General features: G+C 53.5%; 4 protein-coding genes across 7 annotated transcripts; 2 read left to right on the forward strand and 2 right to left on the reverse strand.

Moving 5' to 3' along the window:
* The first annotated feature begins 4,177 nt into the window (after positions 1 to 4,177).
* On the forward strand, positions 4,178 to 64,172 carry CBFA2T2 (CBFA2/RUNX1 partner transcriptional co-repressor 2). Of its 4 annotated transcripts, XM_050313473.1 has the most exons (12): positions 27,797 to 27,840; positions 28,443 to 28,494; positions 48,143 to 48,286; positions 51,401 to 51,642; positions 53,286 to 53,375; positions 54,080 to 54,261; positions 54,898 to 55,151; positions 55,798 to 55,883; positions 57,227 to 57,419; positions 58,840 to 58,908; positions 59,254 to 59,444; positions 61,337 to 64,172. In XM_050313473.1, the coding sequence occupies exons 3-12, from the start codon at positions 48,169 to 48,171 to the stop codon at positions 61,622 to 61,624; spliced, it is 1,713 nt and encodes a 570-aa protein (XP_050169430.1). In that variant the 5' UTR covers positions 27,797 to 27,840; positions 28,443 to 28,494; positions 48,143 to 48,168; the 3' UTR covers positions 61,625 to 64,172. The 4 variants fall into 4 exon arrangements, with proteins under 4 accessions (XP_050169427.1, XP_050169428.1, XP_050169429.1 ...); XM_050313470.1 differs by lacking the exons at positions 27,797 to 27,840; positions 28,443 to 28,494 and adding an exon at positions 4,178 to 4,265; XM_050313471.1 differs by lacking the exons at positions 27,797 to 27,840; positions 28,443 to 28,494 and adding an exon at positions 4,178 to 4,265 and having other exon boundaries at positions 59,257 to 59,444.
* A 269-nt stretch (positions 64,173 to 64,441) lies between these two features.
* NECAB3 (N-terminal EF-hand calcium binding protein 3) lies at positions 64,442 to 92,362 on the reverse strand. The gene is made up of 13 exons (XM_050313476.1): positions 91,786 to 92,362; positions 87,213 to 87,237; positions 86,139 to 86,247; positions 80,130 to 80,155; positions 79,731 to 79,828; positions 71,359 to 71,495; positions 71,063 to 71,184; positions 70,566 to 70,645; positions 70,141 to 70,194; positions 69,434 to 69,546; positions 67,811 to 67,888; positions 67,455 to 67,546; positions 64,442 to 66,632 (listed from the first exon to the last, which is right to left on the reverse strand). The coding sequence occupies exons 1-13, from the start codon at positions 91,876 to 91,878 to the stop codon at positions 66,604 to 66,606; spliced, it is 1,056 nt and encodes a 351-aa protein (XP_050169433.1). The 5' UTR covers positions 91,879 to 92,362; the 3' UTR covers positions 64,442 to 66,603.
* Positions 72,669 to 73,787, forward strand: ACTL10 (actin like 10). The gene has a single exon (XM_050313475.1). It carries the CDS (start codon positions 72,669 to 72,671, stop codon positions 73,785 to 73,787), a length of 1,119 nt encoding a protein of 372 aa, XP_050169432.1.
* A 5,139-nt stretch (positions 92,363 to 97,501) lies between the features above and the next one.
* Positions 97,502 to 101,225, reverse strand: E2F1 (E2F transcription factor 1). Its single transcript, XM_050313686.1, has 7 exons — positions 100,932 to 101,225; positions 100,217 to 100,307; positions 99,514 to 99,733; positions 98,945 to 99,097; positions 98,710 to 98,824; positions 98,410 to 98,614; positions 97,502 to 98,196 (listed from the first exon to the last, which is right to left on the reverse strand). Exons 1-7 carry the CDS (start codon positions 101,127 to 101,129, stop codon positions 97,952 to 97,954), a joined length of 1,227 nt encoding a protein of 408 aa, XP_050169643.1. The 5' UTR covers positions 101,130 to 101,225; the 3' UTR covers positions 97,502 to 97,951.
* Positions 101,226 to 104,040: the final 2,815 nt, after the last annotated feature.

The following is a 104,040-nucleotide window of genomic DNA, read 5'->3' on the forward strand; positions in this document are numbered from 1 at the left end:
CACACAAAGCCACTTTTTGAAAGAGCAGGAGCAGAGTTGCAAAGCCCTGCTCCCAGAGATGGAGCTTCCCACCCACAGCCACCTCGGTCATGTTGGTTTTATTCAGAGAGGCACTCAAGGCCATGAGGTTTCATAGAATCATAGAAGGTTTGGGCAGGGACACCTTCCACTAGCCCAGGTTGCTCCAAGCCCCGTCCAACCTGGCCTTGGACACTTCCAGGGATGGGGCAGCCACAGCTTCTCTGGGCAACCTGTGCCAGGGCCTGCCCACCCTCACAGGGAAGAATTCCTTCCCAATATCCAATCTAAACCTATTCTATCAGTTTGAAACCATCCCCCCTTGTCCTGTCACTCCAGGCCCTTGTAAACTGTCTCTTTGCATCTTCCTTGTCACCTTCCTCAGGTACGGAAAGGCCACAATTAGGTCACCCCAAAGCCTTCTCCAGGCTGAACAATCCCAATCCTCCCAGCCTTTCTTCATAGGGGAGATGCTCTATCCCTCTAATCATCTTCGTGGTCTCCTCTGGACTCACTCCAACAGGTCTCTGTCCTTGCTGTGCATCCTGTTTCCTTTGGTAGGACCTTTGCAGGAGCTGAAGGAGCACAGTGAGTGGAAGGGGACCAAACCCAGAGTGGTGCTTCCCATCAGAGCTTGGGTACAGCAAACACAACTGAAAAAAACATCCTCAGAGCACAGCTCACTCAGCGTGGCACGAGCTGAGGTGTGGGATGCCAGCAAGTAATCAGAGCAGGTGCCAAGTACCTGCTTGGACAGCAAGCACTGTTCCCCTGTGCACCAAACAGAGAAGTACTCTGTGGAAAAACAGTCCGTGACTCGACTGCCTGATATCCAATTAAATGTGCTAAAGATGGTGGGAGTATTTCTTGACTTGTGGAGAGGGCATGTATTAATATTTTTGTGGTTTCCTGGCCATAGATATATATCATGTATAGTGGCTGTGTATTTATAGTCCTAAAAATGCTGTTTGCAAAACTGTGGATGCTCAGTCGGGTGTGATATATGTATATAAATACTTAGACATAGATATATATATATATACCTCTCTACCATGTGTGTCCCCACATACTGCACTGGGCTGAGAAGTCTTTTTCTTGTCCCAAATACATTATGTTTAAATGAGAAAAAGGGTTCCAAATAAAGTCCACATGCCTGTAGAGCTGCTTCACTAACACATGAGCCTATTTCAAGGACATACAGAAGCATCAGCTGAGTGAACAGGTGTTGCTCAGTTGGACACAGCACAGAAACCCATACTCATAAAGGCTGGGTGGGTTTTTTTTTTTCCTCTTGGAGCAAATAAACCCTGCTCTGTGTACTAATGTACCAGCAGAGCAGAAATTGCATCAGACGCCGTCGTTTGATGGCTGTTGATGTTTCCCAAACTCGACTCCAGCTCCAGAGAGCATGAGACGAGCTCAGCTCACTGCATGGCTTAAAATCTGGGGGGCTGGGGATGGGGAAGGGGTGCTGCCCACAGGACAGGCTATGGCAGTGGGTGTCTCACAGACAGATCCTGTGTCTCAGGATCTGGGGCTCATCCACCCAGCATGACCGTGCCCACGCCCCACCTCTCACCCACGGCCCTGGCACCCCTTGCCTCGAATGTGAGGAAGAGCACAGAGAGCACTGATCCTTGCTCACACCTCTCCCTCTCTGGAGCAGACACTTGCTGGAGGAGCAGCAGAATGGCCACGTTTTAAAACATGAGCTTGCTTCTGTGGGGAAGTCACATACACCTATGGAAACGTCCCCAAAACAGCTGTCTTGAACAGCTACATCTTTCACTGGCATTGAGGCCTGCAAGATCAAGCCCTGTGAGCACCTTCTCCTGGTATTCTCTGGGTATTATATAGACAATCCTCTCCTCTTTGGGGTTTCCCTCTGCAGCTGTTCCACCTTTAGAAACCAAGCAGCAATGCAGACCCTGCAACTCTGCTCCAAACATGCTTTGCCTTGTGCAACATGAAAGCTGTTGAACAGAAAGGAAGAGGGAAAATACATTTGCTCCTCCTTCAAAGCTTTCCCCAGCACATCCCAGGTGCTCTGCTATGTTTTACCCGCTCTCTTCTCCCTGTTCTCATTCTGAGCCGTGACACTTCACACCAGGGCACGTCCCTCGAGGTTGTGGTGCTCTGGAGGGATGCAACACAAAGCAGGGCAGCAACAGCCCCACACCATCATCACAGCAGTTCCCATCTCCTCCTCTGCACTCAGGCACACAGAGTATGGGTGAGCCTCAGGGAGACCCCAGGCTGTGACTGAGGAGCATGTCCAGGTGGCTCAGGAAGCTGCTGCCATCACGCTGGATTTTGATGAAACCCAGCCTGCCACTCCTCAGGGGGTTTCACAGGCTTTGAGGACCAGCTAAATTAAAACAAAGGCCTTATCAGCACCCCACATAATGGCCCTTTCTGCTCCACCAGTGTGAATTTGGTCACAGCGGGGCTGTAGATGACACTGGGATGAAGTGGTGGTAAGCACAGGCCAGAGCCAAGCTGCAGGAGGTGAGAGTGGCTTGGGGGATGTGTCTCTGGCAGACAGGGCCCAGGGAAGCACTGGTGCCTCTCAAGGGGAGGAGGCAAAGACACAAAGTTAAAATGGGGACAATGGGACTAGATAGATGGGCCTGTAGGTTTAGTGCAAATTTGGATCTGCTCCATCCTGGGACATCTGGGCCCAGGAGATGCCTGTTCTTGGCCAGCAAACTCAAATGGAGCCTGTGGCTCCCTGGGAATCTACAGTGAATCACTGCCAAGCTGCAGTGCTGGGCTTTCCACAGGCTGCTCCCCAGCTACCACCAGCCCAGAACTGGGGCAGGTCAAACCCAGTTTACTGGGAGCGTGGTCCTACTGGGAAACAGCAGCCCTGACCCATGTGCCCTTTTTTCCCCAAGTAGGGCTCACAGCTCTCACTGCCTTGATCATAGAGGCACCGACTTGAGGGGATGGATAGTGCCTTAGGGCAGCCAGTTTGGATTTCCTGCCCTGTTCCAAGAGCTCTCCCTCACTGGAAGTGAGCTCTGCCAAGGCTGAGCCAAGAGATGGCACAGCATCAAGAGCCACACTGGTACCAGCATGACTTGCTAACTGGTGGGAAACTGGGTCCTGGCTCTGCTTCCAGGATCACATATGTATTTTATTGCTGGGAAGAGGAACCCCGCCTATAACCCAGCTTGCAGACATTTCTTTCTCCCACAGCTACTTCCAAGTGTTTTGGGACATCCCTGACTGAGCTGGTCTATCTGCAGTTTCCCATGGCAAATCCCTCCAGGATGGGAGCAAGGTTGTGCTTGGCTTTCAGATGCCAGTCAGACTTCAACATGAGGAAAAGGTTCTTCCCCCAGAGGCTGGTTGGGCACTGAACAGGCTCCCCAGGGCAGTGGGCACAGCCCCAAGGCTGCCAGAGCTCCAGGAGGGTTTGGACAATGCTCTCAGGGTCAGGGTGGCATTGTTGGGGTGTCACGTTCAGGACCAAGAGTTGGACTGGATGATCCTTGTGGTCCCTTCCAGCTCAGGATATTCCATAATTCTATGAGGCTGCAGCCTTGAAAAACCCCAGGTAGGACTCTCAGCCTCTCAGTGAAGCTCTCATGATCCCAAACTCTGGCATTTCTGGGCTTTAAGGCATCTACCAGGAATAAATGCACTGAAAGCTTCAATTTGTAGGAGTGTCTCAGCTCTGACATGGATATTTGGCTGTGGCAGGACTCACTGGGACGTTTTGTGGATGTGGTTTAGTGGTGGACTTGAATTTAGGAAGTGCCAGGAGGGAGCAAAACCACTTTGCTTACAATACCTGTGGCCCTGGGGCTGGGCTGCAGATAAACATTTTCCTCCTCAGATATTGTAACACCTTTGGGGAGGGTGTACAGGTATTGTAACACCTTTGGAGGGGGTGTACAGGTACTGTACAACCTTTGGGGGTGTGCGTACAGGTATTTTAACACCTTTCGGGCACAGGTATTGTTACACCTTTGGCAGGGGGCTGGGGAGACCTCAGCGGAAGGGAGGAACGGGGCCAGGCGGTACTGCGGTGGCTACACACCGCAATTAGGCTAAAATCCATCCCCGCACGGACACACAAACCACCTCCCTCCTTCCCCATCCCCTTCCTGCCCGGCTCCCGGGGCGGGCCGGCCAAGCCGCGCCCCCGCTCTCGTCACGGGGAAGGGCCGGGCCGGGCCGGGCCGGGCGAGGAGGCGGCGAGAGCCGGGCCATGGTGGGGATCCCGGGGAGCTGCCAGTGTAAGATCCAGCAGCGGGGCTGGGGGGGGCCGGCGGGGAGGGGCCGGGTCGGGAGAGGCGCCGCTGGGCCGATCCGGGCGGTGGGAGAGGGGCTGAGCCCCCGAGCGGGGCTGCGGGAGGGGCTGGACCGAAATCTGCCAGGAGATGCTCGGTCCGGGGGTGCTGCTCTGCGTGCCTCTCGGGGTTTATCGGGGGCAGCCTCGGGGACCCCCACCTGCAAACCCAGCCCAGCACATGGGTTGGTGTTCAATCCGCAGGCGGGATGGGGTTTGGTGACCGGGAACAGGGGTTTGGTGATGGGGAACAGGGGTTTGGTGATGGGAGAACAGGGGTTTGATGGCCGGGAACAGGGGTTTGGTGACCGGGAACAGGGGTTTGGTGATGGGAACAGGGGTTTGGTGATGGGGAACACAGGTTTGGTGATGGGGAACAGGGGTTTGTTGGCCGGGAATGGGGGTTTGGAGATCAGGAACAGGGATTTGGTGACCAGGAACGGGGGTTTGGTGATTGGGGAATAGAGGTTTGGTGACTGGGGAAAAGGGGTTTGGTGATGGGGAACGGGGGTTTGGTGATGGGGAACAGGGGTTTGGTGACTGGGGAACAGGGGTTTGGTGACCAGGAACAGGGGTTTGGTTCCCGGGAACAGGGATTTGGTGATGGGGAACAGGGGCTTGGTGTCCAGGAATAGGGGTTTGGTGACCAGGAATAGGGGTTTGGTATCTGGAAAGAGGGATTTGGTGACCGAGAACAGGGGTTTGGTGACTGGGGAGCAAGGGTTTGGTGGCTGGGAACAGGGTTTGGTGATCCGGGAACAGGGGTTTGGTGACCAGGAACAGGGGTTTGGTGACTGGAAACGGGGATTTGGTGATGGGGAACAGGGGTTTGTTGACTGGAAACAGGGGTTTGGTGACTGTAACAGGGGTTTGGTGACTGGGAACACGGTCAGGCTGGGGGGTTCGGCCGTGCCAGACCTCAGGTGTTGTGACCAAAGTGGTTTTGCTTTCTTCCTGGCACTTCCCACATTCCAAGCCCAGCACTAAAGCATGTCCATGTCCCGGTGGGTCCTGCCACAGTCAAATATCCACGGCAGGGTTGAGACACGAGTGTTTTTGCTTCTACAAACCAAAGGCACTCGTCTGGGCAGTGACCTCTGTGTGTGTGTGTGAATCCTGTGTACATGAATCCTCTCCCTTGCAGCATCCTCTCCTGCCAGGAGCAGGAAGGGTGCATATCTCCAGCTCCATTTTCCCTAATTTCCCAAAGCAGGAGGTTCGTTTCCAGATCTGTGCTCTCTGAAAGCCACGAGGTTGGTGCTGCTGCCAAGGAGCACAGTGCATGGTCAGTCTGTGCCTCTCACCATATCAGCCTCCTGAGCGTTTTCCTCATCTGTGCTTGTTTATCCACAACTTGGAATGGAGGGTGAGCCATCCCAGGATGAGGAGCGAGGTGCCGGAGAGCCGTGGTGTCTGTGGGTAGCCGATGTCCAGGCTGACAGCCTGGATGGGCCATTTATGCACAGGCTGGATCACAGCCTCGAGATGACTCTGTGGATAAGTCATAGGTCAGGGAAGGAAGAACAGCGGTTAAAAGCACATCCTAAAGCTCGGGAAATGAGGGAATTTCAAAACGAAGTGTGATTGCTCACGGGGAAGCAACGTAAGATAGATCCTGATGCTAATGTGCAAACCACCCTGGAAGCTGCATTCTCAGTATGGAGAAGGACTTACCAAGTTACAGAAGATGGAGAGGGTGGTTTTGTACTTTACTGTGCTGCTTAGTGCAAGGTGTGTGGAGATGCTTGGGGTGAGGTTGTTACCCCTTAAGGCAGTTACAGTATTAGTCTGTCAAAGACTTGACACAGCCCAGGTGGCTGTGGCAGGAGGAGGGCACAGCGGTGGGCAAGCTGTGCCACATCCATGTGGATTTGGAGAGCCCTGGAACCTGGCTCCTAACCTGGCTGGCAGGGAGGGCTCTTCATTTTGTCAGCCTTGAAGGGAAGGCCCCACAGAAGGAGCTCGTGTGAGATCATCTGCTTTAACCTTGCTGTCCAAAGTCAGCCCTCTGTGCCTGATCTCTCTTTGAAGTCACATCGGAGAAACAGTCGCTTCTGAGGGTGATTCCTCTCTCCAGTCATGGACACATCTCTTTGGATGAGACAAATTTACACGGTGGAGGTGCCTGGGCTTTGTCATTGACTGCAAGGGGAGCCCAGGAGCTGGCTTAGGCTTTGGCAGCAAGGAGATAGATGAAACAAATCCCACGCAGCGTGTCTGCTCACAGTGTATAGAGAGACTGGTCAGATTTCCTGTTTCGCTTAGACTGAGCACTGGGAGGACAAGACAGACCTGTGAAATCCTGCTAAAAATAATTGAAGCTAAAGGGAGACAGGGATTTTGTCCCTCCATCATAGCTTCAGGGTGGGTATGTCAAACCGGTTCCTCTCTCAGCTGTGACACTTTCTGCAACACTGGGCAAGTGGTTTGAATATTCTATGGGATTGTGGCAGGAACGTATGCATGTATATGTGGCTGCTCAGTTTTGCAACCTGATTTTGAGAACAAATACTTCCCTGTGAGGGTGGGGAGGCCCTGGCACAGGTTGCCCAGAGAAGCTGTGGCTGTCCCCTCCCTGGAAGTGTCCAAGGCTGGGTTGGATGGGGCTTGGAGCAACCTGGGCTAGTGGAAGGTGTCTCTGCCAGCTGTTGGGACAGGCTGAATGCTGGCACAAGACATCACTTAGTTCTTGGGCCTGGTGTCTGCCCAAGAACACTGCTGGGTTTTATCTTTGCTCTCAAGCTGTAGATTCCTAACTTTTATAAGCACAAATTATCTGTACTGCCTTGGTTATCAGCCCAGTGATTTCTGCTGTATTATAAATACAGATCCTGGCAATGTCAGGAGGTTTTTGATTTCTTTGGGGGTGTGTTACAGAGAAATGGATCAGCACTCAGTGTGAAACTAACAGTCAGGAAAGAAAGAAGAAATGTGGGGCTGCTTTGAATCTTTGGGATGTTCCATATTAGTTTAAGGCACATACTGACTCTCATGAATATGCTTTTCTTACATGGATGTTTCCAATGAGCAAAAATTAAAATGGATCATTTGGGGACTTAGTGTTGATTTCCATATGCTGTAAAATAAAAGGCTTAAGGTGTCACTCTTCCCTTGTGCCAGTGTTCGGGAGAGTGAAATGAATTCACTTTTTAAAGCAGTCAGAAAAGAAAAAAAGAGTTTTTTGATTTGCAGCTTCTCTTAGGATAGAAAAGAGCTTGTACTTCACATAGAGCTCATGGAGTTGACTCTGTTAAAGGCAGGACTGGAGTGGAATAGTGAGTTGAGTCTTTTCCATTGGCCTGAGCTGCCAAGGCATCACAGCTACCTGGAGAGGCTGCTGTGAGCCACTGGGGAGTGGGGGGGAGGACTGCTTGGGTTTCTTTTTGCTGGCAAAAATCAGAGGTAAACCCTTCCCCTTCAGAAGAAGGAGGTGGCTGTAAAATTCACAAAGGTGAGAAGTGAATCTGTCTCTCCCAGTCTAATGCAGAAAGTCCCAGAGGAAGCATTTCCACCCAGACAGGCAGTTTGCCTGGAACTCTTCCAGACTGAAAACCACCTTCTGAGGGCACTTGTGCAGCCAGTGCCTGGGAGATAAAACATCTCCTGTGTCCCTGACACTTTCCCATCTCTCCTTGCCACATCCCACATGTTTGATTCAGCTGCAGAGGTGTCCTGGACATCATTTTGTCTGTATTTGTGCACTCCACATTAATCAACCCTGACCTTGGAGCTCAGCTAAAACAACCTTTGCTGCATTTCATGTTTTTCTAGAGAGAGCAGCACTAACTTCTACAGGTAGTAACTTTTCTGGCAATTGGACTTTGAGGTCAAAATCTGTACATATGTTTTCCTCAAAGACATGCTTTGCAGATCAGACTGTTCGGGCAGGGTTTTTCTCCAATGTAGATTTATGTTAGTATCTAAGGTAGTTGTTGCTAATAGCCCTCAGCCTTGGGTTGCAGGGGTATTTTCAGAAGATAAATGGCATGTTCTTTGGCTTGACTTTAGGTCCATAGGTGACACTTTGGAGCTTGTTGAAAAATATTTCAAAAATATTAGAGAATTATCTCATTACAGGTATGGTTATTTATTTCTGTAGAAATAAATTTATTTATTTATTTTTATTATTTATTTATTTATATTTATTTTATATTTATTTCTTTAGAAATAAAATAATAACACAAATACTTAGTGAATGCCTGCAAACTTACTATTGCTTTTCCCCGAGCGGACTTGATAGACACACCAGTTTGTTCACATCAACACCAGCTTCTTCCCGGTTATCTGTATTTTTTTAATCCTCAGGATCTCTTGGGAGTTGATCTCTCACTTCCTACTAGCGCACCTGGTTGCTGTAGCAGGAAGTTCCTCCGAATGTATCACCTGGGACACTCCCACCTGGCTTTTGTGTGCGTTTTATCCCGCCTTTTCTAGCAGGAGGTATGAAATCCTAAAGGAGAGAAAACAGGAAGGCTGTGTGCGAGAGTGGGGTGGTGTGGCTAAGGATTTCTGGGGGATGGTTGGGTTGAGCGCTGGCACCGGTGGGACCGGGCTGGTGGCAGAGAACAGCCTGGCAGCGCCGAGGAGCCAGTCCGGGGACCCTGCCTGACACCCACCTGGCCGGCAGAGCCTCTTCAGCCACCTGAGCAGGAGTGGTGAGCACACAAACGAGCCTGATAGCTCACTTACATCCCAGCTATCTCTTGTTTGTTAGCCGGCAAATATTTGCTTTGTACCTCTTTAAGCTGCGCGCCCTCTGCGGATCTGGCTGGAGGTGTTTGCTCAGGGGTGGGAGAGGGGCTGGTGTGGGGTACAGCTGTGTGGTCACGCGTGCTCCTGGGCAGGCAGAACTCGTGGCTGTGTGCTTGGAGCACAGGCAGCTCCCTTTTCTCAGGGGAGTGTTGCGGGCTGTAATATTTTTGTGGCTGAGAGCAAGCGTTTTCCTGGATCTTGGCTAAGCAGAAACTTAATTTAACACCTCTTTAAAGGCCGGGGATATCTCAGCCTGCGGCATTTCCAGGTGCAGGCGAGATTAATTTGCTTATCTTAGGTGAGGGCAGGTAATTGCTTGTGCAGGGGTGGTACCAGAGTCAGGATGTTAAAACACAAAGGAGTCAAATGGCTCCTCTGTTCCTCCCCTGTTGTGCAAGCTCGTTTGCATTAAAACACCGCGTTTAGCAGAAATTCTGCAGGATCCTCCTCCTCCCTGATTAGCTTTGGTGGGGGCTAAGAAGCCACTGATGGATTGTGACTGAAAGGCGCTGAACTTTGAGGGGAGATGGAAAAAAAAAACCCCTTCGGAACTTATGAGGCCCTGGCAGCGCGTCCGTGGGTCGGTGATGGGGTTCATCTTCTGACATCACGAGGCTCTCTTGACATTTCTAGTTTAGAAACAATAACTCGCCTTATCCGTCGTCATGTTTTTCTAATTACAGACAAAGCTTGGTAAATATTTTTTAAGTGACTGAATTTCCCAAGTATGGAAAACACATGTGGGGAGTCAGCCTGGCTGCGTCCGACGCGCCTTTTCCCATCGCGTCCCTCGGAGCACGCGAGTGCAAGTCCAGATTTAGAGCTCCGGGTGACAGGTTTATCTGGGATGATTGGCAAGGATTTATAAACCAGGAGGGGATTTACTTCGCTCTCCCTCCCTCCTCTTCCCCCGTTCTCCTCTCCCCCTCCTCCTCCCCGACCCCCGTCTCAGAAATAGGAAATTGGGATCACATTAAACCCTAATTGGTTTGGCTCCAGCACTAGTTCGGTGGCTGCCAAATAGTTAATTTATTGCGTGAGAGTTTGGCCATGTGTTGAGAGGCAAATTTGCTTGAAGCAAGGCATCTCTGTAAACTGTACATCCATTCCCGTGCCAGGTCCTGTTTACAGCATCTCCAGAGCGGGGTGCAGGAGGTGCTTTCCATGCCCATCCTGGCAGGACAGCGAGGGGCACCCCTCTGTGGGGCTGCCGCTCCGCCTTCCCCGCTCCCCTGCCAGCACGCTTTCAGGAATTGTTGCCTGAAAGAGCTTAAAGTGGTTTTAGCCGGACTTGGCGATCGACGTTTGGGAACAGCCAGCCAGATAAGACGTGGGAGGCTCTCAGGAGAGCAGACGCATCTGTTTGGGAGATTGCAGCAGGCCTGGGCTGTCACCTCGCAGCAGGGCCGGGTGGAAAGTCCCCAGGAGTGGCAAGATGGTTCTTCCTGGGTGATGTGAGGAGGGGTCAATGGGAAGCAGGTGTATCTGGCTGGCTTCCCAGGGCCCCACACAAGCCCTCCTCGTTCCTGCCCTTCTCCACGGGGCCGCTCGGGCCGGTGGCTGTTGGACATCCCAGGTTTGTCATCCCTCGCTGTTGGACTGGATGCATCCAGTTGTGTTTGGCACCTGTGAAGTTTTCTGGAAGTTGGGCTCCACTAGAAGAGCTTTCATGGGCCTGAAGGACAAACATCACTGCGTTCACCAGCACTTGACAGGGAGCTGTTTGGATTTAAGAGGATGCTGCAGCCAGAGTTAAAGACTGTTAGCCTGTCTCCAGTTTAGAGTGTGATTTGCAAGGGGCTGCGTAAGGAATAAATCTTCATGACTGTGGCATTTTCTTTCATTTCTCGCTGAGTTAAATAACTAACTTTGTGTAAGGGAGCTGCTTCCAGCTCCGAGGCAACAGAATTATCACCGTCGGGCTCAGCGGAGCCCTTTCTGTGTCAGCTGCTATTTCCATTGTGAACTTGATACCTGAAGGCTCAATATTGTGACCCTTTAATTTTCAGCTGCTGAAACGTACCCGGTGAGCTGGCTAAAGGGGAAGAGCTCAGAGGGGAATTTGCAATAGTTATGCAGTGGGAGCAGTGTGTTTCTTTGGGTATTTCTTAAGTGCTGAGTGTTGAGGGGAAATTGATAGGTAGTAGCAAGGCACATTTAGCAATACTTTTCCTTCTGTAGCTCTTGCTTCCTGGGATGTAATAAAATCCATTAAGTTCTATTTATGATACACGGCTCAGTATAGTAATAGTTTTATTTGGATAATTATGGCTGTTCTCCCAATAATGAGAATACTGAGCATTTCCAGGCGTACTGCAGTGTTTAGAGGGGTACAGGGCTGGCACAGCCAAACGTTTGCCAGTCTTACTGAGGAGCCAGAGAGGCACCAACTGAAAAGAAAACCCAAACTGGATTAAGCCAAGTCTCTCTGTAGAAAGGCAGCTCCTGCCCACGGATGCCACGTTGGGCCATGCTGCCCCGGATTTGCCAGCCAGAGCATGGAGGTGCAGCAGGGTTAGACAGACCAAAGGGAGACAAATTGGACAGGTAATTTGGAAGCAAACGTGGTGGTTTGTTTTGGAGAGCACCTTTTAATCCCCAGGTCTGAAGGCAGGTTCAACATTCATCAGGGAGCAGCCGGTTCCCCACTTGTGTATCTCCTACCTCGTTTGAAATGCAGCCACTTCTGGGATGAGCTACTGTAATTACTTTAAAGTACATCATACTTCCACTGCTTTTGGCAGGAAGGAAGGAGGAATACTGTGCTCCATCGCCAGACAAAATAGAAATCAACAATTGGGATTTTTCTCAAAGAGCGGATCTGCCTTCCCTGCCATTAAACCCGAGTTGGATGGAAGCCGTGTACCCATTTTGCTTTCACGGTGTGTGCGTGGCGTTCTGCAGCACACAGCCCGTGTTCACACGGAGATTTAAGGCAGCAAATTCGAGCCAGAAATTCTTTCTAGCACTTTGCTTTCCTTCTGCTGTTTGCTTCCCTCTTCGCACTACAGATGCTGATGGATCACCTTCCGCGGTGAGTAACGATACGCGCTGTACTTTACGTTGGGCCGTGAAACTGTGTCAGCTTCCATCTTCGGGAGCGTTCTTTCAGGGAGGCATTCCCACTCCTAAACCATCACAGCTCAGGAAGTGCTGAAAGCCTTTGAGCTTAGCTTGAGATCACTTGTGTCAGCTGAACACCTTCCTCCTGTTTGCACCTGGGTACATCTCTGAGTGTGTGTCCGTGCTAGTGCCAGGGTTGTGTGTGTGTACAAGCAGATGCATCCAGGTTTCTACCTTCCTTTTCCCCCCTAATCCCTTCTCTTCCCTATTCATAGATTAAATTTGTCCTCGTTGTGGAGGCCTCCACTGCCCTGAACCAATTAGACTTTTGCTCTCCACAAACCCCCTGAAAGGAGGCTGTGAAAGGACAAGAGGAAGCAGCCTCAAGTTGTGCCAAAGGAGGTTCAGATTAGATATTACAAAAGATGTTTCACTGAAAGAGTGGTCAGGCACTGGAAGAAGTTGCCCAGGGAGGTGGTGGAGTCACTGTCTCTGCAAGTGTTCAACAGGCACCTGGACGGGGCAGTTGGGGATGTGGTTTAGGGGTGATTACGGTGATGCTGAGTTGACAGGTCGACTAGGGGGTCTTGAAGGCCTCTTTCTACCTTGATAATTCTGTCATTCTGTGATGGCTGGTTTTTTTTTTTTTTTTGCCAGATCTGCTTAGAAATGGAGAGAAAAAGGCAGCCATCTTGAGGATGGTTCCAGAAAAATATTGGGCAAATTTGTGGCAACCCTGAAGCAAACTAGTTTAGCAGATCTGGGAGGGCATCCCCAGGACCTTCACAGAGCTGGAATGGTTCAGGGCTGTGGGATAGAGAAGCACAGAGGCAGGAACAGATCCTCGGTCTATTTTCTGCTCTCATCTGTGCATCCATCTCGTGGAAGCCAAGCCACCTCTCACCTATGCAGTTGTACACAGAAAAGGGAAGCAAGAATTTAGAGAAACAGGCAGTGCCTGTTCCAAGCTTCTAAAGCTGACTGTGGGGTATCAGGGGCTGCATCCCACAAAATGGAATTTTGGGTGGATCACTTGCATCCATTTACTGCTGTTTGTTTACCCCTCTGCTGCAAACACCTGACTCCAGTTTACTGCCCTTGGTCCACCTGAGTTTCCACATTCCAGAATACACTGCTTTTTCCCCCCCCAGAGGAAGATTTTTTCTGTGAAATCTTGGTCTTGTCTCTTTGTCTGCACCAAGAAGTTAATTTTATGGAATCTTCTTAGGAAGAATCTTGGCCTTGCACTGGTTTTGCACCACAGTACTCCAGAAATGTTCCCAGGCACTTGTCTGACCATTTTCTTCTTGAATATGTTTGTCTCATTGAACAAACCTTTTTTCCCCCCCTGTGTAGTGAGGGAAAATAAAACCTCTTTGTGCATGTGAATGGGTAAATAACTATCAGAGCCCACAAACTGTTGAGCAGGTGACTTTTAGATCTTAGGTTTTAAACTGCTAAGAGTTTAATTTAAATGTAAAGTCTTCAGTCCCTGCAGCTACTGTGTTCATCAGGTTTTATTTCCCATTTAATAATTACAGCAGTTTCCCTCGAGCCCTGTGCCTCTAATTAAGAAAGCTAAGTTGGATATAAAGTTAATGAAATGAAATTTGTTATTTTTTTATGGTAAAATACGCTCACAAAACCAAAACAAACAAACAACCAAAACAAAACAAAACCAACAAAAACAAAACAAACAACTAAAAAACACACACACACAAAAACATTTTTAGACTTCATCACTACTCCTGAACATTGTTCACCACATCTCCTTGATCCTTCATCAGTGTGCTGAGGACTGTCCTGGTGGTGTAAGGACAGCTGAGCATCAAAGACTAGGATCTTGTGGATGCAGGAATTGTTGCCTTTGGTTTCACAGGTACCAAACAGGACGGTTTGGCTGGCACAGGATCCCTGCTTTTTTCTTGTGTATGTGTCAGTAAGAATTGCCTCAGTTTCCAAAGCCTGTTCTGGTGGAAGCCAAGGTGAGGAGGAGCCAGTGGACAGATCTCCCTGTGCACGTGCAGCACACCAGGAATCTCAATCTGTCACGGATGAGCCCGTCCAAACGGCTGTGCCGCTCCCAGCAGCAACTCCCTGAGTGGAGATGCACCTCTTCACACCTGTTTTATAACACAGAAGCAAAATATTCGGGGCATCCAAATAGTTTATAGCCCAACAAACAAATTCTGGCAGTGGGAGTGTGAGTTTCCATCTCATTAAGCTGTTGGCAAAGCCCTGGTAATTCCAGTCACTGATACAGTGCAGGAATTATCCCTCGACACGACTGGCTGTGTCAGGTCAGAGCATCGCTGTTCTTTCTCAGCAGTTGTGTGTTTGTACTTGAGGGTAAAAGAAAGTGTTGAAATGTCAATTCATTGGGTTCTTCTCTGGTGCTGGAGCAAGGTCTTATGAGGTCAGAAAAAGCATCTGAGGATTTCTGTACGATGGACATAGAGTGGATTTCTACACCTAAGTTGTAATGAGGAATTGTTTTCAAATCTAATTTTTTTTTTTTTTTAATACAAAACCTGACACAGATTCTCAGTTTGGCAGAGGCTGGAAGGTTCATCTTGAAGCTCACCAGCTGCACTCCAACCCACATTGGCTTTGACTCAGTTCCTGCCATCTCCCAGCTCTTCATTGGGCTGTATGAAATCAGCTGGAGCTTTTGATCCAGCTGGGGGCAGGTCAGCCCTATCATGGCCATTCCCATTTTGGGAAGTGTGCTGTGAGCTGGGGAGATGGAGCTGGATGAGCTGGAGACTGTGATGTCCTCTGGCTCCTCCAGCAGGCAGAGGATGAGGCACTTTGCTGGAAGGGTGGCATGCAGATGTCTGGAGGAATGGGAAGCTTGTCTCCAGTGCTGTTACAGATTTTGTGGTGTCTTGCAAACAAGAGAGAGCAGTTTGCTCTCCCTGCCACGTGTTAACCTTCCACAGCTTGAGACAGGCACATGCAAAATTCATTTCAGAGGTTGCTCATCCAGTCCCAGAGACTAAGGAATGTTGTAGTAGGGCTTTTATAAAATTTATATGCTCTAGCAAAATTCCCATAGTTTCTTCATTAAAGCAGGATTATCCTTTGGGATTAGCTGTTCTGCATGGGTGAAGAAAACAGCCACACTCCACTTTGATAATGAACTTTTCCTGCCTGCAGAGATGTGCTGAGCACCCAGGAGACACAGGGATGCAGGTGTTTGGAAAAGGGACCCAAGAGGAGCTTTTACAAATGTCTGCTTGATTTGACTTGACTCCTGAACACACGGAAGAATTGTGGCAGGCTGCACTCCAGCACTTCCTACCATTCAAACATCCCATCTCCAGGACTTGTCCTGGCATTTAACAGCCTCTGTCGTTGCTGTGAACCTTAGGGAGTGAACTTGCAGCTTTTCCACGTGCCGAAACCAACAGGCAGGAAAACCTTTCAATTTGCATATGGATCTTCCATAGCCAATAGAAGTTGACCCTGCAGTTCCTTTCTGGAACTAATTCCTGTCAGCTTGGCTTTGCAAGATCTAATTTAACCCTCAAATTATCTCTTTTTTTCCAGAAGGGTTTGGGTTGGAAAGGATCTTAAAACTCATCCCATTCCTTCTACTAGACCACGTTGCTCAGAGCCCAGTCCAGCCTGGCCTTGAGCACAGCTCATGGATTTTCTTCCTACAAGGCTGAATTCAGTTCAAGTCATCTAAAAATCACTGCTATGTAACAAGTAGCTTCTTCAGCTGATGCTGTAGTTTGGACTATTGGGAGCCTATTGGGAAGTGGGTTTGGGGTTTTTTTGGATCCTATTGGGAAGTGGGTTTGGAGTTTTTTTGGATCCTATTGGGAAGTGGGTTTGGGGTTCTTTTTAAGTGCACTATCTGCCTCTACAGCCTGTAGACACATAGTTAGGTACTTCTGTGTTCCTAATATAAATATTGCCATTGTTGACCAAGGACCTGCTGGAAAATGGTGCAGAGAAATGCTGAAGCAGCACTGCTAACCTTTTAGATGTATTGCACTGCTGCTTCGTGCTGGGGAGTCTCCTGGAAGAATGAAGTGTTGGACTAGAAGCCTGCCCAGACTGTGGTTTTAACCTGAAGAGAGGTGTTATTTGACATGTTGCTGCAAGAATCTCTCAAAAAACAGATTTAGTGCTTCACTTGCTCTGCTGATAATGACATTCCCTACAGGATAAGTGTTTGTCATCTGTTTTTCTAGAGAAGTAAAATCCCAAGTGCTCACGCTGTAGCTTGGAGCATCGGGTTGGACGTCAGCAGTGAACAGCAGGATGCTCTTCCTTCCCCTGTCCCCACTGGAGCATCCTGCCAGCCTGGAACCCTTCAGGATGCCTGGGCACCGCTGCAGCTGTGCTGCTGGTTGGGTTGGTGCCACCCAGAGCTGTTGTGTGAGGGGTGCAGCTGGCTGTAGGTGTACAACCTGATGGTGGTCTGCCCTGAGTAGGACCCGTGGTGGGTCTGTCACTCATCTTCCACACCTTCAGGGGCTCGTTTTTGTGGAAAAGCTGCCCAGCTGAGCTTGTCAGGTTCCCAAGCTGAGCATTTAAGGGCTCAAAGCAGGCAGATCATTAACCACAAACCCAGCATTTACAACCTAAATACCGATAGGGCCTTAAGTAGGGCAGGAGCTGCTGTAACTCTGATCTCCCCCTGCAGCACAGGGCAGGGCTGTGCCCGGCCAGGTGTTTGCCTTTAACTGCAGCTGCTCCATCTGCAGGAGCAGGTGGAGCCGTTCAGCAAAACACAGCTGGGAAAAGTTAAAGAGCAGCCCTGGAGGTGCTCGTTCACCTGGGCAGAGGACACTCCCAAAGCAGGATCACAGGCAATAAACTTGGCTTCACCTCAGCCACGGCTCTGGGTAGAATTAATGAAATGAAGAGGAAGTAGATGTATGCTCAAGCTGTTTTAGTTTTTTGGTTCTTTTTTTTTTTCTCAGTAGCAACAGCCAAATCAAATCAGCTCTCTCCAGAACGCTGCTGTTTAACCGCCCCTGCCATCAACTCCTACCCTACTTTGGAGAAGCTTTGCTGGTGGATCTCTCTTTTTCATCTCCTTCTTCTGTTTTTTTAATTATTGTTTTCTTAAATTAAGATGTTTCTTTCTTGTTCTTCCCCCTGAGAATTTTTTTAATAACTTAAGGTGTAGAAAATCAACATTTTGATGACTTTTGAAGTTTCAAGTTTAGTAAATCTGAGGTTTGGTTTCTCTCTCTCTGTGTATGTTAATTAACTTCAACATACAGGTGTTTGGCTTCTTCTGGCTCTTGAAGTTGTCTGAACACGTACAACCAGTGTGTGGGGTAGGAGATACCTGACTTCTTTGATGTGATACTCTCAGTAAATGTTATTGCAAAATCTTCTATTTGAGCTTCCAGAGAGGTTGTAAGGCTGGGTGGGTTGAGTGCTCTGTCAGCCTGGTCTTGTTCAGCTGTTTCAGGGGAAGGTGGCTGTGGTTTTTTTGAGACCTGATTTTCTGTTATGTACCTGTTATGTTTGGTTAAATAAGTTTGTTTCAGAAGGGTCTTGCAATTGAATCGTTCTTCTCTTGGAAAATGTCCATTTGTCAAGACTTTCCTTGGGACCAGTATGTTCTCAGGAGATCAGAAACGACCCTTAGGTGCTCCATATTTGTCTTTACTAAATTATACAGCATGGCCTAAATAAATATTTACTGATTTGAGTCTGGTCTTTGACATCCTGGTAGAGCACTGGCTGCTTGACCTTTGGCTGTCCTGATGTCTTCTTGTTTTGTGTAATTCTGGAAAGAATATTGGGATTTTGTGTTTGGTTTTGGTGGGTTTTTTAATAGCCATATGGAAGGAAAAGATTTTTAAGTCCAAGTTTCACAGGATAGGGCTGTTATGGCAGGCTCCTGCTTGCTGAAGGCAGTAAATGGTGTCCTCAGCTTGATCTGGTGCTGAGTCCCAGGGGAAGGATGGATCCTGGTGGATCCTGCAGGTCCTGGTGCTTCCAGCAGCACCAGACACCATTATGATCCCTTGTGTGCCCTTGTTGAGAGGGAAGAGCCCACCCCAGTGGGATCGTGGGCTGAGCTTGGCTGTGACTCTTGGAGGAACAGTGTAATGGGAATGACAAGAGAGTTGGACCAGAGGAGAAAAATTCATGTTAGCCGGAATATGGCTTTTCATCCTCTTAAAATTCCTTTGCTTCTTTGAAGTGTGAATCCCAGATGCTGCAGAAGTGTTTTTCCAGACACGGCTGTGCTGCCTTGCTATGTATTTTCCACCAAATTGCTGAATTACCGTTTTCTTTCTGGTCTTCAATTTTTATTTTTTTTTTTCATAGCTTTATCTTTTTTTCTGGATGTTTTACATGGCTCAAACTCGTTCCTGCCTCACATACCCATCTGAGAATTCCCCTGGGAGTCAGTGCAGTGTCCCCACCGAGCTATCGAGTAGGACAGGAATGCTGCCTTTTTTTCCAGGAAACTTGTAAACGTGAATTTCCCGTTAACACGAGCTGTAAATCTGCAAATAGGCTCTGCTTCCGTCAGGAGAGGAAGGTAATAAAATTTCAGGTCCTCATTCACTGTGTCTGCTCCTCCTTGAGCTGCATCCAAGCACTCCAGAGGCACGTGAGGAAACCTGCTGGTTGCTCTGCACCTCTGGAAATGAGTCCTTCCCTTTATTTTTTTTCCCCTTTAGGCACCTAAATATGGATGCAATCCTAATAAAAACCAGTTGGAGAATCTCAAAACCCCTGATGATTCCAAAATGTTGCTCCACTGCTTGTTTTCTCTTTTCCTTTCCCCCTCCTGCCTCTCCCACCGCAGAGCTGATCTTCAGTTTTGGGGAGTTGACTCTCTCCTGCATCCAAACCAGGCATTTTGGGATAATGAGCTGGCAGCTATTGGGAGACCAGGCTGTGTGGTTTTTGGGAGGCTGAGGTGTGCTTTATTTCTGGGTAGGTGGCAAGGACAGGTGGCAGACACCTGGGCAGGTGGCTGAGCTTGCTCGGCACGTGCTGTGGCCGTACAGTTGTCGGGATGAGTGTGCTGATCTTCGGGATTGGGAATGCTGGGGAATCTCCGTGCTGTTGGGGGAAGGGATGGAGGCAGGTGAGAGGCTGGGAGATGGTGGGAGGAGAGAGCGGAGAAAGGAAGCAAAAATAAGGTGAAAAAAAAGAGATTAGAAAAGAGATTAAAGGGAAGAAGTGGTTACCCAGACCATGGGAAACGAGGAGCAGCAACGGTCAGGATAAAAGGAAGGTCTGGATGGAGGCTGAGCTCTCTTAATAAGCATCCCATTAATGAATCGTTTCTCCCGCGGCAGCGCCGGGACGTGGATGATATCCAGCCCTCTCCTCCTGACCTCTGCGCTCCCCTCGCCCGGCTGGCTTCTCCCTGGCTCCCTGCCCCGAGCCAAACCACAGCCTTTCCGAGAGCCCCGGGCGGGATGGGAGGCACATGGCAGCGGTGTAAGGGGAGCCTCTCGCAGCCGCCTGTGCCTGGGTGGGCGTGCTGGTTCTTTCGTAAACTAATAGCTCCCAGCAGTGCTACTAAATCAGACTTGGTGGAGCCGGCAGCGGAGCGCTGGAATGCCGGGCCAGGCGCAAAGGGCTGTGCTGGGTTGTTTCTTTTTTTTTTTTTTTTTTTTTTTTTTTTTTTAAGCTTCTTTTTTCCTTTTTTTTTTCCCCCTTTCCCAAACCCAGCGTTAGGTCTAAAGGGTCAGCGGAAAGAGCAGGAGAGGGAGCCGGCAAGGGTGGGCTGCGCAAAGAGAAATGGCTAAAAAAATTAATTAATTAAAAAACAAACAAACAACACACCCAAAAAAAACCGCTAAAAAAGCACGTTTTAAATTGTGGAGTTTTTTGTGGCTCTTTGAGGCTGGAAGGAAGGGAACCCTGCTCGGTGCTAGACTGCAAAGCCAACCAACTGGGATGCTGCTGGGAAGCGCTCCTTAAAAATCCTGGGCTGGTGGTTTTACTGGGTTTAATGAACAAAACAGCTGAGGATTTTATTTTTTGAAGCGACTTATGGGCAGGCTGTGGTTTGGGTAAGAAACTGGGATATTTTTAATCGAGGTTAGTGACAAATAATTAATGAGAAAAGCCCCCTCCTTTGGTGGCTGCGTGGTGGGGAGGTACCATCTTCCAGGACCAGGCAAGGAGCAGAGCCCCAGCAGCCCTCATAGATGAGCAGTCTCAGGGACTGGAGGGGAGGGAAACTTGGGGTGAAATTGGGAAAAAGGCTTCTGTTAAAGGAGCCCAAGATAAAGAAGGAAAAGCCATTCTTGGGAAAAGCCAGAGGCTGTAGCAGGGAAACCACTGATGGAGGGAAGTGCTGGAAGCAGACTGGGTGCATGATGACCCTGCCGTCGGGAAAGGGCTTGGGATCCATCACATGCATTTTCTTGCTCAGATTTTGATTGTCCTTTCTGGGACAAGGCCCAGAACACAAGTTCAGCTGAAGAGTCCTGCTTTGATGAGCTTTAAGCTGTGCTTTCTTAATTGTTAAATATCTTCCATATGGGAGGCGGTGGGGAGTACTTGGAGCCCGAAGTAGGGTGTCTGATCTAGGACACAGCTCTGGAGGCCCATTTTCTCACCTGCAAAGAGGGAGGATTTCTGCTTCCACAGCTTGTCTGCACCATAAACACATGCTAAAGGGGATGGCCCTGCATGGGCTTGGGCAAAAGTGTCAGATCTAGGCAGGTAATTGGGTTTTCCAAAATTGTAGAGAGGTGCCTGGGAGCTGCAGGGGAGCTCCATCAGCACAGCTTCCCGTGCCAGGAATGATCCTGACTGGGGTGCTGGGATGAGCATCACTGAAATGACAATTGGAGGGGAGTGGATGTGTGTATTTTAACAAATCTCTGTAATCAAATGGCACTGCTATTGATCTGGAAAATACTGTCAGGCTGCAGAGCTGTTGGACTAGAATTAATCCTCTGCAGGCTGGATTTTACTCCCTCCAAATAGGATTACTCATTTTTTCCATATTTCTGTGTTTGGTTTAAATACCCGTGACAGCTACAGAAGCTTGAATTTCTAATCAGAGCAAGGGTGTTAGATTTAAGAACTGGTTTGTTGTTTGGGGGGGGATGTTTTTAGACAGGATGTCAGTTAACTGCCTGCTTTTTCTTTACATTATGGTCACAGGAATAAGGCAGAGCCTGCTTAGGTGACATGTGTCCCCCCACCCTTGATGGGTGTCCAGAAGTAAAATTTCAGTAACTTCCTTAAGTTGTGCTTAGTTCCTTGTTGCACCATTGTTGCCCTGGGTTTTGGTTTTGGTTTTTTGTTGTTTGGGTTTTTTTGTTTGTTTTTTCAGTGTCTGTTTGTAGTTGTTCTGGATGTTAAATTCTGCCAGCTTAGTTAAGACCAACTTTTAATATGTTTTTTCCCTTCTCTGGGCAGTATTGAAATGGCACAAAAGCCAAACACTGCTTATGTTCACTCCTGAAGGAGGCAATATAATTATATTTCCTTGAGGGATGGAGCCTCTCTGCTCTGGAGACAGGCTAAGAGAGCTGGGGGCGTTCAGCCTGGTGAAGAAAAGGCTCCAGGGAGACTTTGGAGCCCCTTCCAGTGCCTAAAGGGGCTCCAAGAGAGCTGGAGAGGAGCTTTGGTCTAAGGCCTGGAGTGACAGGACAAGGGGGAATGGCTTTAAACTGCCAGGGGGCAGGGTTAGATGGGATATTGGGAAGAAATTCTTCCCTGTGAGGATGTTGAGGCTTGGATGGCATTTGGAGCAACCTGGGATAGTGGAAGGAGTCCCTGCCTGTGGCAGGGGGTGGAATGAGATGAGTTTCAAGGTCTCTTCCAACCCAAACCGTTCTATGATTCTGTGGCAAATTAAGCTTGTTAACGTAATCTGCCATGTACTAATTCAAATAATGGATCTATTGAAAAGAGGATGTTTGTTAAATGTGATAAATTCTCCAAGGATGGAGAGGTCTAATCTCTGTTTTGGGGGGGGTTTCATGTTTTTGAACTCAGGTCAGCCAGTCTCCCCTGCAACCCCACCAGCATCCCTTCAAAGCGAGCAGTCCCTTCTTGGCTCCTCTGACTTGTAAGGCATAAAGAAGGCAATAAAATGTTTGACTTTCCTGCCAGACCTGAGCCTGGAGGAGTAGGAGGATCCCAATTGGTTTCCATCAGATTCCAGTTAGCATGAATTTATGGTTCCTACTTAGCCTGATAAATGGCTTTGGCTGCCTCGGCGCATTTGGATTTATTTTCCTGTGCGATGGAAAGTGGTCAGCTTGAAAAGGCCGAGGCTTTCCAGGGTTGCCGTGATTTCAAGTGAAGCTTCTTTCCGAGGCAAGAACACAGCAGGCAGAAAATAAAGCCGAGGCACATCACGAAATATGTGTGGAATAGCAGAGAAATCAGAAGCAGTTTGGGTCTCTTTGTGCTTGCTGTGGCCATGGGCTGTGATAGGCATAAAAATTCCACTGGAAACTGGAAAAATTCTTCAGATTTCCTCGCTTTCCTCAGAAACCACACTGAGCAGCAGGTATCAATAGCTCCCAGTGTTCAAACTTTGTTTGCATCGTTCTTTCCATGGAACATTCCCAGGAGAAGAAAGCAGAAGCAGATTAGCATGGAGAACCAGGGAAAGCAGTTTCCCCCTTGCTGCCTGCAGTCCTGCTTCCTTCCCCTGTGCTGGTGATGTCTGGGCTACCAAACTGGTTTAATGCGTATTTGGGGAGCAGGAGAAGCCTTTTGGTTACAGTGAGGTGCTGCTTGGGGTCAGTAGATAAGTGGAGTCTCCATTCCTGGAAGTTTTCAAGGCCATGGGCAGGGGGATGTAACTGGACGAGCTTGAAGGTCCCCTCCAACCCAAACCATTCTGTGACTCTGTGTCTCACTGTCTTCTCTTAGTGAGTTTCCTCTGCTTCCCCCTGCTCTGTTTGTAAAGGTGGTGGCTGAGCAGGACATGGTTTCTGGGATGCTTTCTCCTGGCTCTCTTTGAAGAAACAGGAGCTGCCGTGTTGGTGTTGCTGGAGAGATCAGTTGGCAGTGGTGTGCCTGCCTGTGGATCCATGGATCTGTCTCACTGGAGGGATGGCTCATGTTTTGGATGAGCTGAGGCACATGGGTCATGTGTAAAACACAATCCACGAGCCTTTCAAAGGAGGTTTTGCGATGGCTTCTGCTCAGAGCACCCTGGTGACCCCACCTTTAGTTTTTATGTTTTATGTCTCGAGGGACCAAACCCACACGTGCATCTTCCTCGCTCTGAGCCATTGAGGTCAGGCATATTCCTGCCTCTCTAGCCAGAAGTGGGGATGTATTCCCCTGAGGAGGTGGGATTTTTGGTTGACATTGGGCTGTGGGCACCATGGCAAAGAGTGTGAACCATTTTCATAAAGTCTGTACTGTAACTGTACCTAAAGTACTTGGAATGGTGTGAGTTTTTGACATTTCAAACTACTTTAGGTTGTAAAAATAGGGAAAATGTTTATGTGACCATGGGTTGACAAAGGATGGTTAAGGAGCCAGTTGTCATAGTTGGGGACAGCTTTTGTTTGTGTCAAGTGAAGCGTTACAAGCTGTTCAGGTCCTTAAGTTAAAATACGATTGAAAAAGAAGTTGAGAGATCACCTGGTGCTAGTTACCTTTCTCACATAAAGCCCCCAGGCCTCAGGCTGTCCCATGTACCTTCTGAGGTGGCGTTCTGTGGTGACTTTGACCCAGGGACCTACCAGCTCCCAGGCTGCATCTCTTGAGCGTCTTCTGTTTGCCATGCAGCATTCACCCCTCTGTCTCACTCAGACCAAAGTCAGCTTTGAATTCCCTGGCTGGTTTCAGGCTGGTTTGGGGACGCTGGGACAGGGATGGACAGGGCACAGCAGTGTCTGATGCTGAATGCTTAATGCCTTGAGCACAGGGCTGCATCCATCTGCCTGGGACCATCTCTGCTGGGGACAATGCTGCAACATGAGCTTGCTTCTTATAAGACATCAGAGGATCCACATAAGAGCCCGTGCTGTCGGCACGACCCCGGCCAGGGAGGGCTCCTGTTGGGGACCTCACAGTGCGAGGCGCCGGGGAGCCGGTCATGAGATGCAAGTTCCATAGGAAAATAACTTTATTAGTTCTGGTGCTGGTGGAGCTGCTTTGGGTTGTGTCTCCCTTCATTGTCTGTGTAATTTAGAGATGATTTTTCCATCTCAGCTTATGAAATATTGAGAGCTTCAGTAATTTTGCGCAACCTCCATCAGAAGTGTCAGAAGCCCCAGCGAGCTGAACTTTCTGAAGTTAAGTGTTTTATTGACATGCTTGCCAGCAGCCCCACCAGCAGGGACTGAGGTGCAGGAAGAAGTGGGTGCCTGTTCCCAACCCACTTTGCTGCCTGAGCTTCACCTCGTGGGATGCTCCAGGTATCCATGTGCTGATCCTTGAATGTGATTCACTTTCTTTTTTTTTTTTTTTTTTTTTTTACCTGAAGCATGTGAAATTGCTGCTCTTGGGTTTAAGTTTGTAGGTGGGAGAGTTGCTGTAAACCTGTGCCCCCTCTGCCTGCAGCCAGGCAAGGAATCAGCAGCTTCATGTGTTCCTACAGCAGACCCGAGTCCCTTCCAAAATGCTCCTCAAGTTATCATCCAGCATCCTGTAGTGGGAGGCCTGTCCTTTGCAGGAGATCGTGGCCCCTGTGTTCACGAACACATGCTGTGCCTGCTCGCAGAATGCTTTTTAATACTTCCTTTAAAGCACTTTTCTCCCTTTACAGCCTTTTCCCCTCCCAAAGGGAAGCAGAGGTACCTTAAACTAATTAGGAATAAGCAGCAGAGAAGTAGGGGGTGAAGGGTTAGGTGGGATGTGGGGGGGGCAGTACCTCTAGAAGGTTTATGGACTTGGCTTGGGAGTTAGTAGTAGCCTGCCAGAGCACTGGGAATTTCATAAAAAGAAGAATTTTCTGTCTGTGAATGAGTAAATATCCCGTCATGCCTACAACCAACTATGGAGAGTTTGGCATGTGTGATTTCTGGACTTCTGAAAACTCAGCATCCCTCAGCTTGGGCTCTTAGTTGGCTGCCCTGGGAAAGGACAGAGGGAAAGGACAGAGGTCCCTGGTTCTCAGACAAGTAGCTGGAGGGAGAGGTGGTGTGGCCTGCAAAGATTTGGGAAGGATATCAAGACCTGAACCTGCTCAGCTGTATGGACTGGAGCGGTGGATCCCTGCCGAGATCTTAAAATGTGTCTGTGCACGGTCTGCAAGCAAAACGCAAGTGTAGCTTCTCCTCCTGGGGTGGTTTTGTGGGAGCTGGGAGGAGGATGGTTTCTGGGCAGGAGCTGGAGGGGTGGATGGCCCTTCTCGGGACAGGACAGCCGGCAGCCAGGGACGCCCATCTGCGTGGCCAGGAATGCTGTTGTGTAAATGCGTGTTTGCCCAGCGCCCGGTGAATGGTGCTGGGCTGATGGGATTAGTCAGGGGCCTCCAGTTAATATCTGTTGTTCACACCACACCTCGGGGAGCGGCTATTCAGGATTACCGGGAGGTTTGTGGATGGCAGAGCCGCCACTTCTGTGCGTTAATGGGAGGGGGAAATGTTCAAATGTGGCTGTGTCCGGTGGGTTCCTGCCCAGAGCCTCCCTCGCTGCTCTCAGGTCCCGGTGGAGTTCACTCCCCGTATAAAACATTTTGGAATTACATTTTCCTTTAACACTTCCTCTTCGATCCCGGTAATATGTTACACATTTAATTGCCCTTCCTTTGAATTTTCCAGTCTGCGTTTGGTACCCTTGCAACATCAGTATCTTGTTATCTTGTTGTTGCTTCTAATTGCTAACACATGCCAGCTTTCCAGCGCTGCAAACTCTGGCGCTGGGCTTGTTTGGGGATGGGAAGGGGAGGGGGGGAAGTTTACAGCGAGGATTTACGTGCGCGGGGAAACCTTCAGAAAATTAATCCTCCGGTTTACCCAGCGGCTTACCCAGATTTCAAAAGCGGGGGCTGGACGGGAGATGCACCCCCGGCGCTGCAGAAGGCAGAGCTGATTTTTGGGGAGAGGGTGGCAGCGCCCGTGTTGGCCGGCGAAGCCTCTTTCCCTCCCGCCGCTGTCTCGCTGTTACTGCCGGCCATAAACAAATTACGTGTATTTAACAAGTTAATGTCAGGCGGGCTGCGAGGCGCTGGTAGGTGTGTGCCTGGTGACATCAGCTGGCGAGCAGCCTGGCAGCAGCGCGGCACAGGCAGGGAGCAGGCAGGGAGCCGAGGGTGTGTGCCTCTAAGCTGGGTATTCTGGCAAGGTGGAGAGAGCTGGTCTGTTTGGCAGGACCTTCCCATCTGGGATCCATCTGTGTTTCCCTGGAATCGGACAGGCGGCTCCAGGCAGTGAGAAATCGCAGATGTGCGGGACCTGACACATGTCCAGCTAATGAAAGGAGAAGGCAGGCTGGGCTCCGGCTGCGCTCGAAGATCACGAGCGGAGGAGGAGGAGGAAGAGCGCTTTTCTTTCTATTTCAAAGAAACTAGGTGAATTCAACAGCAGCTGGATCCTTGCAACCTCGCCGGTCGGGGTAAGCGATAGCCGGGTTTATTTTTAAACAGCTCTGGGTTAGGCTCAGCTTATCCGGGGGGCAGCGGGGGATGCTGGGGGGGTGGAAGGGGGATGCTCCGCCGTTGTGCCGCCAGGAAGGTTTGAGGAGCGACGTGTGTTTTTGCCGGCGGGCTGGGGAGACCCTCAGCCTTGGGAGCAGGTAGAGGGAGAGGATGGGAGCGGCGGCGGCCGCAGCGCTTTGCCTGCCTCGCTCCTCTGCAGTGGCTGTGCTGGGGAAAAACTTCAATAGCCGAGTGGCTGCAAGCAAGGATTCTGCAGCTGAAAAAACACTAAACTCTCTCTGAGGAGAGCTGCGGTACAGCTTGTTCCGTGTTGCTATGGAATGGTTATTATTTTTTTTTTTCTACCCCCCCCAGTCTTCCCTCTGTGAGCAGAGGGCTGGGATTCAGCGTTTTCTGGGGAAATGGCAAAGCAGAAAGGGTTTTGTGTGTTTTAGCAGAACGTGTTTTTTGGGTTTTTTTTTTTTTTTTTTTTTTTTGCTGTGCCCAGCCTTACTCTGGTTTCTGCATGCTGGTATTGAAGCTGGGAAAGGGGAGGGGGGTAAATCTGCAGAGGTGGATTTCTTCCATTGGCTCCCAAATTTCCTTAATTTTCCCCGTGTTTTCAGGGCTTCTCTGCATTGTGGCGGAGGCTGCTCCCTTTTTGTCTTTGCGCTCCTTGAGCAGCAACTGATGCTCCCAGCATCTAAATCTCCCGGATCAATTTTGTGATACCAGAACAGACCTCCCCCTGTATATTTTCACTGTTGGGCTGCAGACTGCTGTATTTTCTGTTTTTCCATTGTAATCCTGCCTGGATCCTGTATATTTAGTTTAAACCTGCCCTTTTGGGAAGGTTCAGCAGTTGAAATTGCTCCTCCAACCCTCCGTGTAGGTTGTTGTAAAGATACTTCTGTTCCATGTTTGCTGAGCTGCTGCCCCAGGGCGTGCTCCGCAAAATATTACCAGCTTTTTCTCCCTCCTGCAGCACTCAGCTCCCGTACAACAATACTCACAGTCCCTTTTATGTGCTGGAGGAATCCTGCCCAGCCACGGGAGATGCAGCAAAATCAGCACTCAAAGTTTGGGGTGGTGAAATGTGCCTGAGCATCGCTTGCTGTCAGGCTGGAAGAAGAGAGAATATTTGCTAGGCTGTCTGGTGCAGGATGATTCCCTTAGGTGTTGCTTTGCCCAGGTTAGTTTTAAGCGTGCCAGGTGACAGGGTTTCCCAGGGGAGAGCCTGGCCACGCTCCCTGGCTGGGTGCATGGGCTGCAGCTCTGTGCTTGGCTGCTCTGTGGGCCACCTGAGTGTTTTCCTCCTCCCGCAGCATGCAAGCATTTGGATATAGGCTTTAAAAATTACATATATATATATATTAATCTGCTTCTGCAGACACAACAGTCACCTCCTGTGTCCCCCTTGCTGTCCCCAGAGAGGAGGCAGAAGGACCATGTGCTGCCCAGCGCTCTGCAACTTCAGCGTCTCAAAGCGCACCCGCACAAAGGAGGTAGAAACTCAAAAAGTGTCCAGCAAAGCCCTACAGAGTGTGATGATACCTAAATGCAAAGGGCTGTGCTCCTCTGCTGCAGCTCTCCTGGAGACTGCCCGAATTTGTGAAGGCAGTGCAGTGTGTTGGAGCATCTGCTCCTGTGGTCTCCTTGCAGGGCTCTGATTAAACAAACGGAAGTTTCGCCGGCATCAGGGCAGCACGGTTGGCCATTAAACAACTAATTTGCTGAAGTCTTGCTCAAACCCTGCAGGAAACTTTGGGTTTGTTTTTTTTTTTTTTTTCTCAGGTTCCTTCATTTTCGGAAAGGATTTGGGGTGCCTGAAGAGCCAAGTGCTTAGGTGGGAGAGGTGATTGTATTTTGGGAAAGAGAGTGGCTTGAAACTTGGTGGCCAGTCGTAATAATTTTATAGAAATGGTGTAGGACATCCAAGTGAGGGCACCTTGTTGTTTCACAGTTGTCTGCTGGATTGCATGATTTTCACTATTAATGTGGAAAAGATGTTTAGTCTGATTTTTGGAACTACCTAGGCTTCACCTGGGAGGACTGTGTGTCCTCCTCAGCCAGGGAGCCCTACCCCAGCACATCCAGCAGTTAGAGAAACACACAAATAATGCAAAACTAAGAAACTCCAGTGTAAGAAACAAGGGCAAAGGGGTAAAGCAAAGGTGGTTTGAGCAAATACTGCTAACAGGAAAGTGCAGTTAAGCCAAGGGAAGGATTTGAAAGGTTTGAGGAAGGAGCAGAATTGCTAAAGGCAGGGAGAATAAATCATTAATCTGAGAACTCTATTACGCAGGGAATGCCCCAAGGAAAAGAGCAGAAACTCCATTTAATGGTGAAAAGGCCAAACCTGTGCTGCCAAGTCGGGCTCTGCTCTGCCCAGGGACTGGAGCCACAGCCCCTGCTTACTTCCAAGATGCTGCTATTTTTGCAACTTGCATCTGCTGGTGTTGCAGAGGCTTGTTCAAACCCGCCGGAGCTGAAACGAAGGGAGCTTTTCTCACGTGAACCCTGGGTCAGGCCCTTGGGTTTGGCTTTCCTTTTGTTTCATTCCTCTTGGTCTTACAGCAGCAGTGTCCCGGTGAGAGCAGGGTTTCTCTTAACGTTGCCTCATCCGTCCTGCCAACTGCAAGTCCCAAATTGTTTTACTGCTGCTTTACAGAGCTTTTGTCACGTGTTGCCCCCGTGGTAGATTTTTGGCCTGTTGAGGTTATCACTGGTTTGACAGGTTTGTGCAGTTTGACTGAGACTTCAAGGCAAGCAGCTCTTTGGTCCTCAAATTGACCCATAAACGCAGCAACCTCCAGCAGCATTTAGCGGGAGGCAGCGCTCTCCCATGGTGATGGGATGGGATGGGGTGGGATGGGTGAGCCAGGTGGCCTCTTGTTTTTTCCAGCTCTGTTTTTTTCAAGGTTTGGACAAAAAAACACAAGATTTGTTTGATGGGTATATGTGATGTTTGTAGTGTAGCTGGGGAGCTGAACACAGTAATTTGAAGACTTGGGCATATGCAGCAGATTTAAGGCAATGCTGGTTAGTTCTTACATCTGAGCAGGAGATGGTCGTAATCTGTTGCCTCTTGGGTTTTTTCCCCATTATAAAAGCTGTCTTATCCATACTTGTTCTGGGCTGGATTATAAGCTTGCCTTTATTTAGAGAGTATTTCCATATCTGATTGCTTCTTAGGAGCTAGGTATGAAATGTGTTTCGACAGACACTCCAGAGCAGTCCCTGGGGGCAGCGTCACTGCAGGTCTCTGGGAGCCTGTTCAACTTTTATTTTTATGATGGAGACTGTCTTAATTCATGCAGCATTCAGGGAAGGGCTGGAAAAACCTTTGTTTAGAGCAGGAGCAGCAGCCAGGAAGAGCTGGTGAGCGATGATCCCACAGTTAAAGTGCGGCATGGAGAGGCTTGGGTTCAGTGCCTGGGTCTGCAAGCAATTTTCTGAGGCAGGACCTTGACCTTAGCACCGCTTTGTGTGTCAGCAGCTTATGTCCGACAGGACAATAGCGATTTCAGAGGTTTCAAAGCATTTTAAAGTGTAACTATCATGCCTTTTATTGGGCTGGGCACTGGCATTTTTATAAGCCAAGCTTAAGGTTTTAGAATAGCGTGTATTGAATTTCCTCGGCGTGCTCCCGGCCCGCAGGACTCCCATCTCTCGTGGCCCCAGCAGGACTTGTGCTGTGGGAGGGGGACAGTCACAGGTGGCCAGAAGACCACGGAGAAGAACCAAGACTTTTGCAGATGTGCTGCTTGCTTGGTTTACTCCCCGGGTCCTGCAGAAACAACAAAACCGGGAGTCGGTTTTCCTTGCAGCAACAGGATGCCACAACCTGCCGGCGGGATGCTGCGTAACCATCTCTGCCACCCAAACGGGAAAGCCCCAAAAGCACTGATAACCCTCACTGAGCAAGGGGAGGAGGAGGAGGAGGAGGAGGAAGGCCACGCTGCAGCCCCGGAACAGCCCAAACCTGTTGCAGCCCGGCGGGCTGTGAGCGTGTGCGGGGCCGGCGAGGCTCGGGATGCTGTCGGGGTGGGGAGCGGGGCATTGTGCGGGAACAGATGTGCGGGGCGCTGCCGCCGCGTGCCGGCTCGGAGCCGCTGCTCCCAGCGCCAGGTGCAGCCATTGTTCCCGCTGGTCCCTATTCATCCGCCCTCGGCTGCCGCTCCGCGCCCGCTCCCGCATTGTTCCTCCAGGAAATTAGCATTAAAAACCCATCCGAAAGCCCCCACGTCCCTCAACTGCAGGTGACTGTTATTGGCCCCAGCTGCCACCCTTGTGCTTGATTACTTCCATATGGGGTTGTGGCAAGAAGTAGGATCCACTTATTGATTTTTTTTTTTTAATATTTCCCCACCTTTTTTTTTTATTCCCTCACCACCACCCCACGCACACACTTCAGCTCTCGCAAGGAACAAAACCCTGAAATCTGTTAAGCCCCCGATAGGCTCCAGTTGCTGTTACAACTGGGATGAACATTTTACAAGCAAAGCTAATTACACCCTCCCTCTGCTTTCTTCCTTTCTTCAGCCCCCACCCCATAAATGTAAAATAACCAGAGAGCAATTGGTAGTAAATTAAATCTTTGCAGTGTCCTGAAAGGAGGTTTCCTTGCTAGCAGGAAGAAGTCTGCTGGGCTTTAGATGTTATTTGGGCTTGTGTTTTTTTTACTAGAAAATGGGAAGCTGGTATGTCGCTGTGGCACACCTATTAAAGGGACACACAGATCCCAGCCTTCATCGGGATAGAAAAGGAAGAAATCATTGAACAAGTGGGCTGTTAATCTGCGAGTGTTGTCAGCTGTTGAGAGGAGCCAGAGAGAAACTGTGTGCCAGCTGAGGTTACAAAATTCTAGGAACGATGTGATTTTTCTCCTGGTGTGATTTATCTGCAGGGCAGCAGGTTCCATGAAACCCCGAAATATTTTCTGGGGTACTCTGGCAGAGTGCCATGGAGCAGCCTGGGTTTGCCCTGAGGTGAGAAGTGATTCAGTTGGTAAGAGGAGGGAGGGAGAGAGGGAGGCATCTCTTGGTGCCCTACCTAGGACTTGGAAATGAACCTGCCCTGCAGAGGATCGGAGCATCTCCGGTGAGGAACACAGGTGGGTCGTGTCCCATGACATGGGGACCAGCCCACGCAGTCCTGACCTACTTTGTGCCAGGCAGGGATGGAGGAGAGTGGCATCGGGCAGAGCTTCCCTCTGTGTTCCTGCCCAAACAGCTTGGGTGACAAAGCCCTGTGCAAGGCCACAGTGTGTGACTCTGTGGAGAAGGGTTGGGTTTCCCTCGTGGGACACTGGGCCTCCCAAAATGAGTTTGAGTGTGGCGATGAGAGTTGTTCTGGTGGCTCCTGACAGAGGAGCTTGTGGGGGGTGATGATCCTTGGAGCTACACGACCGAAGTGTTGGCTGCTGCCGCCTGGGCCTCAGCAGGCTGCTGAAGGTGAAGCCCATCAAAGCCCTGTAAGCCTCAGCTGTTGCAGCCTGTGAGGCTGTTCCACAGGGAATCAGTGGGGTTTGTGTCTTTGCATTCTTGGGGGTGTCCCAGCAGCCACTTGCATGGGATCTGGCTTGTTCCTGCTAGTGGTGCACTGGGCAGCCCCAGGCAGCACATGCTGAGACCTGGGCAGGGCACTCTGGTGTGACAGAGGTGCTGCAATGTCCTCTTGGGCTACAGACACACATAAAGCAAACCTCTGGGTAGAAATGATCCTAAATGTGCTCATCTATCCTCAGATGAGACATGGAAGAGACAGTCATAATGGAAATTACTTTTTATTCAACAAATGCAGCCCCTTTGGGCAGAGTCCCTCTGGCTAGTCTGGAAGTAGGCACTGAAGTGAGTCTTTGCTCAGGTCTTTGGGGTTGGCTGACCTCTATGTTGTGAATGCAAACTCACATACAGATGGGGAATGGACTTTTCCTGAGACTGTCTCTCAGCATGGGTCCTTTGGCATTTGCCAGGTTGGCCTCCACCATGAGCTCCATCCTCTCTTTTACAGGTGGAACAAACCTGGTTTGTGAGGATTTGGAATAAAAATTCTCGTTGCTGTCTGGAGAAGATGTGTTTAGCTGAAGTACTTGTCTTATTTACTGCACATACTTCCTTATACAGACCTCTCCTGGCTTGGCTGCCCAGCGTGGACCACCCAGATCTTCCTGGGAGGTTTCTGTGCTGGTGCAGCCGTGAAGGTTGTGCACATCTGGAAGGGGACTTCTCAAAAAGATCTGGTTCTTAGGGGTGCTGTGCGGTGTGGGGAGAGCCACAGGTAAATCGGGTCAGAAGGTGGATGGAGGTAGCAAGGCAACCTAATGGAATATCTCGAGCGATTTTTTTTTTCCCTCAGACTTGGTTTAAACCCTTCAAAGTCAAATCTCAAACTTAGGGGGTTTCTTCTCCCTAATTAAATTAACAGGCCATATGGTGTTTACTGTGAGCGCCTGCAATATGGAAGGAGCTACCTCCTGGATCACTTTCTTTTTTCAAAAGCTGCTGCTTTACCTGATGTCACTGTTCTGAAATGTTCTTTTCAGCAGCGAGCGCGAGGGGTTATTTCTGCCACCTCGCTGCTGTTGGTGTCACCTTCTGATCCCGGGGCTGAGCTGTGTCATAGCCTGTTTCTGCAGCCTTCTTTGTCTTTTCCTGGCTTTTGGAGTGTCGTTTTGCTTCTTAGTGGGGAGTGTGCACAGGTCAGGGCTTTTTTTTCGTGCTTTTTCACATGCAGTGATTCTTGTTCTTGTATTTGAGGAGCATAGAAAACAACTCAGGGTGAGTGTTTTTTGGGGGTAGTGGGGTTTTTTTTAAGAACTACTACTAATTTTTTTCTTTGAGGGTAACATCTCAGGGACGTGTGAAACTGAAAGTTTTGTATAGTTTTGTTCTTGATTACTGGGCTATTTTTAAAGAAAAGAAGTTGCTTTGTATGTGCCTGCTTTTATCTTCACATGAAATCTGAAGGAGGAAATTAAGACCTCGAGGAAGAAAACCATTGGTTTATTATCAGACCCCTGCATTTAACTGAACAGGAAATAGGGTGCGAGTCTCTAAACCTGTAAGAGAAATCAAGGAATGGAAAGTTTCAGATTTTGCTGTCTGTTTTGAGCTGCTCTCACTCACTTAGCTGGGTTTTTTGGTAAGCAGCATTCTTGTGTGTGAGTGGACGTGCTGTGAACTCATCCTGTACCTCTCCGAGGACGTAACTTCACCTTTCTCTGCGATTTTTAACTTGTTGATGCATCTTTCCTGTAGGGGCTCGGTGACCCTTCATCTTCAGCCAGGCTCAGCTTGTTCTGGGGTGTCTGAGCTCCCAGGAACAGATCCATTTGTGTCCTCTGAAAACACCACATTAGCATATTCCTGTAACGTATGCTCAAAGGGTGTTTCTTTGCAGAGAAGCCTCTCTAAAGATAGCATCGTGAAGTTCTGTGTTGTCAACCAGGGACACTTGATCTAAAAAACAACATTTGATACACAGACAAGGTTTGCAAGTGCCATCTGGATTCTAGGAGATGAGCTAGGTTGTCTCTGTTTTGCATACACTCACCAGGAAAAGAAAGTAGGTGCAGGCAGATTAATTCTTTAGGATCACCTGAGCAGAACTGTTCAGTCCACACGACTGTCCTCAGTGACATGGGACACCGGTGTAATCCCATACCACTGGGTACCGTGTGCCTGTGGACCTGCTTAAGGTGCTGGAAATAATTCTGTAATTTGGTGGTATATTATTGAAACCCAGGTGGAATCAATTTAAATTCTCTGGGGCCTGAAGTAGTTTAATCTCTTATCAAGGCAGAACCTGCAAATGGTGCAAAGCCCCGCAGAAATGGGCATCTTCTTTAGGGAGGTGGGATGCAGGGAACGCAGATGTCTTTGTCTGGCTTCAGTTCTGTGTGGTGGAGAGTCTGTCCCCAAACCCACGCCAGCACTGAGAGAAGCCTGAACACCACGAACATCCAGTGTGGTCCTGGGCTGAACAGCAAACTCACTGTCCACATCTTCCCAGGGACATGTAGCTTATAGGATGTATTTTCCTTCAGGGTCTATTTCTTGATTTTTCTAGTTATCCTCTCGTATGCAAATCTAATTTGCCTAATGGGCTGGTGAGTGTAATTGGAAGGCAGCCTGCACTTACATGATAGTGAAAAGTCTCACCTGTGCCCAAGCACAGATGGGGCTCTGCCTCACTGCTGCATCATTACAGGAAATTTATAGGCACTGTGTCACAGGCTGTGCTGTGACCAGAGGAGGAGGACAGCAGTTTCAGACAAACGTGGGGCTTTGCTGGGGCTTTTTGTTCCCTGGGCTTGCAATTTCGGTGGCCTGGGTTTTTGGTTAATGTAATTTTTGTCTTTCCCCTGTGCTCCAGGTGATGGGGAGCAGGTTAATGCAGGTTACTGGTAACTAGCTGAGGACAGCCTTAAGAATGATTGAGTTGGAAAAGTCTTGTCTGTGCTGTGTTGCAGTGGGATGGTTTGAAAGCAAGCACAGCAGCAGCTGAGCCAGCCTTCACTCTGCAGTCCCTGTGCATCACCGAATCTCCAGAGGTTATCCATGGAAAATCTCCACTTCTGCTGCCCACGAGAGGGAGGGGAAGGAGGCACAGCACAGGCAGTTGCTGCTGTGTGTCCATTTCTGCTGGAGCTGTTCACTGAACAGACCAAGAAGCTGTGGCTGCCCCATCCCTGAAAGTGTCCAAGGCCAGGTTGGACAGGGCTCGGAGCAACCTGGTCTAGTGGAAGGTGTCCCTGCTCATGGCAGGGGGGTGGAATGAGATGAGCTTTAAGGTCCCTTCCAGCCCAAACTGATAATTCTAAGTAGTGAGCTTTAAAAGCTGTCCTGTCTGTGCTGGCTCGTGGTGCTACAGGTGAGTAGAGGCCCATCTGCATCATCGGGCTCCTACACCCCTCCAGAACCCACCCCTAAACGTCTTCCTCCTGTGCTTCCAGCCCTGTGGGATGCTGGAAAACTTTCCACATGCGGGTCAGGCTTGGGGAGAAGAGGAAGAGCAATTTGTGCAGTGGCGTGAGGAGCGTTTTTACGAGGCAGAATTGTCATCTTGGCAGAGCTCCTGTGTGTGCCATCGATCGGCAGGGACGATGAGCTGGGCAGCAGTTAATGCACTTAGCGCCCAAGTGAATGAAGTGTGCTCTCCACAGAGCTGCTGGGAGTTGTGGAGTGATTAGTGAGCCTTGGCTACCTCAGGAGCGCTGACAGGGCAGTGAGATGGGTGTTGGTGTGTGCAGCACTGCCAGCACAGTGCCAGGGCTGCTGTGGGAAAGCCACCGTGGCTGTGGGGTGAGGGACACTTGTCACAGAATCCCAGAACGGGTCAGGTTGGAAGAGACCACAGTGGGGCATCTGGTCCTTCCTCCCTGCTCTAACAGGGTCATCCCAGAGCACATAACACAGGATTGTGTCCAGGTGGTTCTGGAATATCCCCAGTGAGGAGACTCCACCCCTCTCTGGTCTCTGTTCAGTGCTGGGTCACTGCCCAGCCAAGAAGTTCTTCCTCATGTCCAGGTGGAGTTTCCTGGGCATCAATTCCTGCCCATTCCTCTCGTGCCATTGCTGGGCATCCCCGAGCAGAGCCTGGTCCATCCTCTGCCCCCTCCCTGCAGACCCTGACAGATGTGGATGGGGTCCCCTCTGGCACTTGCAGGAAATTGTAAATAATGGAGACGGAAAAGACTTCCCAAATCTTCTGCACGTTTCTCCTTGATTTCTGGACAAGTTGGCTGGTTTTGGGTAAAATCTGGTGGAACTTTAGCCTTGGAGCTGGCTGGCAGTGAGTGAGCTCCTGCTCTGCAGCCTCTATCCAGAGAAGGGAGACTTCTCTGCTTTATATTTGGAAAAGACACCGAATGGTATGACTTCAGGGACCCAAGGGGGATGTTTTTCTGTATCCCTCCTTGATTGCTTCATTTTGGGATTGTGGTAGAACTTGGTTAGCGATTTGTTTTGCATTGGATTTAGTTTTTGTTTTCTTTTTGCAAAAATGAACATTGTTTTCATCTAAACTGACCCTTCTGCCTGGGAGCTTCTGGAATGCTTCCTTCTCCAGATGGTCAGGACTTGTACCTGTTCTGTGCTTAACAGTTTTAGTGGGGTTTTTTTCTAGCTTAATTTAGTATTTTCTAATAGTTTTGGGTGCTTCTCTATGGTCACACTGGTTGTTATGGACTAAATGTGGTTTTCTGTCTTGAGATTTTCTCACTTTTTTAAGGGATGACCTTGCTTTTTTTAGTGGACATTATTTACAATTTCTGGTAGTGGTGCTCGGGCTGCTGGCACTGGTGCTTTGGGTCTTGTATGCAGAGACTTTTTTTATCCCAGTTCCTCTATTACTCCCTTTGAGTACTCTCTGCTCACTGAACACCCTCACCCATAGACCCCAGATCTGCTGGTCCTCATTAGCTCCAGATCCCCATCGTGCTCAGCAGCATTCATGGTGCTCTTGAGAAATCCGGGTTTTCTCAGTACTGGGTATTTTTCAAGGTCAGTGGTGGTTTTTAAGGTTGATTTATAGTGGTGGGAACCAAATCATCAAGCCAGCAGAGCTTTGGAGGATGGAGGGCTCTGAGAGGGATGTATCTTAAATAGTTTTTTTAACGCTTCTGACTTAAACCTCCTCTATACATCTTTAATAAGCATGTTTTAAGTTTTTAATATTCAGTTACTGGGTAACTTAAAGGAGAATTTGTGGTGGGTTTGGTATCATCCTTTTATTTTAAAAGATTTAATGCTTTTCAGGCTGTTCCCCTTTTCCCTGTGTTGTATGAACTTCTGAGGTGCTCTGGGCTGGCTCTACCCTGCATAGGATTCCTGGGGTGTGTCTGTACTTGCCCCTGGGTCAGGTGGAGCAGTGCAGGGAATGAGGACCCGGTCCAAGTCATGGACAATATCCATGTTTATTGTTCCCAGCGAGGCAGGTGAGGCAGGATCACTGGGAAGGTCCAATCTGATCTCAAAAATGCCCAGGAAAAAGGACAAGCTTGCACAGACAAGGGCTGTCTCTCCTGAAGGAGACTTGTGTTTTCCTCTTGCTGCTGTGGCTGACGGATTTGGGGGTTCTCTGATGACACAAAACTTGAGTAAACCTTGCTGTCCTCCTAACAACCTGTGGGAGCTTCTGTCCAGATGAAACAGCCCATACATATCCCTGTAGGAACTGGTGCTGTGTGTGGCCAAATGGATTCCCAGCAGCAAACAGGGAGCAGAGGGACAGGACCCGAAGTCCCAGGTTTGTGGGGTTTGAGCTCTCCTGGCACTGCAGCATTGGCATCACATCATCCTCAGCTGCCTGGGGTTAAAAATGTACTGGGAAGTGCAATGGACTCTGCTTGATGTGATGCTTTTCTCTCAAAGGAAACTCCCGAAGGGATTGCCCCTGGAGAGGGACTCATCCTGCAGTGAGCAGAGTGGGATGCTGGTGGGAAGCCTTGAAGGAAAGGGGCTCACCGTGCTGACCCAGAATCGGCATCTTTCGCAGCATCTCCTGGATTTCTCATGGAATTGGCTTGAGAGTTTCCTCCTCTTCCACAACTTTACTTTTCCTTCTGAAACTAAGAGCTGGGATGTAAAACACCAGGCAGTGCAAAAGAAACAAACCATCACTCGGTTTCCCCCGGCTTCCAGGGTTGAACCAGGCTCGCAGCGTGGGTGCTGCAGGACCCAGCAAAAATCCCCCAGGGAAGCTGTGGGAATTCTGGACCTGCAGTGCTCACCTGGATTTCTTGGAGCAGCTCTGCAGGGAGGAGGGCAGTGCTGCAGAGTGGGAGCTGTGGCCTCGCTGTGTGTGCAGCACCAGCGGTGCTGCAGCGCTGCTCCTGCTGGAACATGCCCTTTGCAGATTGCCCTCCTCTCAACTCTTTTGTTAAAGGATAAAGTAAGGCAGTGAGGAGGCTCAGGGTCCCAGAGTCTCGGATGAACTTTGTGGAGGGGTGATGAGATGAATTTGTGGCTTAAATCTCTTCTGTCAGGGTCTTGCTGGTGGATTTCAAGCAGCGAGCGCTGCTCGTACACCTCTAACCGCAGCATCCTTGTGAGAGACTTGTGCAGGAGAAGCTGCAGAGCAGCCAGAACCCTCTGGGAATGCTTCCCTTGGGTGAGACAACCCTGTAGCCTCCCTGAGGCTCCTCCAGAACCTCTCCTGTGACCAGAGAAGCCCAGCAAGGGCTGCAGTGCTGGTGGCCCTGTGCTGGCTCCTCAGTGGGGAGCTGTGGTGGTGGCCTGGGTTTCCTGGGTCATTCCTAGGAGCCTGACCAGCAGGAAATGCATTTCCAAAGCCCCCTTAAATGAGTGGATGCAATTCCTATTACCATTCTGAGCTGTGGAGAGCCCCTTAGAGCTAATTAGTAATTAGAGGATGCCAATTAACCATGGCTCCCCGGGCTCTACCACTGCTTTGCTGGTACTGCTGGGTTGAAGAGAGAGGGAACAAAATGGAGCCCAGTGGGAATGTGTTTCATCTGGAGAGCAGGAGAAGGGTGGAGCTGCTTGTTAAATGGCCAGCAATCCAAGTTTTAAAAGGATTTATGAGGGCTAGATAAAATCATGTCCTAAAGGCTGTCTGGAAGCCTCTGTTAAGGTGGAAAATGCTTTCTACAGTTGAAGCTTGTTTCACTGTGTTTTCCCTCTTTTGGACCTCCCAAAATTTTACAGGTACAAAAGTTTCAGCTTTATTTACTCTACGGTGTTTAGCCTAAGCAGGGTGGAAAGCAGATTTCCACTCCCAAAATTAGAGTGCTCAGTTGTTCTATGTTATTTGTGTGTTTTACGCCTGCCCACCTTTGGGAATGTGGTCCCTAAACTGTGGCAGAGTTTAAGGAATGCCAGTAAGGGAAATGGGCTTTGCCAGGGGAGGCTTGGTCATTCAGCCATGAGGTTCCCACTTGTTGGATCACTTCTTACTCTCTGGTGTAAACTCTCTGTACCCTAGAGAGGGGTAGATGGCCCCATCCATGGCCTTCGTGCTCTGGGCAAGGAGCAATTTCCAACCTTTTAGGGGTAACCCCTTAAAGCCAACTTTTTAAATGACTTTTCCTATCTAAAAAGTAGCCAAGATGGTAAAAAGTTCTGTCTTTATTTTATTTTTAATTCGTATAAGCACAATTAACTCAATTCTTGCTTTCACTGTACTGTAAGAGAAACTCAAGCCCTTTCTTTGCCCCGACTTACCAATTCTCCATGTGTAGAAGGCCCACGAAATAATCGTTAAATAAAAAAATAATCTCTGATACCAGGCTGCTGCTTCCAAGTGTTTCTCAGTGGTATCCCTTTTGTACGTGTTGTGTCTGGGCTCCACCGGACTCAGGAGCCATTAATCTTCCTGGTGTTTTCTTCCCTGCGGCAAATGAGACACAGATGTTCCCATCTGGAAAGTTTGCTCTCGCCACCGTTGCTTCGCTCGGAGTTGGAGGCTTTGGAGAGCAGTGCAGCAGGCTGAGACTTTTCAGAACTAATTTTTCCATGATTGTGATAATTGCCTGTTTGATATCTGTAACTGCTTTCATTTTTCATTCAGAGTGCTTTAACCCGAGAAGTAAATAGTGCGGAGGAGTAAATATTTCTTAATATTGTTACAGGAGTGGGCGATTTAAAAAAAAAAAAAAAAAGAAAAACAAAACACCCAGCCTTGATTCCATAACGTTAAATGGAACAATGAATTAATGAAAAATTACCAAAAATACTTTAGCAGTAGCTAAGCAAATGAATTAGTGAGCATCTCTGAGTTTGCTGAATAGCTGCTTTGTCCTGGGTTAAAATCTTGGCCAAAGGGGTCTGAGCAGCCAGAGGGGTGGTTTGAGGAGGGAGGATCACTGCCCTCAATCCCCAAAATGCTTCACATCTTAAAATTGCAAGGCTGGCCACGCTGTAGGCTTTGGTTTCCAGGAATATATTCTGCTGGGCTGTATTCCAGGAGTATATCCCTCCCTTCAGGGTGGCTGTCCCTGATGGGGGCAGAGCAAGCAGCTGGTGAGGGTGAGGAAGGTTCTGTGCCCTGAGGCATCACAGGCTCCCTGGCAGAGCTCACTGCAACCCTTTGAGACAGTGATGAGGTAAAGCTGTTGCCACTGACATGAAGGGATGAACTGGGGTCCCCAAAACGTATTTGGATGGATGCTAGTGGTGCAGGAAGGGAATGGCTGTGGCATTTTGGTCAGAGAAACAACAGCTCCCAGGTGGCTGCTGCACTGTCTGTGAATGGTTTTTTGCTCAGCCTTCATGGTCTGAGTAACTGTTCCCTGGCTCCTTCCTGGAAAAGAGAGCAGGAGAGTGGGGGATGCCACACCAAAGTGGTTTGTGGTCTTGTTAGAGCAAGATGACCAGAATAGGGGGACTTGATGTACAGCTTGATGTACACAAACTCTCACATCCAACAGCTTTGGGTGCTGTTGGATGTGAGAGTTTGTGGGATGAATCCTACATCCACAGATTTGCACTGCTGGTCCCAGTACAAATCCATGGCCCAAGAGGAAAGCAGAGCAGGAATGCCATGCAGGGGGGTTTATGCTGATGTGTCCAACATGACCAAGGCACAGGCAGAACTGGGGCTCCAGCCATGCTGTCTGGGTGGGAACTGCTCCCAAGTCCAACCTGTGCTACTGATGAGTTTGTAGAGCCAGGCACGTTAATAGGATTTCATAAAAACCACTGAAGGGCAAGATGGATAAAGATCTGCAGTCTGCCTTCAGGAATAAATTATTAATCTTATTTCCCTTATTAACTGCTTTCTGGACTGGTTGCGAACGATAACATACTTTGCTCTTTCAAGTTCTTCTATCTGAGTTTCACATTGAATTGAGATTTAAAGTGAAACAGCTGTGTGTGGGAGAGGACTAGATGGCAATGGAGATACACGAGTTTATTTTTGATTTATAAAATGCCTCTCCCAGGCTCAGCAGCTCCCTCCTGTGTGATGCAAGGCTCTCCTGCGAGGTGCCGAGCCCTCTCCACTCCCACAGCATCTTACAGCTCAGGAGCCGAGATGTGCTACAAACCCAAGCTGAGCAGGCTAAAAATAGGCTGATCACATTTAGGGGAGGAAGTATCAGCACAGTAACATAAGTTACCCTCTGCAACAGATGCTGTAGTATCATCTTGGCCAGCTCGGTGTGGAGGGAGAAGGATGGAGAAGGTCCTTGTTGGACCAGCCCTTGCTGGTGCCCTGTTTATGCAACTTTATCCTGTTTCTGGTTATAAATTATCATTTATTGACTGGAGCAAAGGGAGACCTGTATAAACCCCCCTACATGCAAATAAATGTCAATATTTGTGTAGAAATGTCATCTTGACTGCAAACCTCCCAGTGTCTCGCTCTCTTCCAAATTGGGACGGACCCAATCATCGTTTTTTTTTCCCTAAGGCGGCTGTATTGGCTGCCTTGTTGCTGATGCTTATCCTCAGTCTTCCCCTTCCATCGCTTTTTGATGTGGTGATGCTGCAAAAAGATAAAATATTGGCTCTTTCCTTGACGCTGTGGTTTCATTTTGAGCTTGGGGGGGAAGCTGTCTGGAAGCAGGTGAGGGAGGGATTGCAGTGGAGAAGCAGTAAATGGCATCTTCTGGAAACCTGAGTAATGACACTCTTGCTTTGCATGTAGATCACCTCTCATCTGCGTGCCTCGGAGAACTGCAAAGGTGCTCTACAGATGGCTTAGAGCCGTCAAGGGGAGGGAGAGGCAACCTTGGAGCGCAGGAAAGATGTTAATAAAATTTAAATGTAATTCTTCCCATTTCTCAGTTCCTAAATGTGAAAAATATTAGCTTGGTGGAGACTGAAAACAGATGGTGAGCAGTTGGAGCAGATAAGCATGTTATTCAAAATAAACATTCGCCAAAGCTGGGGAGGTGGCGAACCATATTTCATTTCACCCTATTTACATTATCAGGTCAGGTTACAGTGATGCTGCCTCTCGTTTGCATTCAGACTATCAACAGGGAGCCCTGTGAGGAGCCAACTGCAGCCCAGGACGTGTCGGGGCCGCAGCGGGTGGGTTGGGGCCCTTTCCCTGGCTTTTCTCCAGCTGGGTATGGAATCCCAGTTTGGGGACCTTTAAAGGTCGTCCAGTCCAGCCCCCTGCCATGTGCAAAGAGCTGTCCTAGGCTGTAGGCAAGGTCCTGCCGGCCACTGAGGTCTGTCCTTCCTCGGTTTCCCTCTTTCCAGTGGCCTCCCTATCCATTTAGCCAAGCTTGGCGTTGCTTTGTCGTAAACCAGGGAGTCTGATCCGTGTGAACAGCAGGGGAAGGAAGCCTCTGGTTCCAAGGGCTGTTTCTAGAAAAGGTTCATTTTGTAGGTGATGTATAATTCATGCCTCTAGTCCAAATGGTCATCTGAGGTGGTAGGGCCAGTGGAAAGAGAGGTGTGGCTGGAGCGTGGCTTACCTCCCTTACTTAGGTGAATGTTTTGGGATGGGCTGAATTGTCTTTGCAGGTTTCTGTCTGTCCCTTGGCTCCAGAACAAACTCAGACCTGACTCATGGGTGACCAGAGAACTTCTCTTTCTCCTGCTGGGTTTAACCTTGGTTGCTGTTACTGGGGAAGTTCTCCAGTCCCTTGCTCTCAAGAGGCAGGTATGAATTTTGGGCTTCTAATTCTTTGAGGTAAGGAGTGGCATTTTAGGTTATAGGCATATTCTGCCTGTTCTAGATGAAAGGCAAAAACATCTGCTCTGATTAAACCTCTTCTTTCTGCCTGAAACCATTACATGCTTTTGCTCCTGAGACCTTGAACTACTGGGCAAACCCTTGCACACAGGCTTTCCCTCAAAAATATCAGCTAAACCCAAAACTTTGTCAATTTACAGGTTTTCAACTGTGACTGCTTAGTGGTCAAAGCTTTGTTGACAAGGTCTGATTTTGAGCCTGCTCTCTGTCCTGAAGTTGCCAAAAGGAAATGCAAACCTTACCTGGGCATAGTTGCAGGGCTGTCTCACGTGGTTTTCTCTCATTTCTTCCAAGATGTTTCATGTTTTGACTTCTGCAGTAAACCAGGAGTGCTCTAGTCCGGCATATGGATTGGTGAGATGCATTTCTGACCCTGTGCAGCTTATTTATAAATGGGAGCTGCAAAATTGCTCCCAAGGCAGGCAGGTTCCTCCTTCCTCCTTAACTCTGGTGCCAGGGAATCAAGGGGAATCCTACCCCTGCCTCAGGAATGGCTTCAAGATATCAGTGTTCCTGCTGTAGGAGTCATCCAGACACCCAGCCCCAGGCTTTAAATCCCTGTCCCATGAGGGAGGAGGGAAGGCTGGACTGTCTCAAGCTGATAGCAGGGTGTTAAAGCCTGGACACACCCCATGTGCTCACTCACAGAGGTGACTGGATTAAATTGTGCCCATGCAGACACTGCAGTGTAAATTCATATAAAGAAATTCATATTTCTGCAGTGGAGCAATTGCTCTTCCTGTCTTCCCTTGATCTTGGCAAATTCATGGCTCTGCCATGGGAGCTGGGTCAAGGCTTTCTCTTGAGCAGGGTGGAGCACTGCCTGGTGTTATCTTGCCGACTGTTGGAACTGTGTTTTGAACTTTGGGAAGAGGATGGGGAGGAGGCCGTTTGTGTCTGTCTGCCCCCGGGGTTATTCCTATCGCTCTTCTCTGGTTCCTTATCTTGCTTTTTGAGGGAAGGTAACATCTAGTTCTCCTCATGCAGTGTTTTTGTTTCTTTTTCATGGCTTAGTCTATTCTTTAATTGCCAAAGGAATTAAAGGATTAATTTGAATTCCAGTGTACTTGAGATACTCCCTAACTTATCACTGCTTATTTTCTTGTGCCTTTTCCCTTTTCTCAAACCCAGAGGCATGAAGAGATTAATAAAGCAGCTTCTTTATAGAGTTTATAGTGCAAGCAAATGCTGGCTATTTGTCATAGGTTACCTGTCACAGCAACGCTCTCTTTGTGCTAAACACCGTAGGTGGAACAGCTCTTAAAGAAAATAAATAGGGTGAAATCTGTCTCAAGTGCGTGTTGAAACTGCCCCCTCTGAGATGTGCTGGGGTGTTGGAGAGCTGGAGCCTCAATCCCTTGGAGTGCAGGAGTGGGACTTCCTTGAGGGTCAGTCAAGACCCTGGGTTTTCTCCTGGCACCTTGTCCTGTTGTCTCACTTTGCTCTTTCTCCTCTCCAGAAAGGAAAACCGTCAGCTGCACTTAATCTTGACATATGTTCCTTTTTAATTTGCTACGCCAGGAGGAGAACTGGAGCAGGGAAGGAAGTAGGGTGGCGTGGGGGCACATAAAACAGGGGCCTGGCAGCGTGTCACGGAGGGGTGGAGGGTTCCAGGTGTAGTCAGAGCTCGGGGGCTTCCTCGCCTCTTGCACACCTGGGCTCCCTAAGTGGGGCACACGAGTATGTAGGGCATGAGCACAGAGTGGTCTGTGCCTGCAGCTGTCCGTACCCAGCTGGCAGCTCGAGCATCTGAAAGCTGGAACTCGGCACTGTGAAATCTGCTCTGCAGCTCCACCACCCTTTGGAGGAGATGGAATTCTTGCGTCAAGCCAGGACTGAAACAGCACCGTCACGATCGGGGTTTGTTTTACTCGGGTTGAATCGTCTTTCCACGTGAAACTCCAGCGTGTTCCAGGCTGGGAAGGCAGCTCTCCCACCCGCCTGGGTGGCCATGTCACTGCTGCCCCTTTCCCTGGTTAACCTGGGCAGGTCCTGGTGCAAAGCTGAGCACGTGTCACTGCAAAGCTTCGGCGTTTGGCAGCTTGACAGCAAAAGTGTTGTGCCATAAACACGTTGGATCTGCTCCTGCAGGCACTGCTTGGAAAGTAGCGCCAGCCTTTGCGAGTGTTTCTAATCCAGGTGGGGTTTGGAAGGAGTTTTTTTTTTTTGAAGGAATGCAACCCAGTGTTTCCAGTTTGGGCAGGTGTCCTGCTGTGACGCTTGGTGTATTCAGTCACTGACAAGAATTATTCTTCTTAGAGCATCATCCAAAATCTGTGACAGCATTTGACTCTTTGGGAGTCAGGTGACTGGCACGGTGGAGTGACTTGGAGACATTTGGAGGAGCATCTCAACATCCTCCCTGCACATCTGGAGGCAGCACTGAAATGTTGCTGTTGGTGAGCCAGTAAATATTTCTGAGCGGTGAAATCGGAAGAATGAGGCCGGGAAGGCAGCGTTTCCCCAGGGATCAGCTCCCTGGCTCATTTTTAGCCCCAGGTCAACTCAAGGCTGACTCAAACCCTTGGTCACAGTCTGGTTTGCTCACATGATTCTCATTAAATGGATGTGTTTAGGCTAAAAATGGGGAGCTTTAGAAAGATGGTTTTTATCTGCATTTATAGATGCCCCAGGTCATTAGCAGGAAGCTTTTAAATTTAACAGTCCTGTTTGCTTCTTGTCTGTCGGAGTGGGCTTGGAAAAGAAGGTGTTGGCTTCTTGTGGGCTTTGGTTTTGGTGTCTCACACAGTAGCTGGTTTTATTTTGGGGCTATAAATTCCATGTGAAATTTATTCCCCCCCCGTAAATTAACCAAATTAGTTCTGCTTTTGTAATGTGCCCTTGGAGCATTTCAGGAGGAAGGAGGAGAAAACTTAAGGATTAGTTTCATGCTGTTTCTCTCTAAGGCATGGCAATATCAATTTGACCATGTACACCTGGAAAAGGGGTTTTCATGGGAAGAAAATCAGAGGAGGCAGGAGGGTGGCAATGGGTCCCTGGGTGGTCATCAGGCAGCTGACACCAAGTGCTGGATAGGCACAATTAGTGCTGTTTTGATTGAAAAAATTGGGTCATTTAGCAACATGGTTATTCATGGGAACATCCTATTTGTGCATGGGAATGACAGGAAGAATCTGCACTTCAGGGTTCAATTGTGTGAAAGTTGGAACAAGTGTATATGAATAGTAGTTTGCAATATGGTATTAATATGGTGATTATATGTTAATAGTAGCTTCCTGTGGCTTCAGTATCTCCCCACATCATGAAAGAGAAGCTTAAAGTTTTTTCCTTTCTTTTTGAAAGCAGGCTTAGACAAATGAAGACACAAACGTTCTGGGATGTGGCTTTTATAGCAACTCCAGCCCCACCGCCCCAGTTATTCCACCTGCACTGACAGGGCAGGAAAACACGGATTTTCAGTGTGTATCATTTCTGCTTCCCCTTCCTGCAAAGAACAACAACAACAAAAAAAAAGTGTTAGGAATAACGAAGTTCATTTGTTACCTCGCTGGCATTACCCATGATTTGCCATAAGGAGAATAAATGAGGCAGCTCGGTGGCAGAGCAGGTGCTGGGGGCTGACAGAGCAGATCCCAGGCAGCAGCACGAGGGCTCAGGTGCCAGTTTGTGTTTTCTCTGCTCTCGAAAGCGGCATTTTTGTTGTTGGGAGTTGAAGTAGCAGGTTTTGTGGTTGTGTTTCAGCGCAGAAGTTTGCCATGTATTCAGTGCTTTAACAGGAATACAGCATTTAATCGCTCTGCCAGGACTGGAAAGCTGGATTTCTTACAGCTGACAGATACTGGTAATAACTGCAGATTACTAGTTAGATTGTGGCTGTCCGAAGCCCAGCATGCATCACCAGAGAGGTGGAAGTGGAGTGTCTGCACCTCCCTCACTGCCTGAGCTGTGGTGCAGGTGGATGTGCTGGGAACACGCTGTGGTGTTCCTGTGCAGCACGTGCTGGAGCACGGGCACAACTCGTTAGTGAGCTGATTGAGCTTGAGTAGCAGGGAGTGGGGACCACGATTTGCTGGGATCATGGACCCTGGAGACACTGGCAGTGCAATACAGAGCACCCCTGGAATGGTGTTGGCTCTCACAGGAGCTGCACTTTGGGGATTCTTAGGCTTTTTCTGCTGAGTTGTCTGGATTTAAAGAACAAAAAAATAAAATAACCCGAAACACCCCCCTCCAAAATAAAAACCAATGTCCCACTAGAGCTGGGAGTGTGGTCACACTGTTCCTCTGAGCTGGGATGTCCCTCCGAGGCTGGAAAAGAAGCCACAATTTGAGGTGATTGTGTTAGACCCTGCAGGCTGCACGCAAGGGAGAGGATGTGAATAGCTGGTGTCAGTTCATCTCTACAACCCCCAGGCCCATTCTGGTCCCTTGCTGGCACAGCACAAATCCAGGTTGCCTGTTACGTGGCTCTGAGAGGTTGTGATCCCTCTGGAGAGGCTCCATGCTGATGAGCAGCATGTGGGCACATCTGGGGAGTCTCGGGGGGATCTTAAATTGGGGCAAAGCAAAGCAAATTGGCTGAAGAAGAGTCTTCAGGCACGAGGGGGGAGAAGAGGTGGCCAGGAGACTGGGGTGGTGGGCATGGACACCACGAGCATGCTCCCAGGGTGCCTGTCCCAGCTCAGGGCCGTATCCTGCCTCTTCCCTGCAGCAGCTCGGGGCTGCATGGAGCAGTGTGGGAACCTTGTGTGACTTCCCCGCGCCTCTTATCTTCACCCTTGCAACTGCTCGTGTGCTGGGCGGGGAACTGCGCCTCCCTGACTGTCACTAAGCCTTGCCACCTTCTCTTGGTACAGTTGCTGGTGAGAAGAGGGTGCCAGTGATGCCCGGATCGCCTGTGGAAGTGAAGATACAGTCCAGGTCCTCTCCTCCCAACATGCCACCGCTGCCCCCCGTGAACCCCGGCGGACCCCGGCCGGTGTCCTTCACTCCGACTGCATGTAAGACCCCAGTAGCACTGCTTTTCCCAGGGATTAGCTGTAGCCAGGAGGGAAGGCTGTGCTCATGGCACTCACTGGGGATGTCTCAGCCATTAGAATTAGCTGTCGGGTGCTGCTGTTAGGAAGGTGGGACTGGGGTTTTCCTGCTGTTCTGCAATGCAAGCAGGATGTCTGTATTCCCCCTCTGCCCCCCCTGCCTGCTCCTACCTTGCTCCTGGTGCTGCCTTGAGTCCTTCTCTTTGCAGGTGCAGCTTTGATTTCCACCATAAACTCCTTAAGAAATTGAAGTCTTTTATCAGGTCGGCTTCAAACAAGCCAAGTGCTGGGCTTTTCGCTCTATCTTTTGGAGGAGTTAATTCCCACTCTGCTGTATCTCACTTTGCAGGCAGCATTCCTGCAGCTGAGATTAGAAAGTTTTTCTTTTTTTAATTTCCCAGCCTTGAAAATTCCTTGCTGTTCATCCAGATTCTCTTTTCTCCATCTTCTCTGTATAATCTTTCCTATTAAGCCACGGTCGACCCTGATCCTGCCCAGCCATAACACAGCCTTGCACCCACTTTTTCTAGCAGGGTGTTGCTTAGAGGTGATCCACGGATGGGATGGACTTCCAGCCTTTTTGTGCAGCCTCTGTTTTCCTCCCTTAGCCATCATTTAAGCCATTTGATGTCTTTTTAAAAGCATCATTCCGTAGCAGAGCTGCTCTACTTTGTTGGTCATGGGGTTATCTGACCTCTGCACATGGCGTTTTTTTATTTTCCAGGCCCTTCTCACCCCTTTTTCCCTGCACACAGTTTTCCCTAGCTGGCTCTGCATTGCTGTGCTGTCTGTGACAGTGTCTGGGCTATCTCACAGTTGCACACTGGCAGTGGGATTCGGGGATTTACAACCCAGCCTCTTGGAGGACACATGCTGATGTGCTGTGTGATGCTGGCAGCAGCACTAATCACTGGGTTATCCCGCCAGACACATTGTCCCCATCTCTGTGTGCTGAGGGATTTTTAATGGCTCTCCTTTTGCTCAGGCAGAAAAAGACCATTAGCAAAGTGACAGAAATTAATTTTTCCAATGAGGATGCTTGGCACACTGTTGAGGGCCAAGAAACCTGAATCTACTGATTGCAGATGACTTAATTGCCTCTTTCCAAGACAGATGAGAGTTGCGACCTGTGGAGAAGTTCGTTCTTGCTTTTTTATTTCTCAGTTGCACCAGGGGGGCTTGGTCAGAGTCAGTGAGTGTGTGTCTTGCCCTGTCAAAGCCCACAGCTTGGGCAGGTGAGGAGGAGCCCGTTGGAACAAAGCCTCGCCTACCTGTGGATCACTAACAAAGGGCTGGAGCAGCAAAACCTCATGACTTTTGAGGACCTAAGGCAGAATTTAAGCGTAGCCTGAGAGGATGACTTTGTTCCCAGGAGTTTATCATCCTCCTCTCCCCACACCAGTAATCCCCCTGGTCTGGGGGCGCCGCCTCACTCGATTCAGTGCTGTCTTCTCACCTGGAAAGGAAGGTCCCAGCCCAGCTGTGTGGGCTGTGGTGGAGCAGCTCCTGGTGATGTGCAGGATCAGATAACTGCCAGCTGCCCTGCGGTGACGCTGTCAGCAGAGGGTCAGGAGGGGTGAGCCCAAAAACGCGGGGAGTGGTTACAGGGCTGTGAGGAACAGCAGCCCCAGCCCAGCTCTCTCTGTTTCCATGGATCACCCTGCGCTGCCGACATCCCCTGCTCCCATCCTCAGCAGCCTCCTGACCCCCCAGGGATTGCCCAGCCCCTGCTTCTCCCAGGATATAAATAGAGCCTGTTGCTCTCCTCAGGCGTTCATCTGAAAGAGTAAGAGGAAGTGAAACAGAGAAGAGGGAAAGCGCCTCAGTTGTGGCTGCCGGAGAGCGCGGGGCTGCACAGCCCGGGGCTGCTCGAGGGAAGCTTCTCTTTATAACACTTTTATTGTGAAATAAGTGTCTTTATGGGTAATTGTCAGAGGCCTTGCCTTTCACCTAGCTCTGGTTTTCCTGGTACTCCGTGCTGACTAACCCCGTGGGTACGTCCTGACATCCCTGTACCTTTGCCACTTCGGGGAAGCCTGTGTGGGCAGGAGTTTTCCAGCTTGCTTTTCTCCATAATGAAAGGCATGAGCTCACTTTGCCTTTGCACCTCCATCCTCTCAATCCTGGCCTTCACCTTCACTTCGTCATTCCTCAGTCTATGGAAGACCAGATTTTGTTATCCCCCAAAGAGCCTGTCACCCCTTGGTTAGCAGGAACCACCTTTGATGGTCTCAGTAGCCTTATCTTTCCGTGCATCTTTAACTGACTCTGGTTAAGTTTCCCTCCTGTGCTCACCACTAAGGTCCAGGTGTGGGGAGCCTTTCCAGCCTCCGACCCTGGTGTGCCCCAGAGTGGTTTAACTGTTCCAGTGCCTCCTGTCTTCTCTGAAAAACCCCTCACTGGGTTCAGCAGGATTTGCTATGATCCTCGTGAAACTGCAGCAGAAGTTTGGGCTTTTTTATTTTATTTTATTTTATTTTATTTGCAAGTTGCTGCTCCTCCCACAGGCCAGAGGCAATGCTGCTGGGTGGCATCAGGGCTCCTCTGAAACACCACTTGAAATGGTTTCTACAGCTTATGACCTCCTTGTCAGCACTTATGTCCGTAAGGGATTTGGGACTGGGCTTTTAAGGATAACCCAGTGGATCAGCCACAACTCTATTTACAATGATATGCTTTTCACCTCTGAAATCCTGGGTTTATACCAAGTTGAGGCCCTGGTGCGCAGCTGCTCATCAGACAGGGCTCGGGATTGCACAACCACGGCCCGGGGATGTCAACAATTTATTCTAATCCCTTGCCGAGTTCCCAGACTTCCAGCCCTTCGGTCTGTTTCGACATGCTCACCACTTACAGGAGGCAGAGCTGCAGATGGGACCAGGCTGGAAAAAAACAACGGTGTTTGCGAAATTCCCCGTAGGTCCCTGGGGACGGATGGCGGGCGCTGCTGGGGCAGTGTCTGTCAGCACTACTCGGGGTGAGGTGGAGGCACCTGAGCTGCCACCCTGGGTGGAAAGCGCCAGACCGCAGGGATGTGCCCGCCCGGTGCTCAGCGTCGCCTCCATCTCCCGTTTGCAGTGCCCAACGGAATCAACCATTCCCCCCCGACGCTGAACGGAGCGCCATCCCCGCCCCAGAGGTTCAGCAACGGCCCTTCCTCCTCCTCCTCCTCCTCGCTGACGAACCAGCAGCTCCCAGCCACGTGTGGGGCCCGGCAGCTCAGCAAGCTGAAGCGCTTCCTCACCACCCTGCAGCAGTTTGGGAACGACATCTCACCGGAGATCGGGGAGAAGGTCCGGACCCTCGTCCTGGCGTTGGTGGTGAGTCCTGCACCAACCTGGGCTGCCTGGATTTCCCCAGAGCGCTTTGGCCCCGGGATCTCGGCAGCCAGCACGTGCCCCCATCACACAGTGTTGTCCTGTGTCTTTGCAGGCAGAGCTGGGGGCTGAGCAACACTGTCATGTTTATGCTTTCTGGGAAACTTGCTGACTTCTTTTTTTTTTTTTTCTTATCTTTAGTGGGTTTCAAAAAGCTGTTTGTCCAGTGGCTTTGATGTGAGCCCTGCGTGCAGATAATCTTGAGGAAACCTGGAAGGATTTGGACAAAGCTTTTCTGTAAATCAGAGAATCACAAAATGGTTTGGCTTGGAAGGGACTTTAAAAGATCATCTCGTTCCAACCCCCTGCCAGGAGAACACCCTTCCAACCCAAGTGAATGGGTGTAGCTGTGGTGTTGTACCCAGAATTTGCAGTTACACAGACTAACTGGAAGAAATGCTGTCCAGTGCATTAGACATTATGCTCTACATGTTTTACAGGGGTAGGGAGCGATAGGAGAAGGGAGGAATAGCTTTAAACTGAAAGAGAGTAGGTTAACTTGGATATTAGGAAAAAAATCTTCCTTGTGAGGATGGGGAAGCCCTGGCACAGGTTGCCCAGAGAAGCTGTGGCAGCCCCATCCCTGGAAGTGTCCAAGGCCAGTTTGGACGGGACTTGGAGCAACCTGGGCTAGTGGAAGGTGTCCCTGCCCATGGCAGGGGGTTGGAACGAGATAAGCTTTGAGGTCCTTCCAAACCAAACCATTCTAGAATTCTGTGACCTTGGACTGAGGTCCTGGAGCCCAGCACCACACAGCCTGGCCAGCTGCGGTCCCATGGGGCACCCAGTGGGGCTCCCAAGCTGAACTCTGCTTTTTGGCACGTTTCTTTTGAGGCTCAGCATGCAGTGAAGGTCACTAGACTGCAGCAGCCTGGAGCATTTCTGCTTCAAAGGTTGACATGGGCTGCAAATGTGGGTCTGTCCACGTCCTCAGGAGCATTCTCAGTGCTTGAACACTGGATGCAAAGTGCTGCTGCTGCATTTATTATAGCATAGATACTTCCATGGGTAGTACCTTAGCTTATCCTATTGGAAAGGAAATGATAAGCTGTCCAGATCCACCCTGGATTGTGATAATTGCTACAGGGACGAACTTTGTAAATGCAGATTATCAAGTGCTGCTTGTCCCAGGGAGCCCTCAGCCTGAACAGCCCCAGGGGGTGCAGGGCTGGGCCAGGGGAGGACTGTGGTGAGCAGCAGACTGATGGAGACTGCAGGGATGGTCCTTAGGTTAGAGGAGGAGAGCTGGAAGGAAGGAAGGAGAGGAAGGTGTGCAGCTCTGAGCTGCTGGGATCACTGGCTCCCTGCAGGCTGCCCCAGGCAGCAGGAGATGCCAACTGGGTTGTGCTGCCTTCCAGAGCTGGGAGGATGCTGGGCCAGGCAGTTCCCACCCCTCTCTGGGTGCAGGGTTCCTACTCCGCTGGCCTGAGCCTTTCTGGCTGCGCTCGGCAGGATCCAGTGCAGACATTGCCAGCCCTGTAGTGGCAGATGCAATCACCCTCCTGGTTCTGTTCCTTTGGAGCCGTTCCCCATATGTCTAAAAATAAGAACAAATTGTCATTTCATCTCTTAATTTCTGTTCTCAGAACTCGACGGTGACAATTGAGGAATTTCACTGCAAGCTGCAAGAGGCGACGAACTTCCCCCTGCGGCCCTTTGTGATCCCCTTCCTGAAGGTGACAGGGAGCTGCTGGGGCTTGCTGGGGCTCCGTGTGCCAGCCTGTGCTGCTTGGCAGCGTGACACTGCTGGGAAAGCTCTCCTTGCAAGCACCACAGCAGTTTTGTTAAGGTCCAAGACAGACTGCACAGACCGTAGTGGTGGCCATGTGGGACTGGCTTGCGGCAGGCTGGAACGTGTGCCAGTGTCTGGTTGTGTGCTGGGGATAAAGGAGGCAAAGCAAGCTCCATGTGGGAGCTCAGATCTAGAATATTTGAAGTGCTGGCACATGGAGCATGTCTGGGGTGTATAGATTACAGAATCACAGCATGGTTTGGGTTGGAAGGGACCTTAAAGCTCATCTGGTTCCAACCCCCTGCCATGGGCAGGGATACCTTCCACCTGACCAGGTTGTTCCAAGCCCCATCCAGGCTGGTCTTGAACACCTCCAGGGATGGGGAATCCACAACCTCCGTGGGTAACTAGATGATGGAAGCAAGGAGTGATTCCCATGGCACTTGGTTTTTGGGTGCTCCGATATCAGGCCATCCTCAGCTCCTGGGAAAACACAGGTGAGTCTGTCAGAGCAGACACCAGGAGCTGGAGGATCCTGAGGGGGGCCCACAGGCGTTACCGCTCTGAGGTATTAATGACGAGCAGATCTTCAGGAATTGCTGGAAACTCCTGCCCCCTCTGTAATGCAGGCCTGTGCTTGTTTTCCAGGCCAACCTCCCGCTGCTGCAGCGGGAGCTGCTGCACTGTGCCCGCGCTGCCAAGCAGACACCTTCCCAGTACCTGGCACAGCACGAGCACATCCTGCTCAACACCAACACCACGTCCCCTGCCGACTCCTCCGAGCTGCTCATCGAGGTGAACGGCAATGGGAAGAGGCACAGTCCAGACAGGTAAGAACAGCTGTTGTCATTCTCTTAAGTTGTCGAAGTCGTGGTTTTCATTTTAGCTTTGCTGCTGGCAAAGCTTCAAGCAACATCCAGGGTCTTATCACTTATCACTCCCAACAACTATTCTGGCTGTTAAAAGACACCAATGACTGCTCCTTCTGCACTGTGAATTCAGGTTGTGTTCCTCTTTCAGGCAGGTTCTGTCCCAGGGGGACTTCTGGGTAGCATTAAAAAGCCAGAGCTGGAGAGCTGAGTGGTTTTCCACCACCCCAGCAGTAAATGGAGGCACTGGCAGGGCTGGGAAGGATGTGGTTCATTTTCACCACTTTTTATTCCAAGATAAAAGTTGTTATGTAATTATGTGGAGCATGCCTCAAATTTATAAAAACTGTGAAATTTTAATTTGGTCATGCTCAGAAAGATGAATCACAACACTCGGGCATCCTGAACCTTTCCTTTGACAGGGTCACTCTGTGCAGCGCTTCACAAATTGAGTTGTGTTTGTTTGAGCTCCCTGCATTACCCCCCGGGTAAAATCATCATGGCCCAGACTCTGCTGATTCAAAACCTGCATCTTTCCCTTTCTGAGTGCGTTTGTGGGATGCTAATGAAGGCCTGTCCGTGCTGGTGTGGTTGCAGGAGGGAAGACAGCAGCTTTGAGAGGGAACCGCTGCCGACAGAGCCCCCGGCCAAGAGGGTGTGCACCATCAGCCCCGCGCCCCGGCACAGCCCTGCCCTCACCATTCCCCTGATGAACCCCAGCGGGCAGTTCCACCCCACCCCACCGCCCCTCCAGCACTACACCTTGGAAGATATTGCCACCTCCCACCTCTACAGGGACCCCAGCAAGATGCTGGAGCACAGAGAGATCCGGGACAGGCATGGAGGGCTTGGTGAGAAAGACTGGAGGGCTCTGGGTTGAGTTCTGATGTCGGTCCCTGCTCGGCCACCCAGAGCTGTGTAATGCTGGGCACGTCCTCAGCAGAGTTTTTGTGGGGAATTCAGAGGGAACAACTCACCATGGAAAGTTAAAAACAGGAAGATTGAGAGAGTTTGTATTTTCCTGTGTATGTGTAAAGACTGGAACCACTGAGGATGAGGAGGAAGGACCTGGTGTGTGTGAGTTGAGTGTAGCCAACCCAGTAAGGCAGGGAAATAAAAGTAATGTTTCCAAGATCAGGAGAGCAGAGCCTGAACCCCCATCCCGTTTCTCCCTTAGGTGCATGGGAGGTGCATGTTGTTTTTCCAGCAGGACAGCCTGAATCACAAACTCTGAGCTCCCGTGGGTTTATAGCAAGGGAGCCAGCTCCACAAGCAGGTCAGAGCCAGAGCCACAAGTGGATTGTAGCACTTCCCAGACAGTGACACAGACAGGGATGAAAAAAGCACCAGCATGGAATTGCCCCTGTAGAGCCACCACCTTGAAATGTGTTTTAAAATCCCAACTCTGTGGAGCTGGAAATAGAGCTCTTTATTATCACTTGAAGCACTGCAAACCCTTGGTCCATCTAATCCCTCTCTGGCTGTGGCTTGTTGCAGGTTTGAATGGAGGGTACCAGGATGAGCTGGTGGATCACCGCTTAACGGAGAGGGAGTGGGCTGACGAGTGGAAGCATCTCGACCACGTAAGGAATGGCAGGAGGTGTGGGAAGCTCTGTGGGCTGCAGCAACCCATTGTTCCACCTGCTCCAGTTTGTGATTTCCTTGTTGTTGATACCATATCCGGGCTCTCCTGGTGGCTGGGAGAGGAACAAGCTGCCACAAGAAGGTGGATGGTGGGGAGGGTGGATAGGAGCTGTAGCACTTACTTCCCTGGCGTGTTTTTCTCTGCCCATGGTCAGTGGAAGCCAAAATCAGTGTGGATGAAGTGTCTGGATATGGGGAGCTTCTCCTGCAGATCACAGCCATGGCTGTCTGAGCAAACAAACCCAGCCTTGTCCCTGGGTCCCACAAGGTCCCTTGACTTTTTGGTCTTTCCTGCCACAGCCCTGGCCAGCACGGGACCAACAGGCATGTAAATGTGCTATATGCAGTCAGGATATGGACATTAAAAATGAGTAAACCCATCATTATTGTTTTAAAGACTTTCTTTCCTGAGGTGCCAGGTTTTTCTGGGGCACAACAAGGCACTGACAGCAAGACCTGGTGCTTCTGGCAGACTTTAAGCTGAGCTTTTTGCTTCTGAGCAAGGCTGCCTCTTCCAAGCACTTCCCTAGAGCATTTCCCTCAAAGAGATGGGATTGAAATTCAGCTTTGATCATAAATGCAGAGACATATCGTGGTCTAAAGCTAATGTTTTTTCTGAAGGGGATGGGGTTAGGGTGGAGCAGTGGTCCTGTAGCTGAGTATTTGGAAGTAAACTGTGGCTGTGGAGAGCTGGCACCAGGATCACAGCCAACCCTTGCATGGACACCCTATTCCCATAGGAAAGTGGTAGCTTTTTCTCTTCCACCTTTAGGAGCATGACCTGGAGGAGTTTAGCCACTTCCTTAGGGTGCAGGTGTGACCTCCTCCCCACCTGGTGCTGCATCCCTGGGTATGGCACCCTGTCCAAGTAGTGCATCATCCCAGATACCAAAATTGCCTCCCTCCTGTCTCATCTCCCTCGGGTGGCCCCTCCCCGGCACCTCTGAACATTTGGGATCACAGAATCACAGAATATGCTGAGTTGGCAGGGACCTCCAAGGATCACTGAATCCATCTCCTGGCCCTGCACAGGCCCATCCCCAAGAGTCACACCCTGTGCCTGATGAGAGGATCATCCAAACGCCTCTTGAGCTCTGGCAGCCTTGGTGCTGTGCCCACCGCCCTGGGGAGCCTGTTCGGTGCCCAACCACCCTCTGGTTGAACAGCCTTGTTCCAACACCCACCCCTGACACAACTTCAGGCCGTTCCCCCGTGTCCACCTTCACGGAGAAGGGAGGCGACCCCGCCGGCGGGGCTTTGAGAGCGCCGTTTCCTCCCGCAGGCGCTGAACTGCATCATGGAGATGGTGGAGAAGACGCGGCGCTCCATGGCCGTGCTGCGGCGCTGCCAGGAGGCCGACCGGGAGGAGCTCAACTACTGGAAGCGGCGCTGCAGCGAGACGGCCGAGCCGCGCAAGGCGGGCGCGGAGCTGCTCTCCCGGCACAGCCCCGGCAGCTCCGACTCCGCCGGCAGCGGTGAGTCCAGCCAGCCCTTCCCGAGCAAGTGTGCCCATTACCACAGAGACATGTTAGGCATAAATGATATAATAACAATAATAATAATAATATATTTGAATTGTGATATAAATTAAGCAGCGCGTAACTGTTGTCAGAGATCTGATGGAGACAGGTCGTTGGATGCGTGGAAGCTCCTGGGTGAGCTCCTGGAAGCGGCGCTTGTTAACATCTAAAGGCACCTTTTCTCGTGCCGGGGAAGAGCCTCTTCCTTGTCACTGAGCCATATTGACTGACCAAACACAGGCAAGTTCATCCAAAGCTGAGAAACATGGGGGTGAAAAGGCAGGAGAGGTGTTTGGTTCCACTTCTCTTCCCCTTCCAGGCCTTCTTGCCTCAAGGATTCTAAATGTCAAGGTCTACTTATTCTAAAAATACCAAAGACTTTTGTAAGTATAATAACTACCTTAATTCTATTTTTGTACCATGAGTCAACTTAACTTTATTCGAGCTGACTAGTTTTCCCCTCCAGTGTGCAGGGGTTTGACCCTACACAAAAAAACAAGTCTAAAGTGATGAGTTGGTTTATTCGGATGTAATTCTAGTTTCCATCGTAACAAATGTGCTGTAAATCAAGTCCTGGGGGGGGGGGGGGGGAAAAGCCATGATAATAATAATAATAATAATAATAAAAATGGACTTTTTTTTAACAAGAATAAATGTCAATTTGATATGTATTCCACTTGTTTGTGTACAAAATAAAGAGTGAATTCCTGCAAGGAATTCTAGCGCCCATGGCTCCAGCTGTCAGCATGGAGTGGCTGCCATGGAGTGTGACAGCCTGAGGGGTACAGCCAGCTCTTAGCCCTTCTATATTTAGGTATATCATGACTAATACACTTACAGCCCCGTGTTGTTAAAGGTAATATATTTTAAAATTTTAATATAAATTGGGAATGCTCTTGACGCATTTCCCCCCATGGGACCTAGGGATAATGTTCAAGCTCCATTGCTCTTGTGAGAAGGTGCAGTTAAACACCAAGCAGCATCTCCAGGTATCTTTCAGGACAGTTTGTCCATCAGTTCAAGCCTTTGAATTGCCCAAGGAGTGGGAAGTGCAGTGCTTAGTGTAAACTGCTGGTGCTCACGGTCTCTGGACAGTGCAGATGTTGAATGACATACATTTATAAGTGTTGCCTCTTGCTATAGGGGACCAGGAGATGGAAACAGGTTATATAATGTCATAAATTATGCAAGGTGCTAATTAAACGTTGTAATTTGTTGTTTGAGTGTGTGAGGAATGGCTTTAACCCCTGGAATTCTGTGCTTTGAGATTTAGCTGGTCAGTCCTACCCTGCCCTGAGGTACCGCTGGGCACGTAAGCAGCAGGTGGGTGAGGTGAGGCTTTGCCAACCTTTCCCTGTGTCCCTTATTCCAACAGATTCACTGCGGGAGTTCAGCAGCCGGTCAGGAACGGGCTACGTCACTGAGGAGATTTGGAAAAAAGCTGGTGAGTGTTTGCCGGTGACCTCGGCCAGGGACTCTGCCAGATCGCTCGGGGTAAACACAGATGCTGCACAAAAAACAGCAGAAGGCCAGCTGCAGGAACGCCCTGGGACGTGCACATCTGGCTGCCAACATCCCCACCCACCCTGGCTTTTCCAAAGGGTTCTGCTCCTCTGTGATGCCACCGGGGATCCCGTGGGACCGAGCCTGGCCTGGCCGCTCCCGGGAGCGGTTGGGATTCTGGCGCTGGCCGTGGCTCTCTGGGAACGCTCCGCTGCACCTCCCTCTGTCCCTGCGAGGCTCACCCCGCTCCTCGGGCCGGGTGGGTGACGCTGCCCTTTCCTTCCAGAAGAAGCTGTGAACGAGGTGAAGCGCCAGGCCATGTCGGAGGTGCAGAAGGCGGTGGCGGAGGCGGAGCAGAAGGCGTTCGAGATGATCGCGTCGGAGAGGGCGCGCATGGAGCAGACCATCGCCGACGCCAAGCGCCAGGCCACCGAGGACGCCTTCCTGGTGATCAACGAGCAGGAGGAGTCCACGGAGGTAAGGTGGCCCAGGGGACATCCTGGGAAGGGGCTTTCCAAGGCGCACAGAGCTTCCAGGCCCTGCCTGACAGTGGCTCGGGGCCTGCAGGTCCCCCATCCCTTGTCGTGGAACCACAGATCACACAGTGGTTTGGGTTGGAAGGGACCTTAAAGATCATCTTGTTTCAAACCTCCTGCCGTGGGCAGGGACGGCTCCCACTAGACCAGGTTGCACCATGCCCTGCCCAGCCTGGGTTTGCACACCTTTTCCTCTTAGAAGTTTCTCCTGGATCAGTAACTGAAGGAATGCTCTGATATCATAAAAAATCCCTTTTGCTTTTGATTTTGCTGGCAGGGAATCAGCCTAAACAATGTCTGCAGCACCTGTGTGTGCGCAACAGCCACGTGAAGGCACCACTGGGGACGCTGAGCTGAACCCAGTGTAGTGACCAGGGATTTTGTGGGATTGAGAGAGGTGTGGAAGCAAAGACAAAGTGATGCTGGTGGATGCAGCTCTCTGTTTAGCTGTTGAATGCACCAGTCAATAAACACATGATGAGAGTGGGTGGAACTGCTCAGGAAGCCACAGGAGGAATGAGACAAGCAGTGATTTCTCTGTAGGGGAATACCAGAGGAGTGTCCTCCTCCTCCTCCAGCCGTGCTGGGAAGCAGTGTGGGACCTTGGGAGCTGTTGAGCACCCCCTGTGCAAGCCCCAGAGCACATCTCTAAAAGCTGTCCTGTGTTCTGGCACATCATGTAACCTTTGCAACACAGTTTAAAACCAGTTCAAGTGTAAACAGCTGTGAAGCACTGACCCAGTTTTCCAAGAGTTACCACAGCCTTTGGTGTAGGGGATTTTTGGTCACAAGTCCTGCTTCTCCTGGAACGGAGGAGCCTTGGGGATGTGCTGGCTCTGGAGCAGCTCACTCAGAACTTACTTTCTTTGGTGCTTTGCTGCCAGACTGTAAATCATCATCAGGAGCTGGTGGCTCCAGTGCAGACCCTGGGAGTGGGGAATCTCGCTGCCCTTCCCCACAGCAGGGGGCTGCCTGGCACAGCCCAGCATCTCCCACCACCCCACTTCCCTGCTTCCCCAGCCCTTTGCCGGGGGTCGCAGCAGCAGTGCCCCCACAAAGGTGCCCCACTGGGCAGGATCAGCCGGCTCTGGCGGAGGCTGCGTTCCCACAGCTGAGCTTGCCCTCCCCAGTATGTGTTTGCTGTGTCTGGATCCAGCTGCAGGGAAGCTGATGCACCAGCTCCCTCCTCGGAGCAGCTGCAGCCGCCGCTCGGGCGCTGGCCCCTTGCCCCGCGCTCCGAGGGGAGCGGTGGCACGCCGGGAGCCCACCAGCTGACACCTCTCCCGGCGGCCAGAGGGGCTTTGCTCCGCTTCCAGATTGAAGCTCGGGCTCTGGCAGTGCTTCCACCTGGCTTGGGAGGCTTTCAGATGAGCTTTCTCCTTTCCAAATTGGCGTGTTCCAACCTCTTGTGCAGCTAGGCAGGGTGCGGAGCAAATGGTGCCTGTGCAGCACGCCGTAATCCCTGCGGAGAGCACTTGCCTGGGAGCGATACCAAAATAGAGCTGCTTCAAACAGGAAATAAAAAGACCCAACAGCAGCATCTGCAGCATGTTTTTCAGTCCTTGCCTGCTGTTTCCTCTCTGCATTTGGGTGGATCTAGGGGAGAGGATGTGACCGGAGCAGTCTGGCAGCAGCTTTGGGCAGAGAAGAGGAGCCGGGGTTAGAACCATTGGCAAAGAGCTGTGAAATAGCAGGAATTAATGGATTGCTCATTTTAATATTACCAAATCTGGGCCAGAGGGGATGGACAGTCCCCTCCAGAGCTGAGTCAGCACCATCCTGCAGCTCTTGGAAACTAAAGCCCTTTCAAGCGCGGTGTCTTTGGTCTTGCAGAGCTGCTGGAACTGCGGTCGCAAAGCCAGCGAGACGTGCAGCGGCTGCAACATCGCCCGCTACTGCGGCTCCTTCTGCCAGCACAAGGACTGGGAGAGGCACCACCGGATCTGTGGCCAAGGCCTGCATGGCCAGAGCAAGCCCCTGGCTCTGCCCACGGGCCGGGTGGCAGCAGCTGCCAAGAGCCTCGACGGCATCCCCAGCCCGGCCCTTGAGAAGACTTCGGCGACCACCTCCCGTTCCTCCACCCCGGCGTCGGTGACAGCAATAGATACAAACGGGCTCTAGGAGGGAGGTGTTGGTTCACTCCATTTGATTAGTTTCCTGGGTTTTTTTAAGCTGAAAAAAAACCCCCTACAGCAACTGTTATCACTTGACACATTTGACACACATCGTGCCGCCTCCTCCTCGGAGCGCCGACACTCCGGCTTTGCCATCTCATCCTGCCTTTTCCTTTGTGGCTCGTGAACTGGGACAAGCCTTGCCCACAGCAGCTTCCCAGCCCCTCTTTGAGGGGGGCAGCAGAGCATCGTCAGGACCTGGGGGACACTGGGCACCCACTCGGGGGATCTGGACTGTGGGGAGAGCGCTGGCACACACTGGAGATGCGGAGCGTGTGGTGCCCGAGCAGGGAGCCCCATCCCTGTGGCATGCTCAGGCTTCCCAAGGTGTCTGAGCCACCACCTCCTCCAGCCACCTTTCTTCCATAACATCCCTCTGTCTTTTTCCTTACTCCCAGACAGTGGTGCCTCAGGTGGCCGTGCCGGCCGGTTGTTGCTGTGAACAGACCGGAGCCGATTCCCCAGCAGGAGCATCCCATCCTCTAGTGCCACGGCAAAAGCTGAGCCCAGCTGCTTCTGCCTGCAGCTTGGCAGCTGATGGTTGCAGAGAGGGAGGAGAGGATTTGTCTGCTCTAAACCAAATGCCAGTGCTGGGGAAGTACTGTGGGATGGCCTGGATTTCGTCCCGTTCTGTGGTGGGACAGACGGTTGTGTGTTTCCTGGGTGGGACCTGTGCTGAGGGAACACGTGCAGAGCAGATTTGGGTTGGGTGCAGCTGCCCTTTCCACCTGGGGACTGTTGTTTTGGTGTGCAGAAAGCGTTGGGTTTCTTCACTGCCTGGAAGGTGTTGGTTTGTGAGTTCCTGCCGTTGTTTTCGAGCCCAGGGATCCTCACGGGGTGCGAGGGGGTGATTTACAGCCTGTGCTCTCTGCACACGTTGGCCAAACTGCTAAAAGACAGGCAGGACTTGGTGTCCTGTGTCACTTCTTCCCCCCAGTCCCGGGAGGCTCCTGTGGTGCTGCATCAGGAGGTGCCCAGGATCTGCCTCGTCCAGCCTTTGGAGACCATCCAAAAATGCAGGCTGAGACTGGGGCCCCGTGGGGATGCCGTGGTCAGCCTGGGGAGATCTGTCACTTGGAGATTCCCTGCTGTGGAGTGGAAGCAGGGATTGGAGGGATTCAGGGCAATGATCAACACAGACCTGCAGCAGGGCTGTCCCAGGGCACAGTGGGGCTGCTCTTGGATGCCTAACAGAGGTCAGCAGTGTCACAGCCCATGGGAGGGACAGGCATGTGCCCTCTGGGAGCTGCTCCAAATTCCCACAGTCGCACAAACAGGCTCTGGAAATCCATCTATTCAGCAAAGCCGTGTTTCTGTGACTGTGTGTGTGCAATTGCTGGGCTGGAGCCCAATGAGGCAAGTAATTCCCAAATTATTTTTGATCACTCTCTCAATTGGAGGTGAATAATGGAGCTGTAATGAATCGTCACGGGGTTCAGGGCAGGGAGGAACGGGAGACCCTGCTGCACCAACTCTGGCTCCTTGGGAAAGCTCTTTGGGAAGCTGCTGTCGTGGGATAGGATGGGTGATTCGTGTGTCTGCAGGGGTTTATTATGCAAAAAAACCCCCGTGGCTGGTGTTGAAGAGGGATTGGGAGTGGCAGAGGGGAGCTTATCCCCCGGGAGCCGGTGCTGGGAGAGCCCTTTGTGTGGAGCCCAGCACAGCCACTGGGATTGAGGCAGCCCCCAGTGGGGGAAGGCACTGGAGCCACCCTGACCTGCAGCAGCCCAGAGGAGTCACCCAACTTTGGGCAGATGGAGGTGGCCAGGGAGCCCCAGGTGGCCCTCACGAGGATCCCAGAACACGGCTCTGTCCGTGTTTGCTGTGCCCAAATCCATGGCATGGAGAAAATGCCTCAGTGGGGAGGAGCAGCACTTTGGGCTTGTGAGAGCACCAGGGTGAGGGGCTGCCCTGGCACCCCCTATTCAGCCAGGGCTGAAGGGTTTTCCTGCCCTAAGGGGCACGCTTGCAGCAGGCTCAGGTTAGTAACGTGCTTGTGACATCCCATCCTCACCTGCAGACCTGGCACTGTGGGTCAGTGGTGGCCAGCTGTGCCAAGGTGGGATGGGAAGGGAGAGCAGGGCAGAGCTGGAAGGAATTGCTTGTAAATAGATTGTCTTCCATAATTCTCATGCAACGTTGATGGCCGTGTATTAAAATTAACCCCAGTGTAAATGAATGAAATGCTAACAGTCATGATTAGAATGATTGCTTCTTTTTTTGTTTGGTTTCGTTTTGTTTGGGTTTTTTTCCCAAAAAAAAAAACATGGAATGATAAATGTGAACTTGGGACATGGGAAGACATTGGGTTGAGGTTTTTTGTTTTGTTGGTTTTGGGTTTTTTTTGGTTTTTTGGTCATTTAATTCTGTAATAGAAGTTTGTTACTTCATTCCTGTGCATAACTTATTTAATGTTCTGTATAAAGGAACCCAAACTGTTACAGATGTATTTAGTTTGTTCTACTCAAAAGTAGTCAATAAAAAGACTATATTCATCCTCCAGCTCCCCCTTGTCTGTGGGAAGGGGCAGAGGTGTTTTCTGCAGTGCTTAGGCTGTTGTTGGGGTTTTTTGGGAGGTGCTGCCAGACCGTGGCCTTGAGCTGGGGACCTGCAGGGACAAAGGCTGCCTCCCCTTCAGTGGTGATGCTGCTGCAGGTGCTGTAGGGAGGCTGAGCAAAGCCTGGGGGCAGAGCTGGAGTTTAGTCCCGTACTCAGTGATGTTGGATTTCTTTGAGTTCATGGGTAAATATGTTCTTTTCTGCGCTTCTTTTAACTTACTTTTTTTTATTTGAGCAGAGATCAGCCTGCAGGGTGCTGTCACAGCTGGCTGGCAGTGCCCTGGGGCTGGCCCTGTGCCCCCAGCCACCTGCAGAGGATGCCCCCTACACACATTGTGGCCTCATCTGAGGATTTTGCTCTCCAGGCTCATGCAAACACTAATCCAGTGGTGAAGAATCCCAAAACTGAGGGGCAAACACCACATGGGGCTGGGGAGGCAGCTCAGGAATCCCAAATCCAATGCCTGCTGGAGCTCTGCCCTTTGTGGATGCCCTGGGTGCCCATGTCTGACCCACCCTGGCTGTGCCCTGTCCCTTTACTGATGGCCCACGGCCCCACTGTGGCCACAGCACATTCTCAGTCCCCTGTGTGTCGTTCCCACAGAGGGAATGTGGCCCCTGGCTCTGCAGCTGCCCTGCAGGGGGATGCAGCTGCCTCCCCTGCCCTGGGATCGTGGTTTTGGCCAGGGCAGGCAGCAGTTACCACTAACCAGGTATGTAACTGGGCACTTGGAGGATGGGTCCCCAAGGAACTGGGAGGAGCATTTGTGGCTTGGTTCCTGAGTCAGCTGTGGGACGTAGGACACGGTTTGTTGGTGCCCATCTGAGCTGCTGTTCTTCCCCTCTAATGAGGATCTCCCCTGATCCCATTTCTGCAGGTCACTCCCGGCATCAGCTGTGTCATTCCCCACCCCCCAAACCCAGGGAGCCCCTAGAAAGCTTCTGCTGGGGCAAAACAAGCACCCCAAACCCAGCAAGCCCCTCTGAGTTGTCACTCCATGGTACCAGGGCAGGGGGTGACTCCATGTCAGACCTTCCCAGCGCAGTGTGGATGAAGTGCCCCCAGGATGGAGCTGCACTCACTGCCCCTTCAGCCACAGATTTTACTAATTGCATCCCGGGATTTGGGAAGAAACAGTCAAAATTAGTATTTCTGGTGGAGCAGCAGCAGGGAAAAGAGGTTGAGGGGTGGTAGCAACCCTGAGCGTTGAGGGTGCAGGCGCCTGTGGTGACCCACGGGGGTGTTGGGGACAGACAGGGGCGCAAGGACAGTGGTGTCCTCCATGCCAGGAGTCCCTGGGGTCCCTGCCTACCCCATGTGCCCTTCTCGCCTCACTCCACACTGGTAGTGATGGTGCATTTCACCCCAGCTCAGGGAAGGATTTGCTGCTCCAGCACCAACGACAGAACCATGAGCATGACCCATGGACCAGGTGGGCTTGGGCCACTCCAGCCCTGGGCCTTTCCCCCTCATTTTGTGCCCTCCCCCCACAGTGCCCATCACCATTAACTCAGTTCCAGCCTCCCTGGCAGCACTGCCTGGTGCTAACGCTGGTTTATGTGAGCTCATGAAGCAACAGAGTCAGAGCCACACTGGCTTCCCTGGGGAATGGATGTGCTGGGACTGGAGCCACACTGGCCTCCCCAGGGACTGGGATGTGCTGGGGCTGGATCCATGCAGGCCTCCTTGAGGAGCAGGGCGTGCTGGGGATGGGCACAGCCTTGGGCACAGCTGGGGGACACAGGGCTGGTCTCAAGACCCCTGCAGAGGCTGCACAGGCTGGCACTGTGCCAGGGCCTGATCAGGCACACCTTGCCAGAAATAGTTCATTAAATATTTTTTCCCCCTATAAAACACTTAATCACGATCCATACGAGGCCAGCTGGCTCCTTGGGCAGAGCTGCTGCTGGCCCAGGTGGCTCTGGCGGGCTGGGCACAGGGATGTCACAGCTGGCCCCAGCCATGTCCCCCTGCCCATCCCAACACCCCGTGGAGCCTTGGGCAGCCCTCAGAACAGGGAGGAAGAGGAGCTGGAGTGCAAGAGGGGCCGAGGGGACACAGTCAGACCAGTGCTGCCCCGAGGGCCAGGCTGTCACCCCCAAACATGGCACTCCCTGCACTCCAGGAGTGCTCCACTCTCACCAGGCAGCTCAGAGACTGTCTTGGGGGGGAAATAAATAAGTAAATAAATTAACATGAAAAGAGCAAAGGGGTGAAACACTGGCAGGGCCGAGGGCAGGCAGCCCCTGCTGGGCAGCTGGAGGGGATGAGGGACAGGGAGAGGAGGAATGTGAGGGAAGGCGAGGGCTGTGCCGAGGGCTCCACATCCTCCCGCATGCTGACAGTGTCCTGAGGTGTCTGCCTGGGTCAGTTGTTGTTCATGATCCACCAGGAAGCTGGGGAGAGAGGGAGAGGAGTCAGGGACGTGAGGACAGTGTTAAACAGGAGAAGGATTTAGGGTGGAAGGGATGGGGATCCTGGCCCTGCAGGTCCCTGGCACCTGGCCCTAAAGCACCCACCCCCCTTCCCAGTGCAGGGAGCGCAGCCATGGGCTGGCCTGGAGATGGGTGATCCCCCTTGAGCTCTGGCAGCTTCAGCAGGAGAGCACTGGGAATGTGGTCAGTGGGACTGGCAGGTGAGGAGCAGCGCTGGCAGCGGAGGGTTCAGTCCAAATTAATCCATGTTTTAGGTTATTTTACACAAGACCTGAAAGCGATCCCTGAAAGTGAACTGGGGCTCAACATGGTCCCCAGTTCCCACATCTGGTCACATTTCTATTGGCACCACGGGAATGTGCACATTCCCTGTGTTGGCCTCTCCCCTGCCTCAGCACTGGGCTGTAACCCTGGATGCAGCCCCTGGGACTGACCCAGGAGCAGCAGAGCTTTGCAGCACAGGTTCAGGGCTCAGGTGAAAGCCAAAACAAGGCACCAGGTGTATTTGAGACAGGGCCTAGCTTATCTGCTACCTGGGAAGTGCCCCTGCTGCTTGGCTGTCCTGGCCGAAGGGGACAGACCCTACAGCGCCACCAGCTCACACAACCAATCCTGCCGGGGACAGTGGGTCTCACCCTGCCTTGGAAAACCCGATTCAGATCACCCCAAACCAATCTTCTGCTCTGGAGGGAGTCCCTGTGCCTGTCCCTGCGCTGCTCCTGCCCTCTGCAGCACAGCTGGAGCACACCTGGAGCACAGCGTGGCTCTGTGGGACCCCCTCACCTGGGAAGAGCATGGTGGTCAGCAGCTCCGGGGACTCCAGCAAGCTGATGATGGACTGCTGGAAAGTCTTGCTGCAGCTGGACTGCAAGTGGCTGTAAAACAGGCAGCAGGGTCAGAGGGGTGCAGGGGGTGCAGCCTCTGGGGCCAGGATCCCTGTCCACGCACAGGGACAGGGCTGCTGCTGCACCAGACACTCTCTTATGCTGCCAGGGTGCACATGAGAAATGTTCTGAGCAGTGCTTCACAGCTGTGAGCAGTGCCAGCAGCAGGACAGGCTGGGCAAGGAGGGGGAGCCCCAAGAGGAAACCCCTTTGAGCCCCCCCCCAGCCCCAGCTACGCCCACAGAGAGCTCCCACCTTCTCCACGAGGTCACGTCCTGCCAGAACTCGTACAGGATGAAGCAGGCCTCGTCTGTCAGCTTGCAGGCAGAGACACTGTGGGGACAGGAGTGACCCTGAGCTGGGGGTGGGCACAGCCACACGTGCCCCACCAGCCCAGGCACATCAACCTCCCCACAAGGCTTCCCGAGCACAGTTCGGATGCATCCCGTTTGTGGCTGCTGGAGCACACAGCCCCAGGGGATTCCAAACCCAAATCGTGCCTCACAGCTCCTGTGTCCAGGCAGCAGAGGAGCTTTACAGCTTTCAAACTGCTCTTTGCTGCTGCTCAGGAATCAGAACAGTCAGTGTTTTATTATTTCCACATACCCCCAGCACTGGCACAGCTCATCCTTCCTGCCTTTTGGGGTAGGTGTCACCGCTCACCTGGAGAGAAACTGAGGCACAAGTGCAGGAGCTGAGCTCACAGCATGAACCCAAAGCTCGCTGCCCCCAGAGTGATGCCGTTGCCCCAGTGATGCTTCCCACACTCCCTCCTGCCCCAGGAACAGGCTGGGCCTCCAGCCCTTGGGAAGATGGGGGAGCAGCAGCAGGGGGGTGAGAGCACAAGGCTGGGAGTGCAGGGCTGGGGGAACCAACTGCACTCGGCTGCAGCAGCAGCAATTCCAGCTGAGGATGAGCCTTTCCTCCAGCTGCTGCCAAGGGCTGCTGGAGGGGGCCAAGCCCCAGGGGGACAGCAAACAACTCCCCCAGCAGCTCTGAGGTTGCATCCCCCTGAGGGGCCACGATGGGCTTTGCAATTCCCTGGAGTGAACCAGGACTGTGGAATCTCCCCGGGCTTGGCTCCAGCTTTCCACTCACGTGGAGAGCCTGCCCATGCAACGCCACCCCGTTGTCTCCACAAATAGCTCTCATGACAAAAAAAGCCCACCAATTCCAAAGAAAAGCACTCCCAGTCTCCCTGTCACATGTGTCACAACGAGCATCTTCCTTTTGTTTGGACCGAAAACGTGCATTTATGCTGCTGAAACTGAAGAGCTGAAAACCGACACTTTAAATGGGAACAGCACGAACGTTCCCTGCTGAAAGCGGCTCGAAATCTCCCGTGGGAGAAGGGAAGTGGCGCTCAGGGAGCAGCTGTGCCATCTCAGGGACAGGCTGGCAGTGACGTCCCTACAGGCAGACCCAGAGCCCTGGAGCAGTGCTGGGGGCAGCCCTGGCCTCATGCAGGGTCAGCTTCAGGTGCTCACAGCTGCTTCCCACACACGCCATCCATAAATCAACGCCCTGCATGAGCTCTGCCCTTGACCTTCCCGTTGCTTTCAAGTCCTTCAGTGCTGGAAGAGTTCGTGCACTCACTTACATGCACGTGCCATTCCTGCTGGCATAAAACCCACCCCCTCCTTCCCAGGCACTGGTTCTTACTGGGAATACCTGCAGCAGAAGCTGGGACAGTGCTGCAGCCGTGACACGCTCACCCTCTCTGCAAGGTCCAACCCCTGCGTGCTGAGCCCACCCTTGCACTGACCAGCACACGAAACTCTCCACAAAAACCCTTTTGTCCACCCCAAAGGTGCCATATTAAAGCCCCTATTTCTGGGGAGCCACCCCACAAACCGCCCCACAGCCCCCCCCACTTACTGCAGGCAGCTGCTCTGCCCGGCCGTGCCCTCGGTGTAGGAGCGGAATGCCTGCCGGAACTCCTCAATGCTGCTCGTGGCCACCGAGATCTGCCTCTTGGCCACCAGGATGTGCTGCCAAGGGACAGAAGGGCATCAGGGACTGGCCTGTCCCCTCCTGCCCTCCCTGCTCCCACCCTGCTGCGGGACACAGCGGTGCCAAGCACGCACAGCACCGCAGTGGGACTGGCACCACAATGCTGGGGACAATGGTGACATAAAGTGGCTTCTTCCCACCTGGGCAGGTTCCCTTTCCACTGAGGACTGCACCAACAGGAGATGCTCCATCCCCTGGGGGTGGGGTCCTGCTGCAGTTCCCTGTGTCCTTCCCACAGCAGAACAGAGTTTGGGAACCCCTCCACGTGGGCTTTGCACGGAGCACACCGGGGGGATTTGGGCACTCACAAGCAGAGCATCACCTTCTTCTGGGCTGGCTGTGGGCACTGCCTGGGGCTCTCAGGGGCCTGAGGGAGCTGCATTTGTCCTGGGCATGGTACCACAGCCGGTTCACAGCCCTGAATCCCACCCTGCTCCATCACCAGGCTGCAGACACCTCGTCAGTCCACAGGCAGAGCTCACCCAGTCTCAGGGCACAGGAGCTGTGTGAGGGGGGATCTGTGCACATTTGGGGGTTACCTGCAAACAAGGAGCAGCAGGACAGGGACTTACTGCATCTTGTCCTTTGCACATGGATTCCTCCTTCAGCGGCTCCAGGCGTGGGCTCTGCATTCGACACCATGGGGAAAATCAGAGTTACTGCAACGAGGCAACCCTGGAACCCACAGCCCAGCTCAGGGGACAGGCAGGTGCACTGGGGATGTTCCTTGGGTGCTTGGGGGAGGACAGGCATACGACCTGTGGGGTTGGTGGGTCCTGACTGACTTGTCAGATCAGCAGGACCACAGGAGGGTCAGCAGAGCTGAGAGGAGAAGGGTGGCTCTGGAGACTGAAAGTCTAGGTCTGGTGAGTGGGTGCAGCTCTGTGGGGATGCCAGGACCAAACATGGGGGGTGCTGGCACAGGGAGGGGCCCCAGCACCGACCTGGCCGTGCCAAGGTGTGGGGCAGCCCCCAGCAGCTCTCCTTGGCCACACACCTTGCACTCCAGCTTCTCGATGAGCTGCTGGAGCCTGTTGATCTGAGCCATCCACTGGCTGTTGTCCTCGACACAAACACCTGCATGGCAAAGGGCACCAAGAGGTCACCAAAAAAACCCTCAATTTTGTCATTGCAAAAGCTTGCTCAACACCCAGGAGACCAATGGTCTTCTAAAAACCTCTGATTTAAACCAAAAAAACCTGATACTTCCTGCTGAAAACTTCTCCCACTGCCCAAGAGATACAACACCCACGGAAGCTGGCATCTTGGTGAGGTGCTCCAGGCTCCATCCCAGAGCTGCCCAGTGACGCTGTAGATGTGGCACATGGTTTAATGGTGGGCTTGGCAGTGCTGGGGTAATGGTTGGACTTGATCATAGAGGTCTTTTCCAACCTTAACGATTCTGTGCTGATCCCACACCCATTCCAGGCCCCAGAGGGGCACAAACCAACCCCAGGGACACCAGGGATACCAGAGACACCAGGCTGCAGGTACCTGTTGTCAGCATCCCGGAATAGGGGTCTGTTGGAGACAGACAGACGTTCTTCTGTCCTCTGCGCCCACACCGTCTCCCTGCCCTCGGGCCAGCTGAAGTCTCAGATTTCTTTGTGTCCTTTCTGGAAGGATAAAATGCGGAACAAGGGGGTTGAAGTCGTTCCCAGAGGGATCAGCTTCACGGCGGGCTTGGAAAGGGCAGATCCTGCTCTGGGATGTCCCTCCCAGGGAGACCCCGTCCCATCCCGCACCCCCACGAGCGGGGCTGGGGGACCAGCACGTCCCACCCCCGTTACCTCTCCCGTCCCGCCTGCTCCTCCACGGTGTCCACAGCACACTCCAGGGACGCCTGCAGGGACTGCAGCTGGTGCATGGTTTCCCGCAGCAGGAATCTGGTCAGGAACTGCTCCATCTTCGAGGAGGTCTCGTACCTCTGCGGGGAAGAGGAGAGGATCTGTCAGGCGCCTCTGACTCCATGCGGGGGAGCAGAGCCACACCTGGGAGGGGTTGGCCCTTAAATAAACTCAAAGGGGTGGATGTCAATCAAATTTTTAGTTATTTCAGGAAAAAGTGGCACTATAGGGCAGAAGAACCCTCTGGGCACCTGCCTGTGAGATCACAACAGGGAACACGGGCATGGTTCCATCTGCACTCCAGCCATAGGACCCACAGCCCCAGCCCCAGCAGTCTCAGCCCTGGCCCCAGCACTCTCACCTCTGGGAGCCGTGGAGGAGAGCAGATGGACACAAGCCACAAGGTAAAGGGACTGTCCCCAGCTTCAGGGAGGGTTCCAGGGCTGGCAGAGCATCCCTCGTGCCCTCCCTGTTCACACAAAGGCTCTGCTCACAGCAGGGCTCTCGGGACAAGGCTGGGACCCCACAGCGATCCCCCAAGTGCAGGAAGCCCCTTCCAGGAATCCCTCACCACTGGCAGGCCAGGATAGGGGCTGGCTTCATGCCCTCTCTCCCTGGGAAGACAGTGCCAAGCCTCTCTGCTCCCACAAAAGGTTCTGTGATGAATGTCTGACATGTGCTGGTGTTCAGGGTCACCCCACAACCCTTCCCCATGTCACTCATCGAATGTGAGTGAGTGACAGCCCCTGTGAGCCCCAACCCACCTGTCCCATGGCACTGGAGGGGTGTCCAGGAGGAATATGGGTCCGTGTGCCCATTCCCCACCACCGTCCTCCTGGATCAGAGGTGCAGAGTGAGCACCAGGGGAGAATGGCCTCCTTTGACCTCCTGGCCACGCTCCTTTGGATGCAGCCCTGGATTTGGTCCAACCACTTGACTCTCCTGTCCAGTTTTCCCTCACTTCCTTAAAACCACTCAAACCAGTCCTTGCACTGCTAGAAAATCTCCAGGCCCCCAGGGAGGGGGAAGAGGTACCCAAGGAGGGATGCTCAGTGAACGTGGAGCGAGGAGACAGGAGGAAAGGCTGCGACACGTACCCAGACACTTCTAGAGCAGGCACTGCTGTCCTGCAGTGGGGCTGAGCCGCTCTCCCTTGCAGAGCAGGTACCTGGGCCTGGTTTGGCTTCATGAGACCCCTCTCGTCCCACTGCAGGCTCTTCCTCCCTCCCCGGCATCCCTCCGGAGTGCCAGCCATGCTGAAGCCTGCAGTCATCATCGACAGCGGCAGCAGCTTCACCCGGGGTGGCTTTGCAGGGCAGTGGCAGCCCCAGTTTGTTCTAAGGACTGTGCTGCTGCACCCCTGCAGTGCAGGCCCCAGGAGGGACACCCAGCAGCATCCCACTGCCACGGGAAGCACGGAAGGCTGCGCCGCAACACCCAGGTCCTGCCCACTCAAGCACGGCATCGTTGAGGATTGGGACGGCATGAAAAGCCTGTGGGGCCACCTCTTCTCCTGCAGCCTCAGAGTCCCGCCAGAGGAACACCCGGTGCTCCTGGCTGAGTCCCCATCCTGCCCTGCCACCGACAGGGTAAAGGCAGCCGAGGTGTTTTTCGAGAGCTTCGGGGTGCCAGCCCTGTACGTGGCCAACACTGGGTTCCTGTCTCTCTGCGCCCACGGCAGAGTCACCGGGCTGGCCGTGGAGGCTGGGGCGGGAGTGTCCCACGTCACCTCCGTCTGCCTGGGCCAGACCCTCAGGAAGGGCACCCAGCGCCTGGGGGTGGCCGGGGAGCTCCTGTCCAGCCACCTGCACCGGCTGCTGCTGGAGAGCCCCAACCAGCCCTCTGCGCTGCACGCCCTGACGAGGAAGACGCTGTCCCAGCTGAAGAAGCAGTGCTGCTACGTCTCCCTGGACTACGAAAGAGACCTCCAGGACCAAGGTTGCCATCATCCAGCCAGATTCCAGATGCCAGACGGGCACTGGATAACCCTGGGCAAGGAGCGGTTCTGCTGCCCAGAGCCGCTCTTCCAGCCCAAGCTGCTCCAGCACAGCTGCCCCGGGCTGCACCAGCTGGCCTGGCAGAGCCTCCAGACGGTGCCCGACCACGCCAGGAGGGACATACTGGCCAACATCGTGCTCTCAGGTGGCTCCTCCATGTTTCCTGGCTTCCCAGAGAGGATGTGCTTAGGGTTGAATCTCCTTTCCCAAGGCACGGGCATCCAGATTGATGTCCTGGCGAGCCCGGAGAGGGGCACGGCAGCCTGGGTGGGGGGCTCCATGGCAGCGTCTCTCACGTCCTTCCAGCGCGCGTGGTTGACAAAGGGCGAGTACCAGGAGCTCGGAGCTGAGTGTGTGCACACCAAATTCCAGTAGACAGATGGCAGCCATCCCACTGTCAAGCTACAGCAGGAGGGACTCCAAAATACCACCTTTGTGTGGGCAGAGCTGCGGCAGCGGTGACCGAGGGCAGCTCCCGCACTGCCACAGGGGTGCAAAGTCAATTAAAGCGCTCCAAAAGGAACAAGCTGCTTCTCATTGACGCTCTGGGTTACATCTGTGCCCATCCACGGCAGCAAAGCTGTCCTTTCGTGATGGAAACGCAGCTGACAGCACAGGGAAGGGGGCTGCTCCAGCTGTCAGCACAGCAGGACCCCCAAGGCCTGCGGAGAGCCACAGGGATGGGAGGGAGGAGCTGAGGAGGGGAAGGTCCATGCAGTGACTGCACTGCAGCCACTTCACTGCAGCAGGCAGTTCCACATCCCAGCACTGCAGCAGCTCAGGGCTGGGTGTGGAGATGAGCTGAGAACCAGGGAACTGAATTCGCTCCTTGTAATTTTGGTACAAAGGTCATTTGGTGCTTCAGGGAGCCGATTCAGCTCCCTGAACAGGCATTTACTCACCTGGCTTTGCTGCTGCTTCAGTGAACTGGCTCAGCTCAGCAGATGATTAGAAAAGGATCAGAAGTTTCATGGGGGAGCAGCTGGGGAGCACAGCCCAGCTGGCACAGCAGCTCCCTTCCCCAGGCCAGACCCGTTCCAGCTCCTCAAGGGACACAGACAGGACTGCAGTGGGAAGGAGTCTCCACACGATGCAGGAAGGCTGGTTGCTCCACACAAGCACCCACCAGGAGAGGTCAACCCCTCTCCTTGACAAGACAAAGAGGCAGATGAACATCCCCTCTGCCTTCTCTGTGGTGTCCTCATGTGACCCCAAGGCTGTGGCACAGACCCAGAGCCAGGCTGCCTTCACCCCCCACCCCGAGCTCCATGAACCATGGCCAAAGAATGTCCAGCAATGCCACCACATTACTCAGGTCAAATATTTCCAATTCCTGCTGTGTTTCTCTCCAACACACAGAGGATCTGGAATTCCAGAAGCTCTGTGGAGAAGCATGTGGGCATAACCCTTCCATTGCTGGTGCCAAAGGAGGGGAAGGGTGGGGAAGGCCTTGAGCCCTTCGTGGTTTTCTGGTTGTTCTGTGCCACAGCCAAGCCACCAGCCCAGTCCAGGAGCTGCTTCCAGCTGGGCACAGCTGTGGCTGGCTGGGATGGGAAGGTAAGTGGAGAAAGTGGAGAGGATACTCATCCCCTGAGCACTGCCCTGGGCTCGTGCTGGAGTTGGCAAAGGAAAGCCACAGCCATCCCCCAGTACCAGGGTAGGCAGAGCAGCCGGGGGGGTTCATCCCTGCTGGAAAATCAATCCTGTTTTCCTGCCAGAGGAAGAGGATGGCAGCGGAGCCGGCACGATGCAGCCACGGGAAGCTGAGCTCCAGCTCTGCATCTCTGGGCTGTCCCCTGCCAAGCATCCCACCTGATCCCACAAGACTTCCTCCCCCACGGCCCCAGAAATGCAGAGCACAGGGCTGGGGACCCCTGCCCAGCCCTCCCCACTCCCTTCCTGACAGCACCATTTATCTGTGCCTGCCCAGCTCCTGCCAGCCCAGACACACATTCCCTGCTCACAAGGAACAGCCGACACTCCAATCTCCCCGGGACACACCTGGGAAAGCAGCTGAAGAGGAGCACTGAGTGAGGCCCCAGTGGGGCACAGAGGGTGCATTATTCACCCACCACATGGCCTGGCACAGCCCGTTTCACTCCAGGAGCTGGTCCAAATCCAAACACTGGTTACCTCCCTGGCAGCAGAGAGGCATTTCTACCAGCAAGCAGCCTCCACAGCCTCCACAGGTGAATGAGGTGTGTTCCCACCTCCAAGGTGTCATTCCCAGCCCCAGCCTTGGCATATGAACCTTCGCCTTACATGGGGGTTGGATGCTTCTCCTCCAGCACATCACTCCCCTTCCAAGGGCCAGGTGCTGGGAGAAGCACCAAGCAATCCTTCCAGCCCCCTCCATCCTCTCAGCTTTCACCCTGAGAGGGCTCAAGCCTCGTGTCCTTCACGGATGATGTGGGTGGATGGAGTTTTAGGGCAGGAGCAGGCGCTGCTCCCACTGACATCACAGCTGTGGGGGGCACCTCGAGCCTGCCCTGAGCCCCACAGCTCCCCCAGTGCAGTCCTGACACCCCAAACACACAGGCACAGGCACCAGCCTGGGGTGCCACCCCCCAAAACCCAACTGCCAGCCCGGGGCAGGCTGTGCTCGGAGGGGACTCGGCTCCGGAGGGTCCCACATGGAATGTCAGGACTGCACAGGATGAGCAGCTGCCTCCTGTCTCTCGCCCTGTCACACACAGCACACCCAGGGGAATGTGCTGGAGGGAAGGATGGAAATAACCATCCCTCCAGAGAGCCCCAAATGCTGCTTCACCCAGCATCAACCCGAAAAATTTCATGCCAGGCGAGGGAATCAACCAAAAACCACATCTTTGCTTCAAGCCCAGCTGCCCAGCCCTCCTTGCACCCCTCATTGTAGGGCAAACAAGCAAAATCCTCTCATCAGGAGCTGCACCACGTGGGTCAAACCCTCTGTAAAGAGAAGTTCAATGAAAATGTGCTCTGGCTCACCAAGCACAGTGTTTTCTGCTCACAGGGAAGCCCCGTGGACAGGACTCACAGAGGAAATAACCCAGCAAGCACAAGACATGGAATTCTGGCCATGGACTAATATATCAGTTCTGTTTACCCAGATGAAAATCCCCAGCTTGCCAGGAGATGCTATAATGCTGCTTTTGAGGGGTTTTATTACTTCCTTATGATGATAGTTAAGCTCAGGACAGAATGGAATAGGTGGTCACATTCCTGCCAAAGGAGAAATAATAGCACCTGGCTTGGAGAGGCATTTATGGGCTGGTTTGCAGTGTTTGCAGACTGGAGAATGGAAAGATTTTAGCATACAGGCCCCCTGGGAGAAATATCAGGCTGTTTCCCAAGGTATTTTCACAGTTCACTTCCTACTCTGCTGCTATTACATGGCAAACATGAAGTTCAGCCACAAAATGAGGTGTAATTAGCACACTACAGCACAGCTACCAAGTTACACTCCACAAATATAAGTGGGAACGCCTGAATTTGGAGAAAAAACCCTCTTTTCTTTACCATGTTCCTACCAGCCCAGTGAGGAAGGAGGGAAGCATGGGGACCCCTCATGCTTTGGCTTCCTCCTGCCCACCTGGAGTCACATAAAAGTGGCCACGAGCAGCTTTGCTGCCCCCCACACACAGAGTGTCCTGCAGTCCCACAGTGAGGACAAACCCAGCTTGCATTTCTCATGCTCTATCCCAGCATTTATCCTGCAGCTGACAAGGGACATGGCAGCAGATCCAGGAGCCTGCCAGCCAGGAGACAGCTGTGGAGACAAGTCATTGATCCATGCCATGGATCCTGGCCCGCAGGGGGTGGGAATCCTCCACACCAAAGGGGCTTTTGGCACCACAGCTGCCAAATGCAGAGCTGCAGAATACTCCCTCCAAGCTTTGCTTTCCTTATTTCCCTCCTTGCTGCAGCTCATGGCCCTGGCACGGCCCGAGCAAGCCCAGCACATCCCCCAGGCTCTGTTTCTTGTGCCAACGAGGCAGCCCAGGTTCTCTGAGTCTCTTCCTGGTTGTAAAGTAGGGTTTTATTTACAGGAGCCTGTTTACAGCTGTGGGGAAGTACCTGCAGGATGCAGGGGTGAGAAATCCTGTGGCAGCAGCAGCAGCAGGAAACTGGAGATGGATAATGCCCTGACCAAGAGATGCTGTGGCTCAGCTGGTGAGACCCAGGACAAGCCAGAAATCCCCCTCCCCTTCTTCCAACCAGTCTGGACATCACTGCCTGCTCAGGAGTCACGTCAAGTCCTCTTAAATACAGCCTGGGAAGAACATCTGCTGCCTGCAGAGCCCTGATCTGGAGGCAGAGCTCTGTGGGGAGGGTTATTGGAGCAGGCAGGTCTCTCCCAGTTTCCTCAGAGCACTACAGCTGCAGCCCCAGCACAAGTAGCTCCCTGGGAATGGTTCCAGGGATTCCCACTCTTCCATGGGGCCAAAATGGGGCTCTCAGACCTCACCCCGGGGCATCCCAGGAATGAATCAACAGAAACAAGGGGCAGGTGTAGTATGGAAGTCTCTGTTCTCTGTCCCCACCCCTGGCTCACTGAGGTGGGAGTTCTGCCTAAAGTCCAACCAAATAAAGCCACTCATCCCATAGTAACTCAAGCTCGAGTCCAATTCTGGAAATACAAATCTGGGAATATATTCAGGTCACAGCAGGTAAGAAGGTAGCATTTATCATCTCTGGCAGCCTCCAGGATGGCAGGTGTCCCACAGAACTCTGCTCACAGGGTTGGAGCATCATCCCTTCCTTCCTTCTCCCCAAACCAGAGCCCAGCAGGCCAGGGGATTGCACAGAGATGATTCCCAGGAGGGTCAGTGTCTGCATCAGGGCACTCAGCAGCTCAGGGCTGGGATCAGAGCACCTGATCAGCACAGACCTCACCTGGGAGAGGGCAGTGCTGTGAACACTGGGCTGCCCCAGCTCCGGGCAGATCCAAACAGGTGGAAAAACGAGTCCACAAAAGTCTGTTCCAACAGGGAAAACCTGCTTCTCTTTTCCAGGGAACACCAGTGGCAGCAGAAACTATGAAGTGAATGAATGCATCACACCAGGACTGTGAAGCAGACAGTGACTGTGCTGTCCTTTGGAGAAATACATGAATATACACATTCATTACCCACAGAAAAACAGAACAGAAGAGAGCTGAAATAAAGCATAGCTCTCTGGAGAGGATTCCTTCTCTCCCTCTGGACTTGCATTTAATAACTGAGAAGGGGGCAGGACAGCTGAACCAAAGAGAAAATGCATTTTCAAGTGATTCCCTCTCCTGGCATGAAATTTCCCGAGGTACAGGGAGACGCTGCCAAGTCCAGGTCTGGGCAGAGGAAAACTCAGAGAGAAGGACTGACACTACAGAGGCACAAACACCTCTGTGATGACTGTGGGACAGATCCCCTTTTGCCTCTCTGGCAGATCAACAGGTCAGTGGATGGTGTTCACATGGATGATGCCCTTCATTCCCTTCCGACCAAGCATCAACCACTAAGGGAAGGAAAGGGCTGGCCCTTCCCAAGGATGTAACACAGCATCAGCCCCAAGCACATTTAATACATTTTGGGGTAAAGGGGGCTGCTGGGGTCCTGCCAGCACTGGCCACTGCTTTTCCCAGCTGTCTCTATCTGGGCACCACAGCCCTCTGACACACAGGCAGGGGAGGGCTCAGAGCAGGAGGCTGCTTGCCCTAATTAGCAGCTTCCCATCAGCACAAGCTGCAGGGAGAGCATTCCCAGCGGGGATGAACTCTGCATCAGGCTGGGAGTCAATGAATTGCAGCACTTCCTACCTCTCCCTGTTGCCTGGCTGTTCCCAGACACCACTGCTGCTGCTGCTGCAGTGGCCCCTGCCCCTCTCCAGCGCCGGGATTTGTGGCTGTGGGGTCTGTCCAGAGCTGCTGGGGTCTGTCCAGAGCAGGCTCAACCCTACAGTCCCCATTTCCCAGCAGGCTGCTTTGTGGAAAACACCGTGTTTTGGCTCAGAACTCAACACAGATCATCAGCGATGCCCCCACAAACAGTGGCTGCAGGCAGGACCCTGCAAGGAGCTGCTGGAACAGCCACTACCAGAGCCCCACGAGCAGGAAGATGATGTCTCCAGAGCACAAAAGCACCAGATTTACCCTTCCCCTCCTCAGTCTTGGCTCCCCCTCCTCCAGGCTGTGCAGCTGCAGCACTCACCACACACGCAGATGAACCCAAGCAGGCACCCCCTCGGTTTGGGAGGTACCACGTTTGCAGCCTCCAAAACCCGAATTTAACACTAAGCAAGCAGCTGAGATCACCACAGCTTCTGTTCCACCCTGCTGCCCTCCCATGGCCCCTTCCTTACCAGCTTGGTTTTGTCCATGGCTGCCAGCACCGCAGCATTGAGGGTTTCCAGGGCAGAAAGCACATTCCTGTATTCCCCGAGATACGCCGAGAAATAATCTGAAGCAGGAGAGAAGACCACGGTGAGGCTCCTGAGCACCTCCATCTCTGCTTGCCCCTTCTTCCCACACACAGCCCAGTGCTGCAGGAGGACGTTCACCCCTCTCTCCAGAGTCATGCTCCCACCTGGACTGAGATGGAGATTCCTTCCCTAACCCCTTGGGAAAAGCACTGACACCCTCAGAGCTGGGCTGCAGGCACAGGGACTGTCCATGCCACCTGAGTGCCCAGTCACACACAAGCCCCACCACAGACCTTCAGGAGAGGGAGCCCTCCAGGGCAGGAACATCACTTGACTTACCACACAACTTCTCCGTGTCCACGTTACTGCAAAAACAGAAAAACAAGCTCTTGTCAGGTAATGGGGCTGGGCTGGGAGAAAAAGTTACAATGAGCAGCGTCCTCAGGGCTTGTCTTGAGTCCCAGGGGATTTACTGCTCGTTTCATGTGTTTTCAGAAGCTGCATTAGAAAAATAAGAAGCTGCACAAGTTCAGAGCCAGCAGCTCAGGAGCCAGGCAGCACCCAGGCAGGGCTTCGGGGGCTGAAGGAGCAAGCAAAGCTGCTCCGACACCTCCCGGAGCTGGAGTGTGGTGGGAAAGTGTCTGTGACAGCAGGATGGGGGCAGGATGGAGGTGCCCCACACCCCTGGGCTGGCAACCCCCTTTCTGAGCTCTGGAGCTGCTTCTCCAACCCAAACTTTAGCCCCAGAAGTGGGAAGCACCAGGTCAGGACTCTCTCCTTGTGTGTCTCCCTTGACCTCAGCCAGGTCCTCCCCCATGGTACCAGACCCACTCCCCTTCCCTGCCTTCAGAGCCCAGGTGGAGCTGCCTGCAGGCTCCCAGGGCAGGGGCTGGATGGTTTCACAGCCCATGAGAGGGGTTGTTCCTGCCATGAAGGGCAGTAAATCAGGAATCTGGGTCTAAAGACCTGGAAGCAGAGACCAGACCCTCACCCCTTTTCCCTAACAGAGGGCACTGCCCTGCAGAATCCACGCTGGCATCCCTGCAGGGCCTGGGTATGTCCCTCCTGTGGCTCATAAAGGTGCTGCTGGGGTGGAGTGGGAGGAGGAAACACCCAGAAACAGCCACAGGTTTTTGGGGAAGGATGTCAAGCAGAACCAAAGGTTTGCATGATGCTGTCAGATCTGCTCAGGTGACCAAAGCCACAGAGACAGAGCTGCTCACATATCTGGCATCACCCAGAGCCTGCAGGGACATGTCCCAGAATGTCATTTATTCAAATCAGCCTCTGCTCAAGGCATTGTGCTGCCTCAAAATCCCCTAAATGCTTACAGCTGTTTATAATCCTGATTGGGAAAGCAGAAAAGAGCACAAAAGAGAGGCTTTTAAGTGGTTTTTAAAGCGTTTTTTAAGTGTTTTCTAAGTGTTTAGGTGCTGTCACACATGGAAGAACTGGTGGTACCTGGAGTTTGCTGGGCTCCAAGCACGAGGACAGCTGCAGTGCTGCTGACCAGGGGATGTGAACCCAAGGCCACATCGTCCTGTCCCCCCTCTGACACTGCTCACAGGGCAAAGGGACCAAAACAGCCCGAGGCAAAGTTAGAGGAGAGTGTGTGAAATGTCCAAAATGCCTTGTAAACAGGTGAAACGATTCAAGCAAAATCTTCCCATAGCTTTTCCTCCAGATATCCAAGGCTGGTTTCTGTCTCCCTGTTTCCTCTGGGCTTCCACTTAGTGCCCTTTAATAACAGGCCTTCGAAGTATGAAAATACTGTGGTGTGATCCATGGCAGAGCGAGGGCAGTGGGACTGCAGCCCCCTCTGCTCAGGTAGCTGCACCAGGGGCCTCTGTAGCAGCAGGGAGGGGCAGTGTGAGGCTGTGATTTGGCTCAGCTATTTTAAACACGCACAGGAGCTGATTTAGGCAGGGCTCTGAGCACTGACCTGGCACTGCAGGCAGTTTTTTAAAGTGGATTAAAAAAAACACAGTGTTTCCCTCGAGGCACAATACAGATAAATCTTGCAAAACCACAGCCCCTTTTTCTGCCCACTGCACTTCATCAGACTTTGCTGATCCCATCCTGGCTCTGCCAGGCAGAGAGACCGGAGTTCGGAGCACCACTTTATATTGGAAAAACGTTTCTCTCTCCTTCTTAATTTATCCCTTTACTCCTGAAGGCTGCCTGGAGCCTGCAGAGCTGCTGCAGTGCTGCAGGAGCCTTGGCACAGCCTGTCAGACCTGTGCCCCAGAGCAGCAGCTGCCCATCCAAGAGATGGGGCAAAAAATCACTGAAGAGGGGATATGTGGACATAGGATAACAACACAGCCGGTGAAACACCTCATTCACGTGTTATCCAGGCATTTGCATCTGTCCCCAGTGAGGACCTGGGGCTGGGAATGGTTTCACCAGGGAGAAGGAGCCACCAGCTCAAGCCACTGCCCAGTTCCCACCTCGGCTCCAGCGAGGTGTGACAAAGAGCTGCAACCAACACCCACCTTGTGGCTTCTAAGGAGAGGCCAGGGGTTATTAATAACCCTTTTTATCTTGTCTGTTTGCTGCTTAAAAATAACTATTAGCTAATCAATCACTAAACCACTGAGCAGTTGAACACTGAACCAATCGACGAGGTCTTGTGGCAAAAAATCAGAGCCCTCTGGGAGCTCTCCAGGGGAAGATCTGCTCCCTTCCCTTCCTGCTGCTCCATCACCAACCCTGCATGGGAATCTCTTCCCACATTCTGCATCCTGCAGCAGCCCCCAGGCCACAGCCAGGGGCAGGACAGAGCACAGCAAGCAAATCACAGGAGTGGTGATGCCATTTTCATGCTACCAGAGCTAATTCACCCCAGAAATCAGGAGGAGCTCATGGGAAGAGCCTGCACATCAAACCCCGGCCCATACTGCAGGGCTGCACAGGGCAGCAGGTTTTTCCTGTTCTTCTCTGCCATCCCCTCTCCCACTCCAAGAGAAGAGCCATCCTCTGCCTCCAAAGCACTCATCCTGAGACTCTCCACATCTCCCATAGCTGTATTTTGTCTGTGCTCAAACCACTGATTAACTGTAATTAAGCTTGAACTGATGATGAAGGATCTTGTCATCATTATGCTGTTGGGATTTTGTCAGAATGTGCCTGGAATTTATGCAAGAAAACAGCAATCAGCTGCAGAAAAGCTGACAAGATTTTTTCCATATTTATTTTTATCATTTATCATGTTGGGAACCCCCTCTGCCATCACAGATCGGGTTTCCAAACCTTTTCAGTGTAACACAGAGTGTTTCAGTCACTCTCCATCACTCAGAGACTGGCAGATGCTGCAGCTCTGAGTAAAGAGAGGGGAGGGACCTTCATTTAAATCCCTCCTTCCACAGAACCACTGTTACTGTGAGGTTATTTCCACTTTCAGAGCCACCAGGTCAGCACTGCCCCCTCTTCCTCTTCTGGCTCAAGGTCAGAGGCTCTGGGCTGTCTGCACCCAGTTCCTGAACACTCTCAGGGAAAGAAGGATTTTCCAGACCTTATTTTTCCAAACTTCCCCAGAAGATGCAGGACAGGAAGACATGCAAGGTTCACACAGCACCTCCCTGGGCAGGTTTCATAGTGCCCTGCAAAGACCTGCAACCTCTGCAACACCACAACCTTCAGCCAAAGCCCTTGGTACCCAACTCTCCATTAAGCTGTCCTGGTGAGACCCTGGGATCTGCTTTCTCCCACCCAGCTGGGCTGCAGACAGCAAAACACATCTCTCCAGATGCTTCTGCAGCTATGGAGCTCTCTCAGCCCTCCAAAAACATTAGTTCCTTTCTCACCCAGCTGTTTCAGGGGATGAAAATGCACTTTTCCAGGAAGATGAATCTTCCTGTGCCACTGCCAGAGCTGGTGTGGAGCTTCCCAACAAGCTAAACCAAACAAGTGGTCCCAGGCGTTGCACCAAACTGCCACCAAGAGCTGAACTTGGTTTCAGCATAAACCCTTGAATGTCATGGAATTAAAGCGAGGAGATATTTTAAACCAAAACGCAACAGTTTTCAGAAAAGCAGAACGAAAAAAGCCTCATGTGGGAAGGTAAAACCTGAAGTGAACCCTGCAGAGGTGCCTGATTCACGGATCACAGCGTCCCACCTCAGCACCAGGTGGGTGGGAAGTGGAGGAGAGGAGAACACGGTGCTGTGGGCTCTCTGGAGAGAGAACAAGTAATGAGGGAGACCTCTGAACTCCCTCATCTTCCCAGATGTCAGCTCTGGGGCCCAGATCAGCTGCAGGTTCAGAGATGGGTGAGGGTCAGGACAGCTCTGGGCAGTACCAGACAGGGAAAGGGCCTGAATATAAAGGTCTCTGTTACTGTCTGTCCTGGGGTCAGGCTGACATGAACGAGGAAACACAAATTTCAGCCTAGACCTGACAAACACAGCACCAAATCCACCAGCTGGACGAAGGGTGAGACTTTCCCATCGCCACAAAAGCTACAGGACACAAAAGAAGCACGCCAGGCACGTCTGCAGAGCTTGTAGCTGCTTTTCAGCTTTGTAATACTCTATTACGTCAGGTAATAACTCCTGAATCTGGCAGAAAATTTCAGCCAGCTCTCTAAAATACTAAGTTTTGGAGGTGCAAGCCAAGCCCAGAGGAGAGGGGCTGCCCAGCCCCCCACCACGGGGACAGCAGGGCACCAGCACAGCCCTCACAGGGCACCAGAGGCTGCACGAAAGAGCAAGTCCCCCTGCACATCCCCAAACCTACGTTGGCTTGAAGCCACCGAGTGCAGGAATTTTGGAAACAGCTCTGTCTGAGGGTCCCCTCCGCTCTTTATGGCAGGAAGAGAACAAAGAGCCGAGGCTCATGCCCTGCTAAGGGATGTCACCAGCTCCACGTTGCAACTGCCACGTTGTCATGGCTACGGCACCATCCTCACGGTAACGGGAGCACCACTGCAGCCACAGCCCTGCTCAGTGCTCCACACTCATGGGATAAGCCCAGCCTGAGAGCAGTGGGAAGCCAGGAGATGTCCCCTCTTCAGGTCAGGGCTTGGTTAAATCTCCTGGCTCTGCTGCACCCCGTGTTTTCCAGTGGTACTGCACGGGGTGACTCCAAGGTCACCCCAAAGCGGAGTGAGGGGAAAGGAGTATTCCCAGAGGAAAGGGGAACTTCTGCTTGCTGCTAACTTACTGCTAACTTCCTGGGATCACAGCCCAAACAGAGGTATTTTCAGGAGACACCTCCTGCTGCCCATGTCCACAGGTCCAACCAGCAGGGCAGGCAGCAGTGGGCAGCCAGGCTTCAAAGAAAGCAGCACCAAAGCCGCCCACACCAGCCCACTTCTCTGCCCCATCACCAAAGTGGGAGCATCAGATAAACACACCACTCCAACACCATCAGGAGTCCATCATCCCCACTGCCCCAGTCCCAGGTGGATGATTTTGGGAATGCTGGGTGGCTCGGTGGGATTCAGTGTGACAAGGGCCTCCTGTGCCACTGCCCTGGCTCCCTGCAAAGTCCTGGGACCAGTGTGTGCAGCTCAGGCTGCTCAGGTTTTCTCTCTCTGATGGAGATACTGCCCTGGCCAAGAGTGCCAGAGGTGCAGGAGATGCTTCCCAGGTTGCTGGGGAAGTGGCACGAGCCAGAGCCCAACCTGCTACCCAAGACCAGGAGGAAGCTGCAGCCCCTTCTTCCCCAGCGGCACCCCAGTGTTTGAACAGACCCCAGACATGCCAATCATCCACACCCAGTTTCTCCCAGTGCCAGAACACATTCACCCACAGCAGATGAGGCCACACTGGTGTCCAAAACACGGGGATGAGAAACCCTACCGAGCCCAACAGACTGCTCTGGACAGCACCAGTCAAGAGCAGGGCCAGGGTTAAACACAGTTCCTCCTCCTGTTCGTTGGGGGTTTCTTTTTTTAAAAGCAGCTGGCCTAAATTCCCAGTTCCATGCACCAGGCCCACTTGTGGTGGAAAGCAGCTCTTATGTAAGTGAAAAGCAGTTCCCTGTGTCAGCAGTGGCAAACTCTGCACAGTCTGTGCCTTGTCCTCGCTCCACCACATGCTCCTGCAGACACACAACCTGCTCCACGAGCTGGGTATTTCTGGAGTGCATTTTTCAAGCTACAGCAATGTCATCCTGAATGGCTGCTTGCTTTGTGGAGCTACAGTAAATCTGCTGACTGTTCTCAAAATGTCTGACTCCTCTCCCCACCGATGGTGTTCAGTGGGTTTTAACATCTGCGTGTTGCAAGAGGTGGGTTGATCTCACCCTGACTGTTTATCACACCCCCTCCCAAACATCCTCCATCTACACTCTCAAGCACTTTTCTATTCCCCTTCGTCTCCTCGGTGCCACCGCGGGACTTACTCTGAGTGACGCCTGTCAATGCCACTGAACAACTCCCACAGCTCCTCCGAGCTCAGGATCCCGTCAGCGAAATAGTTCTTGAACTCCTCAAACGACAGTTTCCCATCATCTGCATTTCAATGAAAGGGGAGGATAATTATGGATCTGCAGAAAGCGGCATCCAGGCCCCAAGATCCCCCCAGCGGGAGCGTGGGACAGCGGGGTGTGTTGTAAGTAATAATTAGAGCAGATATCTCACTGAAAGCTTGTCCCACCATCCCATCCAAAGCTCAGGAGTGTTGGCAAGCAGGGACGCTGCTGCTGGAATTTCAGGTGGGAATTTCAGCGCCTTCCCAAAGACCCCACTGCAGTGGTTTCAGAAATGCATGCAGACACTCTGATAGATGACTGTGCAAGGAGAGAGTCCATTACAAACAGCACAGGTTTTTATAGTAAGAAAATCTCTCCATTGACTCTAGAGCTTTTTCCTTCCTCTCTGTGAAGGACTTTCAGCTCCTGGGCTGCATTTCAATCTCCAACAAAAGTGGTTCCTGGAGCTACCACAAAGGAGAAGAGCTCCAGAGAGCTCCGAGAAACGATTTGTGATTTTGGACCTCTTGGTTTATCGGTGCTGCATTAAAAACTGGGTAGCAGAGCCTAACTCCCAAAATGCCAGAGGCTCCAGGTTTACCCAGAGACAGGGTCATTTGTAAAACCCTGGACCGAGCACAGAGATTGATTCAATCCCACGAGGGACAGAGCAGAAGCCTGATGGCCCCTGGACCCGGGCTGCTTTGCTATCCCTTCTTGCTCTCAGCAGCACAGAGGAGAGATCACGAGCACACAGGCAGGAGAAGGGCTTGGAGGGGGCTCTGTCCTGCATGGTGAATGGATGGTGAACTGGCAGAACCCACTCCCTTGCCCCTGGCCAGGCCCTTTACCCCTTGCAGAAAAACATTTTCCTTGCAGCCAGACTGCTGCTTGCCCTTATCCCCCCTCACTCTTTCAGCCAAACCTCCCAGTGGGAACGAGCCACGCTGCTTCACCCAGAGCTGGGCAGGGAGGGGGAGGCAGCAGCAGGAACAAAGCACTCACCGTTCTTGTCGGCTCGCCGGAAAATCTGCAAGAGAAAATACAACAGTGGGGAGAGAAGGGCAGCTGAGCCAGGCAACACCCAGCACCGTGGGAAACCACCTCCTGGAGCCCAGGGAGCCAGGACTGCACAGGCTGCTGTGGGAAATTGCCCTTTGCCAGTGATTAAACCCATTTCTTGCCCCTAATGCACAGAGCCCTCGGCGCAGCTACAGCGAGCGAGCGAGCCCAGCACTCACAGCGAGCATCTCTTAGAGAACACAGAGGGAGGCAAAGCAGAAAAGGGCTTTGCTACACCCTTGTGATGGCAAATGTTTAATTTTTCAGACCCTTTAAACGAAAGAACATTAAGTATAAAACCACTCCATACAGAAGCACTTCGGGCATCACCAGCACTCCAACTGCCTGCATCGAGGAGCAGCTCCTGCCCCGCGCTTCGAAACCACCCCTCACAACAGTCCTGCCTGCAACACCTCCGTGTGCACACATGCTGGAATTAATTATTAATGGATTAATTAATCTGTAACTAATTCTGACACAGAGCACAGTTGGAGAGCTGCTCCAATTCAGGGCCTCGATGCGGGTTCCCAACCACGAGGCTTCTGCCCACGACACAGGAGAGAGCTGGGGTTGCTCATCCCTGCCAGGATCTGTTTCACCAATAATTACTGGAAGGTCTGGGGCTGACTCCAGTGAGGAATGGCATCATTTCCAAAGCCTGGGAACATCTTCCCAGACCAAACATTACGAGGTTTTGGCCAACACAGCCTAATGGAGCCAACGACTGAAAGTTGTGTGAGTGGCAACTCTTTCCTTTATGTCATCCTGGGCGATGTAGAAATCCACAGGTCTGCAGAAAGATCAGGAATGGAAAAGGGCAGGAAAAGGCTAAGGAGGACTTTTATATTCTTGCCCACACATCCCCACAGAGCAGCAGGCAGAGGCATCATTGCCCCAGGCTCCTTGTGCACCGCTCACCAACAGCTCTGCGGTGTGTTCTGAGGGCACAAGCCCAGATCCAGCCACTGAAATCCCCCTGGAAAACTGCTCTGAGGTAAAGAGAGAGCTGCCCAGGAAAACCTTCACTGCTCATTCCTAAGCCACTGGCTTGTAGCTGGGAAGAGGCTTTTCTGCTACTGGTCCCAGCAGGGAGCTCCGTGGTCTTTCCGTGCAACGGAAACCAGGAGCAGGGACACCTCCCCCAGGAGCAGGGACACCTCCCCCAGGAGCAGGGAGCCCTCCTTGGAGGATGCTCTTCCGAACAAAGTGAGCTCCTCTCGACCTGAGCTGCTGCAGGGAACAGAGGCTGCCTTGGGCTGACCAGCATTAGGTAACCATCCCTCTGGAATTCCATTCCACCATTCCTCCTGCAGGAAAGCAGGGCAGGCGCTCCATGAGCACCCCACAGGCCTCGCTGGATGCACTTTGGAGCTGAGATGGGAACCTGCAGCTCTCAAACAGAAGGTATTTCTCTGGATTTTGAAGCACAGTTTTCTCCACGGGTTCCTTGTGGGGTCCCCCAGCTGCAGGGTCACACATTCCAGGGCTCCCCGGCTGCAGGAGCAGCACTGGTGGGTCCCACATGTGCTGCCATGGGAATGACACTTTCCATCAAGGGAGAAGCTGCATTCTGCAGAGCTCTGTGTCATCAGAGAGACACATGGCTCGTGCATTGGCATCTCACGGCTCCAGATGTCACTGAGGCCAGTTAGCTCATCCCAGAGACAGTCAAGTGTCACCCAGGCACTTAACAAATGCAGCCTCAGGTGAGGCCAAACATTCCTGGCCTTCCTCAGAGGGGGTCTGTTGGCAGACTGTGAGGGAGAACACGGTTCCAGGGGGGAATCCGTGGAGATGAGAAGGTCTCTAATCCAGGAGGAGCCCATCCTGGATTTAGCAGGAACCTCAGCAAACGGAGCAGATGCTTCTCCCTCACACGCAGGTGAGTGATGTGTTACACAAGCACTGCCAGTGCACACACGGCAGCAGCTGCTTGAAGGGGTTTATTTTAATATGGCACAAGCAGGGAGCTGTGAGGGTCCCACAAGGCAAGGCCACCCCTGCTCCAGGGCCCCCAGGAATGGCAGGGCTCCTCACTATCACCACCAGGAACAGCGAGCCCATCCCTGGCCGAGCCACGGAGGTGCCTCAGTGAGCACTGCTCCTGTTGGAAAACACCAATGGATCCTGTGCATGACACAGGATCCAACTCCAGCCAAGCACCAACGGTGCAGAGCCACTTCCACACTGCATGGGGTGAATCCTGCCCCCTCCCTGGGCACAGGCATGTTCTCAGCAACGGCAGGTAAGCACTGCTCCCCGTGTGGGCAGCAGCCCTGGAACAAAGCCAGGGAAAAGTGATGCAAAGCCAGGCTGGGAATGGGATCAGCTCTGTGTTGACTCCTGGAGAAGCCCTACAGGCAGTCCCTCACTTGCCTCAGGGAGGACTGGCAGAGGCACAGGGACACTGCCTGGAGCCCAAGATGTTCCCCTGGTCCCCAGCTCCTGGGCTTGCATCTGAGCAGCTACAGCCCTGCCCGGAGCGGCAGCCGCTGGGACTGATGGAAGAACTGAAACGGCATTTATTTGGGAGATGAACCCCCTACACACCTCAGGAGAAAGGGACATTATAGGACTTCTCCCTGCCTGCAGGGCCGGGACCAACGGTGGCCGCTGGACAGGCAGGCAGGGACACGGTGACTCCTGGGGAGGGGACAGTCACCCTGGCGACACCGCGGGCTAAGGCAGGCTGCACCAGGCACTGCCCACGAATGGCGTCCTTCCCGAGCCTCCCGTATCCCGGGAGGGCAGCGAGGAGCCCCGAGCACCAGCCTGGGGGACAGACCTCCCCACGGCTTGAGATGCTGCACAGGGAAACAACCCGCGATGGCAGCGCTGCAGTTGGCACCGCGCCTGCAGCAAGGCGTCTCTGGCAAAGTCCTCCTCCTCCTTCTCCTCCTTCTCCTCCTCACCTCTCCCAAAGGCAGGCCATCTGCAGGCAGGTCCCAGGGGAAGCAGAAGCTGCCGCCTTGAATTTGTGGTGGGCAGTCCTGCCGGGAAGGCAGGCTGGGCATCCTTCCTTGTTGACACTTTGCCCCAACAAGCCTGGGGGGCAGCCGGACACCAGCCAACTGCCCAGAGCCAAGAGTGGAGACATTAAACTCGCCCTGCCAAGCTCTGGAGCTGAGGTGGGAGCAAAGGAAGCCGCGGGGAAGAGGAAGAGAAGCCGTCAGAACCCAGAAAGCAGCTGCGAGAGTTGTTAACATTTCCCATTTTAATTGCCTTAATGACACCCTGAGGGATGGATGTGGGACTGAGCGAGTGCCCCGAGGAGCTGAGCTGGAACACAGCTGTCATCACCCACCCCCTCCAGCCCATCTTCCCTCAGCCAAGTAATTAGAATGGTTAATGATGCTGGCTGGAGAGCCTTCCAGTCCAAAATCCCCCCAGGCAGGAGAGAGATCCTGACTCCCAGCTGGAAGCTGCAAGCACCACCCTGACAGAGGGAGCTGTGCTTCCCAGTGGCGCCTGGGAGATGCCAGGAGGTCTCGGACTGGACCAGGCATGGCCCTCACCTTCCTAAAGTGCTGCGTGAGATCTACCGTTCTCCTCCTCTGGGATGAACTGGGACATGGGGGTGAACCCGGATTGGGACAACACAGAAATGACAGCTGGGGAATGACAGCTGGGGCATGACAGCTGGCACTGACCTGGGCTGGGCAGGTGCTGGGGCACCACCAACCCCCATCCTTAACCCCCGCTGGCTTTCTCCTCCTCAGTCCTACGGCTGGGCAGGGGCAGCACCTCCACTCACACATCTCCTTGGCTCCACAGGGTGACTCAGACCACAGTGGTGTCGGGCACATGGGAACGGCAAGGGCTGGTGGCTCACCACGGAGATTTGAGCACTGTCCACCCGACCCAGCTCACAGAAGACAGCCAGGGGCAGGAGGGCCGAGCACCTCGGATGTACTCCAGAGGCGGGCTCTGACCCTGGGATGCAGCCCTGGCCCCAGGGCTCCCTCTCCTAGGAGCACCCCGGGCTGGAGGGGACGCGGTGTGACAGGAGGCACCGTGCCAGCACCTCTGAACACGCAGCCAGCCACTCTCTGCACCGTAACTCCCCCAGCCACCCACAGCCGCTGGGATGCCCGGCCGACCCCCAACCTGAACGGCGCATCCTCCTCCGCTCCTCCCGGCGCGCCGGGAGCGGGCAGGGACGGGAGCTGCCCCCGGGGGCTGCAGCAGGCAGCGCTCTGCCTCCCCACGGAACCCTCCTGCCAGACACCCGCAGCTCCCGCTCCGGGAATCACGACAGCCAGCTCTGGATGAGGCGTGGGCTGTTTCCAGCCACCCGGAGGCCCATAATTCATCAGAATGACACGACACCATTATTTAAGCCATCACGACTCCCAACACCTCGATGCACAGCTCCGGGCTGGCGCATCCTTCGGGCTGGTTCCTCCGGGAAGAGGCGGGAAGGAGTCTCCCCCTGACACCCACCCCCGAGGGGAGGCACGGCGGCCCGGGTGGGGGGGTGGAGGAGGGTGCCGGGGGGCCCGCCCGAGGTACTCACGTCGTGGAAGATGGGGAGCGGCTGGCGGCGGGGCGCGGGGCCGCGCTCGGCGGAGAGCAGGCATACGGCCAGCAGCTCAGCACAGGACATCATGGTCCCGCCGGGCTCGGGCGAGGGCGCTGCGGGCTCCGGGGACGGTGCGGTGCCGTAGGGATGGGTGCGGTTCGCTGCCGAGTGGCACCGTAGGGGCACGGTGCGCTGCCGTAGGGAGCGGTGCGGTGCGGTGCGATGCGGTGCCGGCGGGACGGGCTCGGTGCGGTGCCTTAGGGAGCGCTGCGGTGCCGTAGGACACGGTACCGTAGGGACGGACGCGGTGCGGTGCCCTAGGGATGGATGCAGTACCAAAGGGACGGAACCGATGCGTTGCCAGAGGGACGGACACAGTGCGGTACCGAAGGGATGGATGCGGTACGGAAGGGATGGTTCGGTGCGGTGCCGGAGGGAAGGGTGCGGTGCCGGAGGGACGGATGCGGTGCCGGAGGGAAGGATGCGGTGCCGGAGGGACGGATGCGGTGCCGGAGGGATGGATGCGGTGCCGGAGGGAAGGATGCGGTGCGTGGGTCGCGCCCCGCAGATCCCGACTCAGCCGAGCAGCTCCGCCGGCGCCAGGCAACTTTGGCTCCGCGGCGGGCCCGCCCCCGCCGCCACCCGATTGGCCACGGGCCGTGATTGGCATCAAGAGCCACCACTGCGGAGGGCGGAGGGGCGGGGCTGGGTCCCGGTGCCCGGCGCTGCCGCGGGGGTGATCCCAGTTGGACCCCGGGGTTTCTCCAGTTGGCTCCAGTGCAGCCCAGTGTGGTCCCACCCGTGGGCTGTGTGACCATCCCCGCGTGTCCCTGTTGCTCCCCGCGTGGCCACGGGTGGTCCCAGTGTGCTCATTCTGGGCCCCACTGTAGCCCTGGTGGCTCGAGTTGGCCCTGGGGTCACTCCTAGTTTGGCCATGAGTGGTCCCGGTCTGATCACTGTTGGCCTCAGGGTAGTCCTGGTTTCCCCAGCTGGTCCCAGTTTGGTGTGGGTTGTCTCAGTGTAGTCACTGTTGGCCCTGGGGCAGCCATGGTTGCCCCAGTTGGTTCCAGTTTGGCCGTGGGTGGTCCCAGTGTGGTTGCTGTTGACCCCGGGGTATCCCTGGTTGCCCCAGTTGGCCCTGGGGCTGCCTCAGTTTGTCCATGGGTGGTCATAGTGTGGCCACTATTGCCCCTAGCATATCTCTGTCCCAGTGTGGCCCCAGCTGGTCCCAGTTTGGCCACTGGTGGTCTCAGTGTGGTCACTATTGGCCCCAGCATAGCCCTGGTTTCCCCAGCTGGCCCCGGTTTGGCCCCAGTTTGACCACGGGTGGTGCCACTGTGGTTGCAGTGGCCCTGGGGTGGTCCCCTGGTACCCAGGGTGGCTCCAAATGACTTCCCTGCCTGCCCACAGTGCCAGGCAGCCTTTGCTTGGTGCTGCTTCCCTCCAGTGTGGCACACTGATGGCTGAGGAGGAGGAAGCAGGAGCTGCCTCCATCCCTGCCTGACACCTGGAGGCCTGTGCACAGGGAGAGGAATAAGACAGACATCCATGTCCATATCCCAGCCTGTCCTCAGGGGTTTTCCCAAACAAGAAACAGATAATTAGATAAATAAACCAGAAAAGGCCATGGCTGGGCAGAGCTTCACACGCTCACGGGGCACATGTGGTGCAGGGACTTCTTGGGGCTGCTCCTTCTCCCTCTCAGAATATTCCAGGATTTTACCCACAGAGAAAGGGACATGAACCGGTTTTGTTTGGATGGCCCCATGAGCAGCACCTCTGCTTTCACACAGAGCTCTGAGCAACACCTTGTTTGCTGAGCTCAGCTCTGCTTAACCTGGGTCTCAAATCCGAGATGCTTCCCCATCCCAACGTGACCGAGCTGTGGCACATGGAGTTTGCTCATCCCCTCCTCCCTCAGGGATAAGAGGCTCCAAGCTGAGCCTGGAGCAGTTGCAGGATGCATCACAGCTATTTTTAACCTCTCCCAGCTGTTCCAGGTGGAAAAAAAGCACACCTGGGCCCTGATGGGGGGGTACCCAAGGGCTCTGGAGGGCACGTGAACTCACACACACAGCACAGGGCTGTCCCCACCCCAGGGAGGCAGAAAGAGGTCAGAGGACTGGAGCTGTTGAGTGTGGTCATCAAATCCAACCCAAAAGGAAGCAGAAAAAAAAACAGGGGCAGGAGACACAGCAGGGACAGGGATCACCTTATGAGGGAGTGTGGGAAGGTGGGGCTCTGTCATGGACCAAAGCAAAGCCTGGGAGGGCCTTCCCACACTCCTGTTAACTAAAATCCATGCTCTGTCCCCATCGGGATGCCTCAGGGTCAGCATGAGTTCCTGAGGAGCAGCTGGGTAGTGAGGGAAAGCAAAGTCCAGGACAAAATTGCCAGTGGCAGGAGGGAGCTGGTGCCCCCAGCTCCTTCCACAGGTGCTTCCAGAGCACCCTGAAAGCCACAGCAGGGAATGGTGACATCTCTCCAGCTGAGGGGGACACCAGGGCTCTGCTCTGCTCCCCAGGACCACAATGGGCTGGAATTAAGGGAAGCACCCACTCACCAGAATTCCGGAAATAAACAGAGCCGGGCTTGACCTCCTCAAGTTCCTTCCTCGTGGAAGAAACATGGGAGATGTTTGAGAGTGGAAATATGGAGGTTTGAGGCAGGATGCAGAGGTGGGACAGGCAGCATCAGCACTGGCAGGGACAACATATCTTTGCCTAGAGAGACCCCAAAAGCTGCCCAGACACCCCAAGGGGGGTTAGGTTAAAGGTACAAACCCCCTTAGGGGGGTCACCTAATTCTGTCCCCCAGCCACTGCCAGGCTGTCCCAGAGCTCATCCCACTGTGGGGCTCTCCTGACTCTCCCCAAGCCCAAACTTCACAGCACAGGGGCAGGAGACTCCACGGCTGCCTGGGATCAGCACCACGGCCACATCCTGCCCAGCATTTGCTGGTGCCAGTGGAGCTGCCCAGGGCTGGATGGGCACGATCCCTGCGGGAATGAGAGATGGGAGCAAACAGGAGCTGAGAGCCCATGGAGCTCACCCAGGATGTGTGCAGGGTTCTCATCTCCTGGACCGTGTTGGCTTTGCCTGACAAAGAAAAGCATCTGTGGAGCAGATAAATAAAACCAGGCAGTGCCTGGGGCCGCTTCCCAAAGCTGCCATGTGCTCTTCCAAACCAGCTATCATCAGCTCCTTCTCCAGTGATCTGAAATAGCAGGAGGGAAGCCCTTCAGCTGCATCATGAATCATCCCTGGGAGGCAGAGTGGTTATTTTTATGGTTCTGTGGCTCACGTGGAGCTGCCAGTGCATCCCTCAGAGATGGGCTGTGGCAGTGGGACACAGTCCTGTCCCTGCTGGGAGCTGCTTCCATGGGGACCAGGAATCCCAAGGGCCCAGCATCCCAGGAGGTTCCCTATGAAGGGAATGTGATGGTGAATGCCATCAGAGGTTTGCCTTTGCTCAGGGAAAAGGGAAAAGCTGTGCTGATGTGAGGGGGTTGGATGGCCACAGGAACAGCCCCATGGAGCTCAGGGTGTCGCTGTGAGTCCTCTCTCCCCTCTCTGTGCCTGATGGCTCCCATGGAAGCCACTCCCTGGGCCAGGATCTCTCCTCTTTGGGCAGCGTTTCAGACCTCCATCACCCTCCACCACAGTGGAACTAAACAAGAAGAGAAGGAGGGGTGGATGGGGAGGAGTTGGCATATGGCTGAGCTGGGCACCCCGCAGGAAACCATAAACCTTGCAGCACCTGTCACCCCAAGGTGACAAACACTGACCTGGTAATGAAGGAAACAGCGGGCAGGGACCAGAGCCCATGCCCACCCACCTGCCACCCCATCCTCCTGCCTCGGCTCTGAGGGGCAGGAGCCCCATGGATCAGAACTATGGGAATGTTCTTCCAGTTTGTCTGGAAAAGCCCCCTTTGCTGTGGTGACAGTGTGACAGCAAACACGAGCTCTTCCCTCAGACAGAGGGATCGCTCAAGACGAGCTGTGTGTGCCCCTGCCCTCCTGGGCACTGGTTTGGGGGTGCCAGGGCCTGGCTGGCCCTGCTGCCGAGCTCTGGAGAGCTGGGAAAGGGGAGGGAGCTGAGCCAGGGGGTTGGGCACCTACACCTGCACACCGTGATCCACACGTGTCTGGCTGCAAGAACAACCCCCTGGCAGCACAGCGAGCCAGGGACTGTGCCAAGGTGTGCAAACAGAGGCACAGGGATGCAGATAAGAGGCCAAGCTGTGCCACCCAGCACCCACCAGCAGCCTGGCCAGAGCCTGTGCTCCCATTCCCTGCTGGCACAGGAGCAGGGTGAGCTTACACAACGTGCTTGGGCTGAAATATTTATCAGGCTGTTCAAAGGCAAACCAGACAGGAGGCCAGGCAGGAGGGGAGCAAGCACACACACACGCATGAGGTGCTGGCCATGGTCCCCCTGAGCCCACTCCAGGCTGCCAGGGGGTCCTTGGGAACTCCAAGCATGTCTCCCTGGGTGTCCCCAGTGACCCTCACTCACAGTGTGGTGAGGTGAAGACTGGGGCACTCAGGGTCACTGGCAGCCGGTGTGTCCCCAGGGAGCAAGGACACGGTGAGCTCGAACTTTGGGCCAGGAATTGGTGCCAGCAGGTGCCTTTAGGCAGCACCAAGAGGTGCTGGGGCAATCAGGGGAAGCTGGGAAGTCACTGGGAGCCTGCTGGATGCATGCACTGGTTACACACTGGTCCCCTGGTACCACAGCCTTCCCAGAGCAGGTGCTACAGCCAGGGGCCCCTCCCTCCATGTAAATGCTGCCCCAAAACCAGGGAAGGCAGGGAGGGGACCAGGCAGGAGTGCAGCCAAGTTGGGGCAGGAGCTGCCAAAAAGAAAAGCAATGCCCATCACCACATCCCCCTGCAGCACAATCTCTTTGGAGGAGCAGCAGGGGCAGGATCAGCCCCAGCTCCCACCTCACACATGGGAGGGACTGTGTGGAGTTGCAGGGGGAAAAAAAAAACAAACAAGGACCAAAGCACCTCCTGGAGCCCCAGGCATGGGCAGACCTTTTTCCAAGTTTGAAATGGAAAAAAAAACAACAAAAAAAACCCCCCAAAAACCCTAAACCACTTGGTTTCTCAACTGGGGGCCCCACCACCCCTAAAACCCCCAGGCACCTGAGCGCAGCCAAAGGGCAGAGTCAGTAGAAACCTTTATTAAACACGAAGCTCAGAGGAACACAAGCTTATTAAATGGCAGTAAAAGTGAAAGTGCGTCTCCAGCCCGGCCCAGGGGAACCCCAGGACCCCCCTCTCCTCCCCTCCCATCCCAGTGGCCTGGGGATTGGGGAGACAGAGCCAAAAGCCTGAAAGGCTGCACGGGGAGGGGAAGAAAAGCCTGGAGACAGCGTTGGGTCCTTACCTGTAGAGATGCACTCCCTGGGACACCTCTGTGTCCCCTAAGGAGACATGCCCATGGTCCCTGGGGCCACCAGGCCCATCCAGCCCCGTCCCCCCTCCCCCAGCCACTGCCACAGCTGTGGCCTTGCCAGCCTCATTTTGGACATGAGCAAAGCCAGGATGTGCTGGCAAGGCCCCAGTGGCCTCCTGCTCCTTCCTGCCCCCTCCATGTCCCGGGAGAGCTCCCACTCGCCATAAATAATAAATAAATACCCCGTGCTCAGCCAGGCTCTGGGCAGCTCCCCACACAGGGGGCACAGCCCTGACCCAGCACCCCCCACATCTCCACCACCCCCTCCCAGCACAACAAACCCTCTCAGCACCCTCACTCTGCTGTACAGCCCCCCCCCTAAACCCCCGTGGAAATGAAACGCTGTCCCCAGGGGACAATAATAAATTAATCAAATCTATACACAGGACTGCTTAAAGCTCTGGAATGGGCTCCTGGGGGGCTGCCCTGGGCAGTTCCCCCGTGACCAGGACCCTGGGGGGGGAGTCACCCAAGATGGGAACCCCATCCTGGCATCCCTCCTTGTGGGGCTGGAGCTGGGGATGCCCCCGGCCCCCGCCGGGCTGGGGGGGTGGAGGGAGAAGAGGAAAATATTGCAAGAAGGGGACGGGAGAGGAGCAGCGGGCGCTGCAGCCAGAGGGGCCGCCTGCCCTGCCCGCCCTGCCAGGGCTGCCCCCCTCGCCTGGCAGCTCCCCCGAGCACCTGGGCAGAGCTTCAGAAGTCCAAGGGGGTGAAGTCCCCAAAGTTGCAGTCGAAGAGCTCGCTGATGCCCTCGCCCTCCTCCAGCCCGAAGTGATAGTCCTGCGCCTGCGGCGGCGACAGGTTGATGAACTCATCCGCCAAGAAACCCGCCAAGTCCTCCCTGCTCTGCTCCAGGAGGATGTCCATGGAGGCCAGAGGTGACAGGCTCACCTCCTCCACCTTGCTGGGCAGCGCGCTTGTCCCTGGCAGCAGCGCTTCTGTGGGGATGGGAAATAGCTGTAAATCCCACAGAAGTTGCCAAATAAACCCCCCAAAAAAGCATTTTTTGGCAATGGAGAACCTGGCTGTTCCCACCTCCCTGCCTTGCTGGGGTGCCCAAGCATCATCCCAGCTCCTTGCTTGCACTGACAGCTGCAAACACAGCCAGAGCCACTGTGACAGCACACCAACATCCCTGTCCCCAGCCCCACCTTGCTCTCCGGGGAGCAGTGGCATGTTCACGTCCTGGGTGGGATGCAGGAGTGGGGAGGCTCTGGACTGCGAACACCTGGGCGAAGAGTCCTCTGTGGAGGCTTTGAAGGGGCTCTTGACAGGGCTGCAGACCCCTGAGCTGTCCTCGGGGCAGAGGAACACATCGATGGGGCCCTGAGTGCTTCGCATGGAGACCTGGAAAGCCTGGGGAAAAGGGGAGAGCAGTGAGACAAGCGAGTGCAGGGATGCCCAGGGAGAACTAGGCTGTGCAGAGGGGTCAGAGGGTGGCCCCAACTCACCTCTGCTGGGTCTGAGACCTGCAGCTGGGTCTCGGGGGGAGCTTTGATAACCATCACCATCTGCTCCGCGGGGTCCACGACGCTGCGGAGATCCTGGCAGGTGACATAGGCTGCGGTGGGGCGGGTCAAGGAGCAGACAGCACAGGGATCACTCCATGCAGGGACTGCAGCTCATCCCCGGGGGCTCAACCGCATCCCCCCACCCAGCTGGTCCTGTCCCACGACCAAAGGATATTGCTGGTTGGCGGGGTCCTCGGTGAGCAGGCGCAGCTGCACCGTGCACATCTGGATGAGCTCGTCCAGCTGCCGCTCGGCCGCCTGCAGCTCCCGCAGCTCCTTCTCCAGCAGCCGGTGCCGCCCGGGCGCTCCCACGGTGGCCTGGCTGCCCCTGGGGAGCACCGTGTCCGTCAGCAGCCACACCCCACAGCTCCCTCTGTCCCCACCCAGGCCAGGCTACATCCCACCCCACATCAGGGGAATCAGCCTGGTGAGGATTTCTCGGTAGGGCACGACCCTGGGGTCCATTTCCCGAGCCTGGAGGCAGCCCCCCCACTCCCTGGGATGACTGAGGGAGCCCAAGGGGGACAACAGGAATACCAGCACTGCTCAGGAGCCACCTGCCACTGAGCACAGCCCTCGCCCACAGGGAGCCACCACTTGACCCGTGAGCAGATGCTCCGGTGACCCTGCTCTGAGCTTCTCCACCCCGCTAAGACCCTGCTCTACCCTGAGCCTGGCCCAGACGGCTCTCCCAGCCCAGGGGACAGCCAGACACAGCCCCACGAGCCCAGGCAAGGGACGTACAGCCACTGGATGTGGTTCTTGGATTTCTTGGTGATGAGCTGGATGCCCTCCAGGACATTGGTGATGTCGTAGATGCGCCTCTTCTGCACCTTCAGGACCTCAGCCGCCCAGTTGAGATCCACCACGCCATCGGGTGACTGGCTCAGGAGCTCCAGAAAGCGCTTGGTGGTGAGGTTCAGCGAGGTTTCATAGCGGGACTTCTCTCCAGGAGACTTTGCCCCTGCCAGCCACCAAGGACAAGTGTGATTTTAGCCACAAGGCTGGAGCTGAAAGGTCCCAAAACTGCCCCCATACTTGCAGGTGGCTCGTGCAGCAGGGACCACGGCCGGCACCCCAAAACCAACGTGCTTTCTCAGGGCAAAGGGGTGAGCTCCCCAAACCCTTTATGGGGAGGATGCTGCAGGACCTGGCACAGGCTCTGACACCTGTGCTCCACCTGGGACACTGCACCCACCCCGTGTTGGCAGCTACAGCTCCATCCACAGGGAGGGATGGAGCAGGTGTGGTGCCCAGCAGCTGGGCAGGACAACTATGTCACCAGCCACAGGGACAGCAGCAGCTGTGAACAGTGCACAGAAACAGGTCAGCCCCAGGAACAAACTGACACGAAGGAACAGGGAGAAGCTGCCTGTGGGAGCTGAGTGGGGCTGCAGGACCCCTGCTCTGGGCTGGACTGTCAAGGGGGGGTCAGGGGGAGCAGTACCTTTAGCGGGGTTCCTGGCCTTGCCCCGGACCACTGGCAGGCTCTCTGCTATGTACTGGTGATCCGTCTCCAAGTTCAGCTTCCTCTTCACCTGGAAGGGATGGGGCCATCAGAGGGGCAGCTACCATCCCACTGGTGGTGGAATGTGACCCGAGGGATCCCCCCAGGGTCACAGAGGCCCGGCAGGAAGGGGCTGACAGGAGCAGGTCCGCGGCTGCCATGCACGCCAGCGAGGATGGGGGGCTGTCCCCGCCGCGGGGGGCCCCGCCAGGCTGCGGGGAGCGCCCCAAAGCCGGCGGAGGCCGAGGCGGGGGGAGGCAAAGCACGGCCCAGCGCCCGGGCGGGCCTGCGGCTTCCGGAGCGGCAGCGGGGCAGGGCCGGCCCGGCAGGTGCTGCGTGGCACGGCCCGGCTGTAGAGCAGGGCACAGCCGGGAACGGCCTGGCACGGAGCAAGGCATGGCATAAGGCACAGAACGGGGCAGAGCAGGGAGCAGCACGGCCCGGCCCGGTGTACAGCATGGCTCGCTATTCAGCTCGGCCTGGTATATAGCCCAGCTCGGCGTACAGCCCGCCTATACAGCACGGTCAGCTACACGGCCCGATCGGTACCCAGGCGGCTCGACGCGGCCCAATCCTGCACGGCCCAGTACACAGTCCGGTCCCCGCAGCCCCCGCCCGCCCACCGCCCCCTCCCCGTCCCACTCGCGGGGGTTACCGGCGGGCGGCCCAGCGCGGGCCGTCTGGGCGCGGCGCCGGGGCGGGCGGGCTGCGGCGTGGCGAACAGCAGGAGGTCGGTATCGGGGTGGCCGCCGCCGCCGCCCGCGGGCTCCTCGGCGGCGGAGACGATGAGGAGGTGCGGGGAGGCGCTGCCCAGCAGCGCCGCCAGCCCCGCCGCGCCGCCCGCCGCCGCCATGGCTCACATGGCAGCCGGTGCCGCCGGGGCGGCGGGCGGCGCGGCGGGCAGGGCGCGGGTAGGGGCGCGGCCCATGGCGGGCGCGGGGCCGCTGCGCTCCGGCTGCAGCTCCGGCTGCGATCCCAGCCCCGGCTGCGATCCCGGCCGCGGCTCCGCTCGGTGCCCGCCGGCTGTCTCGGCGCGCCGGCCCCGCGCGCCTTTGCGCGCCAAATCCTTTTTGCCGCGAAAAGCGGCGCGAGCCGCCCCGCCGCCCGCCCATTGGCTGCGCCCGGCGCGGCGGGGGCGAAGGGGCGCGCCCTCATTGGCTGCGCCCGGCGGGGCGGTGGGCGGTGCCGCGCTCCCATTGGCGGGCGGGGAGCCGCGCTGACAGGCGGCCAATCGGCGGCGCCGCGCCGGGGGCGGTGGCCAATGGGAGCGCGGCCCGGGGACGCGGCGGGGGCGCCGCGTGGGTGGGGAGCGGGCGGGGCGGGGGTCCCCTCTGTGTCCCCTCGTTGTGTTCCCCCCTTGTGCCCCCCCTTCACTCCCCCTTGTGTCCCCCTGTGTGACCCTCCGTGTGTCCCCCCATGTGTCCTCTCCTTTTGTCTCTCTTCTGTCCTCCCGTGTGTCCCCTCCTTGAGCCCCCCGTGTATCTCCCCTTGTGTCCCCCCGTTGTGTGTCTCATATGCCCACCCTGTGCCCCTCGTGTGTGTCCCCCTGTGCGTGTTCCCCTCGTGTCCCCCTCTTTTGTCCCCCCGTGCCCACCCTGTGTCCCTCCGCCGATTCCCCGCTCCCAGCCGGCCCTGGCCGCTCCTGCTTTTCCCGGCCGCGGGAAAGCCTCGGGCAGAGCCGGTCCCTCCCGGGCTCACGGTCGGGCTTCCGGCTGCGGGCGCGGCCATTCCTCGCTCGGGATGGCGCGGGAGGGCACCGGCACACACCCACGGCGAAATTCGTACCCACGGATGGCACTGGTGGCACACAGGGTGGGTTTGGGCTCTGCGGGGTGGCCCTGTGTGTCCCCCCTCCCCAGGGGTGACCCCGGCCCGCGCAGGGATGAGCTCAGTGTTGTCCCTCTCCCTCGTTCGAAGCACAACCCCGAGCCCCCGGGCGAGGCTGTCGGGAAGCCTGGAGCTCTGACATTGTTCCAGGGGTCCGGCTCGCGTGGAGAGACTGGGACGCCGCAGTCTGCTCCGTCCATTTGCCGGGTGACTCACGGCATTCGGTGTTTTCAAACAAAACCCACCAGCTGCGGGTCTCGGCGGCTCCTGCAGCACCCCTTGATAACCCCGGAGGGAAAGCCCTGCTGGGGGCACAGCCCGCACTTGGCCGTGCCGGGAGCGAGCCCTGGCGCGATCGGGGAGGTGCAGGGACAGAGGGGTGGTAGACGGGGTCGGGAGTGGCCCCATATGCTGGGAGGGATAATAATCCACCCCGAGACAGGCACAGGCGGCTCCCACCGCCGGTATCTGCCGCCTGCAGGACACCGATAACCCCCCTTCTGCATGAGAAGGCAGAATTAAAAAGGGAAAAAAAATACATCCTGCTATTAAAAACAAAACAAAACAAAACACTAAAAAGCACTTAAAGATTAGAATTTTTGCAGGGCCCAGAGATGTCGAAGCTCGTGGGGGAAGTGTGGAGTGGGGTCTCAGCCAGGCACCCCTCTGAGCCGAGCCCAGGGTTTAGCCCCTCTGTGCCCCCAAAAGCTGTCCCACGGGTCCCCAGGGGGCCTCATGGTGGAGCAGAGTGGCCCCCAAGCTCTTGGTGCTGCCGGGCGGGGCTGTGGGCCAGCGCTGGCTCCCGCCCCAGCCCCGCTGCCAACCCCGACCTGCCCGGCATGAGGAGACGGCGTGGTTTTTTCCAGCAGCGCGTGGGATGCAAGAGGCATTCCCAGCACTGAATTAACTCCTGTGCTGCGGAGCAGATCCTGACACGCAGTGCCCCTGCCCCGGCCTAACAGGTTTCTGGCTTTAAAGGATTTTCTGCTGGATACTTTGGCAGTGGCTGCAATTCCCCCGAGGACATTCAGTGCCGTGATTTCCCCGGATCCCCACATCCTTAAATACATCAGGAACATATTGCATGTCCGTGACCAATCACATCAGCTCGCTGTGCCTCATTTCTTCATCAGCAGAGAGCAAATGGAAACACTGCCTCGCTCAAAGGAAATTAATACAGTTAATTAACACTTGGCCCCTCTAATATTCCAGGGCCCGCTCTCCGGAGCCCTTCCACCGCGGTATCATCATTACTGTGATGCAAAAGCAACAGTTAGACCAGATGTTTGCACACAGTTAATGCTTCTTCCATCTGGGGAGGGGGGGGCGGGAAGGAAAGGCAGCCCCACCATCCTGGCGGGAGCGCATGGCTGGCAGTGCTTTCCCCATCCCTGGGGAGCCCCAGCCAGGCGCTTCCTGGGCTGCAGCAGGGTTTGGGACACAGCTGCTGCACCAGCTGCTCCCGCTCTGCTCACAAAGGCTGGGTCCTCCCCTAATTCATGCGGGAGCTTATCCGGGGTGAGGGGGGGAGCAGCTCTGCCCCCTCTCCCCGGAGCTGCCTGCGCTGCAACTTCTCCGGGGCTTTCAGTGGCGCGAAAAAGGGCGGCTGTGGAGACAAATGAAAGGCAAACGCTAGCGGGAGAGGGGCGGGCAGGGGCTTTCCTTGCATGTGTATGAGGGGAAGCAGATGAATCCCGTCTCCTGCACAGCTGCAGCCTCCCCCCAGCCCCGCTAAGGAGTGCAGACGTGCTCCCAAGATTAGCTGTCTGGCGGGTGCTGCGCGCAGATAAAGCCCTGTCTCCACGGTCACACTTGGTCCCGGAGAGGATCAGGAAGGATGTTTGGACAGTTTGTACCACAACAGGATTTACCCTGCCACGGTCCCCGAGTCTGGGTGGGTTTGGCTGCCCTGCACAGTGGGGTAGACTCAGGTCAAG

Source organism: Myiozetetes cayanensis, unplaced genomic scaffold (assembly GCF_022539395.1).
Source record: "Myiozetetes cayanensis isolate MyiCay16 unplaced genomic scaffold, myiCay2020 scf19, whole genome shotgun sequence".
Taxonomy (NCBI): domain Eukaryota; kingdom Metazoa; phylum Chordata; class Aves; order Passeriformes; family Tyrannidae; genus Myiozetetes; species Myiozetetes cayanensis.

Coding starts and splice junctions, on each gene's coding strand:
- CBFA2T2 (XM_050313470.1), top strand. CDS start 4,238: ATGGTGGGGATCCCGGGGAGCTGCCAGT. Junction 55,152..55,797: donor GGACAGGCATGGAGGGCTTG/GTGAGAAAGACT, acceptor GGCTTGTTGCAG/GTTTGAATGGAGGGTACCAG. Junction 57,420..58,839: donor CTCCGACTCCGCCGGCAGCG/GTGAGTCCAGCC, acceptor TTATTCCAACAG/ATTCACTGCGGGAGTTCAGC.
- ACTL10 (XM_050313475.1), top strand. CDS start 72,669: ATGCTGAAGCCTGCAGTCATCATCGACAGCGGCAGCAGCTTCACCCGG.
- NECAB3 (XM_050313476.1), bottom strand. CDS start 91,878: ATGATGTCCTGTGCTGAGCTGCTGGCCGTATGCCTGCTCTCCGCCGAG. Junction 71,496..79,730: donor CCATGGACAAAACCAAGCTG/GTAAGGAAGGGG, acceptor TCTTCCCCGCAG/AGGTACGAGACCTCCTCGAA. Junction 67,889..69,433: donor GGGCAGAGCAGCTGCCTGCA/GTAAGTGGGGGG, acceptor CTGTCCCCACAG/TGTCTCTGCCTGCAAGCTGA.
- E2F1 (XM_050313686.1), bottom strand. CDS start 101,129: ATGGCGGCGGCGGGCGGCGCGGCGGGGCTGGCGGCGCTGCTGGGCAGC. Junction 99,734..100,216: donor GGCCAGGAACCCCGCTAAAG/GTACTGCTCCCC, acceptor GGTGGCTGGCAG/GGGCAAAGTCTCCTGGAGAG. Junction 99,098..99,513: donor AAGAACCACATCCAGTGGCT/GTACGTCCCTTG, acceptor GGTGCTCCCCAG/GGGCAGCCAGGCCACCGTGG.